General features: G+C 42.9%; 1 protein-coding gene across 1 annotated transcript; it reads right to left on the bottom strand.

Moving 5' to 3' along the window:
- Window positions 1-31,783: 31,783 nt before the first annotated feature.
- Window positions 31,784-100,855, bottom strand: LOC146074547 (uncharacterized). Its single transcript, XM_083182793.1, has 3 exons — window positions 100,735-100,855; window positions 33,238-33,537; window positions 31,784-32,193 (listed from the first exon to the last, which is right to left on the bottom strand). The coding sequence occupies exons 2-3, from the start codon at window positions 33,443-33,445 to the stop codon at window positions 32,084-32,086; spliced, it is 318 nt and encodes a 105-aa protein (XP_083038919.1). The 5' UTR covers window positions 33,446-33,537; window positions 100,735-100,855; the 3' UTR covers window positions 31,784-32,083.
- Window positions 100,856-144,179: the final 43,324 nt, after the last annotated feature.

The following is a 144,179-nucleotide window of genomic DNA, read 5'->3' as shown; positions in this document are numbered from 1 at the left end:
GAAGTAAAATTGACAACTCAAATACCTGGTTGATAGAACAAACACATTTGTTCCTTACATTAAAAATAGTATATGATTTTCTAAAAAAATAAAAAAAAAAAAATAAAAAAAAAAACCCAGTCTAATTTATATTTTTTTTTAAATTTTCTTTATGAGTAGATTCATTTTGTGCTTGGATATGCTGCATCTATTTAAACACATTTTATGTTTATATATTATTTTAATTGTATTATGACAAATATATAAAAGGAAAAATGAACAAGACTTCACTGTCTGGCAGCACACTTATCTACTTCCTGCCATATAATATTTTCTTCTTATTTAAAAAAAAAAAAAAAAAAATTTAACCAGCTGAGAATTCATCTAAATTTGGTCAGCATGATGGTTATTACCATTTTTTAAAGATGTTTTAAAACCTGGATTTATCAAACTCAAGATTGTTGTAAAATTACAACAAAACTAAAAATTTAAAAAATGCTGCAAATTCATATCAAGATTTTAAAAATATTTTAATACAAATTGACAACTTTACTAATCTGCGGTTGTTGATAAACTGTTGGAAAAATCTCTGTTAAAAATGTATTTTGAGTTTAATATTCTCATTTCATTCTAATTTCCCGTCAGGCCAGAGCCTCATATTAGTCTTAATGACATTCATCACAAACTTGAAAAAGTCATGTCTTGGAAACAGGTTTGGTGCACTGCGTATGGTGGACGTTACTTGCCATCCAGATCTCTGCTCAATATGAATGTCTAGCCTGCCGCTAGTAATGGCAGTGCAACAAACCTGTTTCTGATACATGATATTATCATTATACACCTCAACAAGTTGGCAATGTGTCCTTTAGACAGAAAAAATATGAGCACACTATGCACCTCATTGTTTGACCATGCTTCCACCAGCCCTGCTATCTTACAACTGATGTTAGGGTAGTATGACTTGGGACTGACAGTATGATGAATATGACATGCAGTCTAATGGTCATGTCGAGAAGCAGTGGTCTGACCTGGTGGGAAATTAGAACAGAGGCTCAACCATGTTCAGTGTCATACACTGAATCCAAGAATAACCATGGCAGCACACGTATCTACTTCCTGCCATATAATAATTTCTTATAAAAAAACATATATATATATATATATATATATATATATATATATATATATACTTGAGTGTCCTAGGACACAGAGGGGGCGGCACTCGAACGGGTTTTCAATGGAAAATAAATGACAGATCCACAACTGTTTGGTGATCTAACGTTTCGGCTACCAAATGCCTTTATCAAAGACGTCAATGAGACCAGTAGACTGGATGAGTTAGCAATGTTTCTGAGCCGGTGCGGCTCTTTTATCAAGCATTGTCTTGCATTAGGAGGAATCCAGGGCCAACCGCACCAGCATATGGTCACACAAGGGGTCTGAGGATCTCATCTCGGTACCTAATGGCAGTCAGACTACCTCTGGCAAGCACATGGAGGGCTGTGTGGCCCCCCAAAGAAATGCCACCCCACACCATTAATGACCCACTGTCAAACCGGTCATGCTGGAGGATATTGCAGGCAGCAGAACATTTTCCTTGGCATCTCCAGACTCTGTCATGTCTGTCACATGTGCTCAGTGTGAACCTGCTTTCATCTGTGAAGAGCCCAGGGCGCCAGTGGCAAATTTGCCAATCTTGGTGTTCTCTGGCAAATGCCAAATGTCCTGCATGGTGTTGGGCTGTAAGCAAAACCCCCACCTGTGGACATCGGACCCTCATACCACCCTCATGTAGTCTGTTTCTAACCATTTGAGTAGACACATGCACATTTGTGGCCTGCTGGAGGTCATTTTGCAGGGCTCTGGCAGTGCTCCTCCTGTTCCTTCTTGCACAAAGGCGGAGGTAGCGGCCCTGCTGCTGGGTTGTTGCCCTCCTACAGGTCTCCTGATGTAATGGCCTGTCTCCTGGTAGCGCCTCCATGCTCTGGAAAGTATGCTGACAGACACAGCAAACCTTTTTGCCACAGCTCACATTGATGTGCCATCCTGGATGAGCTGCACTACCTGAGCCACTTGTGTGGGTTGTAGACGCTGTCTCATGCTACCACTAGAGTGAAAGCACCGCCAGCTTTCAAAAGTGACCAAAACATCAGCCAGAAAGCATAGGAGCTGAGAAGTGGTCTGTGGTCACCACCTGCAGAACTCCTCCTTTATTGGGGGTGTCTTGCTAACTGCCTATAATTTCTTCCTGTTGTCTATTCCATTTGCACAACACCATGCAAAATTGATTGTCAATCAGTGTTGCTTCCTAAGTAGACAGTTTGATTTCACAGAAGTGTGATTCACTTGGAGTTACAATGCGTTGTTTAAGTGTTCCCTTTATTTTTTTGAGCAGTGTATATATATTTCTGGTATGGGATTTCTGGAAGTGGAATACTCTTATTGCATCTCCCTGTAGTCCATATTTTCATAGTTACTTTTATATTTGGAAATATATAACATTGTCTTTTCTCAATCTATTGCTTTTTACCACAACAATCAGCTGTGATTAACTCCAATGTTCCCACATTACTTACATCCTGTTCTTAATTAGGTGTCGGTCTGTATACACAATGTCTTATACTAACTGTGTAACCCAATATTTTTACAGTAGTTGGTCAGAATGTAACCTAGAACTGTTTGTTCATTTCACAGAGTATCATGAGAATTAGACCAGACTTATGACTGAAGGGAATTGCTAGAACATTCTGGCTGAAAGCGCCAAGGGCATGTTAAAATTGTCTCTTGCTCTTAACACTTAAGCTGTCAGGTATATCTATTTGCTTTTTTTCAGCCATTGTTTACCCAAAAGGTTATTTTTCTTTATGCTTTGGCTTCTCCCACTACCTGAAATGCTGTAACTTGCCATGCTCACCATATTACATTACACCTCTCCCACTCTGCACTCATTCATAAGGACACTGTCTCCACTCCTACAGCTCCAAGCTCAAAGCTCACATTTTCCTATCCTATTTCCCTTCTCCTCCTCCTGCTACTACCTTCTAAACCACCTTCCTAAATCCTCCTTCTGCTCCCATCTTAGCATTTAATCCTAGCATTTTGTTACATCCTCTACATACTCTTTATAGAAGAAAATGTACTAACATCGCCATGACTGTCAACTCTTCTGGAATGTCCAACAGAGTCCTGAATTTCAGGCACTCACATAGACTGTGCAGCCATAGAAATATTTGAAGGTCTGCAAGTAGCCTATATTTTCAGTGTACAAAACTGACCTCAGTCCATTATCTGTATATACAGTATTTAACACTATCTCTTTCTGTGCCTCATATGCAATGCAACTTTCTTTCACTGACATCTCCAATATCTTACAGACTCATCCATTTCCATCATTACAATACACCTGAAAACAAGGGGGTAGGGCAGTTTTTCTTTCTTCCCGCTCTTTGTGTTCAGTCAGGGTTAAAGGTGTTAAGCTTCAGCAGGGATTCCCCAATCGTACAATCTGTGAAATAGTTAGTGCTGGTAACCGTCACATCATCACCAAGGACTCACAATGCATATGGCTATAAATGTGTCTCTGTGCAGGTCTGTATGAGCTTGCAATTACCCAAAAACAGCTTTGTAGTGCCAAACCTCCCATAATTCAACTGTAGGCAATTGGGACACTGCCACAAAGGGGCTGCAGTCTCAGGAGGATTGGGTTGTGCCTTTTCATAATTTTGGGGGCATATAACCTAAGCAACAACTGGTCTGCCCCCGGCTCCCCTCATTGCACTTATAGATGCCGTGTGCATGTGTACGGGATCTATTCGGTTATCAACGTCTGCTCTGCAGACCCAGGGGTGGGCCAGCTGGACAATGTCCCCTGTAAGTGGGATAGTTGCAAGGAATGCAATACTTTTCCCTCCTTCATGCTGTATCCCCAGTTAAAAACAGACATTTGCACACATCTGACCGGCTCCTAGAACATATAAGCACAATTACATACTGAACTTACTAGCATTCTCTCTCACTTCTTTTTTCTTAAATTGTAAGCTCTTTGACCAGGGTTTTTAGGTTGGGGGGGGGCAAGATATAATCTCATTTTGGCGCCCCCTAAATTGCTGTATGTTACCCCTGGGCACTATACACACTGGCAGCGGCATATATGCATGGGAATTATACACAGGGCAGCGGCATATATGCGTGGGCATTATACACAAGGCAGCGGCATTTACATATGGGCATTATACACAGGGCAGCGGCATATACACGTGGGCATTATACACCGGGCAGCGGCATATACATGTGGCCAGAGACACCAGGATTTACATTAATCCAGGGGTTGTCATTTACTCGTAAAAAGTGGAAAAAGTGGCAGTGTCACCCCCAAACAGATTTATGTGATTATGTCTGATTATGATAATCAGACATAATTACATAAACCTGTTTGGGTGTGAATCCAGGGGTAAATGACAACCCCTGGATGTGTCAGTCACTGGGGAAGGGAGGGTGAGAGAAGCAGCATTGGCGGGCGCACATCTTCCCTGCCACCCGCCCGGCTATATTACTGATTAATCAGCTGCCCACCTGCCCGCCAGGCTATATAACTGATTTATTATCAGCCGCCCGCCCGCCCGCCCCTATATTACTTATGTATTATCCAGTGGTGCAGCTAGGTGCCATGGTGCCCGGAGCAAGGGCATGTTTTGCGCCCCCCCAATTTGTCGTAGACGGGGCATGGCTTAACATTATACCACACACCCAGGGGCAAACGCAGGATTTCTAAAGAGGGGTTTCTCTATGTATAACCCTGACTCATATAAAAATACATACACATTTAATGAAATCTCCCCTTCAACTACTCACACACAACACCCCTCTCAACCCACTCACTGTCCACCCTACAGCACTTTCCCACCCCATTCAAATACCCCCCCCCCCCAAAAAAAAAGCACTCTCCCTGGCCCTCCAATATTCACCCACAGCATACACAAAAGTACCTTTTCCCTAATGTAGCTCCTGGAGGACTTCTTGCTCAGCCCCTGAGTCCCAGCAGCGACACACAGCAGGCAGCCTGTCAATGAGGGGAGCCTAGGGTGGCTGCTCGGACAGACAGGCCGGGCAGACAGGCTCCTCTGTGCCCATCTCCTTCCTGCCTCCAGCAGCCAGCTGCGAACAGTGTGGTCAGGGAGATGAACGTGCGGGGGGCTGAATAAAGGGCTGAGCGGGGGAGGTGATCGGCTGGGCAGCTAAACTGGTGAGTCTGCCGTTGCCTGGGACGGCTGTCCCCTGTAACCCTCTCCCGTGCCGCTGGTATTATCATCCGCCCGCCCTCCTTTATTACATACCAGGCGCCGGGGATGGCTGCTGCTGCTGCCGCCGGGGAGATGTGTAGAAGACGCGCCCGCCAATCACAGTGTATGTGGAAGGGATGCGCCGGCAGTGATTGGCTGGCGCGTCTTATGCACATCTCCCCGGCGGCAGCAGCAGCAGCCATCCCCGGCGCCTGGTATGAAATATAGGCGGCCAGGCGGATGATACTTCTTTAATATAGGCGGGCGGGCGGCTGTAATATAGGCGGGTGGGCCGGACATACTGGCGCCTCAGTAATTTTGGGGGGGGGGGGCAAGCTGCCCCCTCGCCCCCCCCCCCCCGTTCCGGCGCCACTGACCAGGGTTGTAATTTGTATTGTTTTGATGTTTGTGTATATGATCAAACCAGATAAATGTGCAACCACACGTGCCTATTTTCCCCCAATCTCCAGCAGACACTGTAACGATAGAAGTATTGTTATAATGCCATTTGTGCACTGTATTAGATAAATAAATAAATACATATACAGTAACAATTAAAATAAACATGATATATTTTAAAATATAAGTTCAGACAATAGCATAACATTTGTTTTGTGTTATGTTATTGCACATAGGAGCCGATTCTGGTTCACTCGTAGTGAACCCAAATTGGCCCCTGTCTGGATGGTTAGGGTTTGCTTATGAGATTGCGGGTGGGATGAGGTGTGCCGGGGGCGGATGGCTGACGTCATGTGATGCTGCCCGTTCTGTCAGTATCCCGCTGCCTGCAAATATGTCAGTTTCCACTGACTTATATTTGCGAGGCCAGGAGAAATCATTAAATGGATTCGGACCATCGAATGATTTCCCCTGCTGCGGGCACATGCGACGGGATATGTCTTGGTGACTCGTCCCCTCACATGGTTGCGAGGGGAATCAGAGTTGGGGGGTGTGCATTCCCCGGGGTGGCGTTACTATGACTCAGTAAGCTGCTGACTGAGTCAACCAGAATCACCCCAATAGTAATCTGTGCACATGCTAGTACTAATAGCCATATCCAAGTGAATTCTTAATATAAATGGACTTGCATCACTTTTCTATACTAATACGCTTAATTATAAATGTTAAAATCAGTATTTTAAGGAACAAACGTTCCATATGCTGCATACGTCACTGCCATGAATATGTTTTGAAAATTAATACATTCAAACAAGTATATCCTTAGATGCATCATTAGCATTTTTATATCCTGCTAAATACTGCCTTTACTATGTGTATTTATTACAGTGAGCATTACTTGTATAAATATAATACTTCAAAACATAAACCTTGCAACCTTAGGCTGAATTGCACGAAAAGGCAAGATAAAAGGGTCTCATTATCAAGGGTGTATTTATGCAAGGGTCACTCACAAAGGTCATACTCTTTAGAAAAAGGATCATTTTTGGAATAGCTGATATCTTGCCATGTAACACTTGCATTGTTTTGTACATAGTTGTCGGTTGTAAAAAACTGCAGATCTCACTACATTCTGCCCATTTATTTATTAAAACCATTCCTTTAGATCAGTTGTCCCCAACCTCGGTCCTCAAGTACCCCCAACAGTACATGTTTTCCAGGTCACCCGGCAGGTGCACAGGTGCACTCATTATTTTAAAAGATCACAGGTGGAGCTAATTATTTCACCTGGGATTCTGTGTGGGGACCTGGAAAATGTGAACTGTTGCGGGTAGCTGAGAACCAGTGTTTAGAACCACTTCTATAGAGGGTGGCACATAATGCAATCTAAACATTGGTCCTTCTTGCTGACATTCTGGGTCTTAGATGTGGGAGGTTTGAAGTGTGTGGGAGATAATGCTATTCACCAATGTCCCCAAGTTTCCAGACCATCCTCTTCACTTTGGGAAGTGAGTGGGATCTGATAGTCTGATCTAGTCTCTCAGGAGTTTTGGGAAAGCTCCACCAGAATTGTATAATCAATCATTCACTTTGCAAATGATAAAAAAAAAAAAAAACACGTTTGTGATGAACACTATCATAGGCACCAGTGAATAGAGAATATGGAGATTATTATCTTAGACTTTTCTGTAAGAAGATCAGGTGGACATACCAGAATATATGGGATGGAATAGGTTCAAGGGGGCTGACTGTAGCGAATGATGAGTGAAGAAATTTTATTTTCAGTTATGAGACAAAATGAACGGAACATATAATTTACTATTCATTTATCTTTAAATAATATAACACCAAATTATTCCAAAAAATTAGATCCCAAGGCTGAGCACTGGTTTTTGAGTTGTCCCATAATAGTTATAACTACCAAAGAACAGAAGGTTAATTAGCGGAAGTTACTGGAGTTTATAAAAATTCTTATCAAATGTGTGTGCGAAAGCAAAGAATGTACAGAATTTGTGCCATGAGATTTGGTAATGAAGAGATTCTAATGATCCTCACTTACAATGATGAAGATAGAAGTGCAGATATAAATATAGTGTGTTCAATGGCTGCCATTGCCATGGGACCCAGAGGCGTAGCAGGCCAGGACCCAAGTTATAAAGATGCATATCAATTTTTTATATCTTTCCCATGCAATTGGGTCTGATTCATTGCCCAACCTAAACTGTGTGACAGTACATTTTCAGTGATAGGAGTGTGTTGTGGATGTTGCAATTATAATGGGGCATAACTTGAACTGGAGGCCATTGTGAAGTGGCATAGTCTGATCAGCTCATTGTAGTGCAGAGGGCACTATAATGTTACATAATATTAAAATTAATAACTGCTACAGAGATGTGTCTCCCCTGATTTGGAACTGGGGTTGATTCAATATGTTAATTTGGGGCTAACAAAGTTCTGTTTCGCCCCAGCCACCCACCATTAAGTGAGTTCCACATAACTGGAGTGCGTGCGTTATACTAGCTAAATTCAAGTCCATTGTGATATTTAAAATGCTAACTTTGCAACAGCAGCTGGAGCACACAATATGTTTCCTATGAAACTGTCTAGCTAAATCGTATTAGCTAAAAAATGTAATATAATCTTTTATTGCTGCAATTCTTTTCAATTGCAATCCATGTAGATCTGGGTTTCTAGCTAATTTTTCAGATTTGCATTAATGTTCCACATTACAGGGAGAGAAAGGAAAGGATTGAAAACAGCTGCAAAAGCTTTCATTTTGTAGCTCTATGACATTACACTAAGGGCAGGGTCCGACCAGAGTTTTAGGACACTGTAATGTTCTGATCAGGAAACGACAGTGTTCTAAAGAATGTAGTGAGACATTCTTGTCCAATATAACATGAAAGAAACCCTGTCACAATATAGTGATTCAACTGTAAACGCTTTCTTTTTCTGCTATAAATTGAACATCAAATTATTATCATCATCACATTCATGTAAAGGTTACATCTTGAAAGAATGCTATTATTTTGTTGACATGTAACAACAGTGTTTAATGATTTTGAATAGAGGTCTTGCAGAAATATACTACAGTAATACAGTATATGTGCAGGACAAATAATCTCACGAAGCACAATTACTGTATGACCCTCTTTGGTAGTCTGGATTTTTGTATTCATATCTTGAACCATATGTAATAACCAGCAAGTTGCCGGAACACATTTAGGGTGGGATGTATTAAAATACATCGCCGCCCTTCGCGCCCCCCCCCCCCCGCTAAGCAAGCTGTCCCCGGCGCCTCCTCCTCCCCCCTGCAGCCGAGAGGAACGTCCGGCTGCGTCACTAGAGGGAGGAGAGGTTTACCTTCCAGGGTCCAGGAGGCCCCTTCAGTAAGATAAGCCAGAGGGGGGGTCGGCGAGGCCGCGGGTTTGCGTCGGCGGGCGGCGAAAAGAAGCCCATAGGCTTCTATAGGGTATCGCCAACCCAAAGGTGGCGATACCCTTCACTGCGGTATCATTTTTGATACATATGAAAATGCAGTAAAACGGGGTTTTACCGCATTTTCCATTTGATACATCTCGCCCTTAATCCAAATGTGGCAATAATTTGAAAGGCAAATGCTGGTTGGCTATCTACATTTAAAACATTCATATATTAAAAGCAGGGGAATCTACTTGTTTCCAAAGTTCTAGGCAAGCTACTGGAAGACTGCAGCACACTCCCACACTAAGGACTTTATTCAGATCTGATCGGTGTACAAATTTGTTTGGAAAATGGGCAAAACCATGTGCACTGCAGGTGGCGCAGATGTAACATGTGCAGAGAGAGTTAGATTTGTGTGAGGTATTTTGTTTCTGTGCAGGGAAAATACTGGCTGCATTATTTTTACACTGCAATGTAGATTTCAGTTTCAGCACACCCCACCCAAATTTAACTCTCTCTGTACATGTTACATCTGCCCCACCTGCAGTGCACATGGTTTTGCCCATTTTCCAAACAAATTTGTACTACATTCAGATATGAATAAGGGCCTAAGTTTTGGTCCAATTTGTAAATTGTAAATGTTGAAAGATATGTAGTAGTAACAGCTATTAAAAAAGGTACCAATATTTGTCCTTCACCTTAACATTCACCCGCGAAAGTTACTGCTCTCCACCTACTGTAACTCACAGCTGTGGTTGTGCTGAGGTTCTTCCTGCATTGTGCTCTTCAGCTGTGTGTGTGTGTATGTATTGTTTTCCTGCAATTTTGACAAACTTTAGTTGACTAATACACATAACAGCTGGATGTAGTGATGCCCATATTGGCGGGTAGTGCAAGTTACTGGCCGACCTTGGAGTTTTTTTGAAAGTGGCAATCATTTACAAGTTAGGCCAGGAGCCCACACCTCAGGTCAACTGAGGCGTCATTACATCTGTCATCCATCATTACATTCATACATATTTTCCTTTCAGAATTTAAATTCTCCTAGAAATGTGATTATTTATACTATATTTCGCCATTTATACAATTATTTATATATTTACATCTTTATTTCAATAGAAATTGTGGTACTTGTTTCCTAGCACGGCCACAATCGTTGGGATCGTGTACCTTTAAGTTAAGGTACACGATCCCCGCGATGGACCCGATTTCCTTAGAAATCAGGTCCATTTTGCCGGCAAAGGAAAAATCGGTGGCATCGCGTCGGTCGGGACCATTAACATTGGTCCCGACGCGACCGACGCGATGCCCCCGATTTTGCCATAGGCTTCAATGTTAAAATATTTTTTAACATTGAAATCGTGAGCATGGCGTCGGTCTTGTGCCATTATAATGGCACAAGATGAGATGGACTTGATTAAGTCCATCTCACATAGGAAAAAATGTGAAAAATGTGAAATGGGCCAATATGACCCATTTCACATTATATATGGCCCCGTCGTCACCCGACGATAGACGCCAACCCGAAGCGTGGCGAGCGCAGCGAGCCCGCGAGGGGCGGCGGTGCGCTTCCTCCGACCTTTTCATTCCCCTACTATCCACGTCGGCGTGGAGTTGAAAATATATAGTGTGGCGAGCGCAGCAAACTACCGAGCCCGTAGCGTGGCGAGCGCAGCGAGCCCCGTGAGGGGACGCATATACCTGTGAAGTTATACGCGTCCCCTCATGGGGCTCGCTACACTCGCCACGCTTCGGGCTCGGTGGCTCGCTGCGCTCACCACACTATATATTCTCAACTCCACGCCGACGTGGATAGTAGGGGAATGAAAAGGTCGGAGGACGCGCACCGCCGCCCCTCACGGGCTCGCTGTGCTCGTCACGCTTCGGGTTGGCGTCTATCGTGGGGTGGGGTTTACATTGTAAAATTTGGGGGTCTAGGGAATATTTTACATTGAATCCAATGTAAAATCGGGTCCCAGGGACCCTATTCACATTTGATTCAATTAAAAAATCGGGTCGGTCGCGTCGATCGCATCGCATGCGACCAAATCGCATGCGATGCGATCGACGCGATTTTTCCGACACGAACACCCCGATGGAAATCGGTGTGGCCGTGCTAGGAAACAAGTACCGAAATTGTTTTCTTAAAGAGTACTCATATTTTGTCACTGGCACTAATGGCCACCATTAGATAGCATGGATGGTTTATTCACCACTGTAACTATTCCCCTGTATTTTAATAAAATAGTACAATAGTTTCAGAGATCCCTGTAGCAGATAGCAGAGTCTAGGTAAGCCTGTCTGGAAATTCTACCCCTGGTACATAATTATACTTTTGTTGTGTACAAAGCTATAGGACATAGGTATGACCCTTACAGGTTTGAAGGAGGAACATGAGACGCTTGCAAAATAGAAAATAGGAAAGACAATAATGGAAGGATATTTGTTTTAAAGATGACAGGATCCTTTCTACAGAGCCTGTATTCTATAATGGATGAGCTTCAAATTATGTTATTCCTAAGGTCCCAGAGACCTTGTTTTTGTAAGCATTATATGAGGTAGATTGTTTAAAATATAATACAGCCGTGTTACTTCTGCAAAGTGCTACTGAACCTGCCACGCACAGTGGGGGTTTTTCTGGTTCACTCGGAAAGGCACAATCACTCTCTAATGGTCAAAAACATATGCACCAGTGGCGTAACTATAGCTCTGCAGCCCCCGCGGTGGCGGGGGGGCGCAGATAAATTGGGGGCGCCACCGGGGGCTGCGGGGCTATAGTTACCAGCGGTCTGCGTCTTGCCCGGCTCTCTGCCGGGACCTGCCTGACCGTCACTGTCCTGGCCGGCTCCTGCTGCAATGAAAACTGTCAATTAGAAAATGGCTGCCCCATACTGCAGACAGTTTTCTGTCTGCAGTATGGAGGCAGCCATTTTCTAAGAGTCAGTTTTCATTGTAGCAGCAGGACCCGGCCGGGACCGTGACGGTCAGGCAGGTCCCGGCAGAGAGCCGGGGCGAGGCGCAGACCACGGGTGCAGGTACGGGGGGGCAGGTTAGGTGTGTGTGTGTGTGGGGGGTGTGGGGTGGGGGGCGCCGAAAAAACGTGCGGCGGGGGGGGGGGGGGGGCGCAAAATAGTTAGTTACGCCCCTGATATGCACTGCAGGTTTTTTACACTTCAATATAGATATCAGTTTGAAGTACAAACCCCACCCAAATCTAACTCTCTCTGCACATGTTACATCAGCCCCACCTGCAGTGCGTATGGTTTTGTCCATTAGAGAGTGATTGTGCCTTTCCGAATGAACCAGAATAACCCCCAGTAAATTGTTACATTGTCATCATTTAATGACTCCTCCATCATGTGATTGTTGTCTATTTATCATTGGTGGCCAATAGGGGATGGTAAATACCATTATGTATAGATGCATAATAGAATACTACCACTAATATCATGGCTGCTCTGCTATAGACTACTCTTCGTCCTTTTTAACTGCAAGAAAAGATAATGTGAAGTTCCTTGTTTTCACTAAACTCATCTGTGGCTAATCTTACAACATGCAAAGAAAAAAAAAACACCATTTGTGCTTATATAATAGACTAATTATAGGCATTGGAAATATAAAGGAGAATAAGTTATTTACTGTACACCAAATTTAGGGAAAACAAGGGGATTGTGGCTGCAGAGTTAAAAAGGGTAAACTCTGAAATAGCTTTGCCACAAACGTATACAATACAAACAGAGGCATAACTACAACTTCGTGGGCCCCATAGCAAAATCCTGAAAGGGGCCCCCCGCCATTGTCACAGCAAAAGACAGAGGGGGGGGAGAGGAGGAGGGGGGTAGTGAGGAGGAGGGGGTGAGAGGGGAGGAGGAAGAGGGGGAGGAGAGGAGGAAGAGGGGGGAGGAAGAGGGGGGGGAAGGAAGAGGGGGAGAGGAGGAAGAGTGGGGGAGGGGAGGAGAAAAGGGGGGGGGGAGGAGAAAGAGGGGGGGAGAGGAGGAAGAGGGGGGGGAGAGGAGGAAGAGGGGGGAGAGAGGAGGAAGAGGGGGGAGAGAGAAGGAAGAGGGGGGAGAGAGAGAGAGGAGGAGGGGGAGAGAGGAGGAGGAGGGGGGAGAAGAGGAGGGTGAGAGAGGAGAGGAGGGTAGAGAGGAGAGGGTAGAGAGGAGGGGGGAGAGGGGAGAGAGGAGGGGGGAGAGAGGAGGGGGGTAGAGGGGAGGGGGGAGAGAGGAGGGGGGGAGAGGGAAGGGGAGAGAGGAGGAGGGGGGAGAGAAGAGGGGGGGGGAGAAGAGGGGGGGAGAGGAGGGGGGGAGAGAGGAAGGGGGGGTAGAGAGAGGAGGGGGGAGAGGAGAGGAGGAGTGGTGGCAGTGGCGGTAGGTCTTCAAGTGAACTCACCAGCTCCTTTCACTGGTGCTGGGCTCCCCAGCACCGCGGTCCCTTGCTCCCCTCCATGAGGCTTGTCTGCTGGCTGCTGTCACTGTCCCAGGCTTTACTGCTCTCCGGCGCTGGGCTCCCCGGGCGGCGCTGTCAATTACTTCTCCCCGGCTTTACTGCTCTCCGGCGCTGGGCTCCCCGGTAGAGATGGGTCGTTCGTGAACGAACCGGATCTTTTGAACTGATCCCAGTCAAGAACGAATGAGTCGCCGATCCCAAAAAGGTGATTCGTTTCAGTTTACAATGCATTTTCCTGATCTCAGTGCTGCCACCTGTGGCAGCTGAGATGTACTACCTCTGTAGACTGAGTACAGTGCTGTGACTACAAGTGATAGAAAGATTAGCTGCTGCTGCCAGGGATGGCCATCGGTGCAGACGCCATCGATGGTTGCCATCGATGGTGATTCTGCACCCAGCCATCGATCAGTGTTTTTACTCGGTCATGTATTTCCCCCTTTTTTTCAAAGCGAGCCGAGCCCTGCCCAAAAGATCCGTACCTTTTCACAGAGAGATCCGGCGGATCCCGGCTCAGCTTAATGATCCAGTTTGACCATCTCTACTCCCCGGGCGGCGCCGACGTGTTCCGCTGCTCCCTGGGAGGCGCTAGGCTTTACTGCTTCTGGTCCCTAGGCTCACTGCTCCCTGGCACCACTGACTTAGAAGATGGCAGCGTGGACACCACTGCCTGAGTGCCTGCCCTGCAATATTTATATAAAAAAAACTGGAAAAAAAAAAGATCATGGGGGAGCAGGGGATAGCCTGCTGGGACCCCGGGCAATTGCATCCCCTGCACCCACTATAGTTACCCCACTGAATACAAAGTATCATAAAAAATACATGCAAAAAGACAGATTATTTGGAGTTAACGTCTCACCACTATGAAATGTATATTTTGGAACAATTCATTATAAAGGACATTCAGCCCACTGGGGTGTTATTGTCTAAGATTGGAGGCCCTTAGTACCAGGGCCGTCTTTTCATATGGGCTTAATGGGCACTTTCCCAGGGGCCCCAGGTGGATAGCTGAGGATCCCCTTTTTCCAGGGGTACCAGAATTTTGAAAATCGGCCCTGGGGAACTGGAGATATCCAACTTCAAATCAGAAGTCCACATCCGACCTGTTAATTGCACTTCCCAGTCATATTTCTCGGGTTCTCTCTGATTTAGAGTTTTTCTGAGAGTATATTCCAAAAGCTGGGACTCTCCTCTTTCTGGCGACATGAGCGGCTTTTCTCGATCTTGCCCAGCACCAGAGATATCAGCCTTCCAGCAGCCGGTCCCTGCTCCAGCTCCAAACGTCTCGTGTACAGTTTTATATGTTTTTCAATGGATTGCTCTGGCTCCTGATCTCTGATCCCCAAGTTCCCAGCACCTTCTGAAAGTTGGGACTCTAGGTTTTTATACTATTGAAGGCTAAGAAATCTATTTCCAGATAATGGAGATATCTGCAGTCAAACAAGCTGCCCTTCCACCGGAAAATGACGAATATTAAGCCCACTGCATTATCCAACCCTCCCCTGCTTATAAAACACCCCCTACCTCCCTGGAAGTCATTTACAAGGGACCCTTAATTCAGCTCAGTGCCCCCTTCCACACGTTAGTGTTCTCCCTCCCACCACCTGTGCAGTAAAGGAGTAATTAGCAGAAGTTACTGCTCCAGGGCCTACATGTTAAATGGAAGATAGAGCACCCCCTGCCACCCGTGGGACATCAAAGCTGCTGCTGATAGCACCTCCCAGCCCTAGGAGGGGAGAATGGGTAAGGACCCCAGTGCATTGCTTTACCCAGGGGCCCACACTGCTGATAAGGCGGCCCTGATGGTGCCCCCCCTGTCATTTTCTCCTGGATCCGCCCCTGTATAAATATATATATATATATACACACACACATACATATAGTACAGTGGCACTCACAAGGTTGTGTAGGGAGGGGCCCCGCTGGATTGCCTTGCCCGGGGGCCCATAATGCTGTTAAGATGGTCCTGCTTAGTACACCTGCAAAGTCTTAGCTAAATGAAGAGCTTTTCTGGTCATTCAGTCAGCGGATCATTGTTACAATGGGCCTTATTCTAGTTCACTCTTAGAGGCAAATTCCTTCTCAGATGGACAAAACCATGTGCACTGCAGGGGGGCAGATGCAGTATGGATGCAGTATGTGTGGTGCACAGGGGCCATTGAGTCCATGGGGCCTAAACTAAACACCTTGCACACATATAACTCTACTTTCTGGAGTCATTTTTCAGCGCTGCAGACAGAAATCAAGGCTAAAATGGTGCTGCAGCCATTTTCCCATAGACTTGAGCATATACAAAATTGAAAAGACTCTAGCAAACATAGCACAGGAGCTATATTTCTGGAGAATTGCGCATGGCAGTGTCTACTACATAGGATAGGATGCCCAGATTCTGCACAGAGGCCTTCTCCTCTTTTAAATGTAACTTAACTATTAAATGAAGTCTAATCTAATTGTATAAATATAAATATTATAACAGATATTTAGAACGTCTCAGTTTTTGGGATGTTCCCGCATCCCTCCCGGGGCCGGCGGCAGTGTCTCTTGGCAGGGGGGGGGGGGCAGTTGGGAGTCCCCCCTGTCACACATGAATCGGCACACATGTACAGTATGCTATAGAGAGGTTGTATTATATACAGTACAGGTTGTATTGTATACAGTTGTTATGTATATCACTGACAACTTGGACACCACTTTGTCAATGTTACCATAAAACAGTAAAATCCCCTAATGCCCCTTTCCCACTGCAGCTAAAAAACGGTAAATTGCAGATTTTCAGCGCAATTTACCGTTTAAGGCTGCAGTGGGAAAGTGACAGAGTTGAAATACCGTTTAAAGTTAAATGGTATTTCAACCTGTTTTTAAAGCAGAGTCCTACACGTTAAAATAACGTTTAAGAGGCAGTGGGAATGCCTCTTAAACATTATTTAGCCTCCAGGCAGTCCCAGTGCCTGATGAGACCTAGTAGTTCTCACTTTGTGCATGTGTAATGAGTGCACGTGCATAATAAAGAGACGCTCATTACATATGTGCATATGTAATGAGCGGCTCATTAATATGCACGTGCACTCATTACATATGCGCAAAGTGAGGCACTGGGACTTCCTGTACCCCGCTTGGACCCTGCATGGACCCCCGCTGCCTCCCCACTGCCCTGCATCCCCGTGCAGGTAAGTACAAGGGGAGGTGGGGGCACAGGGCAGGTACGGGGGGTTAGGCACTCTTTACACTTGGGGGGGGGGAGGGATTAGGCACTCTTTACACTGGGGGGGGGGGGGGTTAGGCACTCTATATTTTACACGGTTCACTGCAATGGGAATGGTACTTAAATGGTATTTAAAACGGTAATCTGCAGCAGTGGGAATGCTAATACCATTTTAAATACCATTTAAGATTACCAGTACTTTAAACTGGTCTGCAGTGGGAAAGCAGCATAAGTATATGCCACTATCCTCCCATATCCCTTATAGTGTGCTCTGGAATGTGTAGCTGCGTTGTTGCAGATATTATTGAAGCTGGAATTAAATATGCTTACTCCACGTAATCTGACGTATTGTAGTTTTCAGCCGTCCCTATGTGTGTACCTCTCTTTTCACAGTAGTCAGATGCTCATTTTCAGAAGAACCTTTGTGTCAGATATTAATCCTGTTTTTCTTATGACTTGTTCTATGTATTTTGACTCATGGCCTATGCTTGACTATAATTTGTGTTCTGTCCCATTTCAGCAGCTCCCGAGTTGGGTAAGCCTGGAGAACTGGCATATAGTTGTTCAACATCAACATATGTTATCTCCTTGTATGCGTCACTGATAAACACTGAAAACTCATTCAATTCGGTGCTGCCATTGAGGCAGTAATAGCAGCTAGCAGCAGCCAGCAGAACCCACTTCTGGTGCCAATGACGGAAGACAACACAGTCGCTTGTTCAAATAAGGTGAACACTCTTAATAATATAAAATAGGCAGCGCACATTAATGGTAATACTTTGTTTTTTTAATGTTAACTCCACCCAAAAGATTTGAAAGTGTCGGAGCTATCCTTTAAGCCTGGGGGTCCCATTTACAGTATTGATAAGTTTTAGCTATTCAGTATTCATTTCATATGATAAAATGTGGTCCAGCCAATCAGCTTCTAACTGTCATTTTTAAACACATGACAGTTAAGAGCTGATTGGGTAGATCACCATTTATCATACAGAAGTTTATATAGCTAAAACTTGCTAATTAATTGTCCTTATGTGAGGCAGAAATCAGACAATTCACAACATTATTTTCTTCTTTCTACATTGTGCATAGTTTACATCTGTAAATTCTAAACCAAGTTATTGAAGGATGGAAATTGCTGCTCTCTGATTTTGTTTTTACACAGTATACAAAGCATTTCAGATTTTGTTGAAAGAGGTAAAAGAGGTTAAATGTATGGAACAGAGAAATGTTGTGGTTTGTTGCTTTTTATGGATCATCTCTCTTCAGTACTAGCCATATTTGGCTTTATTTGTACATTTGCAGGGCATATATTTTACATTTCTCTTGACCACCATGCCAAGAGTTCTATTAAAAGCTTTAAGTAAGCCTTACCCAGAGTAATAAATATGTGTTCTTCTCATTTACAGGACATCTATGAGCAGTAAATGGAAAATATAAGCAGTTCACAAACTGAGTTTTTCTTACATTTTTCTTAAATGTTTAGCAATGTCATCCTGAGGACACAATTTATATTTCCATTTATTATTATTATTATTATTATTTAAAATCCATACTTAATTTTCTGGTATGAATGATCACCTCTGTGCTCCAATGGAATAAAACCACCAGTTTATAAATGATTCAAATAAATAGTAGAATTGTTATGCATTTCTCCAGAACTCACTAGTAAGTTGGAACCAGGGCTGTTTCTAGACTATTTGTCTCCCAGTGTGAATAAAAAAAATGCACCACCCCCCTCCCCAAAAATAATTTGTTAGTGAACAAATTGCGTGCAAAGGGGTGTGGCTTAATATAATGGCCATGGTTTATTTATAAGGGGTGTTGTCTAGTAGGAAAACAATTACCTTACACCTCCCTTTTGCAACCTGCATGACTAGACATTGGTTACCGCAGGAATGGTCATTGTCCTCCCACGCTTAACTTGGCTGGCTGCAGGCCACACAGTAACATATAAACATAACGGCCCACACAGTGACCTAGTATGCCTCACAAATCAAGGCCAAACAATGACAGGCTACACAAATCAATATACACTGTTTATCCATAATGCCAATTACACATTACATATGATACTACACACTGTAATGCCTATTACATATTATGCCACATAAGTGGCGCTTACCTACATGCTCATTGTCAGAGGTTATATTGCTCAATGCCATGGGATACATGCTCATTGCCAGGGGTTACATGCTTCTTGCCAGGGGTTTCATTCTTGTTCCAATGGGGGATTACATGCTCGCTGCCCAGGGGGGGATTTATATGCTCGTTACCAAAGGTTACATGTTACTTGCTAGGGGCTTCATTCTCATTTCCACGTGTGATTACATGCTTGTTGCCATTGTTAGGGGTTTTTATTACACATTATGCTGTACACCGTGATGCCCATTACACATTATGCCCCACACCATAATGCACATTACACATGATGCCTCACACCGTGATGCCCATTACACATTATGCCCCACAGCGTAATGCCCATTACACAATACGCACAAAACCATAATGGCCATTATACAATACGTCCCTCACCATAATGACCATGACACATTGCGCCCCACACCGTGATGCCAATTAAACAATACTCCTCACACCATGATGCCCATGACACATTATGGCCCAACCCATGATGCCCATTACATATTATGCCACACACTGTAATGCATTTTACATATTATGCCACATAAGTGGCGCTTACCTAAATGCTCATTGTTAGGGGTTTCTTGCTTGATGCCAGGCATTACATGCTCTTTGCCAGGGGTTTTGTGCTCAAAGCCAGGGTTTTAGGCTCCGGATCAGGAACCCTCAGATAACTGTAAGCAGCACCGTGTGGTCCATTCAACAGGTCAGCCGAGCAGGTGGTAGCGCGAGCAGGTGGTAGCGCACTGAGTGACACGATGAAGTATCTATGGGCCTTTATTACAGCAGAAATTCAAAGGGGGGAGGGACTCATGGACTCAGAAACTGCTGCTTGGCTTGCAGACAGCACCTACCCCCTCCCCGCGGCTGTACCTGCTAGTAAGCAAGTAAGTTTAATTTATATACTGTAGCACACTTTTTCCAACAGGACTCAAGGCGCTTTACAGACATTAAAAACAATATACATAATACAGAGGATGTCGGTGGTACAGTAAAAGGCAAGTCACAGAGAAAAAAAACCCTTGAGCACACAGTAAGCATAATGCAGGAGTGGTGCAGCATTTTGGATAATATCTTCCATGGGCTGTGTACTCCACCCTGACAAGGTACCAGGTGCGGCAGCCATTTTAGGCGCTCTGCGTAGGATTACCCATGGTGGAATAGAGTACCCCTAAAAGAAATTACCCAAAATGGGTGATTTCAATGTATACTCAGGTCCATGTATTTTTCATCCCATCCATCCACAAGTGCACCAGATGAGGCAGCCATGGTGCGCGCATTACGAAGGTTACACTGTAGGAGGCGAGCCATACAAGAACCCAATGCATATATATCGGAGAGCAAATACTTGTGTAGTAGTATGATAAACCCTGCACAGGAATAGCAACGTGACCCACATCCTGCCCGCAGAGATATCATCTGAGGCAAACAGCTTGGTGCACTGCAAAGGTCAGCGCTGGCAGGGTGTGCAATCTGCGGAGGTACACAGTACAGGAAAAGCACATGGTGTAAAGCTGTTCGAGGTGAACGAGCAGCATTGGGAGCCTCACATCTCTGCTGCTACTGCCAGCAGGGTGAAAAGAGCGGGTAAAAGAAAGAGCTGCAGCCACTCCATGTGTACCAAGCGTATGCGTAGGGCCGGCCCGGGGGGGGGGGGGGAGCTGGTGTCTCAGCAGCGATGTCAGAGGCAGACTATCTGTGCAGTCACATGGTGGCAGGCGCGGCGTCCCATGTGACTGCATGGCTTGTCCGCCTCTAGAAACAGCCCTGGTTGGAACTAATCAAAATGCTGAGATGTAGGGGTAAATTTACTAAGATGGGAGTTCTATTACACATGGGATGTTGCTATGGGCAACCAATCAGAATCTACTTATTTATTTAGCACCTTCTAGAATATGGTAGATAGCATCTGATTGGTTGCCCATAGCAACATTCAGTGCTATTTTTAAGCAGGAAGTTCCTGAACCTTTTATTAAATATGACATAATCAGGATCCTAGGGCCTTATTCTGGTTCACTCTCAGAGGCAAATTCCTACTCAAATGGACAAAACCATGTGCACTACAGGGGGGGTAGATGTAACATGTGCATAGAGAATTAGATTTGGGTGTGTCATTTTGTTTCTGTGCTGGGAAAATACTGACTGCTTTATTTCTACACTGCAATATAGATCTCACTGAAGAAATACCCCACCCAAATCTAATTCTCTCTGCACATGTTATATCTGCCCCACCAGCAGTGCACATGGTTTTGTCCATTTGAGAACGAATTTGCCTCTGGGAGTAAACTAGAATAAGGCCCCTAGTTCCTGAAGCTATCCTGGGCCAAAATGTACTTTCCATAAAATAAGTTTTATATTAAAGCTTTTATTTTAAAGCTTTTTTTAGTGCCTTCTTTTCTGAATTATTTATATATATATATATATATATATAGCAAGAGGGAATGACCCGGCACTCCTGATCACTGTAGTAAACACAGTGAAGCAAATAGTAAATGAAGATATACTTGCTGGAGGTGCCTTCCTTGTTAGATCCCAGATCCGACTTCACAGTATTCCAAGTAGGCGGCACTCACACAGGCTTTGATAAAATAAGTCCTTTAATGGTCCGACAGTTTCGGGGTTCCCCCCTTCGTCAGGGACAGCAGCACATCAGTGCTCATACAAACAGACATATAAATACCCACCACAAATACCCCCGCCCCCATAGCACCTTGATTACGCATACAGGACTCACCTGCCGAATCGCCATGACACACCACGCCGTTACCGGAAGTCCTCCGAGCTCCGGGTCTGGCTGTGTGTGCAGACGTCAGTCAGGTTTGCTAGCAGCTTCCGCCAGCCGGGCATGTGTACTCCGCCAACCAAAGGCGGAAGTGATCATACGTCAGGCCGGAGAGCTACACGCTGAGCCCTGGGTTGCGCTGCTTAGCAACCACATGTAAACAATAACAATAACCAAAACAACAAATGTAAAACCAACAGCAGTTGTAATCAATCAGGGTTATAGCGTATGCCCATAAGTGATAACACACTTAGCAGATCTCATTGTTAAATCCATTATGCCTTAATGAAAAAAATATATCTAAATATCCAAATGGCGCCGCTATATTTACCCGGTTTGATACACTGTAATCAGACTTGTAATATCATGATGTCAAGAAATCAAAATAGCATATGCAGAATATTACTGCCTATACAAACATCATTGATTAAAACCAATCCTTGCACTAATGTACAAAGATGCCAAACGAAAAAAATGATAATAAAAAGTGAAAAACAAATATGACATACAACATATGTAGACGATTTATAAAGAACAACAACAAGTACATATCAATTGTTTCTTAGTGCATGACAATGATGGAAAACCACCAAACATGCTAAATATCTCATGTAAAGCCAAATAGATCTGAATGTCAGAAAAAATTGTGTCGACACTCAGAAAAATAGATAGAGCTAAAGCTAAAAAGACAAGCTCAGTCTACCAGGGAGAAACAAAGGATACTAATTTTCAAATTATAGGTAACAATGGAGGCCAAGTGTTTCGTTAAGGCCGCCAGGGGACAGCGTGTTTAAGTGATATATCCAGCGAGACTCTCGCTGCATAAGGATTTTATTCCTATTACCCCCACGTAGTGAGGGGGGTATGTGGTCAATAATCATAGACTTTATTTGTGCCACACTGTGATTGTTTAACAAACAGTGTCTGGCCATGGGCTGGTCACTATGCCCCTTGATAAATGCTTGTGTGATGGCTGTCCTATGCAGGGCCATGCGTTCCATAAATTGACGCTGGGTTTTCCCCACATAGGACAGCCCACAGGGACATGTAAGAAGGTATATAACGTAGGTGGAAGAACAGGTTAATGGAAAATTAATTGAAAAAAACTTTTCCAGCTGAGGATGTTTAAATTTGTCACCGTTGGTCATTGTTCTGCATGTTGTGCAGCCCAAACAGCGGTGACAACCATTTCTCTTAGTCAAAAAGTGGGCAGGTTTTTGGCTATTCCACCCAGTGATGTCCAATTTAACTATGGTGTCTTTGATATTGCTCGACCTAGTATAACTAGGAAGCAGTCTGGCGTTGTGTAAAAGGGGTAGATCTCCATCAGTAGATACTATAGGCCACCACTGTTTGACCTTCTTGGTCGTGTATTTACTCTCAGGGCTAAATTTATTTACCCATGGAACTAAAGTTTTAGCACCTGGGGATTTGGGCTTAGGTTCCAGGGTTTGACCCCTTGACATATTCAAGACCTTAAGTTTAGAATCATTGACCAGTGTACGTGGGTACCCCCGTTCTATGAATTTGCCTGCCATTTTGTCTAGGGCAGGCTCCACCTGTTCTGGATCAGATGTAATACGTCTAGCTCGTAGGAGCTGAGAGTAGGGCAAACCTTTACGTAGGGGTAGTGGATGTGCACTGTCATGTCTTAAAAGGGTGTTTCTATCGGTCTTTTTGGTATATACAGCAGTAGTAATATGCCCATTGGTAAGAGTAATATCCACATCAAGAAATTGAACATTCTTGGAGTCTATTGAAAAGGTCAGTTTGACGACATGATCGGCTCTATTGTGTGTCGACAACAATTCTATCAAAGATGTTTCTGTACCTGACCAAAAAATTAATAAGTCGTCTATATAGCGGTAATATAAACAGACCTGATCCTTGAGGTGGCCCTGATGGAAAAAGAGATTCTGCTCTACTTCATACATAAAAGTATTGGCATACGCCGGGGCCACTGCGGACCCCATAGCCACGCCAGATTGCTGCAAGAAAAAAACACCATCATGTAAAAAATAATTACGAGTAAGGACCAACTCAAGTAACTTAATAAAAAAATCTACTGGTGGACCACAATACTTGGGATTATTTGTGAGTAGACGCCTAACAGCCTCCACACCTGCATCATGTGGGATACAGGTGTAGAGGCTGGAGACATCCGCCGTACACAAGTAGGTAACTTTAGACATATCACTGGTTTCTTCAAAGTCCCTAAACAAATTTAGTAGGGATGTTGTGTCCTTCAAGTAGGAAGGTAATGCTTGAACACATGGGTTCAAAAGGCTGTCCAGAAAGATGGAGACCGGTTGGTATAAGGAGCCCCTGGCCGAAATTATTGGTCGACCAGGGGGATCCTTAAGCCCCTTGTGGATTTTAGGGATGGAATAGTAGAGTGGCACAACTGGGAAATCAACTGTCAGGGCAGACCTCAATTCAACAGAAATGGTGCCATTTCTAACAGCATCACCCAATACTGAATCCAATTCCGCTTTGTAAGACCCAGTGGGATCTTTTTGCAAACGCCCATATGTGGTAACGTCCTCCAACTGGCGGTTGCATTCCTTGCGGTAGTCTTGAAGACTCTGTACCACTACTGCCCCACCCTTATCTGCCCCCCTCACTATTATATCCCTGCGGGATGAAAGGGACTTCAGGGCTTGACGTTTTTCAAAACTTAAATTGTTGTCCACACGACCAGACTTGCTTATGTGATGTAATGTCTCTCCCTGCTGTTCCATTAATCGGGAGAACGTCCTTATAGAAGGATTCATAGTCATGGGATCGAATTTCGATCGTGGGGCAATTTTTTTCAATTGGGGTGGTATAGTGGTAAGGGATTCAGTGGATTGTGTCTCTTTTTTCTTTCCAAAATAATCCTTCAAACGGAGTGATCGATTTAGCTTAAAGGAATCAACCTTCCATTGGAAGGGGTCCAAGTGCCTAGTGGGGACAAAGGACAATCCTTTGGCTAAAACCTGCATTTCTGCAGGAGATAGTACAGCATCAGACAAATTGAACACTAGCTCTTGAGATTGGCTGTCTTGCCTCTTTTGGGTCCTTTTTTCGATGCGGACGTTTTGCCCCGCCCTCCTTGTTCTTTTGGGGGTGGATTTTTGAGCATGGCCCTGGTTTGTGGGCCTAAAGGGCCGCTCTCATCATTAGAGGTGGTGGAATCTCCCGCTGAGGCTCCGGAGGTATCAGTATTAGGTCTCTGCCCACGTGGCATTCGTCTACGATACGATTTAGTTTTACCCGGATTTCTGTTATTCCCCAGCCACTCATATACACGCTTCTGTTCATAGTCCATCTGTACTTTTTTTAGTTTTTCTCGTTTGAAGGCTATAAGATTTTTTCTGTATGTATCCATTTGGGTTTGCAACTTCTCTAACCATCGATTCTCTACATCCTGTTCCATGGTAGCTAAATGGACTTTCTCGAAGTCCTCAATTTTGGCTTGACAGAGTTTTTCTTCTTTTGAAGCCTCCTCAATCACAAGGAGCAGCAAATCCATAGAACATTTGTTCAGGATTCCACACCATCGGCGACAAAAGGTGACATTATTGCGTCCGATGGTGGGGGCATTCTTTACTCGAAAGCCCCTAGGTATAAGCTTGCTTCTATAATAATCTGAGAGGCTTATACTGTGGTACTTGTAATCACATTCTTTTTGTTTTAGACGTAATAAATGCTTATATGTGTCCTCAGCGCTCTGCACTGTAGGATCATCGTCCATATGTTCCTTCGATAAAATAGTTTCAGCCTCCGCATCAGAGAAGCTGACCAGTTCTCTAACATCAAGTTGCAAAAATTCAAGGGCCTGGTCCATTTCTTGACTGGCAGCAGACATGATGTGAGAAGATGTATTTATTGACCGTGGCCAATGATATTACTTTACTGCTGTGTCCCCGCCGGGGTAGAGCACCAACAATACGTAATCTTAACTGTGCTGATAGGACTGAAGGATGCTTGTGGAGATAAAAGTATCTTTAAATAGAGGGTGCCTTGATTAGAAACAAGAGTCCAATACTGGAGAGGATCCTGCAACTGTTTATAGCAAGAGGGAATGACCCGGCACTCCTGATCACTGTAGTAAACACAGTGAAGCAAATAGTAAATGAAGATATACTTGCTGGAGGTGCCTTCCTTGTTAGATCCCAGATCCGACTTCACAGTATTCCAAGTAGGCGGCACTCACACAGGCTTTGATAAAATAAGTCCTTTAATGGTCCGACAGTTTCGGGGTTCCCCCCTTCGTCAGGGACAGCAGCACATCAGTGCTCATACAAACAGACATATAAATACCCACCACAAATACCCCCGCCCCCATAGCACCTTGATTACGCATACAGGACTCACCTGCCGAATCGCCATGACACACCACGCCGTTACCGGAAGTCCTCCGAGCTCCGGGTCTGGCTGTGTGTGCAGACGTCAGTCAGGTTTGCTAGCAGCTTCCGCCAGCCGGGCATGTGTACTCCGCCAACCAAAGGCGGAAGTGATCATACGTCAGGCCGGAGAGCTACACGCTGAGCCCTGGGTTGCGCTGCTTAGCAACCACATGTAAACAATAACAATAACCAAAACAACAAATGTAAAACCAACAGCAGTTGTAATCAATCAGGGTTATAGCGTATGCCCATAAGTGATAACACACTTAGCAGATCTCATTGTTAAATCCATTATGCCTTAATGAAAAAAATATATCTAAATATCCAAATGGCGCCGCTATATTTACCCGGTTTGATACACTGTAATCAGACTTGTAATATCATGATGTCAAGAAATCAAAATAGCATATGCAGAATATTACTGCCTATACAAACATCATTGATTAAAACCAATCCTTGCACTAATGTACAAAGATGCCAAACGAAAAAAATGATAATAAAAAGTGAAAAACAAATATGACATACAACATATGTAGACGATTTATAAAGAACAACAACAAGTACATATCAATTGTTTCTTAGTGCATGACAATGATGGAAAACCACCAAACATGCTAAATATCTCATGTAAAGCCAAATAGATCTGAATGTCAGAAAAAATTGTGTCGACACTCAGAAAAATAGATAGAGCTAAAGCTAAAAAGACAAGCTCAGTCTACCAGGGAGAAACAAAGGATACTAATTTTCAAATTATAGGTAACAATGGAGGCCAAGTGTTTCGTTAAGGCCGCCAGGGGACAGCGTGTTTAAGTGATATATCCAGCGAGACTCTCGCTGCATAAGGATTTTATTCCTATTACCCCCACGTAGTGAGGGGGGTATGTGGTCAATAATCATAGACTTTATTTGTGCCACACTGTGATTGTTTAACAAACAGTGTCTGGCCATGGGCTGGTCACTATGCCCCTTGATAAATGCTTGTGTGATGGCTGTCCTATGCAGGGCCATGCGTTCCTTAAATTGACGCTGGGTTTTCCCCACATAGGACAGCCCACAGGGACATGTAAGAAGGTATATAACGTAGGTGGAAGAACAGGTTAATGGAAAATTAATTGAAAAAAACTTTTCCAGCTGAGGATGTTTAAATTTGTCACCGTTGGTCATTGTTCTGCATGTTGTGCAGCCCAAACAGCGGTGACAACCATTTCTCTTAGTCAAAAAGTGGGCAGGTTTTTGGCTATTCCACCCAGTGATGTCCAATTTAACTATGGTGTCTTTGATATTGCTCGACCTAGTATAACTAGGAAGCAGTCTGGCGTTGTGTAAAAGGGGTAGATCTCCATCAGTAGATACTATAGGCCACCACTGTTTGACCTTCTTGGTCGTGTATTTACTCTCAGGGCTAAATTTATTTACCCATGGAACTAAAGTTTTATATATATATATATGTATGTATAGACATTGTAGGAGCTCTACACACACACATACCCCTTTTACACCGCTGAAAAATCCGGGTCAGTGGCGTGTCAGACCCGGACCTTCGGCGGTGTAAATGGGGTCAAGCCGTGTCCATTTACACGGGTCCTCTACCCAGGTCCTGACCTGGGTAGAACACGGTTAGGACCCGTGTAGAGGCCGGTGTAAATGTTTCCGCTGCGGGTCCAGGCACCCGCAGCGGGTCCGTGCACGGCATGCAGCGCTGGGGAAGCTGTCCCCAGCTGCTGCAGGAGGAGAGGGGTGTCTGCGGCTGCTAAGGGCCTGGGGTGAACTGTCAGGCTGCTGAGGGGGGGAGATGGAGGGGATGCTCCCCGCTGCTGTAACTCCCCCCTGCAGCCGCGGGGCCGGGAGTGGAGGCAGCGGGAATCAGCAGTGCAGGTGGGCAGGGGACATCATCACCTGTAGAATCATATCATCACCCCCCCAGCGCGGGGTCCAGCCTCCAGGCAGCGGGGTCCGGCAGTGCAGGCGGGGGATCCATTCAGCGTATACGAAGTTGCCGGCGGGGTCCCTCCAGCGTATGGGAAGTAACCAGCGAGCGTCCCTGCGGCGGCTGGGAACTGCCGCTACTAGTTCCCATACGCTGGGGGGACCCCGCCGGCAACTTCGTATACGCTGAATGGATCCCCCGCCTGCACTGCCGGACCCCGCTGCCTGGAGGCTGGACCCCGCGCTGGGGGGGTGATGATATGATTCTACAGGTGATGATGTCCCCTGCCCACCTGCACTGCTGATTCCCGCTGCCTCCACTCCCGGCCCCGCGGCTGCAGGGGGGAGTTACAGCAGCGGGGAGCATCCCCTCCGTCTCCCCCCTCAGCAGCCTGTGATTTGATGCTGCAGGGGGGTCATAAGGTGCAGGGGGTGATGCTGCTTCAGGGGGTGTGTGATTTGATGCTGCTTCAGGGGGGTGATGATGTGCAGGGGGGGGGGGTGTGATTTGATGTTGCAGGGGGGTGATAATGTACAGGTGGGGGGGGGGTGCTGCTGCTGCTAGGGGGGGTGATGATGTGCAGGGGGGGATTGATGTGATGCTGCAGGGGGGGGGGGTGATGATGTGCAGGGGGTGATGTGGTGCTGCTGCTGCAGGCCATTTGTAATGACAAGGCAGGGCTGACCCAGGTCCAGTGTAAATGGTGCAGACCCTGGTCCGACCCAGGTCGAAGTGCTGTGTAAATGCAGTATAAAGCAGGGTCAGACCCTGGAAACTCCAGCGTTCAAAGACCAGGGTCGGACCAGGGTTTTTGGTGTAAAAGGGGTATAAATTAACTGATAATAAATAGTGGAGATTTGGTTCATGAATTGATCAATGCATTTAAGCCTGCAGCCCCCTTCACGAGACCCCACTTTTCTGCAGGTCCTAACACTATCACTGAAAATGGCTACAATACACATAGCTATCACATCAATGTTTGATTCCAGGCATGCTATCTGGTGTGTTGGTAACTGCTCACATATAAAAGCATAGTGTGCTGTGAGCCTTAGACCAGATAGCATGCCTGGAATCAAACATTGATGTGATAGCTATGTGTATTGTAGCCATTTTCAGTGATAGTATTAGGACCTGCAGAAAAGTGGGGTCCCGTGAAGGGGGCTGCAGGCTTAAATGCATTGATCAAATCATGAACCAAATCTTCACTATTTATTATCAGTTAATTTAGTGTGTGCAGAGCTCCTACAATGTCTGTTTAAACAATGTGGTCACAAGCCATAGGGCACCCCAAAACTAGAAAAGGTGAGTGCCGATGTTTAGTTTATATATTGTTTATTAGATTAATTTTTTAAATTAGGCTTATTGTGGTCACATTCTCTCATGCACCCTGTTTTAGCTAAGACTCCATAGCTTATGTTAACCATTTCCCTATCTGATTAGTGACAGGTGTGTTGTTTAACTGCTCACATATAAAAGCATAGTGTGCTGTGAGCCTTAGACCAGATAGCATGCCTGGAATCAAACATTGATGTGATAGCTATGTGTATTGTAGCCATTTTCAGTGATAGTGTTAGGACCTGCAGAAAAGTGGGGTCCCGTGAAGGGGGCTGCAGGCTTAAATGCATTGATCAATTCATGAACCAAATCTCCACTATTTATTATCAGTTAATTTAGTGTGTGCAGAGCTCCTACAATGTCTGTTTAAAGAATGTGGTCACAAGCCATAGGGCACCCCAAAACTAGTAAAGGTGAGTGCCGATGTTTAGTGTATATAATATATATATATATATATATATATATATATATATATATATATATCCCATATGAAATAAAACTCCCATCTTAGTAAATTTCCCCCATACTGTTAAGAGGCATAAGGGTTTACACATAGGTCAATTGTAAGCTGTTTTCTTAGCAATCTGACTAGATTGAGATGTGTGCTGAGCACCCAGAGCCTGCACCAGGGGGACCCGCGATGACAAATTGGAGGAAACTAGTCACCCGGCTCTGGTGGGCGAGGAACCCGGTGGGCGAAAGGAACAAGGCTCCCGGCTCTGGTGGGCATGGAACCCGGGGTCAGAGAATCAAAAAACAGCACCCAGCGCCAGTGGCTGGGGAACCCAGGGTCGGGAGGAGGGTAAAAGGCTCCTGGCTCCGGTGGGCAGGGAACCCGGGGTCAGAAAGTTAAAAAAAGCACCCAGTGCCGATGGCCTGGGAACCTGGGGTTGGGAGGAAGGAACAAGGCACCCAGCGCCGGTGTGTGGGGGACCTGGCCTCGGGAGGAAGGAACAAGGCACCCAGCATCGGGAGGAGGAACAACATCACCGGTGAGCAGGGGACCCAGTGCTGGGAGGATAGAGAGGAAGAGACCCAGCCACCACTCTCAGATGCAGGTACTTCATTTATAATGAGGGGGACAAACAGTCCCTGTCTGCCTGTAACAACCCTTTCAAACCACTACACTCTTTCCTCCCACTCTCCTTCTCCTCCCTCTCCTCTACCCCTTTTCCACCACTCCTTTCTTCCTCCTCATCTCCCTTATCCATGTCCTTTACCATCCCCCCCTTCTCCTCCTATCCCCCCTCTTCATCTTTGCCCTATCCTCTCTTTTGCCCCGTACACACAGGGCGATTTAAGCTCATATTGCCAGGAATTTGGTTTCTCAGTGTGTATAGGGCAACGGTCGTCCTGTAGTGGTCGACCAGCGGCTTTCACGTTCAGAGTGTCTTCTTTGTTGCTGATGAACACGGGACACAGCAATTTGGTCGCTGAGCTATATTAAGTCAAAATCGCCCTGCGACCAAATCGCTCTGTCTGTATGGAGCTTTTCTCTATTGCCCTGCTCTCTCCGCCCTCTCTTTCTCCTTTATCTCTCTCCTCCTCACATTGTTCTCTCTCTCTCTCTCTCTGATGGTCTCTACCTGGTAATGTCTCTCCCTGACACCCTCCATCACTTTTCCTGTCTCCCCCTTTTTCTCCCTTACACCCCCTCTGCCACTTTTTCTCCCTGTCACTCTGTTTTCGCTGTGGGCGGGTTGCTCTAAACCGAAAATGCTGTAAAAACCCTCTTATCAGGGGTTTTACCAAATTTTCGTATGCTCTAAACTTAGCTTTTCAGTTGGGGCAGAGCTGCAGCGGGAAATTCCATTGACACTCTCATTCTCCTATCTCTTTCTCCCTCTGTCTCTGACATTCTGGGTGAGATTTAATAGGATGAGAGATTCAGAAAATGAGAGATTTGGGAAGAAATCTCCAGTTTTTTAAAGCGGCAATCATTTAAACTGCAAAATCAAACTGGTTTTGCAGTGTAAAATGATTGCCACTTTAAAAAAACTGGAGATTTCTTCCCAAATCTCTCATTTTCTGAATCTCTCATCCTATTAAATCTCACCCATTGTCTCTCACTCCTACTCACATCCTTACCTCCCTCTCGCGCTACCCTTTCATTCCTATTTTTCCATCTAGCACACAATCTTCCTGATCACCCCCCTTTCTTTTTCTCACTCTGGGCCTTATTCTGATCGGTGCGGATATTCCCGAATTGTTACGGTGCGGGCCGCACGCAATGCTGTGCGGCAGCGTGCGGGCATCGTCCGTAGAAACGCCCACGTGTCCTCCGCATTCGGACGGAGTCACTCTTTAAAAACAGGGCGTGTGTACGGACGACATACAAACCGTGCGTGTGCGGGGGAAACGTACAGATTCTTACACGGTCTTCCCGCACAAGCACGATCTTACCGCGTGAGAACGTACGGAAAGCTGTCCGTACGCCCCGATGCGGAGTATTTACGCACAATCCAACACAATTTTGTACTGAGTACACACAGCGATCACATGACCCACTTAGGCTATTAGGCAACCTCCTGAAAAAGGGATTGTTAGCAATTGCAATCAATTAAATGCTCATCTATACTGACCCACATTCCTACTACATTCATGACACACATTAACCCTTACAGCATGTGACCCAAACATACATCTAGATACACTATGTACATTTTGCTTATTTTAAACATTTTAAACAACTTACACATATACTTTAGCATGTTAGAAAAAAACACTGACAACTTTCAACTTTAAATAACAATTTATTCATAAAGAACATAAAAAAAAATAACTTTAAATTTCCCCCTCAATGATGTCGTCCATTAGGACCAACATTTCCCTCATCAGGCCTCGGAGTCTAAGGAGGGCCCCACGGCGACCCTCCTCTGCTTGGGCAGGCTCATCTGTGGAGGAAATTAAAAATGAAAAATGACTAATGATATTCATGCATACATTTAACATAGTCAAAGCTACATTTTAAACATGCATTCTGCGAGGTGTGTGTGTATATATACATATATATATATATATATATATAACTATATATATATATACACACATATCTACCTATATATATGAGACATACACCTATACATACATGCATACATACTACATGGAAAGCCTGATTTTGGCCCTCTACCCTTTACTCTGTCGAACACCTCACAGTCATACTGCTCCTTCTCAATCCAAACCCACCCATGACTAAGCTCTGAGAAGCATGTCACGCACTGCACCAATCACAATTCGGCAAACAAAGTTCAGTGTCTCTTATATGATGGAGCCTGGCAGGGGAGTTACACAACTCTCAGGAATGCTCAGTACATTTGTGCAATCAAGCATGGCTTGCCTGCTGATGGTGTGCTCCAGAAATCATTGTCAGAATGCCAGTTAGGGGAAGCTGCAGCACTAACCCACTCACATGCTCAAAAGCATTACTAAGACCAAATACACACACAATTATGGTGCAAAACATACATGCAGGCCGCAGGGGGTGGTTAGCTAGAGGAGGGCCCAGGGGCACTGACCACTTGTTACTCCAGTCTAAGCCACGCCTGTCCATACTCCATTTATGCCATACTGAATCTAGTTTACAAAGATCATTCACCAGTAAACTCTACTCACCTATATGAGGCTACAGATTGTAGGCAAGCAGCAGGGACATGAAACACTTACATTAGCAAGTCATCCCTTTCTTCCAGGATACAGATTAACTACACAGGTTCAGTGGCACTTAAAATCGATATGAAAGACATCCTCACAACCTGTGTCATTAATATGTGTCCTGGCTGAAAGGGATGGTTTGCCCACCCTATCTAACCCCAAAGTGTGTCTGTTGCTATCCCGTTTGTTTTGTCATTTTATAGTATTGTAAAAATCAATTGAATCACCAGTGCTACATAGCAAATAGTACATGCCAAACGGATAAATTAATCCTTATGTATACATACCAATTCCGGCCGCCTGGACAACCTCATCGGCCTCCACCTCCTCCTCAGGGGCCTCCAATGCTCCATCCTCGGCCTCGATGACGTCCTCCTCGGGTGGCAGTGCCTCCACAGCCCACCCCTCGTCATCCTCAATTTCCTGGGCCCCCTCCTCCGGGCTCCCTTCCTGCGGCTGGTCCTCCAGGGCCACCGCTGCCTCCTCCTCCTCCATTTCCTGCGCACCCTCCTCCGGGCTCCCTTCCTGCGGCAGGTCCTCGAGGGCCACCTCTGCCTCCTCCCGGGCCTGTCTTGCGCGAGCACGTGCTGTGTATGTGAAAAATCAAAAAAGTGGCAATTAGTGGTAATTACTATTAAGCCTTATCAAGCTATAAATGCAAAGGTTAGAAGTACAGATAATTGTACAGGCTAACAGCTCCTTAGTGGCCTTTACAAAACACAGCCTGTAACATGGCAGGTATGCTGTGACATTTGGCCCATTGTAAGCATCACAAGCATTAATCCTCCCCAATAACATATTTTATGACCATTACAGGGTGTCAAACAGGAAGTAGCACTCATATATTGTATGCCATGTTTAACTCATGGATCAGGCAGGTTACCTTATTGGTTGAAAAATGGTCATGTCAGCAATATTGTACAATTGGGCATTTAATGGGTAAACACTTACATCGAGCAATGCTGGCCCGTATTTGCTGGAGCTTATCAGGCTGGCGCCGCCTGAGATCAGACCATCGCCGCTCCAGCTGTGCGATGGTCCTGCGCACCTGGGTGCGCGCGAATATGCGCCTGCGGGCCGATGCATATGCCTGGCGCTTCTGCCGGTTTGTAATAAAAGGGCCGGCACGCCCCAGCCTGGTCTCCATAACGGAGACCAGAGTTCGCAGCTCCGCGGAAGAGAATGGGGCTGCTCTCCCATAGGCCGCCATCTTAGCAATGGCACACATCAAACAATCATGTGCTGTCATTGGTTGATCAGAGTGATATTTGGTATTAACTTTATTGTTCATTTTTACACTAACAGCGTGTATGCGCCAGAACAGACGGCTAACCCATTGCATCGCACACCCATCCTAAACAGTGTAAAATAAGATGGAAACATATTATACCTAATCTATAACATTCCACAAACATGGGTATAAGCAACAGGTGAAATAGTGTGCATCTCTAGACACTTACACCTAACTCAACAAGGTACCAAACAGCTAATGTATAATGAAGGCAGACCTTTTCCCAAAATGAGCCCATGCAGCCATGTGTACACTTACCTTCTACTGGGCCATATTACAGAGGTGGAATGAAAAGTAGCTAGCATCTAACCTGAATGTGGAGTGCTTTCACATGTGATTTGGATGGTAGCACTGATTACTTGTGGCTAAGTGGTGGACTGGATTGACATATGGAATGGGTAGTGTCAGTTGTACTACATAGCAAACAAGTGCACAGTACAGAAGTACATTCAAATATACATGTCATGTCTGACCTCAGTTGTATTTGGTCATTGGTGTTGGAATCTGCATTTAGCAAATAAATCACACTTACTGAGTTTGCCAGGTTTTCTGGAAATATTTCGCCACACCAAGGGGCGGGCCGTATGCGCCGCACGGTTGACGCTGGGGAACGGAACGCGGCCGTACGGAACGCAGCTTGCAGCTGATTAACGCCAATTACAGAAATAGTATTTAAAGTGGTCCTAGAAAGGCAAACACTTGTTGCAAACATGCCAGGCTCAGACTCTGAGGAAGAGCAGGTGGTGCAGAATCTGTTGTCCCGCATGATGGCCAACACCACATATGTACCCCTCAACCCAGAGGACCGAGCTGGCCCATCAACATCAGGCCAATCAGCAGCTGGGCCATCCTCAGCAGAATCATTGGGAACCCAGCAGGTGGCTTCCCAACAGAGTAGCCAGCCCAGCACTTCAGGTACAGCAACCGGTGCCCGTGGCCGTGGCAGTGGCAGTGCCCGTGGCCGCAGTGGGGCAACACGGGAACCAACAACACGAAACATGGCATTTGAACCGCGGGAGCTTGACATCCTGGTGACCCGGGCACGTGATTTAATTGAGTGTCCTGCGGTGAAGTTGACACACACAAGGAGATGGAAGATCTGGGAGGAGATAACGGCGGAGATTAATGCAGTGGCTCCACAAGTTCGTCAGACGGAGCACGTTAAGAAGAGGCAAGTACATGTGTGTAAAATTTGAGTAGGACAAGTCCAGTAATGTTTACATTCAATATTAGATGGAGTTGGCCAATGGGTGTTCACGTTGCTTGGACGCACAGACATGTAGGCCATGACATTGAATTGATAGTTATTGGAGGGTGACTGTTTTTGTATCTTCTAAGGATTGGTTTGAAAAAAGAATATAGTACGTTTGGTGTCAGTAGGCACATGTTGTATTATGTTTCAGATTGCAATGGGTGCTACAGCAAACATGAGGAGTAACATGTATTAATATGTACACTTTGATTGCAGGTGGCACGACTTCAAAGGCAACCTCAAGAAGAAATTGACCGAGCGGTGGCAACACAGCCAGACCTCTGGGGCTGGCCCCATGCCTGGCAAGCTGGAGCTCACCCCCCTGGAAGAGATGGCCCAGTGCTGTATAGCAGTGGAGGAGGTCCGGGGGGTGAGCACTATAGACAGCGAGTCCCCAGCGGAAGTGATGGCTTCTACTCTTGAAGGTAATTATTTGCCAGCCCATAAGTAGATGTTTTAAATGTTGCATGGAATGTGTGGTAATTTGAATTTTCTTGTTCAACAGCATCGCCACCGCTTGGTCAAGATTCTCTTGAGGAGGTTGTGGAGTCTGTGCCACCTGGCCCCAGTAGCAGGCCCGTGCAGCAGCTGCCAAGATTGTCTGCGGCTGAATTGTCCATGTGGGGCCGTGTGCTGGATAGTATTGTGCAGCAGGGAGAGTCGGCATTCGAGCGGGTGCGTAGGGCCGAGGAGGTGCTGCAGGGTTTGACCACCAGCCAGCAGAGTATTGCTGAGAGCCTGCAGGCTATGAGTGCCAGCCAGCAAGCTATGGCTGGCAGCCACCAAGCTATTGCTGATAGCCTGCAGGTGCTGGCTGATCAAGCCCTGCAGCAAAACGACCTCCTCCTCCGCCATAATGAACTTATGGTGGAGCTAGTTAACAGCAATAGGGCCCTAATGTCACCCGCTTCGGGTGCATTACCAACCTCATCACTCCCTGCTGCCAGAGGGGGAAGAAGATCCACCCCCTCACCAGCACGTGCTCCACATGAGCCACCATCTGACTCTGGCCGTGGACGAGGCAGAAGAGCTGCTGCACGTGGCAAGGAGCCTGCCAGGGGCAAACGTGCTCGCAAATGAACTTGTGTCCCCATTAATCTCCTCCGTTATGTCTTCCCAAATCTTCCATTGAGCTGTGTGTGTCAGCATCCTGTGTCCAAATCCGTGCCCAGGGTCACCACTTTTGCCCGCGGTTCAAATGTCATGTTTGGTTCCTCTGTTGCCCTGTTTCAGTGTGCTGTACTTGAAGTGTTGGTGCTGTACTTTTGTTGTGAAGCCACCTGATGTGTTCCCAATGATTCTGCTGTGGCTATTTATTCTTTATTATGTAATTTTTGTCCTGGTATGGTACCATTTGTTTTGTTATGTATTTTCAATTATTGGCAAAGTTTGTTTAATAAATTTTATTTTGGCCCCACAAATGTCTGTATTAATTTAGACATGCAGAAGTGGCATGTGTATTAGTATTAATATTATTAAGTTGTGTGCATTATTTGCAGTGTTAAAGTGTGTGACAAGTGCAGCATGTAATGTTCCCTTTAAGCTGCAATGCTTCCAATTGTAGCAGTGAGAAGCGTGTAATTAACAAGTCATGGGTAAAGTATGTGATTGTATTGGGTTCAGGTGACATTGGTTGAGGTGCGTCCGTCCTGATTAGGCGTTCCGATTGCCTAGCGCATGACCGAGTGGTGTCCGCAAAGCAAAAGTAACCTTTTGGACACCGCACATTTCTTCCCTTTTTGTTCGCGTGCATTCGGCGTGCTGTCCGAATGCACGCCTACCAATATATGTGTACTCCCCCGTGTCCGCCCATGTTTCCGCCCAGTTTAGCCCACTTTGAAACTACGCCCCTGTGTCATTCCGCATGACGCCCATAACACACCCCTATTGGCCGAATGTATGCGGTGCACAGTTCTGTACGGGATTAGTGAGAACAAGTACGGAGACCATGCGTGGCACATGCGCGTCGCGTTCTCCACGCATGCGCAGACGGCTAAAAAACGCCATCCGAAAGAATGCGGAAAAGTCCGCACCGATCAGAATAAGGCCCTCTCTTTCTCCGCGACCCCCTCTTTTTCTCTCACCCCCCCCTAATTATACATTGTAATGACAATTGTGTGTGGGTGGGAGGGGTCCCCTTTCAAAATTTTGCCATGGGGCCCGTGGGAGGGGTCCCCTTTCAAAATTTTGCCATGGGGCCCACAGTGTTCTAGTTACACCCCTGGTTTTAATCTTCTAATTACTCTTTCTAACAGTTCATGCAAATAAAGTCAAAAACATATATGGATGATGCAGTTATGTAGTGACAATGGTCTAGTACAATTAACAATGCAAAACACACATACTGTAATTGATAGGCGCTTCTTTTAATGGAATACAGTTCTAAAAAAACAAAAGTCTTTGGTAAAAGGTATTGCTGGTTGCTAGCGGCAGGGAGGTGTTCATAAGGGTGGGCACAGCATTAGGGGCTGCCTGTGCACCCCTAACGCTTAATGGCCCTTATTCAGATCTGATCGCAGTACAAACTTGTTCTCAAAATGGCAAAACCATGTGCACTGCAGGTGCGGCAGATGTAACATGTGCAGAGAAAGTTTCAACACACCCCACCCAAATGTAACACTCTGCACATGTTACATCTGCCCTACCTGCAGTGCACATGGTTTTGCCCATTTTGAGAACAAATTTGTACGGTGATCAGATCTGTGTAGCCAAATCGAAAATGTGAAATTAATTACAGGATTGGAAGAGACCTCATGGTGTCTATTTTTTAAGTGAAGTATTAATACTAGAGGGAGCGACCCAATTCCACCGGAAGTAACCTCAAGGTCCACCCAACTTGGACCCAAAGTAGATGCAAACCAGACCACCGCCTGACTGAGATGTGTAGCCAAATAATATAATTTAATATCAGGAAACCCACGTCCACCACTGGAGGTCTCCTTGCGTAAAGTCAAAAAACTAATTCTAGAATTTTTCCCCTTCCAGACAAATTTTATAATCAGATCAGTGATTAGATCGGAATAAGGACAATGTGTGCATGCCTATGCTTCCTGCTGAATACTATTGGGAACCACTAAGACAGTAATGCCATATAAGCACAGTATATGGTCCTACTAATGGAGTGGAGTTGGTTCAGCTACTGTACCCCTAAATACAGCTCTGTATGTGAAAAGTCCCTCGTTGTAAGTTGTGAAATAATAATTCTTCACACCTTATATTTATTGGTAAATTAAGCAAGTTAATTATATAAGTTTGTACGCAATGAAGATAGATATCTACAATAATAACAGCACACATTAATGCCTTTTTATATAGGTGATAAATTAGTCTGGCGAACACAATATTCACCTGCAATAATTGATTCCGTACTTTAATTCATGATTAAAATGGGCATGATTAACAAGCTCTTATGTTTGTTTCATGGAATTGTAACTGCTTCTGATTAGTCTGCTGGATTTATGAGGTGGCTTGTACAATGCACCTATTCATGAATTGCTTCTTTCAAGCTTGTACTTGCCGGTGATTCACTATGTAACAGGGCTAAGAGCCCAATGTCCTAGAAATAGAGAAAGACAGCATAATACAGGAATGCAATTTCCACGTCTGAACATGAATTTGATAAAATATAAAGATGTCAATTCAGGCAAAGATCCAATAAGGAAACATGCATATAACATGCCTACTGGGATATTAAATTATAGGCAGAACCCAGGACAAACAGATTTATCGCATGACTTGGTCATTAATGACTCTTTAAATATTTAGCTTTTTACTCAAACTAACATTTGAGTATATTTCATAATAAAGTCATTGAGCTCATCTAAACATTACTGACATGCCCTTAGAAAAACTGGTTACCAATAGTTCTATCTCTGAGTTTAAGGGGATTGTATATGCCTGAAATTCCTCAGACTAAGCACCTTGGGGGTTAGTCTGATTCACTTGGAAAGTGGCAAAACCATGTGCACTGCAGGTAGGGCAGATGTAACATGTGCAGTGAGAGTAAAAGCACATATACACATGACGATTTTCAGCTGAAAATCGGTCAAAACAGCCGTTTTGAGCAATTTTCGGCTGAAAATCGCCCAGTTTGTATGCCCCGCAGATTGCTGACTAGCGATGATGCGCGCTCCAGCAGATGTGGCGATGATGGATGGTTTTTCATCCATCATCGCCGGGTGTGTACGCCTGCCGGGCTGAAAGATTAACCACTTTCAGCCCGGCGGACCGCCCTGTTTTTTTTTTTACTGATTTGTTCTCAAATCTCAAATCAATCCCAGTGGGCATAGAGGGAGAACATAATAGTGTGCCAAGCGCAGCATGGCACCATGCCCGAAGCATGGTGAGCGCATTGATTCATGTGAGGACATGGTAATATAGTGACCATGTTGACATACAGTATGTCGACACAGACACAAAAGCAAAAACATTGTGCCGACCTTTCCCCGTGTCGACCTTTTCATGTGTCGACCATTTGCATGTTGGCCCTTTGCTTTTGTTCGCCATTTTGTCCATGTCGACCTATATCAACATTGTTCATGTGATGACCTATTGCCGGTTGACCAATAGTGGTCAAACTATTGCCTGTTGACTTAGACAGTCAGCCTAATAATGGCACAGTTTCTTAATATCATATACAAATAAATGTGTCATACTGTAAAATGGGTTTTGGAAAATGTGGTATAGCACCAACAGAACTTGTGTTGCTTTATTGTTGCTCCTTACAATGCACGCCTACCTCCACCAGAACTTCATCTTGACAATGCATATGGAGTTTTTAAATGCCACCTTTAGACCATTTTTGAATAGTTAAACTAATGCGACATACACACTGTGATGTAACAGAGCTAAAAATGTAGGTGATTTGTTTATATACAATATAATAATACAATTTGTAATAAAGATCAGTTATTCAAAATATGAAGTTAGAGATGCATTAACTATAATTAAAAGGATCACTGACCTCAGTGACAGTGGAGGATATTCAAGCTGTCACCAAGGGCCTGATTCAGACCTTCTCGCTAGGTTTTTGTAGCCTAGCGAGCAGGTTAACGTTCGCTAGGTTGTGATGATTACATACCATAGAAGGATTTCTCCAACTGTGCTTGCGCTTGCTGGGGCCCAACTAGTGCTTTTGTGGCTGCTCCCACTGTTTTTGTGGGCAAACCTATAAAATGCTGGGGGTCCACCGCGGAACTCCCCCTGCAGTCACCTGGGGTATGGCAACCAAAGGCTACCCTTCGCACAGTCCATACACAAGGGGACACCTCGCATGCGCACAGCGGTCTATCGGATGGGCTTCAAATCCCAACCGGGTGTGAATTGGGCCCCAAGGTCCTGTAACTACAACATAAAATGAGCCCTCAATGCGGATTTCGAAATAAAGTGGTTTCTGTAGCCAGGTTGTTGAATGCATAATGTTTGCATAGGATTGTTTTTTTTATTCTGTCATATTATCTATTATTCCTACTGTCATTACTCTGGTTGATAATATGAATTGAAAAATAGTAGGCATAAGTTGTTTACATTTTTAATATTAACTATTTTTGTTGTAACTTATTAGTTTTTTCTGAGTTATATTGTCACATACTTGTTTTATTATTTATATATCCCCATTGAGAAAATTCCAACTGACCAATTACAAAGAACCTGTAGGATCCTGATTAGAAAGTGCAATCCCACTTATTGCGGTTTGCGTTCCAACTGGACAAGTCATCACCAAACAGGAAGCTCTTGCCAGAAATGGTGGGAAAACAGGCACAAATACAAGTGCCAGCCATCATGTAATATATGAACTGGATCCTCCGGACTAACTTAATTGTATTTACTTTATACAGTTTATACTATGTTATTTTGTATTCTCTTATATAATTATTGTGAACATTTGATGATTGTAAACATTGTTTGGTTTTGTTTTACTGGATGTTTTATAGTTTGAGTACACCAGATTTTTCATTATGCATTATGGTAATTAGTTAACAATTCCATCCCCCAATTAGGGAATAGGGTATAATAACTCTACCAATGCACACAGTCCTCACACCCTGAGGAAGGATTACATATCGGAAAGGCGCATTGGTGTGAGGGGATTAATTTTCCGAGAGTGACCCATATTGACCTATGGCATCGGTAGGCAACTATCTTTGTCCCACTCAGCCTGGGTGAGAGGAATTTTATTTTTTGCCTATATAGGCCCCCTGTGAATTTATTCTCATTTTTTTTAATACTTTCATTATTGATTTTTTTGTATTCATGTTTGCTAACAATACACCACTTTTGAAGACCTACATTGAGTCCATTTTCAGACTTATTGACCGGTGTTGAAAGAAACCTTGATATGTATATAGGGAATATCTTCAAGGTCAGTACTTGACATTTGAGTGTGCACTGTGATATATGAGAAAGAGGCTGGATTAAAAAAAGATACATTGATGGGCACATAGGGACCAGTTCCCAGGTCAGTGACACCACCCAGGAATCTTTTCCTCCTCCGATCCTCCCAATTTATCTAATGAGGTATATTTTGTAAAGAAACCTTGATATGAACATAGGCCCAACACTCAGGTCAGTGTGGTCCAATAAGGATATCCAGGAGCTGAGATTTACTGTGAAGCTACTGTGAATCTGATCTTCGCTGGGTTATCATTAGAATTTTCTGTGTAAACTTGCAAATAGGATTGGTGTTCCTTAAGTGGATACTAATCAGAAGATCTCTGTGTGCTGTAATACTAAGAATCATGTTTTAGAAACATTAATCAGTTAGTGATTGTAGAGTCTTTCAGAAAAATATGGCACCATGTTATGAGAAACCTTTGAATGATTTATGATTAATACCTACATGTAGCTATACTGATATTAAATGATACATAATCTAATCATAATTCATGTATTGAGTGTATTGCATAAATCTTACAGATCAACAAATTGGTATGTGTTGTAAACAGTGCTGTTTTTGTAGGAAAATAGGTCCAGGAACTGTGGGCAGGGCAGATGTGTGCATACACTTTTTTAACACATAATGCCCTCGCAGTGCCATATATACACATAAGGCCACAATAATGCCATATATACGCATGCCATCAGCAGTGCCAGTTACACAATGCCCCCAATACCCACAGTAATGCCCGATACACAATGCTCCCCTGCAGTGCCAGATAAACAATGTCCCCAAGCCAGTGGTGCAAGGCCACATGCCACATGGGGTGCGACCATTGGAAATGGGGGATTGATACACATATTCCCCCCAACACTGCAGTGCTAGATACACATATGTCCACAATAGTGCCAGATACACATATGCCCCCACGGTGCCAGATATTTCCCCACAGTGCCAGAAACACTTTCCCCCATGGTTCCAGAATTTCCCACCAGGAAAGATTAGGGTAAGGTAATGAAGGGAGGGTTAGGCACAACAGGAGTGCATAGGGTTAGGCTGCAGCACATTATGGGGCCTACACACATGCCGATTTTGAGCCATTTTCTAAGCGATTTAGCTAGGTCGCTTAGAAACTAAGCATACATCGGTGTGTGTGTGGAGGCTAAACCGATATAGATGCGCGGCCCCGCGCATCTAAATCGCAATAAGAAGAAGAATGAGCATGTCCCATCAATCTAGTAAAATCGTTTAGCAAGACCCTGCATATCGGGCACCTTTTGTGTGGTGTCTTTTTTTTGTGCTCAAGTGACCACCGATTTTCTGCACATGCTGATGCTGTCAGCCACCACACGCTGTGAACCCTCCGGAGCTGGTAAGTACTATGCTATCCACTATGCACCACCAACGCACTGATCACAGGTGGGGTGGGGTGGTAATGAGAGGGCTCCACTGTGCCACCAATGTAAACTTTATGGGTGTCATGTGATGCGCGCTGCACCCGCTGCGCGCTGCACCCCCAGCGCAAGAATATGGGCACAATGATCTTTGGGGGGATGTGAGGCGACCACTGTGCCACCAATGTTATAAAATAAAGCATGCTTCTGGGTGAGGGTGGCATGTGATGCGCGCTGCACCCGCTGCGCGCTGCACCCCCAGCGCAAGAATATGGGCACAATGATCTTTGGGGGGATGTGAGGCAACCACTGTGCCACCAATGTTATAAAATAAAGCATGCTTCTGGGTGAGGGTGTCATGTGATGCCCGCTGCCCCCAGCGCAAGTTTGGGGAGGGGTGATGGCACATTGCAAAAGCCAGTCATGTGTTGTTAACTTGCATGCTCTGGGGTGATGGCACATTGCAAAAGCTAGTCATGTGTTTTTTACTTGCATGCTCTGGGGTGATGGCACATTGAAAAAGCTAGTCATGTGTTTTTTACTTGCATGCTCTGGGGTGATGGCACATTGCAAAAGCTAGTCATGTGTTTTTTACTTGCATGCTCTGGGGTGATGGCACATTGAAAAAGCTAGTCATGTGTTTTTTACTTGCATGCTCTGGGGTGATGGCACATTGCAAAAGCTAGTCATGTGTTTTTTACTTGCATGCTCTGGGGTGATGGCTCATTGCAAAAGCTAGTCATGTGTTTTTTTACTTGCATGCCATGGGGTGATGGCACATTTCAAAAGCTAGTCATGTGTTTTTTACTTGCATGCTCTGGGGTGATGACACATTGCAAAAGCTAGTCATGTGTTGTTTACTCGCATGCTCTGGGGTGATGGCACATTGCAAAAGCTAGTCATGTGTTGTTTACTTGCATGTCTATGATGGGGTAAATTGTCTTTCCAAACCCCCTAAAAAAACAGTGAATGTGTGCGCATGTACATGTGGTAGGGACAATAGATTGTAAGCTGACATAGTTTGGACTGCATATATGTTAATTATGTATTTACATTTTATACCATATTATTCACACAGAAATGGCAAAGCAGAATTCATCCAAAAAATTCACCACTGGGTTCATTGACATCTATCGGGCCCATGAATGCCTGTGGCAAATTACCAGCAAAGACTTTTCAAACAAGCAGAAAAGGGATCAGGCCTACAATGCTTTGCTGGCCTATGCTAAAGCCAACAGAAGTGATGCCACCATGGAATGTGTGAAGAAGAAGATAGCGAATTTGAGGACCGTCTTTGTGAAGGAGCACGCAAAAGTGACTGAATCGCAGAGTTCTGGAGCCGGTGCCGATGACGTATACAAGCCGACGTTATGGTACTACGACCAGATGCACTTCCTGCTGGAGAAAGATTCGAAAACGCATGGACAGAATAGCATGGATCCTGTGCCTCCAATTAGGCAAGAGGAGGAGAGCCAGGATCTGGTAAGTTTGAACACATATAGATATGCGACATGTCATCATTATTCATGGTCCTAACGTATTTTCTTTTATTTTACAGGATGCTACTCCGGAGCTGTTTGTGGAGACGTCCGAGACTACAGAGGCTGCAGATCAAGAGTGTGAGGAAGTCGAAACCTCAACCTCTACCCCCCTGCCAACGCCACCACCCAGGCAGAGGAAGAACACAGCCAAAAGATCTGTAGCCGGCAGCTCTGAGCAATTTTTTCAATTTGCGGAGGCAAGGCTTAATAAGCCTATTAATTCAATTCAGCAGTTTTCAAATACGGTAGACTCGGAGATGCGTTCAATGGATGACGACACCCGTCGGAAATTCAAATGCATCGTGTACGACGCAATAATTCGGGCCCAGGATAAAAACATTCCTGATGACCTCAAATTAATGCGCGACCCGATGCATTACGCATCTTGCGGACCCTCGCAACAGTATCCCTACCACCAACCCTATAGTAATCCGCCGGCAATTCCTCCGCAGCTTGCCCCTCCTAACACGACGGGAGCCCCTTCACCCAACCCGGCCACATCAGTCACCACCAGCACTCTGTCCAGTGGAATGTACTCAGCGTTCTCGAGTACACAAGCACAGGACGATGCTGTTTATTATCCGTTATAAATTACCAAAAAAATTCTAAATTATTTAAGTTGAAAAAATTGCTCTTTCTTCCATGCGTTTTCGAATCCTTGTAGACTATAATGTCTGCTTGGATACGTCATTTGGCCCTGACTCCAGAATGATGCGATATCAGTCACTCTTGTGTGTCCTTCACTGAAGACTGTCCTTACCTTTGCTATCTCTTCTTTGCACATTTTGTGAGTCATCACTTCTGTTGGCTCTAGTATACTGTAGTGAGTTTGTTGGCCTGATCCCTTTTTTTGTTTGAAAAGTCTTTGGGCCAGAGGCATTTCTCGGCCTGATATTGTTGATGAACCCAGTGGTGTTCACTTTTATACTTTTATAGTATTTTCAATAAATTTTAAAAAACACGGTATGGTGTCATTTCATTTCAAAATGTTATTTATTGTTAATTTTAAGTTCAATTATGTACAGGTATGGTTCCTCTTTGCAATACTTCTCCTGACTTCTCTCCCCTTGAAAAATAATCTTTTTCAAGGGGTGAGGAGTGAAGAGAAAGTACTGCAAACACTCTGGTAAGGTGCTATTATGTACAGGTACTCTTTGCAACACTTCTCCTGACTTCTCTCCCCTTAAAACTCCCCAAGAACTCCCCCAGCCCTTTGAACTGCCTATTTTTATTTAAATGAGTTTATTTTTTCTTTTTCCCATGCTTGAGAAGAATCTGGCATGCTTAAATCGCTAAGCAGAATCGCTGAGGCATATCGCTGACATATTTTGCACATTCTAAGCAATATAGATGATTTTGTGCTCAAAGGAAATCTGCTATGCTAAATCTGACATGCTATATCACTGGCCAAAATCGGTATGTGTGTAGGCCCTATTAGAGTTGGCTGTGGGGGAGGAAAGTCAGGGTTAGGCTGAGGGGGGAAGGGAAGGTATAGGCTACTGGATGGAAGATTGTGGTTTTAGGCTGTGGAAGGGAAGGTCGAGGATTAGGCTGCAGGAGGGATGGGAGGGTTTAGGGTTATACTGCAGGAGGTGAGTATAGTAGCAGCCAGCCCTGCCACACAACTGCCCCCATCCCCGCTCACCTCAGTGTGCGGGAGCCTGCTGTCGGATGTGTGCAGGAGGATGTCGTCGGTTGCTCCTCCTGGGCTGTGAGGGAGGCAGGCTGCAGATTGCGTGCAGTGATGCCACACGCCTAACGCCGGGTTACACGGATTCCCCATCAGCGTCTCTTTTTCCCTTCCTTCACTGTGTGTCCCTGTGACATCAGCCAATCAAAGCTTGCGGGCCGGCTCCTGATTGGCTGCCGGCCCATGAGCTCGATTGGCTCGTGGGCCAGCAGCCAATCAGGAGCTGGCCCGCGAGCTTTGATTAGCTAATGTCACAGGGACATACAGTGAAGGAAAGGTAGGAGAGACGCTGATGACAGGGACACTGTGTGAAGGTAGCGAGAGACATGCGGTGCGCTCTCCTATCAAAACGAAAGGAAGCAGAGGCGCGTCAGAGCGGGGCAGGCCGCAGAGGTCCCGGAACGCCATTCCTGCTGACGTCATTTTGCAAAAGAGCTTCAGGAACGGCGTTCTGGTTCGTTCCGGCACAAAATAGCCCTGGTTGTAAACTATTTACCATGCACTAATATAAAAAAGGGAATTTTTGATAGTGCGCAAATCCTTATATACCAGTCCTTCCGTGCAACTACAAGTCCCAGAATATGATGAGGTGATCTTTTAGCAACACCTTTCCTGCACTTAGGTCTAATTGTGAACAACAATAAAAAGGAGCGCTCCATCGTGCAATTATCAGAGTATAAAAGTTTTTAATTTCTAAAGAGTTTCCACGATACAGATGGTAGAAAATCATGTACCATGTAAAGTGGTACCAACACCGCTGCTCACATTTTTAGCCCAATTGGCTTATTTCTCTTTCAAATTTTTTATTAACAATGTACACTTTTTTACGAAGAATTTTCATAGATGTGAATGCCACTGTAGCAGGCTGAAAACATTTTCCTGTGGTAAATATATAGAGAGAGTAATGTTGCCTTCTGAAAAATAGCTCAAGTGCAAAACTAGTAAAAACGTTTTATAATGTATGTCGCCAGTGCTGTTTACATGTGTTTTGCTCTCATTAAACATTAACTAAACACATGTACTAACTGCAAGTATGAGACATTCCAGTTTCTATTACAGACATTGCAGAGAGAGTACAATATACATTATGTGCCATTCACACGCTTACTTGCAGCCCTAAAAAAAAATTAATGACAGCTCTGTCTAAGGTACGTTAAAATGTCTCCTAAATTCAATGACACATACTCTTAAAGCAATCAAGGCAATTTATATGCTTTAAACCTGAATAATATATACATACCCACTTAGAGCACAGAACATCGTACTCTCAATCAAGTAGAATGAGAGTCAGCAGGAAATTCAATTTAAGTGACTTATAGAAAAAGTTAAAGAATCCTGACAGTAAGACAAACACATTTATACCTTTATTATGACACTTCAGTATATTAACATAGTGTCAACTCAGCTATTATTAAATCATATCATAATTGCTTTCTGGATGCTTTAAATATATTTCTGCTGATGTGCAACATTTGTTTTTGTAACATCTTCAACTCCGCTGTCTCTACAAATGTAGATGAAGTAGCTGAGAGGGAAATGGTATTGATCTTTTCCCAGCAGCTACCATAAATGACAAGCTGTTTTTTTTTCCTTTTCATAAAAGTGAGAAGTAGGAACGAGATGCTGGAATGCATACACTTTTAAGGGACATAAGATAGTGAACTGTCATCATGGGTTCAGATGAGATGACTCTGGTTTTCAATTAGGTATTGCTAAAATAATGTGGATATTGGCACTTTTGGAAATGAAGTTTGTTTGCTGTTAAATAATGCATAATATAGAATATAAGACTATGGGGTTGATCCTGTTAGTCTGGAAGGGTGCGAGTTGCCGTTCGGGTACCGTTTTAATGAAAATGGCACCCGAATTAAGCCTAACTCGCACCCTTCGCAGGGCCAAATTCGGTTAAAATTTCTCGCACCCCTATGGAGCTGCAAGCACTTTTAAGCGAATTCGGCCCATCATAAATGCGGCCCGTGTTGCGATGATTCGCACTTGCGAATCATCCGCAACCTTCGGGACTAATAGGATCGACCCCTATAAAGGGTAAATTTACTAAGCTGGAATTTCTATTGATGATAGGATTTTGCCCATTGCAACCAATCAGATTCAGGGGGAGATTGTCTAAGCTAAAAATGCTGTAAAAACCCCGTTATCTGGGTTTTTACTGCATTTTGGGATGCTGTAAGCATCCCCCCGCTGGGTTACCGTGTCGGGGGGCATCGCCAGAAAAATCTGGCGATGCCCCATAGAAGCCAATGGGCTTCTACCACATCCCACCGCCGCCCCGCACGGACCCCCGCCATCCCGCATCACCCCCTCCTCCCTCACCTGTGTCCGGGCAGCACAGAGCTGTGCTGCCCGGACCTGTGACCTCCTCCGTGCACTGATCATCTTCCGGGTGCAGGGAGGAGGAGAGCCCGGTGCAGCAGCAGCAGCGCCGGGTGTGGGAGGGAGGGGGCAGCCGCCAGGACCTGCTGGGACCCGGCGACTCTTACCGCAAAGGACAGCTCTTAACGCAAGAGCTGTCCTTTGCTATAATTATCGCATATGTTAGAACATATGCGATAATTATAATTGCGATGGGCGGCGAAGGGGGGCGGAGATTCTTAGAGAATCTCCCCCTCTATCTATTATCTTTTAGAAGGTGCTAAATAAATAAGGTGTAGAATTGGATTGGTTGCACATATCATATTCAAAAGAATTCCCATCTTAGTCAATTTATCCCTAAACATCTTTGGGATTAGTCAGATGGATAAATTATTATTGCTTCCTCTTAACCCTTTCGATTATAATTCACATTTAAATAAGATAAGTCACATTAAATGTGGACTGTACTATGCTCTGACCAATCAGAATGGTTCATTCATTCCCATGAGTGTCCACAAGTGAGCTTTCAGCAATGTTATGCAACATGTGATAATGAAAATGGCACCCGAATTAAGCCTAACTCGCACCCTTCGCAGGGCCAAATTCGGTTAAAATTTCTCGCACCCCTATGGAGCTGCAAGCACTTTTAAGCGAATTCGGCCCATCATAAATGCGGCCCGTGTTGCGATGATTCGCACTTGCGAATCATCCGCAACCTTCGGGACTAATAGGATCGACCCCTATAAAGGGTAAATTTACTAAGCTGGAATTTCTATTGATGATAGGATTTTGCCCATTGCAACCAATCAGATTCAGGGGGAGATTGTCTAAGCTAAAAATGCTGTAAAAACCCCGTTATCTGGGTTTTTACTGCATTTTGGGATGCTGTAAGCATCCCCCCGCTGGGTTACCGTGTCGGGGGGCATCGCCAGAAAAATCTGGCGATGCCCCATAGAAGCCAATGGGCTTCTACCACATCCCACCGCCGCCCCGCACGGACCCCCGCCATCCCGCATCACCCCCTCCTCCCTCACCTGTGTCCGGGCAGCACAGAGCTGTGCTGCCCGGACCTGTGACCTCCTCCGTGCACTGATCATCTTCCGGGTGCAGGGAGGAGGAGAGCCCGGTGCAGCAGCAGCAGCGCCGGGTGTGGGAGGGAGGGGGCAGCCGCCAGGACCTGCTGGGACCCGGCGACTCTTACCGCAAAGGACAGCTCTTAACGCAAGAGCTGTCCTTTGCTATAATTATCGCATATGTTAGAACATATGCGATAATTATAATTGTGATGGGCGGCGAAGGGGGGCGGAGATTCTTAGAGAATCTCCCCCTCTATCTATTATCTTTTAGAAGGTGCTAAATAAATAAGGTGTAGAATTGGATTGGTTGCACATATCATATTCAAAAGAATTTCCATCTTAGTCAATTTATCCCTAAACATCTTTGGGATTAGTCAGATGGATAAATTATTATTGCTTCCTCTTAACCCTTTCGATTATAATGCACATTTAAATAAGATAAGTCACATTAAATGTGGACTGTACTATGCTCTGACCAATCAGAATGGTTCATTCATTCCCATGAGTGTCCACAAGTGAGCTTTCAGCAATGTTATGCAACATGTGATAAGGTTTTTCTTTTTTATAGTTACATTTTTAAAATAAAGTTTTTTATTTTATTTTTATTTTACAGGAGCAGGAGACTCCTGTGTCTGCCAGGTCATGCTAGCATTTCTGATTATCCAATACTATTATGACCCATAAGCCCCAGAAAATTTGAGTATGACTGAGCTTGCTGGGATATATTATAATAATAATAATAATAATAATAATAATAATAATAATTATTATTATTATTATAATGATGATATTTATATAGCACGTTTCTCCCAAGAGGATTCAAAGTGCTTTACCATTGTCTTTACAGCTCAAAATACAAAACAAGCTTAACAGTAGATATCAGTAAAATGCTTGAGTAAATAGGTACGTTTTTAGTCTATTTTTAAAGGATTCTACAGTTGGGGCTTCTCGCACTGTAAAGTATAGTATTTATGTGCCTGTAAAGCATAGTATTTATCAAGAATTATATAATAATTAACTGCATACCCATCAGTGGCGGTCTGGGCTGGGGGGCAGGGTGCCATGTGCCCCCCCCGGGTCGCTTTATCAATTAGTACTGAGGGACGCCCGGTGGTCCACTGAGTATTGGCTACCTCCTCTGGTCAGTGGCACGGTCTGCGGCTTTAAGAACATGGCTGCCAGCCTCCTCCACTGAGGACATATCTAGACAGTGCAGGAGGCCACTAGAGGGTGGGGCTGTGGGGGAGCTACCTACACAGCTGTATACAGTCAGCTATATTTATACACAGTCGCAGACAGAAAAGATACATTTTACCACAGCCAGGTGTCTGAAATGAATTATTGTACAGGATGAGTATACCTTTTTTGGAAATGTTCGGGACCAGAAGCATTTTGGATAAGAGATCATTTTGGATTTGGGAAAACATTTTTTATACTCACCTGGAACCCTGACAGTCCCCAAGCGGTTCCCTGGCATCCATTGCTCCATATATCTCTAATCTCATCTCCATTCATACACCCTCCCGCCCTCTACGGTCGGCTGACGACTGTCGTCTCTTCTCCACCCTGATCACTGCTTCACATGCTAGAGTACAGGACTTTGCCCGTGCTGCACCGCTTCAGTGGAACGCACTCCATCGCTCCATTAGACTCTCCTCGACCTTGCAAAGCTTCAAACGGGCACTCAAAACTCACCTATTCATCAAAGCGTACCCTTCTACTGCATAAACTAGCTGGTTCTCTGACCCCTTGCCTGTTTACATCCTGCTATCTAGCCACCACCCACTTGCTTGCACCTCTTGTAATTTGTCTGTCGCCCCTTCCTACTAGAATGTAAGCTCCTCCAAACAGGGCCCTCTTCACTCCTGTTGTCAAAGCCCAATTCTCTTCACATTTCACTCGCAGCTCTCCTATACTCAAACACTCAGTGACCATCTTCGTCTGCATACTCATCTCCATCATTGACCTCAAGGGCGAAATGTAATAGGGTGCGATTTTTAGACAAAAAAAAAATCGCACCAAATCGCACCTTTAAAAATCGCATTTTTTGCCGCGAATTCGCATATGTAATGAGATGCGAATTAGCGGCAAAAAATGCGATTTGCCGCGATTTCGGGCGATTTTTAGTCATGAAAATGTGCGCATTTTCAGTCATGAAAATGTGCGCATTTTCATAAATGCGATTTTGTGCAAAAAAAAAAAGTTTAAAAAAAAACGGCGTGGTGTCCCCCCTCCTAAGCATAACCAGCCCCGGGCTCATTGAGCCGGACCTGGTTCCAAAAATACAGGGGGGACAAAAAGCATAGGGGTCCCCCGTATTTCTGAAACCAGCCCCGGACTCTTGGACCGGTCCTGGTTCCAAAAATACGGGGGACAAAAAATCTGGGGGTCCCCCGTATTTTGAAACCAGCACCGGGCTCCAACAGCCCGCGGTGTCATGCCACAGCCGGGGGACACTTTTTATACAAGGTCCCCCGGCCAAAACATGAGCACCGTGGCTGGTCAGCCTTGGACGGGGTACCTGGAGGAGTGGGGACCCCCCAATAAAGGGGTCCCCCCCAGGCTTCACCCGTCCAGGGCTGAAGCCCGGGGCTGTCACCGGCGTCCGTGGCCAGTGGACGCCGGCCTGATAGGGTTAAATCCATCATACATATCATTACATTGCTTTTTACTGGCGAACTACAAGTGCCAGCAGACCTCCCCCGCATGCTGGGACTTGGAGAACCACAAGTCCCAGCATGCGGGGCATTAATGGGCCCGCTGGGACTTGTAGTCCACCTGTAAAAAGAATGTTTATAAAAAACACACACACAGAGAAGTACAAGTTTATTACACACACACACCTCACTTTTACACCAGCATACTTACCATTCCTGGATCCAGCGCTGGTCTGGCTGCTTCACAGCCGGCTCCCCCCGCACTGACAGGCAGCGGGGAGAACCGGCTGTCTCCGTTGCTTCTAACAGCTTCTGTAGCGCTGTCCGAGTGCTACAGAGGCTGAGAGCGTGATTGGCTGAGCTACAGTATGCGTCTCCATGGAGACGCATAGCTCAGTCCTGATTGGCTGAGCTATGCGTCTCCATGGAGACGCATACTGTAGCTCAGCCAATCACGCTCTCAGCCTCTGTAGCACTCGGACAGCGCTACAGAAGCTGTTAGAAGCAACGGAGACAGCCGGTTCTCCCCGCTGCCTGTCAGTGCGGGGGGAGCCGGCTGTGAAGCAGCCAGACCAGCGCTGGATCCAGGAATGGTAAGTATGCTGGTGTAAAAGTGAGGTGTGTGTGTGTAATAAACTTGTACTTCTCTGTGTGTGTGTTTTTTATAAACATTCTTTTTACAGGTGGACTACAAGTCCCAGCGGGCCCATTAATGCCCCGCATGCTGGGACTTGTGGTTCTCCAAGTCCCAGCATGCGGGGGAGGTCTGCTGACACTTGTAGTTCGCCAGTAAAAAGCAATGTAATGATATGTATGATGGATTTAACCCTATCAGGCCGGCGTCCACTGGCCACGGACGCCGGTGACAGCCCCGGGCTTCAGCCCTGGACGGGTGAAGCCTGGGGGGGGGACCCCTTTATTGGGGGGGTCCCCACTCCTCCAGGTACCCCGTCCAAGGCTGACCAGCCACGGTGCTCATGTTTTGGCCGGGGGACCTTGTATAAAAAGTGTCCCCCGGCTGTGGCATGACACTGCGGGCTGTTGGAGCCCGGTGCTGGTTTCAAAATACGGGGGACCCCCAGATTTTTTGTCCCCCGTATTTTTGGAACCAGGACCGGTCCAAGAGTCCGGGGCTGGTTTCAGAAATACGGGGGACCCCTATGCTTTTTGTCCCCCCGTATTTTTGGAACCAGGTCCGGCTCAATGAGCCCGGGGCTGGTTATGCTTAGGAGGGGGGACCCCACGCCGTTTTTTTTTTATAAAAACACTTTTACACATTTTTATTAACAGAACCATGCACAGATCTCAATGATCTGTGCATGGTTCTGTCAAATTCGCCTGTCAGAACCTGGTCTATTTTTTTTGCGATTTTTGGTAACATTTACCAAAAATCGCACCCTATTACATTTGCGAGTTGTATACTTTATAATGGGAAAACATCTGGATGCGAATTGAAATGTGACTAAAAATCGCACTTCTAAAAGTGCGATTTCGCGGTAAAAAGTGCGATTTTTTACCATGATTTTCAACCTATTAAATGTGTGATTTTCGGAAAATGTGCGATTTCGGCCGTTTTTGACCAAAAATCGCACATGTCTAAAAAATCACACCCTATTACATTTCGCCCCAAGTCTCTAGTTGTATGTTGATTGAGTCCTCACTACTTATATTTAAGCTGTAATGTGTATTGAACTGTGGCCCTCTTTATTTGTACTCCTATTTTTGTTATTTATTCAATGTTATGCCAAGTTTTGTCTCTCTGTACTGTTCCTTTGTACTCCTTATACGCCTTACTTGTGGCGCCTTATAAATAAAATTATAATAATAATAATCCCCAGCATCCATCGCGTCCATCCTTAGAGGCATCCCCTGTCCCAATGATGCAGTGCACGGGTGACATCATGAAGTCACATGCGCAATGCGCCATCAGTATCAGGAATGCCTCTGAAGATGGATGCTGTGGTGGCCAGGGACCAGGTGGGTATGAAAAAACGGTAAAGGGGGGTAAAAAAAAAAGGGATATTACGAAAACCTATGTTTTTCAGAATATTTTGTTTTTCGGCTATACATATGAGGGATACTCAACTTGTACTACCATATTTACCAGACATAAACAAAAATAAAAAAGTAAGAAAACATAAGTGACATCAAGTTCTGCTAGTAACATTTTTAAAACAACCCAATTAGTTAACAAACTAAAAAAAAAATGATTACTTTTGAATTATTAGTGTGCCCAATTGTAATCAAGAGATAATACTTTGATCAATTTGATTATATAAAAATGTATCACTCTAATCAGTACATACTGTATAAAGTCATTTTAAAACAATCCTGTAAAAAAAAAAGTATATATTAAACATTGGTTGAAGTTGACCTACTTGAATTGAAAATATTAAATTGGATTTGTTAGGGGTAAATTTATCAGACTCTGCATCTCAGATGTGAATGGGATGTGATAAAGTCATCCCTATTTTTACTGCGCTATTTGAGTACACTGCAAGAAGGCATCAAATATCACAGAGCTGTCCAAATATGCAGTGACAAAATGTGGCATAACTAAATATTTGTAGGCCACATAGCAAAAGTTTGTAAGGGCTCCTATGTACAGTAGCATCCAATGGTAAAAAATGTATACATAAATGTCACTTTGGGCAGGATGTATTAATATACCTTCGCTTGACAGCCGCCACGATGCTGCCGCATATGTACTAACATATGCGGCTAGCATCGGGTTGCGGTGACGGAGACCCCCGCGATACCTGTGATGTGGTCTGCGGGGGTCTCCGTCACATCCCGGCAGCTCCCAGTGTCCCGCTGCGTCTCCTCCTCCCCATGCAGCCGGATGTCCTGCCGGCTGTGACACCTGCTGGGGGAGACAAAGGAGGACGGGAGGGGGGGGGGGGGCGCGCGGACGGCGCGCGGCCTTCTATAGGGTATCGCTACCCTCTCGCGAAAATGGGGCGGACGGGTATTGGTACATAGGAAAATGCGATAAAACCTCCACTTTACCGCATTTTCCCTTTAGTACATCCCGCCCTTTGACAGGGAAGGTGGGCCCCTTTCAGCGGTGGGCCCCATAGCAGCTGCACTCCCTGCACCTAAGGTAATAACACCCTAGCATACACAGTATGTATGTAATATTAAACCCCTTCCTTTTGCAGTGGATGATAACAAACAAGGAGCAAATTGACAATCAATATGTTTGCATGTTTCACTTTTGAAGCAAGCAACATAGGCTGTTATTCAAAACAATCTACACTGTTTTCAATCAAAGTAATTCAGTAAAATTGCCCTTTAGGGCCTCGCATAATTTGTTTTGTTAGCATACTGTATGTATATAAATGTATAAAGTTATATTGTACCAAGCTATGTTCTTGTTTCTATAGATACATACAGTATGAATGCTTAATATATTAGTAATGTCACAATAAAAGAAACAATTATTCCCACCACTGGGCCTTAAAGTCCAGGAAATAGATTTCATAGATATATAATTAAATATGACAGCAGGCAGATTTGCTTCTTTCTTGTCACAAAAGTATGACAACTTAGTAAAAAATGCAATTATATCTCCGCTGAGATCAGCCATACATATGAGTGAGCGGAACAGCTGTTTTCCTGTCACTGCGATAGAAAACTGTATTCTTGAAAACTTCTGGAGAAAGCTGATCCGAGGATAGTGGACACAGTATGTACTATTGATATTTAAGACACACCTGAAGTCAAACCAAAAGCAGATTCAGATTGTCAAAAGTTTTTACCCATGGAAAAAGACCTGAGAAAAAAAAAATACCACACAAAATATAAACTGGCCCCGTAACAACATGAACAGAGGGTGGCATATACAGGCAATATGGGGGAAAACTATCATGAAAAAATAGTATTTGTTGTGATATGACCAGCAAAATGTAATTGTAAATGTATTGATTTTTCTGGAGTAACACACATAACTCAGTAGATGCTCATGCCAAGGTCAGTATGGCCAATACAAAGAGCTGGCATCGTCCAGTCCCTTCTCATGATCAGTGTTTTGTAAAATACACTGGGGCAGATGTATTAAGCCTTAACAAGGGATAAATGCAAGGGTGATAAGGAGAGAGAAATGCCCAGCCAATCACTTCCATGTTACAGGCTGTGTTTGAAAAAAGTCAGTAAGGAGCTGATTGGCTGGATGTTTATCTCTCTTTATCAACCTTGCATTTATCTCTTGTTAAGGCTTAATACATCTGCCCGACTATGCCTTATTGAGATTTCTCTTTCTAGCAGTTGTTTTGTTGGTTTTTGTTTTGAGGACACTGCATTAAGTATATGTACATAGGTATTTTCAGTATAGACACCTACAATAAGTACCAATTGAAATGTGCATCTCTTTGGTGACAAGTGAGTTCATAAACTACTGTACATTATGTCTGTAAGTGATTTCTGGATGTTGATTTGGAACAAATGACATCTTAGGAAAAATACTTTAAATCATCCCCCATAGGAAGAAATGCCATAGGACATTGCCTAGTTTTCACAAACAGATGCTATCATGTATAAACTCTATACATTTCCCTTTAATAGAGTGATTAATTGTCCCTGTTTCCAGCTCACTAACCCTCTGTTTCACCTTGTGGTGAATGTACTGGGTTTTACAATACAATGCCACTGGGAGACTACAACGTCTGAGGCGTTAACCTCACAGCGATAGGCTGCAAATTATGTTATGCAGCTGGGGATTAAATGGAGGCATAAATACAAGTTTGGCCAATTCTGTACTCATTATTTTTATTTTGCTTGAAAAAGGAAGACCTGTTAAGACAAAATACATGACAGTATAAAAACAGTCTACATAGTACTATTGATATATATACACGGTGAGATTCCTTTGCTATTCGACTTGCTATTCAATCTTTGCTATTACTCATGTGCTATTTACATACAATTCATGCTATCTGCATTAGATTTCCACTATATAGTCATTGCTGTCCTCTCTATCTGGGTTTCGATTTGTGCTGTACTCGGATCGCGCATCGGGATTGCAAGGTAAAAAACCTGTGCGATCTGCATGCAATCCCGATGCGATTTTGACTATATAGTCAAAATCTCATGCTGGATTGTACCGTGTGTACTCACCATATGACTAATACAAACCATCCAAATGTAGTGGTTTAGGCTGGACAATTCTGTTTAGAGGGTTCTGTCTCTACAGCTTTGTCCGGAAATTAATAGCTATTTTCTGTCCACTGCATACTGAATAGTATAGATGCAGAATTCAAAACAGGGCAGTCATCACGAATATTGGAAATGCCCCTGTGATGTGTGGCCACGCCCCTTCTTGTGCTCACATCACTGTTTTACAATTGTCCAAATTCCCCGACTTAAAAAAATTGGGAGGTGTGCTAACATTTTACTCTGCAGATGAGAACATACCGTATTAGATTTCTTTTAAAATACTTTATTGGTTCAAAAGCAAAAACAAAAACTATATAATAACCAATACATCGTCTGTGTGTATGTGTGTGTATGGGTGTGTATGTTTGTCAGCCATAGTTTTGGGCCTAGCTCTGAGAGGAAAGTCCATGTGTTTAGAAAGCAGAACACAAAAGGTTAAAAATCATCCTATAAAAAAGAACAGCAATTGTATACGGGACTATTAAGCATGAAATTCGTGAGTTATCAAAGTTACCTCCAGGAAGGAGAATGAATCTGAAACCAACTATCGAATAAAAGAGAGACAAACCAGATGAGAAACCAGGCTTGCTCCAGAGACGTAAATCTAAAGTGTTTGTTACAATAGTCCCAAATTGGGCATGTGAAATTAATAAGAGCATGGGCAGTACATAAGAAAAGTTGAAATCTAAGGAGTATATCCTTTAAAGTAAACAAGCTACTGTACAGACTGAGCTCTCAAGGCCTATTAAAAGTAGCCTCCACTCCAACTAGCGGCCCACAATGTCACTGTGTTACTGACTTGGATGGCCAAATAATGAAGCCTAATATCTGACAAGTATCATCCACCATTTATTGTGGAATTATATAAGTTATGAAGGGTAGTTCCTGTGATTTTTGCACTCCAGCTAAACTGCCCAAACCATGTTGGGATCCGAGCCAGGATGTTTTTGGGTACTTTAACCAGTTATGTTTGGAACACGTAGAGGAGTCTTGGCAGGAAATTCATATTGAGAACAGGTCCTACCAAACCATAGCAGAGTAGAACTTTAATTCCTTCATTATAATGATTTTTAGTTTAAGTCATTAAATGTATGATTTGGAGGTGTTTATTTCGGTACTCTTTACCTAGAACGGCGCCCATCGCGACCATCGCGACCATCGAATGCACAAAAAAACGGGTGCGATGCGATGCCCGCGATAGCCGCGATTTCCCATAGGGACCAATGTTAAAAGTGAGATTGGACGCGATTTTAGTGTTCAATGCCTCAATGCCCGCGATTTTTCCATAGGAAACAATGTTAAATGGGCCACAGAGCCCTAATAGTCCCCCTGAAGTCTGAAATGGCCCCCACAATTTTTAACGGCACCCCACGATCAACGTCAACCCGAAGCGTGGCGAGCGCAGCGATCCCGCGAGGGGCGGCGGTACGCGTCCTCCGACCTTTTCATACCCCCACTATCCACGTCGGCGTGGAGTTGAGAATAGAATAGTGTGGCGAGCGCAGCGAGCCACCGAGCCCGAAGCGTGGCGAGCGCAGCGAGCCCCGCGAGGGGACGCGGATACCTTCACAGGTAAACGCGTCCCCTCGCGGGCTTCACAGGTGTCCGCGTCGCCACGGACACCTGTGAAGCCCGCGAGGGGACGCGTATAACTGTGAAGGTATCCGCGTCCCCTCGCGGGGCTCGCTGCGCTCGCCACGCTTCGGGCTCGGTGGCTCGCTGCGCTCGCCACACTATTCTATTCTCAACTCCACGCCGACGTGGATAGTGGGGGTATGAAAAGGTCGGAGGACGCGTACCGCCGCCCATCGCGGGCTCGCTGCGCTCGCCACGCTTCGGGTTCACGTTGATCGTGGGGTGGCGTTAAAAATTGTGGGGGCCATTTAAGACTTCAGGGGGACTATTAGGGCTCTGTGGCCCATTTAACATTGTTTCCTATGTAAAAATCGCGGGCATTGAGGCATTTAACACTAAAATCGCGTCCAATCTGACTTTTAACATTGATCCCTATGGGAAAATCGCGGGCATCGCGGGCATCGCGTCGCACCCGTTTTAATGTACCCGCGATGCCCGCGATTTTTTACCCCCGACGCCCGCGATGCTAATCGCGGGCGCCGTTCTAGGTAAAGAGTACCTTTATTTCATATTACATTTTTTGCTACATTTTATATATAAGAAAATAAGTGCCTGAAAAATTAGTAGATTAGTAGTTCTTTCAAATTCTTAGCATCAGTTTGTTTTCTTAGTCAAGATGCAATAGAAATTTAGAATACGATGAATTTAACAATCCCTTTCAAAAACTTTTTTTTTACCTAAACATTACATATAATATAATATAATGTTTGAGACTAGGCAATTGATTTGTCACTAATTATTACACCTATTGTTGCAGGATTGTCCTCATCTACCTACCCTTGTCTTTTCACTACCTCTTCCAATCTGTTCCTATTACTTCTATTACTCCTTGTAATTACCTGAGATCTAGTTACATGGTTTACATAAACCATGTCAAAATGTATAATGTCGATAATACAATGTTGATGAAGGTTGACATGGTCACTGTCAACATCTTAGCACATTGACATTCTCATATTGACCTGATGCACAACATGAAATATGTCAATCTAACATGACACACATTTTCTCATCTCTGTCCCTTTTCCACATCTGACTCTCATTCCTGTTCCCCCCTCAATCTCTCTATATCATCATTACTGGGGGTGAATGAGAACCAGGTAAGCTCATTTATCTTAAACCTGTGACAGCTGCTATAATGTGTTAGCAGCTGCAAGGTTCTTAAGAGGTTGTTGGAATAGGACTTGCAGTGAAATGGGGTCCCTTGGGGATGGGATGAAAGCTTAAATGAATTGATCAATTCATGAACAAAAGCCCCATTATTTATTTGATTATTTGTGTATGAAGGTGAGTCATACCACTTTCAGACTGTAATTTCTGGGTCGCACACGGATAGGGAAACAGGACCATCCCAGGAGCAACCTGGTATTTGCGGTTTGAAAGCTCTGTGTCCCAGGGCCCGATTAACAATGGGCCTGATGGAGCTGTAGCTCCAGGCCCACTCTCCAAATAGACGAGGACTGGGGCTTTCCAACGAGCCCAACCTCGTGTCGCTAGCCCCCTGGGAACTGGAGATACCGCCAGGAAAAGCTGGAACGTTTTCCCCACAGGATAACATGGGAGTCGGGACCCTCTAATTCCGACCCCCACCCAGTTCCAACGGCTGCCAGTTCCCCCCCTGGCATCACAGAAACTCGAAGTTGATCTCATTCTATATCAAATTCGCTGGGCCTTCAATCTGATACCAGGCTGGTTCATATGGGTTAATTGTTTCCAGAGATATTGCAGGTAAACCGTTTTTTTATCTCTGAAATGTAACCTTGGCGCGCAATGTCCCTGTTTGTGCAGCATATTGTGAATTTTGGCTCAATCCATTTGCTATAGTGTGTATTTTGGCTCAATCCATGTGGCAAAATGTGAATTTTGCCTTAATCTGTGTGGCATAAGGTGAATTTTGACTCAATCTGTGTGCCATAGTGTGAATTTTGGCTCAGTCGGTGTGAATTTTGGCTCATTCCATGTGGCATAATGTGTAAGAATTTCGAAGAGTTGGGGTGGATCGTCACAAGCAAGAAATAACAATAAAGTATCAGTCGTGAAAAATTTATTTAATGAACAATCGATATGAATACCAACATATGACCAGTGTGACAACTAATGTCAGTGGTACTCGGTTGGTGGTGCTCCCAAGAGTTCAGCAGTAAAGCTGATTAGAAGTGGGGTGTCCAGAGAAGGACAAAGGAAGAACAAAACTAGGTTTTTGGGGCACTCTTCTTAGAATCATAAGGTGTAAGGTAGTAAGATGGATGAAATTAATACATAACTTTTATTAGAGTTCACTTAAAATAAATTGGCGTCAATAATAAATAAATGCAATATATCAAGTAAATACAGTTTACAAATGGTGCATCACATTATAAGTGTATAATAACAATTGAAAGTCACATGGACTAGGCGAAAATGTTTTACACCGAGGGGACCACCCCCTGTTGAGTCGAAGGGATATTCGACCCGTGGAAATATCCCTAATAGGAAAGTTGACGGGGAGATTCACAATGCTAACAGTTATATACTGCTCAGTAGGCTGCGTTATGAGAGATTAAGTACAGAAAAAATGATAAGATTAAGAATAAGAACAGAAAAAATGGTCATTGGTGTCGTGCCTGATATTCGAGGTGTCCCGCTGTTCATACGACACCAGAACTTCCCTATCAGTCGCCCGATTAAGTACTGATCTGGCCAGACACTGTTTAGCTGCTGAGATCGGACGAGATCAGGCGGCCCAGTGGTGTATGGTTGTATACTTAGTATATTTGGTGTAACGACACAGGACTGACATAGTGGACCATGGATTGCTTCTGCTTTCCAGAGACACACCGGGTGACCAAGGCCTGATACGCAGGGTATTGCAGGACGGGTCAGATATGCCTGGGGATGAGAGAGCAACGATATAAGAGAGTACAGGACACTGAATTTATTGCAGTGACCAGACCCTTCTACTACCCTCCATCATATGAATTGAATTGGATGGAGGTTGAGAGTAATAGTCTGGTTGTGCTCAATTCAATAAAAACAGAGATAGAGAAAAAGAAATTGAAGGTTGATATGTGCCCCCTATCCAATTTGTCTTACTGGTGAAAATGATAGATTGGCACTTAACACCAGATTCGATCCGGGGGTTGTGTGGTACAGTTCTGTGGAGTATGTGTCACAGAGGGAAAAATTATGGTTTTTTGATCCCAAGGTGATCACATGAGCTGGTGAGATAAGTACACAACAGCCAATGGAGGTTGCAAAAAAACAATAGACTTATTAGTCAATATTACAAAGTATATTCATACGTGGTTATACGGATCTGATAAACCTGGTAATTAATCTCAGGGTTGAAAGAACATGTGCACACCGTAACATTCAATCAAAGTTCAATTAATGCGCATATATAGTGGATAATAGACACTTGATGTGATAGCCTGCGATTTGCACAATACAGTCAGAGTGACAGGCACAGACAGACTGCCACTTCACATTAGAGACAGTGTAGACTCCCAATAATTTGGAGTCTTTGAAACAATAATCTGGTCACAATGACCAGTCTGTCTGTGCCTGTCACTCTGACTGTATTGTGCAAATCGCAGGCTATCACATCAAGTGTCTATTATCCACTATATATTTTTTCTGTTCTTATTCTTAATCTTATCATTTTTTCTGTACTTAATCTCTCATAACGCAGCCTACTGAGCAGTATATAACTGTTAGCATTGTGAATCTCCCCGTCAACTTTCCTAATAGGGATATTTCCACGGGTCGAATATCCCTTCGACTCAACAGGGGGTGGTCCCCTCGGTGTAAAACATTTTCGCCTAGTCCATGTGACTTTCAATTGTTATTATACACTTATAATGTGATGCACCATTTGTAAACTGTATTTACTTGATATATTGCATTTATTTATTATTGACGCCAATTTATTTTAAGTGAACTCTAATAAAAGTTATGTATTCATTTCAACCATCTTACTACCTTACACCTTATGATTCTAAGAAGAGTACCCCAAAAACCTAGTTTTGTTCTTCCTTTGTCCTTCTCTGGACACCCCACTTATAATGTGTAAGAAGCAAGTACATTATAAGGGTGTTGCATGATTTGTATAAGGGGTATATGGTGTAGTAAACTTAGGTGACCACAATTTTTGTGGTCACAAGTTTTGGCTTTCAGTATTTTTTTTATGACTGGAATGCCACAAGTATATTTGGACATCGGCATCCTATGGGTGCACCTTTGGAGGGCACCCGGCAATATATCTCCCTGCATCCTGTGAATTTGTAATATATATATGTATACAGTATCGACCGTATAGAATGGACTCACCCCTAAGGGGGTAACACAGTGAGGCGCTCCATCTGGCTCCATGTGACTGAGACGCGTGTGCGTGTCACAAGCACGCGAGTCTCAGTTTCCGGGCGGCGGGGTGACGGGAACCCTGTCCGTCTCCGCTTCAGGGAGACAGCAGGGTTAGGGGAGGCAGCGGGGGGGGTGGGGGAGCGGGGAGGCGGTGGGGACCCTGGGTGATCTCCCGCAAGGGCGGGGACCCGGGGGAAGCGCTGTCGGAAGGGGACGCGCGCACATCTCCTTTCGCAGAGCAGATGGCGGCTGGCGGAGGGATGGTGGCTGTCGGTTCTGCTGCCATCCCCTGCAAAGACAAGGCCAGCTCCATCTGTGTATATATATATATATATATATATATATATATATATAATCTCCACTGCTGGTCGGCACTCGTTTCAATGGGCCAAATCCAGGTGCACTCTGCAATATAACATACAGGTCCAAAGAAAGAGGCACTCCGGTAATGATTTTCAAAAGTGGTTGTATTGATAGCACCAAGCGCTTTCGGGGATGCTGCTGTGCCCTGAGGAAGGGGCTTTCATCCCCGAAAGAGCTTGGCGCTATCAATACAACCACTTTTGAAAATCATTACCGGAGTGCCTCTTTCTTTGGACCTGTATATATATATATATATATCGAAAAGGACCACACTATGCGCACAATGATACTTGAGGGAGCTGCTACCCTGATAGGGTCCCCTGTTAGATGGGACCCGGTACAGAAATGGGAAAGAAAGGGGGGTTTCAGGGTGCGCTTAACCTTTCCTGATTGAACAGAATCTTTCAGGTAAGTAAAACAATTTAATATAAAACTGCCCTAAGGGCATAGCAGTGTACAATAAAGGTTTGGTACAATTACAGTGAATCACAATAAAAATGATATCTTTTTATACAAATGATGTACAATCACAACAAGTGTTTCAATACGCCCATAAGCCCAACGCGTTTCGTCATTTGCATGACTTCATCAGGGGCACGATGCGATAGTTGAACAAGATGATCACACTGTGAATCATAATGCATACATATAAGTATAATAAACATTTCATAAGAACAATAGAGTACTTTTTTTTTTTTTTATAATATAGAGGATGAATTTAAAAAAGGAGAGAGAGGGGAGCAGGGTGTGGAGAATGAGGACAAAATAGGTGTGTTCGAAGCACATGTGGAACAAAATTGATCATTCACATACCAATTGTAAACTGAGACAAAATTCTCCCAGGCGGTAAAAAAGCGAAGGTGATTCTTAGGTAATGTTAATACAAACGACCAGAAATCCTAAAAACACAATCGATACAGTCCTCAATATAATATCAATATCAACACACATCTGGTCAATGAATGGGTAGTACATACCACTGGTTGCTGTATATAATATATGGAATGATAGCACCTCAGGCTCTTTTAAGCGAAAGAAACGGCCTTCAAATATTATACGTATAGTTTTTTGCTTGACAAGTCCACAGTTGGTATCTAGTGGTGATGGGAAAAGGGGTTTATGCAAGTGTATCTTAGTGGGGAAAAATTTATATATATATATATTTTTTTTTATATATATATTTTTTTTTATATTAAGAATATATATGTATATTATAATATAAAAATATATGTGGACATATAGCGATATGTATGCACACATATATAAAGTTAAGTGAGCGAATATGATTTTAAATAGTAGCAATTCCCCTTAAAGTGCATTTTAGGGTCCCGTAGGGTACCATATATTTAACGAGTTCAGGGGTGCCCATGGGGCAACAAATATTAGTTACAGAAAAAACAAACTCTATCGAACAGTGACTTCAAAGTTAAAGTTCACCAGTGCAAATAAAGTGGTAATATGGAAGAACTTACTTGTGATCCAAAAGATGGGTGTACACTGCTCAGCTCCAAACATGAGAATGGCTGAGAGGTGAGAGTGCTGGGTATATATAGGGAATGATCAAAAACGTCACTTCCTGTGAAGTGAATTTTTTTTTTTTTAAATTTTTTTTTTTTTACCCACATCTTTTTTAAAAAAAAAAATAATATAAAAAAAAAATAAAAAAAAAACAAAAAATAAAAAAATAAATAAATAAATGAAAAAATAAATAAAAAAAATAAAAAAAAATGAAAATGGAAGATAAATAATATATATAAATATAAAAATAAAAATAAAATAAAAGTAAAAATAAAAATAAAAAATAAATATAAAAATATAAATATAATAGTGATAGAAGGTACGATAAGGACAATTATCTATATAATGATCTGGTCTATATGTCGATATATGTATGTAATGTTGGGCATGATCGATAATATTGCAAAATTCAATCATCTTTGAACCTAGCTTGGAAGTCACTGCTCCATTTACAATACAATGGGAATGTGGGTTAAATATCAATTCAATACCAATATACTAGGTCAGAAACATAGGAGAAAAGTAGCAAGCATTAAGACCCACAAAAAAGACAAAAGAAGAGGTGGAAGGTTGAGAATGGAAAAGGGGACTAAACCTAGATTGTATCTCCCAGTTGGAATTGTAAAGGGGATTATTTAGAGGAAGGCCACTATATCCACTCCTTCGTTCAAGCCTTTAGGTGATAGTGTGTCAAGAGTGTAGATCCAAAAGCTTTCTCGTTGGATTAGTTTCAGACCTCTATCTCCACCTCTTGGGCTTTCTTTAACTTTTTCAAGAATGGTGAACTTGAAATTCTCTTTTGTGACGGTGGAATTATGTTTGTCCAGGTAATGTCTCGGTATGCTGTGAATTCGAATCTTATTTTTTATATTTCTCATGTGCTCCTGTATGCGTATCTTGGCTTGTCTAATTGTTTTACCAATGTATTTGAGATTGCAGCTGCAGGTGATCATATAAATGATATATTCTGAATTGCATGTCACAGGATCCTTGATGGTATAGGTTCTGCCATTGTTTAAGGTGCAACTGAACTTGGTCTTATCTATATGCTTGCAACAAATACATTTGTTGCATGGTAGTATGCTGTTTTTCTTCTCCAAGAAGTGGGAGGGGTTGGGTGCTTTTTGTTCGGATGGTTTTAACCTGCTGGGTGCTAATATCGTTTTAAGATTAGAAGCTCTACGAAACACCAAATTTGGTTTATTGGGTAAGTGTGGTCCCAGAACCGGATCTCTTAAAAGAATGTTCCAATGACGATCGAGTGTCTTCTTGATTTGTTGGTTTTCACGGTTATATTGAGTGATGAATGGTCTACACTTGAAATCCATCTTTTCTTTTTTAGATTGTGATAATAGATGGTCCCTTTCTTGTGCCAATGCTTTATGCATGGATGATTCAATGAATGGCTTATCATAACCTCTTTTAAGAAAACGATCAGTGAGAAGTTTAGATTGTTGTATGAAATCTGTGGTGTTACTGCAGTTACGTCTCATTCTAAGAAACTGCGCATATGGTACACTTTTTTTCCATGTAGGGTGGTGACAGCTATCGGCAGGAATATAACTGTTCGCGTCTACTGACTTAAAGTGGGTTCTTGTGGTGATTTCCTTTTCTGGTATACCCTCTAATTCCAGATCCAGATATTCTATCTTGATAGGGTGGGATTTGTGCGTGAATTTAAGGTTGAAATCGTTGACTTGTAGATATGCCATAAAGTCATTGATGCTGGTTTGGTCTCCTCGCCATATAAAAAGCAGGTCATCGATGTACCTTCTATACAAGATTATATTATTTTCAAAGGAGGTACCATAAATGTGACTCTCCTCCCACACTCGCATATGAAGGTTTGCGTATGCAGGGGCAAACTTGGTGCCCATGGCAGTTCCTTGTTGTTGTAAGTAGTATTGCCCATCAAACTCAAAAAAATTATGTTTAAGAATGAACTTCATACTTTTAATTAAAAAGTCTATTTCTGATTCTTTTTTTGTGGGATCATTTTTTAAGATTTTTTCAACGGAAGCTAATCCTTTGGTATGGGGGATCGAAGTGTACAAACTTTGGACATCTATTGTGAGCCAACAGAATTCGGTCGACCAGATTTTACCTTTAAGTAAATTAAGAACTGAAGTACTATCCTTCAAATAGGACTTTGTTTGGATGACGTAAGGTTGGAGTTTTAAGTCCAAAAAATGAGACAAATTTGCAGTAAGAGAGTTGATGCCAGCGATAATAGGACGTCCAGGTGGATGGGACTTATCCTTATGCACCTTTGGGATGTGGTAGAACACAGGCAGAGTTGGAAATTTGACGTTCATGAAATCAAATTCATCTTTGCAGATGACCCCCTTTTGGAGACCTGTATGCAAGAGGGATTCCAGATCTAATTGAAAATTTTCCGTGGGATTAGTCGGTAATTTCACATAGGTGACTTGATCCTCCAAAATTCTATTAGCTTCAGCTAGGTACTCTGTTTTTTCTTGAATGACCACAGCTCCTCCTTTGTCAGCTGTACGTATAATGGTACTTTCATCATTTTTTAGAGATTTGAGTGCCTTAATCTCCCCAGTGTTGAGATTTTTTGATGTTCGATTGTTGGGTTTAATTTTGCGAAAATCTTCGCGGACGGCTTCAAAGAAAATTTCTACATGGCTGCCTCTAGACTCCACCGGATAAAAACGAGAAGGTAAAGACACTAGGGGTTTTTCATCCTTTGGCTTGGAAGTATTCGTGGAGTTTTTTAAGAAATGTCTTTGTACTGTCAAGTTCCTGACGTATTTGTTGAGATCAATAAACAGATTGAAAGGGTCAATGTGATTGTCGGGAGCAAATTTGAGCCCTCTATCTAATATCGAGATCTCTGCTGCAGATAATTTCTTCTCGGAAATGTTGATGATTCCGGAATCGGTTGGGTAGATGGTGCTTTTTTCTTTTTTGGGGAATTTTTTCCCCCCTCCTCTGGATCCTCGGTATCGCCATCGAATCTCCTTTTCTGTCCATGGGGGGAATCCAGACGAACATGAAGTTCCTCCCTGGTGACCCGAGGGGGAGCGTTTAGACTTTGTCCTTCCTCTAAAAAATGACGTCGATGGGATTTGTCTATGGAAGGAGATCTGAATACTTCAAATCTATTGCGGTAAGAGTCATCTTGACGAGAGGGGATTCTCCCCCTATAATTCCTTCTTGGTTGGTTATATTCTCTTTGATCTCTGTGGTTGTAGATTTTTGATCTGTTGGTTTGTCCGTAGTGTTCATTACGTCTATAGGAGTTCAAGCGATATCTGTTTTGGTCGTTATTTTTGTATGAATTTCTTCTATAGTTTTCTTTATAGATGTATTCATCCCTACGTGGTTGGAATTTATTAGGGTAAAATTGTGGGTTCCTGGCTTCCTTTGGCCAGCTATACACTTGACCATTGGCATAGTCTTTTTTGTCCCGAGTAAACTTTTTTTGTTTCCTTTGGGTTATCTCCTTTTCAAGTTTGTCCATTTTATTTTGAAGGTCCAGTATGTCCCTCTTGAACTCCTCATTCTGATCGAATTTGGATAACGAGGATTCCAATTTGCTGATTTCATTATCAATCGATGACAGTTCTTTCTTACGTTCGTTGACCAACAAATTAATCAGTTTTATGGAACATTCATCTAAGACCATATTCCAGGCTTTCAAAAAAGAAATGTTGTCACTCCCATAGGTCGGTGCTTTTTGCATCCTTAAACCTCTTGGGATGCGACCTACTTCAAGGTATTTTTCAAGCGTGATGATATCATACCATCCTTTAAGTTCTCTAGTTCTCAATTTTTCTAGAGTATTTAAATGTCCAAAATAATCATTATCATTATCCTCTATCTCCGAAACCTGCTCATCCTCTGAAAAAATACTCCTCGCATTAAAAGACCTTTTGGTTCTATCATTAAGAAAATGCATGGCTGCAATGTGTGGGGTCTAACAGACAGAAAACAGAAAATATCGAAAAGGACCACACTATGCGCACAATGATACTTGAGGGAGCTGCTACCCTGATAGGGTCCCCTGTTAGATGGGACCCGGTACAGAAATGGGAAAGAAAGGGGGGTTTCAGGGTGCGCTTAACCTTTCCTGATTGAACAGAATCTTTCAGGTAAGTAAAACAATTTAATATAAAACTGCCCTAAGGGCATAGCAGTGTACAATAAAGGTTTGGTACAATTACAGTGAATCACAATAAAAATGATATCTTTTTATACAAATGATGTACAATCACAACAAGTGTTTCAATACGCCCATAAGCCCAACGCGTTTCGTCATTTGCATGACTTCATCAGGGGCACGATGCGATAGTTGAACAAGATGATCACACTGTGAATCATAATGCATACATATAAGTATAATAAACATTTCATAAGAACAATAGAGTACTTTTTTTTTTTTTTTTTTATAATATAGAGGATGAATTTAAAAAAGGAGAGAGAGGGGAGCAGGGTGTGGAGAATGAGGACAAAATAGGTGTGTTCGAAGCACATGTGGAACAAAATTGATCATTCACATACCAATTGTAAACTGAGACAAAATTCTCCCAGGCGGTAAAAAAGCGAAGGTGATTCTTAGGTAATGTTAATACAAACGACCAGAAATCCTAAAAACACAATCAATACAGTCCTCAATATAATATCAATATCAACACACATCTGGTCAATGAATGGGTAGTACATACCACTGGTTGCTGTATATAATATATGGAATGATAGCACCTCAGGCTCTTTTAAGCGAAAGAAACGGCCTTCAAATATTATACGTATAGTTTTTTGCTTGACAAGTCCACAGTTGGTATCTAGTGGTGATGGGAAAAGGGGTTTATGCAAGTGTATCTTAGTGGGGAAAAATTTATACATATATATATTTTTTTTTTTTTTTTTTTTTATATATATATTTTTTTTTATATTAAGAATATATATGTATATTATAATATAAAAATATATGTGGACATATAGCGATATGTATGCACACATATATAAAGTTAAGTGAGCGAATATGATTTTAAATAGTAGCAATTCCCCTTAAAGTGCATTTTAGGGTCCCGTAGGGTACCATATATTTAACGAGTTCAGGGGTGCCCATGGGGCAACAAATATTAGTTACAGAAAAAACAAACTCTATCGAACAGTGACTTCAAAGTTAAAGTTCACCAGTGCAAATAAAGTGGTAATATGGAAGAACTTACTTGTGATCCAAAAGATGGGTGTACACTGCTCAGCTCCAAACATGAGAATGGCTGAGAGGTGAGAGTGCTGGGTATATATAGGGAATGATCAAAAACGTCACTTCCTGTGAAGTGAATTTTTTTTTTTAAATTTTTTTTTTTTTTACCCACATCTTTTTTTTAAAAAAATAATATAAAAAAAAAAAATAAAAAAAAATAAAAAATAAAAAAATAAATAAATAAATGAAAAAATAAATAAAAAAAATAAAAAAAAATGAAAATGGAAGATAAATAATATATATAAATATAAAAATAAAAATAAAATAAAAGTAAAAATAAAAATAAAAAATAAATATAAAAATATAAATATAATAGTGATAGAAGGTACGATAAGGACAATTATCTATATAATGATCTGGTCTATATGTCGATATATGTATGTAATGTTGGGCATGATCGATAATATTGCAAAATTCAATCATCTTTGAACCTAGCTTGGAAGTCACTGCTCCATATACAATACAATGGGAATGTGGGTTAAATATCAATTCAATACCAATATACTAGGTCAGAAACATAGGAGAAAAGTAGCAAGCATTAAGACCCACAAAAAAGACAAAAGAAGAGGTGGAAGGTTGAGAATGGAAAAGGGGACTAAACCTAGATTGTATCTCCCAGTTGGAATTGTAAAGGGGATTATTTAGAGGAAGGCCACTATATCCACTCCTTCGTTCAAGCCTTTAGGTGATAGTGTGTCAAGAGTGTAGATCCAAAAGCTTTCTCGTTGGATTAGTTTCAGACCTCTATCTCCACCTCTTGGGCTTTCTTTAACTTTTTCAAGAATGGTGAACTTGAAATTCTCTTTTGTGACGGTGGAATTATGTTTGTCCAGGTAATGTCTCGGTATGCTGTGAATTCGAATCTTATTTTTTATATTTCTCATGTGCTCCTGTATGCGTATCTTGGCTTGTCTAATTGTTTTACCAATGTATTTGAGATTGCAGCTGCAGGTGATCATATAAATGATATATTCTGAATTGCATGTCACAGGATCCTTGATGGTATAGGTTCTGCCATTGTTTAAGGTGCAACTGAACTTGGTCTTATCTATATGCTTGCAACAAATACATTTGTTGCATGGTAGTATGCCGTTTTTCTTCTCCAAGAAGTGGGAGGGGTTGGGTGCTTTTTGTTCGGATGGTTTTAACCTGCTGGGTGCTAATATCGTTTTAAGATTAGAAGCTCTACGAAACACCAAATTTGGTTTATTGGGTAAGTGTGGTCCCAGAACCGGATCTCCCGACAATCACATTGACCCTTTCAATCTGTTTATTGATCTCAACAAATACGTCAGGAACTTGACAGTACAAAGACATTTCTTAAAAAACTCCACGAATACTTCCAAGCCAAAGGATGAAAAACCCCTAGTGTCTTTACCTTCTCGTTTTTATCCGGTGGAGTCTAGAGGCAGCCATGTAGAAATTTTCTTTGAAGCCGTCCGCGAAGATTTTCGCAAAATTAAACCCAACAATCGAACATCAAAAAATCTCAACACTGGGGAGATTAAGGCACTCAAATCTCTAAAAAATGATGAAAGTACCATTATACGTACAGCTGACAAAGGAGGAGCTGTGGTCATTCAAGAAAAAACAGAGTACCTAGCTGAAGCTAATAGAATTTTGGAGGATCAAGTCACCTATGTGAAATTACCGACTAATCCCACGGAAAATTTTCAATTAGATCTGGAATCCCTCTTGCATACAGGTCTCCAAAAGGGGGTCATCTGCAAAGATGAATTTGATTTCATGAACGTCAAATTTCCAACTCTGCCTGTGTTCTACCACATCCCAAAGGTGCATAAGGATAAGTCCCATCCACCTGGACGTCCTATTATCGCTGGCATCAACTCTCTTACTGCAAATTTGTCTCATTTTTTGGACTTAAAACTCCAACCTTACGTCATCCAAACAAAGTCCTATTTGAAGGATAGTACTTCAGTTCTTAATTTACTTAAAGGTAAAATCTGGTCGACCGAATTCTGTTGGCTCACAATAGATGTCCAAAGTTTGTACACTTCGATCCCCCATACCAAAGGATTAGCTTCCGTTGAAAAAATCTTAAAAAATGATCCCACAAAAAAAGAATCAGAAATAGACTTTTTAATTAAAAGTATGAAGTTCATTCTTAAACATAATTTTTTTGAGTTTGATGGGCAATACTACTTACAACAACAAGGAACTGCCATGGGCACCAAGTTTGCCCCTGCATACGCAAACCTTCATATGCGAGTGTGGGAGGAGAGTCACATTTATGGTACCTCCTTTGAAAATAATATAATCTTGTATAGAAGGTACATCGATGACCTGCTTTTTATATGGCGAGGAGACCAAACCAGCATCAATGACTTTATGGCATATTTACAAGTCAACGATTTCAACCTTAAATTCACGCACAAATCCCACCCTATCAAGATAGAATATCTGGATCTGGAATTAGAGGGTATACCAGAAAAGGAAATCACCACAAGAACCCACTTTAAGTCAGTAGACGCGAACAGTTATATTCCTGCCGATAGCTGTCACCACCCTACATGGAAAAAAAGTGTACCATATGCGCAGTTTCTTAGAATGAGACGTAACTGCAGTAACACCACAGATTTCATACAACAATCTAAACTTCTCACTGATCGTTTTCTTAAAAGAGGTTATGATAAGCCATTCATTGAATCATCCATGCATAAAGCATTGGCACAAGAAAGGGACCATCTATTATCACAATCTAAAAAAGAAAAGATGGATTTCAAGTGTAGACCATTCATCACTCAATATAACCGTGAAAACCAACAAATCAAGAAGACACTCGATCGTCATTGGAACATTCTTTTAAGAGATCCGGTTCTGGGACCACACTTACCCAATAAACCAAATTTGGTGTTTCGTAGAGCTTCTAATCTTAAAACGATATTAGCACCCAGCAGGTTAAAACCATCCGAACAAAAAGCACCCAACCCCTCCCACTTCTTGGAGAAGAAAAACGGCATACTACCATGCAACAAATGTATTTGTTGCAAGCATATAGATAAGACCAAGTTCAGTTGCACCTTAAACAATGGCAGAACCTATACCATCAAGGATCCTGTGACATGCAATTCAGAATATATCATTTATATGATCACCTGCAGCTGCAATCTCAAATACATTGGTAAAACAATTAGACAAGCCAAGATACGCATACAGGAGCACATGAGAAATATAAAAAATAAGATTCGAATTCACAGCATACCGAGACATTACCTGGACAAACATAATTCCACCGTCACAAAAGAGAATTTCAAGTTCACCATTCTTGAAAAAGTTAAAGAAAGCCCAAGAGGTGGAGATAGAGGTCTGAAACTAATCCAACGAGAAAGCTTTTGGATCTACACTCTTGACACACTATCACCTAAAGGCTTGAACGAAGGAGTGGATATAGTGGCCTTCCTCTAAATAATCCCCTTTACAATTCCAACTGGGAGATACAATCTAGGTTTAGTCCCCTTTTCCATTCTCAACCTTCCACCTCTTCTTTTGTCTTTTTTGTGGGTCTTAATGCTTGCTACTTTTCTCCTATGTTTCTGACCTAGTATATTGGTATTGAATTGATATTTAACCCACATTCCCATTGTATTGTAAATGGAGCAGTGACTTCCAAGCTAGGTTCAAAGATGATTGAATTTTGCAATATTATCGATCATGCCCAACATTACATACATATATCGACATATAGACCAGATCATTATATAGATAATTGTCCTTATCGTACCTTCTATCACTATTATATTTATATTTTTATATTTATTTTTTATTTTTATTTTTACTTTTATTTTATTTTTATTTTTATATTTATATATATTATTTATCTTCCATTTTCATTTTTTTTTATTTTTTTTATTTATTTTTTAATTTATTTATTTATTTTTTTATTTTTTATTTTTTTTTTATTTTTTTTTTATATTATTTTTTTTTTTAAAAAAGATGTGGGTCAAAAAAAAAAAATTAAAAAAAAAAAAAATTCACTTCACAGGAAGTGACGTTTTTGATCATTCCCTATATATACCCAGCACTCTCACCTCTCAGCCATTCTCATGTTTGGAGCTGAGCAGTGTACACCCATCTTTTGGATCACAAGTAAGTTCTTCCATATTACCACTTTATTTGCACTGGTGAACTTTAACTTTGAAGTCACTGTTCGATAGAGTTTGTTTTTTCTGTAACTAATATTTGTTGCCCCATGGGCACCCCTGAACTCGTTAAATATATGGTACCCTACGGGACCCTAAAATGCACTTTAAGGGGAATTGCTACTATTTAAAATCATATTCGCTCACTTAACTTTATATATGTGTGCATACATATCGCTATATGTCCACATATATTTTTATATTATAATATACATATATATTCTTAATATAAAAAAAAATATATATATAAAAAAAAAAAAAATATATATATATATACATTTTCCCCCACTAAGATACACTTGCATAAACCCCTTTTCCCATCACCACTAGATACCAACTGTGGACTTGTCAAGCAAAAAACTATACGTATAATATTTGAAGGCCGTTTCTTTCGCTTAAAAGAGCCTGAGGTGCTATCATTCCATATATTATATACAGCAACCAGTGGTATGTACTACCCATTCATTGACCAGATGTTTGTTGATATTGATATTATATTGAGGACTGTATTGATTGTGTTTTTAGGATTTCTGGTCGTTTGTATTAACATTACCTAAGAATCACCTTCGCTTTTTTACCGCCTGGGAGAATTTTGTCTCAGTTTACAATTGGTATGTGAATGATCAATTTTGTTCCACATGTGCTTCGAACACACCTATTTTGTCCTCATTCTCCACACCCTGCTCCCCTCTCTCTCCTTTTTTAAATTCATCCTCTATATTATAAAAAAAAAAAAAAAAAAAAAGTACTCTATTGTTCTTATGAAATGTTTATTATACTTATATGTATGCATTATGATTCACAGTGTGATCATCTTGTTCAACTATCGCATCGTGCCCCTAATGAAGTCATGCAAATGACGAAACGCGTTGGGCTTATGGGCGTATTGAAACACTTGTTGTGATTGTACATCATTTGTATAAAAAGATATCATTTTTATTGTGATTCACTGTAATTGTACCAAACCTTTATTGTACACTGCTATGCCCTTAGGGCAGTTTTATATTAAATTGTTTTACTTACCTGAAAGATTCTGTTCAATCAGGAAAGGTTAAGCGCACCCTGAAACCCCCCTTTCTTTCCCATTTCTGTACCAGGTCCCATCTAACAGGGGACCCTATCAGGGTAGCAGCTCCCTCAAGTATCATTGTGCGCATAGTGTGGTCCTTTTCGATATTTTCTGTTTTCTGTCTGTTAGACCCCACACATTGCAGCCATGCATTTTCTTAATGATAGAACCAAAAGGTCTTTTAATGCGAGGAGTATTTTTTCAGAGGATGAGCAGGTTTCGGAGATAGAGGATAATGATAATGATTATTTTGGACATTTAAATACTCTAGAAAAATTGGGAACTAGAGAACTTAAAGGATGGTATGATATCATTACGCTTGAAAAATACCTTGAAGTAGGTCGCATCCCAAGAGGTTTAAGGATGCAAAAAGCACCGACCTATGGGAGTGACAACATTTCTTTTTTGAAAGCCTGGAATATGGTCTTAGATGAATGTTCCATAAAACTGATTAATTTGTTGGTCAACGAACGTAAGAAAGAACTGTCATCGATTGATAATGAAATCAGCAAATTGGAATCCTCGTTATCCAAATTCGATCAGAATGAGGAGTTCAAGAGGGACATACTGGACCTTCAAAATAAAATGGACAAACTTGAAAAGGAGATAACCCAAAGGAAACAAAAAAAGTTTACTCGGGACAAAAAAGACTATGCCAATGGTCAAGTGTATAGCTGGCCAAAGGAAGCCAGGAACCCACAATTTTACCCTAATAAATTCCAACCACGTAGGGATGAATACATCTATAAAGAAAACTATAGAAGAAATTCATACAAAAATAACGACCAAAACAGATATCGCTTGAACTCCTATAGACGTAATGAACACTACGGACAAACCAACAGATCAAAAATCTACAACCACAGAGATCAAAGAGAATATAACCAACCAAGAAGGAATTATAGGGGGAGAATCCCCTCTCGTCAAGATGACTCTTACCGCAATAGATTTGAAGTATTCAGATCTCCTTCCATAGACAAATCCCATCGACGTCATTTTTTAGAGGAAGGACAAAGTCTAAACGCTCCCCCTCGGGTCACCAGGGAGGAACTTCATGTTCGTCTGGATTCCCCCCATGGACAGAAAAGGAGATTCGATGGCGATACCGAGGATCCAGAGGAGGGGGGAAAAAATTCCCCAAAAAAGAAAAAAGCACCATCTACCCAACCGATTCCGGAATCATCAACATTTCCGAGAAGAAATTATCTGCAGCAGAGATCTCGATATTAGATAGAGGGCTCAAATTTGCTCCCGACAATCACATTGACCCTTTCAATCTGTTTATTGATCTCAACAAATACGTCAGGAACTTGACAGTACAAAGACATTTCTTAAAAAACTCCACGAATACTTCCAAGCCAAAGGATGAAAAACCCCTAGTGTCTTTACCTTCTCGTTTTTATCCGGTGGAGTCTAGAGGCAGCCATGTAGAAATTTTCTTTGAAGCCGTCCGCGAAGATTTTCGCAAAATTAAACCCAACAATCGAACATCAAAAAATCTCAACACTGGGGAGATTAAGGCACTCAAATCTCTAAAAAATGATGAAAGTACCATTATACGTACAGCTGATAAAGGAGGAGCTGTGGTCATTCAAGAAAAAACAGAGTACCTAGCTGAAGCTAATAGAATTTTGGAGGATCAAGTCACCTATGTGAAATTACCGACTAATCCCACGGAAAATTTTCAATTAGATCTGGAATCCCTCTTGCATACAGGTCTCCAAAAGGGGGTCATCTGCAAAGATGAATTTGATTTCATGAACGTCAAATTTCCAACTCTGCCTGTGTTCTACCACATCCCAAAGGTGCATAAGGATAAGTCCCATCCACCTGGACGTCCTATTATCGCTGGCATCAACTCTCTTACTGCAAATTTGTCTCATTTTTTGGACTTAAAACTCCAACCTTACGTCATCCAAACAAAGTCCTATTTGAAGGATAGTACTTCAGTTCTTAATTTACTTAAAGGTAAAATATGGTCGACCGAATTCTGTTGGCTCACAATAGATGTCCAAAGTTTGTACACTTCGATCCCCCATACCAAAGGATTAGCTTCCGTTGAAAAAATCTTAAAAAATGATCCCACAAAAAAAGAATCAGAAATAGACTTTTTAATTAAAAGTATGAAGTTCATTCTTAAACATAATTTTTTTGAGTTTGATGGGCAATACTACTTACAACAACAAGGAACTGCCATGGGCACCAAGTTTGCCCCTGCATACGCAAACCTTCATATGCGAGTGTGGGAGGAGAGTCACATTTATGGTACCTCCTTTGAAAATAATATAATCTTGTATAGAAGGTACATCGATGACCTGCTTTTTATATGGCGAGGAGACCAAACCAGCATCAATGACTTTATGGCATATCTACAAGTCAACGATTTCAACCTTAAATTCACGCACAAATCCCACCCTATCAAGATAGAATATCTGGATCTGGAATTAGAGGGTATACCAGAAAAGGAAATCACCACAAGAACCCACTTTAAGTCAGTAGACGCGAACAGTTATATTCCTGCCGATAGCTGTCACCACCCTACATGGAAAAAAAGTGTACCATATGCGCAGTTTCTTAGAATGAGACGTAACTGCAGTAACACCACAGATTTCATACAACAATCTAAACTTCTCACTGATCGTTTTCTTAAAAGAGGTTATGATAAGCCATTCATTGAATCATCCATGCATAAAGCATTGGCACAAGAAAGGGACCATCTATTATCACAATCTAAAAAAGAAAAGATGGATTTCAAGTGTAGACCATTCATCACTCAATATAACCGTGAAAACCAACAAATCAAGAAGACACTCGATCGTCATTGGAACATTCTTTTAAGAGATCCGGTTCTGGGACCACACTTACCCAATAAACCAAATTTGGTGTTTCGTAGAGCTTCTAATCTTAAAACGATATTAGCACCCAGCAGGTTAAAACCATCCGAACAAAAAGCACCCAACCCCTCCCACTTCTTGGAGAAGAAAAACGGCATACTACCATGCAACAAATGTATTTGTTGCAAGCATATAGATAAGACCAAGTTCAGTTGCACCTTAAACAATGGCAGAACCTATACCATCAAGGATCCTGTGACATGCAATTCAGAATATATCATTTATATGATCACCTGCAGCTGCAATCTCAAATACATTGGTAAAACAATTAGACAAGCCAAGATACGCATACAGGAGCACATGAGAAATATAAAAAATAAGATTCGAATTCACAGCATACCGAGACATTACCTGGACAAACATAATTCCACCGTCACAAAAGAGAATTTCAAGTTCACCATTCTTGAAAAAGTTAAAGAAAGCCCAAGAGGTGGAGATAGAGGTCTGAAACTAATCCAACGAGAAAGCTTTTGGATCTACACTCTTGACACACTATCACCTAAAGGCTTGAACGAAGGAGTGGATATAGTGGCCTTCCTCTAAATAATCCCCTTTACAATTCCAACTGGGAGATACAATCTAGGTTTAGTCCCCTTTTCCATTCTCAACCTTCCACCTCTTCTTTTGTCTTTTTTGTGGGTCTTAATGCTTGCTACTTTTCTCCTATGTTTCTGACCTAGTATATTGGTATTGAATTGATATTTAACCCACATTCCCATTGTATTGTAAATGGAGCAGTGACTTCCAAGCTAGGTTCAAAGATGATTGAATTTTGCAATATTATCGATCATGCCCAACATTACATACATATATCGACATATAGACCAGATCATTATATAGATAATTGTCCTTATCGTACCTTCTATCACTATTATATTTATATTTTTATATTTATTTTTTATTTTTATTTTTACTTTTATTTTATTTTTATTTTTATATTTATATATATTATTTATCTTCCATTTTCATTTTTTTTTATTTTTTTTATTTATTTTTTCATTTATTTATTTATTTTTTTATTTTTTATTTTTTTTTATTTTTTTTTTATATTATTTTTTTTTTAAAAAAAGATGTGGGTAAAAAAAAAAAAAAATTTAAAAAAAAAAAAATTCACTTCACAGGAAGAGACGTTTTTGATCATTCCCTATATATACCCAGCACTCTCACCTCTCAGCCATTCTCATTTTGGAGCTGAGCAGTGTACACCCATCTTTTGGATCACAAGTAAGTTCTTCCATATTACCACTTTATTTGCACTGGTGAACTTTAACTTTGAAGTCACTGTTCGATAGAGTTTGTTTTTTCTGTAACTAATATTTGTTGCCCCATGGGCACCCCTGAACTCGTTAAATATATGGTACCCTACGGGACCCTAAAATGCACTTTAAGGGGAATTGCTACTATTTAAAATCATATTCGCTCACTTAACTTTATATATGTGTGCATACATATCGCTATATGTCCACATATATTTTTATATTATAATATACATATATATTCTTAATATAAAAAAAAATATATATATATAAAAAAAAAAAAAAAAAAAAAAAATATATATATATAAATTTTTCCCCACTAAGATACACTTGCATAAACCCCTTTTCCCATCACCACTAGATACCAACTGTGGACTTGTCAAGCAAAAAACTATACGTATAATATTTGAAGGCCGCTTCTTTCGCTTAAAAGAGCCTGAGGTGCTATCATTCCATATATTATATACAGCAACCAGTGGTATGTACTACCCATTCATTGACCAGATGTGTGTTGATATTGATATTATATTGAGGACTGTATCGATTGTGTTTTTAGGATTTCTGGTCGTTTGTATTAACATTACCTAAGAATCACCTTCGCTTTTTTACCGCCTGGGAGAATTTTGTCTCAGTTTACAATTGGTATGTGAATGATCAATTTTGTTCCACATGTGCTTCGAACACACCTATTTTGTCCTCATTCTCCACACCCTGCTCCCCTCTCTCTCCTTTTTTAAATTCATCCTCTATATTATAAAAAAAAAAAAAAAAAAAAGTACTCTATTGTTCTTATGAAATGTTTATTATACTTATATGTATGCATTATGATTCACAGTGTGATCATCTTGTTCAACTATCGCATCGTGCCCCTGATGAAGTCATGCAAATGACGAAACGCGTTGGGCTTATGGGCGTATTGAAACACTTGTTGTGATTGTACATCATTTGTATAAAAAGATATCATTTTTTCTGTGATTCACTGTAATTGTACCAAACCTTTATTGTACACTGCTATGCCCTTAGGGCAGTTTTATATTAAATTGTTTTACTTACCTGAAAGATTCTGTTCAATCAGGAAAGGTTAAGCGCACCCTGAAACCCCCCTTTCTTTCCCATATATATATATATATATATATATATAGAGGCGGGCAGTGGAGGCGGGCACCTGCCGTCAGAAACCCTGGTAACAAAAACATGGGAAAACCCGGGGACGTCAGCAAATGAGCAACATGACTAGTGATAGTGACTTTGTCATATCAGAGTCTGATGAGGCCACTGACCAGGGTGTCCCTTTAGGCCAGGCAGGCCCTGCTACACAACAGGCCAGAAGAGGCCGGCCACCCACAGGGGCCAACAAAATAAGCAAGGTGCGCCAAAACCCACCACGCATAGTGGGAACGAAAAAACCCTAATATTTAACTTATCCAGCCGTATCCTGTCCTCGACTGAATTATCTGTATTAAATCGAGGTCTCACATTTGTTCCTACTAACTTTTTGGATAGCTTTGACTGGAGGTGTGACCACCACAGGCTCATGAGAAAATGAAGACTAAAGGAGTTCTTCCAACATAAAGTGGTGCAACCTTCGTCTGATATATTTGGGGACTTCCTGGCTTCCAGTGCAAGCTCTAAATTTGACCCGGTGTCAATTAATCCTTCGTTGAAAGCCTTTGGGAGATTGCTGGATAATTCCGTCAATAGATTTGTGGCAGCCCCTGGCATTGTCTCTAAAAATTTGTCTAAAGCAGAGACTGAGGCCTTAAAAGAATTGAGTGGGTACCAAGATATCGTCATTCGTCCCGCCGACAAGGGCGGGGCGATTGTGATTCAGAACATTGTCGATTATAGAGCTGAAATTTATCATCAACTGGCGCATCCTGTAGTCTATAAAAAATTACCCAGCAACCCAACGAATAAATTCAAGAAGGAATTGTCCACTATTCTGTCTACAGCGGTTCTGAAAGGGAAATTACCGGTTAAAGTGCGAGATCGAATATTGACAGCAGATCCTGTTGTCCCGGTATTATATACCCTTCCTAAACTGCATAAGGATGCTAGTAGGCCACCTGGGCGGCCTATTATTTCTGCAAGGAACTCTTTATATCAGCCTGTTTCACAACTGCTTGATTATGTTCTCCAGCCATTGCTATCTAAGAAAAAAGCATTCCTGAAAGACACGACTAGCTTTTTGAAGTTATTGTTGGACATTTCTGTGGTTCCCCCGGGGACCCTAATGTGTTGTCTAGATGTGGCCAGTCTGTACACGTCCATACCCCATAATGGGGGACTGGATGCGGTGCAGGCATTCTTGAGCCAACATCTAGATAGCACTGTGTTTGATCATCATTTGTTTATCACATTGTTGAGGTTGACCCTAGAAAGAAATTTCTTTCTGTTCGATGGTAGGTACTACCTACAGCTACAGGGGTGCGCAATGGGGTCATCTGTGGCACCCTCGTATGCTAATATCTACATGTTTAGCCAGGAAGAGCAGATGATCTTTAATAATCCCTTGGTCAGTAGGCACTTGCTCCTGTACACCCGTTACATTGATGATATCTTCATCTTGTGGACGGGTGGACGGGTGGACAGGAGCTATTTGATGCCTTGATGGTGGATGTGAATTCTAGAGATTCCACCATTAAATTTACGTTTAACTGCAGTGAGACATCTGCACAGTTCTTGGATGTAGCTGTGAGTATCAAGGAGAATAATATCTCCACGGACATCTATCTTAAGAACGTGGATAGAAACACGTTTTTGATGGCGTCGAGCCATCACCCCCCGGCCCTCAAACAGGGTCTCCCAAGATCTCAGATGATGAGGATAGCTAGGATTATTAGCGATTCATCACTGATATCCGACAGAATTGATCAGCTAATTGAAAAATTTGAGAGTAGGGGGTATGATCCAGCCCTGTTACAACAACGGAAGCTGGAGGTCATGACTATGTCCCGTGTCGAGTTGCTTCAGCCTAAACCAGTAAATTCATCTAATGTTCTTCCCTGGACCAATACCTACACAGTGGCCAGCCCGGCAATTCATTATGCCTCAAAAGCACTCTGGCCCATGGTCAAGAGTGATCCTGACCTGATTGGATTAAGTACAGTACGCCCCTTTGCAGCCTTTAAAAGAGGTCGTAATTTAAAAGACCGGTTGATGAAGACAGACATTACAGGGATGGGTATTCCGCGAGCCCCTAATGTCTACATCAAACCACCAGGCTGCTATAGTTGTTGTAATTGTACCACTTGTAGTTATCTAATCGTGTGTAAGAAGTTTAAACACCCGCATATGGAAAAGGAATATCATATACGCTTTGTCTTGTCCTGTAGATCAGAGTATGTGGTGTACATTATAGTGTGCCTGTGTGGCCACTATTGTGTGGGACAGACCACCAGGTCGTTCCGCGAGAGAATGGCGTTGCACAGGTCTGCTATTGACTTGGCAATTTCTGGCCGGACAATAGATCAGCCTGTTGCACGCCATTTTAAAGCTATGGGACATACTTTGTCCTCGCTGAAATATTTTATAATTGACCACATACCTGATTCATTAAGGGGAGGGGACAGGGCTAAGCGTCTATTGTTTTCCGAATCCAGATGGATCTTCAGGCTAAATACCATTCAGCCCCATGGTTTAAATGAGAAGATCAACTGGAACGCTGTGCTTTGATGCGCAGGTATCCAGTTGTTTGATCTCATCATTTAGTGTGCTTTGTATATATTGTATATTATGATTCTTGTGTATGTGTTTATTATGAGTATCTAAATGTATTTTTCTGTCCCCTGTTCCCTTAGGTCCCCCGACCGGCTAACGTGACCGTGCCAGCGGCACCCGTTGCTTAGCAACGCTGCCACTAGCTGCCGCCGGATGTCTGCGGTCTGACAGCTTCCGCCTGGGCTCAGCGTCGCACGCCGTACGGGAGGACAGTGGGCGGAATGGCGGGGTAAGTATGTGTATATATACGTTGTCTGTATTTCAGTGCATTTGCTGTAGGTTATTGTCCTGAAGACGGGGGTCAGACCCTGAAAGCTTGACCACTATAAACCTCTGATTGTATGCTGTACCTGCCTCCTGAGTGCCATTCGTTCTTGGATTGCTATATATATATATATATATATATATATATATATATATATATATATATATATATATTATATATATATATATATAGACTTTTGGTTTGCAGGATGGCACTTTAAATAGAAAAAAATCCCGGTGCCAGGAACATAAAGTTTTAGAACATGAAAAGCACTTACCCCCCTTGGTTGTAGAAGGATAGGAACCGGCACACGGGTGGATGGTGAAGAAAAGTTGATTTATTGTACAAACATGATTGCACACAATGACAGCTGTACACCTGACAGCTGTTTCAACCGTTTATTTTGGTTGAAACAGCTGTCAGGTGTACAGCTGTCGTTGGGATGCAATCATGTTAGTACAATAAATCAACTTTTCTTCACCATCCACCCGTGTGCCGGTTCCTATCCTTCTACAACCAAGGGGGGGTAAGTGCTTTTCATATATATATATATATATATATATATATATATATATATATATATATAGAGAGAGAGAGAGAGAGAGAGAGAGAGAGAGAGAGAGAGAGAGAGAGAGAGAGAGAGAGAGAGAGAGAGAGAGAGAGAGAGAGAGAGAGAGAGAGAGAGAGAGAGAGAGAGAGAGAGAAAATGACTGGGCACTCGAGGACTCACAGATGCAGGTGAAAAAAAAGACTGTATTTATTCCATAGAAGGTCTTACAGGTGTCGTCAACGTTTCGGGGGCCGGACCCCCGTCGTCAGGACAAAGTGCAGACAGTGTGAAGTGTATATATATACACTTATGTATTTGCTGGACGCCCACTAAGCAAATAGCTTAGTGGACGATTCTGCGTAAGAAAATTGCATCATATCACATGCGGTTTTATGTGCGGTTCTATCGCATGCGATGCAACGCAATCTCATCGCACCGCCCAAGGCCAGAGAAAAGTGAATAAATGACATAGGATTACATGCGATTTTATAGGGTGCGTTGCCACTTAATGTAGTATACACTTGTATGACATACAATGGGATTTAGGTACCCCCCCCCCCACTATCCACACCACCCCGAAGCGTCATCGCACCGCCCAAGGCCAGAGAGCAGTGAATAAATTACATAGGAAAATCACATTGCATCGCATGCGATCGCATCGCGATTTCACTACGGTGCTGTACGTATGTTAATTATATACAAGCAGTGGAGGCAGCTGCGGCACTTGGAGATTAATCATCTGATGCAGAAAAGTGTATTTATTAAAACAACAAACTTATGAGGCTCTCATGAACTGACATTTCGGGGTCCCATACGCCCCATTTTCAAGGTGAAAACCTTAGCGTCATTAGCGGCCTCCTTCTCCCCAGGACCTTCGCAGCCTAGACTTACTCAACGCTGCAAACAGATGGAAAAACTTCTAAAAATGAAGAGGGGATGTTGCCCATAGCAACCAATCAGATTTTTTTCTAATTTCTCTATTGCACTTTAGAAAATGATAGACAGAATGTGTTTGGTTGCTATGCGCAACATCACCTCTTTTATTTTTAGAAGCTTCAGTGAATTTTACCCCTTAGGGAGGTAAACGGGACAGGATTCCGGCAGTCGGAATCCAAGATTGATCACCCTCCCATGGTATCTAAACAGAAACAACCTGTAAAGCCAATTTTTACCTTCACAAATAACATGAAAAATTCTTTGCTATTTTTAAAAAATTAACAAACATATGGAAAAGCTCAAATCTGTAAATGGGTTAATCGCTGAGCATTAAACGCATCCCCATATTTATTATTTACTGCTCCCATTACCAACCTTGAGCCTATTAAGGTTGCTCTACCCGGGTGGATTTTGATAAATAGCTCCCATCAGCAATCAGGATAGAGTATTTAATTAAAATAATGAAAAATATTTTAAAGGCCCTTCTGCATCATAATTCTTCGGGCTTATTACTTTCTTTGCTATTTTTTCAGACGGCATAACTGCAATGCTCTCATTAACAAGAAGACATTATCAAAGGACCTTTTCTAATTTTAAATTGAATTCTAAATTGCTAAATTCTCATACTGACATCTACAAATGATTGTTCATCTAATTGCCTAGGCCATTTTAGCATTTTTGTTAGCATCCACTTAATGCCTAAGGCAAAAATCCATTATTCAGTTTCATTTCTTCTAATCCATTGAATTATACTTAATATTACAGGGATGTGTATCGCCACAGATGCTTTGTTATTCAGGTGTCGTAAAGAACATCAGCTTGTTAATATTCAGAGCAAAACCTAATATAGTGTAAGAAGTCCAAACAATAGCTAATATGATTAAAATATAATATACATTTATAAATCATATGTTTAATGGTGATCAGTGGTAAAAACTCTCTATTGGACGGAATCCCAAAAATGTTCTAAAGTATAATTGTCTTATAGCCAAGACTATTGGGAAATAATGATATGGCAGCGGAGCATTACTGCTTAATGACAAGGTTATACCTTGATGAAAAGATACTTTTATGTAACAAAAGTTGTAATAAGAACTGATGAAGAGGTGGCCAGGAATAATGTGTATTTTTTCCCTTATTGAATGTACAGGGAGAAATGTAAATGTTGGCATATATGTAAGGCTCATGCCCCTTATATGTATGCTTGTATGGCTACTACATCACAGTCAGGGCTCACCTGCAGCAGCCTCTACTACAGTAGGTCAAACTCTGTAACAGTAGCATCTACACAACCTCACTGAGCTTTGCTTCAGGGGCATAACTTCCAAAGAAAATGGAGACACCTGCCTCTGGGTTCCAAGCCCTGCATTACATTGTTCCCTATGGGAAATCGCGGTAATCGCGTCGGTCGCATCGCATGCGATTTTTTGGTCGCATGCGATGCGACCGACGCAATTTTTTACCTTGCGATGCCCAAGATCAAAATCGTGGGTGCCCTTCTAGGTAAAGAGTACCTAAAGTGAATATTAAAATGTTTAAAATTTCATTGGAAGATCACTTGTATAAACCAGTAATAATGTTTTTTCAATAATATTTTAAGGGTTAGGCTCAGGGAGTCAGGAGAGTCAGGGTTAGTTTAGGACAGTGCTCATTGTCTTATGTATGTTACGTACACAAGCTTATTAAGCTAATCTCTATATTGACATTGGTTATATATATATATATATATATATATATATATATATATATATATATATATATATATATATATATATATATATACATACTGATTAGGTCACCTCTCAGAAGTATTTTTCCAAAGGAAACAAACCTAGTTTTGATAGACTCTATTTCCCTGCTCTCTGTGAACTCTCTGTGGATGACTTCCAAAAAAACTAAAATGAATCTCCATAATGCATAAACAGTCCCTAGAAGTACATTCTCCCCATTTATAGTTACACACATATCATTGTTTTGCACCTGAGGAGCCTGTGCACTGCATTGAGTGTCAAGCATCTGATTATTCCTTTATTGCTCCTCTTCCTTTCAATGTCACTAGCTCTCCAATAGTGAAAACACCATCCAAATGTATCCAGTAGTTTATGCTGAGGGAGGGTGGAGGTAGCAAATACTAATTACCTAGGTTGCTTGAGTGACCAGCGAGAGCCCCCATCTTCTGCTGCCCCCTCCAAAGTATACCTAAAATAAAGGATGGCACCATCTTCCCGCAAAGCAAGGCAGGATGGCACCCACCATCCCCCCTCCCCCGTGTCCTACCTGCTATACTTGCATCAGAGTAGTGCCTACTGTAGAGCGTGGAGCAATTATTCATTTTCAACATTATATTAAAGTGGTCCCAAACACCCCGGGGTGCCTCAGGATACTTCCAGGGGTGCCTCAGGATACTTCCAGGGGTGCCCTGGGTTAATGATGAAGGACCAATTCAAATTATTTATGGTCAATTTAATAGTCAAAATCAATGCTTCCAATAATAACAATTGGACAAACAGAATGAATCCTGTCTTTCACCACATAACTGAACCTTAGGATGACATATAAACACAATTTACTTTACTACAACATTTGACCTAGGGGCACTGTGAAGAAATTTCTGATATTCCATGATTCAAAAAAGTTTGGGAACCACTGTTATATTATTTTATGGGGCATTTTTTGGGCCACAATCCAGTTTATTACCAGGGCCTGGTTTGGTTCTCTATGCTCCTGAATGGAGCACAAGCAAATGGAACTATAATGTCTAAAAATCAGATTTTCAGGAATGTTCTCTGCAGTAGAATTATACGGCTTTCTCCTGTGGGAGTAGTGAGATGATATCAGTAAATACCATTGTGGGTCATTGACAGAATCTCCTGCTATGCCTGGTCAACCAAGCATGTTGAAAAGGATTGTTTTCAGATATCTACGCTAAGGAGAATGTAAAGAATAAGTACAACTGCATGTTTAATTGCACCCAATGGTATGTACAGTAACATACTTCAACTTGGCAAAACCTACTTTTACTGTACTTTTAAAATGTGCAGACAGATTGATGGGCCAGTTTATCATTTACTTATTTTACTTAACCCCTTCCTGACAGAGCCAGTTTTTGCGTTCCTGACAGAGCCCTTTTTTTCAAATCTGACATGTCTCACTTAAGTGGGGATAACTTTTTTTTGCTTTTACTTATCCCAGTGATTTTGAGATTGTTTTTTCGTGACACATTGTACTTCAAATTAGTGGTAAATTTGGGTCGATACAGTCTGTGTTTTTTTGTGAAAAATACCAAAATATCGTGAAAAAATGGAAAATTTAGCGATTTGCAAAATGTTAAATTTTCTGCTTGTGAGACAAATAATCTTACCACTCAAAATAGTGAATAACTAACATAGGCCATATGTCTACTTTATGTTGACATCATTATTTCAACTTCCTTTTAATTTTTTGGGACACTAGGAGGCTTACAATATGAATAGCAAATTCTCAAATTTTCAAGAAAATTTCAAACACTGATTTTTTTAGGGACCAGTTCAGTTCTGATGTAACTTTGAGGGACTTGTATGTGAGACACCCCCATAAATGATGCCATTTCAAAAACTGCACCCCTCACAGTATTCAAAACAGCATTTTGGAAGTTTGTTAACCCTTTAGGTGTTTCACAGGAATTAAAACAAAGTGTAGGTGAAATTTCAAAATTTCTTTTTTTTTGCAGATTTGCAATTTTAATACATTTTTATAAGGAACACAGTACATTTTACTAGAGAAATGTGACTAAAAATTGATTCCCCCAATTCTTTTGTTTTCATAAATATCCTATATGTGGCCCTAGTGTGCACGGTGACCAAACCACAGGCTTCATAATAGAAGGAGCACCTACTTGATTTTGGAGCCTCCTTTTTATGAGATTATTTTTTAGGCACCATGTAGGTTTCAAGGCACCATAAGATGCTAAAAGTTAGGAACCCCCCCACAAGTGACCCCATTTTGCAAACTACACCCCTCAGGGAATTCATCTAGGGGTATAGTGTACATTTCAAACCCCCAGGGGTTTCACCAATTGTGGTACAACTGGGCAGTGAAAATGAAAAATTATTTTTTTTACACAAAAATGCAGTTCTGGCTCCAAATTTGTCATTTTCAGAAGGTATGAAGGAGACAAAGCACCCCAAAATCTGTGCCCCAATTTCTCCCGAGTACGGCAATGCCTCACATGTGACCAAAAAATACCAGTTGGGTGCATGGCAGGACTCAGAAGGGAAGGAGTGATTTTTGGATTTTGCAGCTCAGATTCTGGTGGAATTTTGGTGGGTGCTATGTCGCATTAGCAAGACCCCCCAAGCACCAATACAGTGGAACCCCCCCACAAGTCACCCCATTTTGCAAACTACACCCCTCAGGGAATTCATCTAGGGGTATAGTGTACATTTCAAACCCCCAGGGGTTTCACCAATTTTGATACAAGTGGGCAGTGAAAATGAAAAATTACATTTTTTTACACAAAAATGCAGTTCTGGCTCAAAATTTTTCATTTTCAGAAGGTATGAAGGAGAAAAAGCACCCCAAAATCTGTGCCCCAATTTCTCCCGAGTACGGCAATGCCTCGCATGTGACCAAAAAATACCAGTTGGGTGCATGGCAGGACTCAGAAGGGAAGGAGTGATTTTTGGATTTTGCAGCACAGATTCTGGTGGAATGAATGGTGGGTGCTATGTTGCACCAATACAGTGGAACCCCCCCACAAGTCACCCCATTTTGCAAAGTACACCCCTCAGGGAATTCATCTATGGGTATAGTGTACATTTCAAACCCCCAGGGGTTTCACCAATTTTGATACAAGTGGGCAGTGAAAATGAAAAATTACATTTTTTTACACAAAAATGCAGTTCTGGCTCAAAATTTTTCATTTTCAGAAGGTATGAAGGAGAAAAAGCACCCCAAAATATGTGCCCCAATTTCTCCCGAGTACGGCAATGCCTCACATGTGACCAAAAAATACCAGTTGGGTGCATGGCAGGACTCAGAACGGAAGGAGTGATTTTTGGATTTTGCGGCTCAGATTCTGGTGGAATTTTGGTGGGTGCTATGTCGCATTAGCAAGACCCCCCAAGCACCAATACAGTGGAACCCCCCCACAAGTCACCCCATTTTGAAAACTACACCCCTCAGGGAATTCATCTAGGGGTATAGTGTACATTTCAAACCCCCAGGGGTTTCACCAATTTTGATACAAGTGGGCAGTGAAAATGAAAAATTACATTTTTTTACACAAAAATGCAGTTCTGGCTCAAAATTTTTCATTTTCAGAAGGTATGAAGGAGAAAAAGCACCCCAAAATATGTGCCCCAATTTCTCCCGAGTACGGCAATGCCTCACATGTGACCAAAAAATACCAGTTGGGTGCATGGCAGGACTCAGAACGGAAGGAGTGATTTTTGGATTTTGCGGCTCAGATTCTGGTGGAATTTTGGTGGGTGCTATGTCGCATTAGCAAGACCCCCCAAGCACCAATACAGTGGAACCCCCCCACAAGTCACCCCATTTTGAAAACTACACCCCTCAGGGAATTCATCTAGGGGTATAGTGTACATTTCAAACCCCCAGGGGTTTCACCAATTTTGATACAAGTGGGCAGTGAAAATGAAAAATTACATTTTTTTACACAAAAATGCAGTTCTGGCTCAAAATTTTTCATTTTCAGAAGGTATGAAGGAGAAAAAGCACCCCAAAATCTGTGCCCCAATTTCTCCCGAGTACGGCAATGCCTCACATGTGACCAAAAAATACCAGTTGGGTGCATGGCAGGACTCAGAAGGGAAGGAGTGATTTTTGGATTTTGCAGCACAGATTCTGGTGGAATGAATGGTGGGTGCTATGTTGCACCAATACAGTGGAACCCCCCCACAAGTCACCCCATTTTGCAAAGTACACCCCTCAGGGAATTCATCTAGGGGTATAGTGTACATTTCAAACCCCCAGGGGTTTCACCAATTTTGATACAAGTGGGCAGTGAAAATGAAAAATTACATTTTTTTACACAAAAATGCAGTTCTGGCTCAAAATTTTTCATTTTCAGAAGGTATGAAGGAGAAAAAGCACCCCAAAATATGTGCCCCAATTTCTCCCGAGTACGGAAATGCCTCACATGTGACCAAAAAATACCAGTTGGGTGCATGGCAGGACTCAGAACGGAAGGAGTGATTTTTGGATTTTGCGGCTCAGATTCTGGTGGAATTTTGGTGGGTGCTATGTCGCATTAGCAAGACCCCCCAAGCACCAATACAGTGGAACCCCCCCACAAGTGACCCCATTTTGCAAACTACACCCCTCAGGGAATTCATCTAGGGGTATAGTGTACATTTCAAACCCCCAGGGGTTTCACCAATTTTGATACAAGTGTGCAGTGAACATGAAAAATTAAATTTTTTACACAAAAATGCAGTTCTGGCTCAAAATTTTTCATTTTCAGAAGGTATGAAGGAGAAAAAGCACCCCAAAATCTGTGCCCCAATTTCTCCCGAGTACGGCAATGCCTCACATGTGACCAAAAAATACCAGTTGGGTGCATGGCAGGACTCAAAAGGGAAGGAGTGATTTTTGGATTTTGCAGCTCAGATTCTGGTGGAATTTTGGTGGGTGCTATGTCGCATTAGCAAGACCCCCCAAGCACCAATACAGTGGAACCCCCCCACAAGTGACCCCATTTTGCAAACTACACCCCTCAGGGAATTCATCTAGGGGTATAGTGTACATTTCAAACCCCCAGGGGTTTCACCAATTTTGATACAAGTGGGCAGTGAAAAAGTAAAATTACATTTTTTACACAAAAATGCAGTTCTGGCTCAAAATTTTTCATTTTCAGAAGGTATGAAGGAGAAAAAGCACCCCAAAATCTGTGCCCCAATTTCTCCCGAGTACGGCAATGCCTCACATGTGACCAAAAAATACCAGTTGGGTGCATGGCAGGACTCAGAAGGGAAGGAGTGATTTTTGGATTTTGCAGCACATATTCTGGTGGAATGAATGGTGGGTGCTATGTTGCACCAATACAGTGGAACCCCCCCACAAGTCACCCCATTTTGCAAACTACACCCCTCAGGGAATTCATCTAGGGGTATAGTGTACATTTAAAACCCCCAGGGGTTTCACCAATTTTGATACAAGTGGGCAGTGAAAATGAAAAATTACATTTTTTTACACAAAAATGCAGTTCTGGCTCAAAATTTTTCATTTTCAGAAGGAATGAAGGAGACAAAGCACCCCAAAATCTGTGCCCCAATTTCTCCCGAGTACGGCAATGCCTCATGTGTGACCAAAAAGTGGCAGGACTCAGAAGGGAAGGAGTGATATTTGGATTTTGCAGCACAAATTCTGGTGGAATGATGGTGGGTGCTATGTCGCATTAGCAAGACCCCCAAAGCACCAATACAGTGGAACCCCCCCACAAGTGACCCCATTTTGCAAACTACACCCCTCAGGGAATTCATCTAGGGGTATAGTGTACATTTCAAACCCCCAGGGGTTTCACCAATTTTGATACAAGTGGGCAGTGAACATGAAAAATTACATTTTTTTACACAAAAATGCAGTTCTGGCTCAAAATTTTTCATTTTCACAAGGAATGAAGGAGACAAAGCACCCCAAAATATGTGCCCCAATTTCTCCCGAGTACGGCAATGCCTCACATGTGACCAAAAAATACCAGTTGGGTGCATGGCAGGACTCAGAAGGGAAGGAGTGATTTTTGGATTTTGCGGCTCAGATTCTGGTGGAATGAATGGTGGGTGCTATGTGGCATTAGCAAGACCCCCGAAGCACGGTGAAATTATGAACCTAATATTCCATAGATGTGTGGTATATTTTAAAACACTCCTTTATACATAGGCCGGGTTTGTCGGGGCAAGTGTCACACTGGAAAATAGTTTGCTTTCTTATTCCCTTTTTATAGCAAACTTTGCACCTTTTTTGTGTCCTGCCCTTTTTTCCAGTGGAGGGGATTTCATCAGGAAAATGCTGCCCTGGTACAATACGGGGGCCAGTACTAGAAGTACTGGGGCCCTCTGCCTGCTGGTTCCCAAATATTAGGCCCTTTATGACTTCCTCTTGAAAGTGCATAAATGTCCCCCTCTGGCCGGTAGAACGGAATAGCACGTAAGCGTTATACAGTGCCATCTGGATGATATACACGGCCACCTTCTTGTACCAGATTTTTGTTTTCCGCAGGGCACTGTACGGCTTCAGTACCTGATCTGAAAGATCCACTCCGCCCATGTACCTATTGTAATCCAGGATACAATTAGGTTTGGAGGTGTGGGTACTGGTACCTCGTACAGGGACGGAGGTGGTACTGTCTCCGTGAATTGTTGTCAGTATAAGGACATCCCTCTTGTCCTTATATTTGACCAACAACATATTTTCGGTGCATATTCCCCTGCTTTCACCCCTTCTCATTACTTGGGCAATGTGCGTTTTTGGGAGGCCTCTTTGGTTCTTGCGCACAGTACCGCAAGCTGCTGTACCTCTTGAACCAAGGGCCTTAAACAGGGGGATGCTGGTGTAAAAGTTATCCACATAGAGGTGATAACCTTTATCCAGGAAGGGGTGCACTAAATCCCAGACAATTTTCCCACTAACACCTACGAGGGAGGGGGGGCATTCTGGCGGTTCAATTCTTGAATCCTTCCCTTCATAAACCCTAAACCTGTGGGTGTACCCTGAGGTGCTTTCACACAGTTTGTACATTTTTATGCCATACCTTGCCCTCTTACTGGGAAGGTACTGGCGGAATTTAACCCTTCCTTTAAAATGTATAAGGGACTCGTCGATACAAATAAATTTTTCAGGGATGTACACCTCTTCAAATTTGGCACTGAAATGATCAATGACCGGCCTGACTTTGAATAGCCGGTCAAAGGTGGGATCATCTCTGGGTGGGCACTGTGCATTATCGGTGTAATGTATAAATTTAAGAATTGTCTCAAATCGAGTCCGGGGCATGGCCATACGGTAAAATGGAGTACTGTACAGAACATCTGTACTCCAATATTGCCTAATTTCTGGCTTTTTTACTATGCCCATATGAAACACCAGACCCCAAAACGTCATCATCTCTACTGCATCTACAGGGGTCCACCTAGCAAATGATGACGTGGGGTTTTGAGCAATAAACTGCTGGGCATATAAATTAGTTTGGTCCACCATTAAATTTATAAAATCATCAGAGAAAAATAATTTGAAAAAGTCAATTTCTCTGAGACCTGTGGAATCAAATTGGATTCCTGGCATGGCCAAAAACTCAGGAACCTGGGGCTCAAAATTGTCTGGTGGTGGGGTCCATACGAGATCAATTATTGGGGGGGGGGTCTCAGCTTCTCTACGGGGGCGTCTTTGAGGGGGTCCCTCATCACCAGAGGAGGAAGAGGAGCTTAAGGCGAAACCTTCAAATTCCCCGCTTGCATCACTGGCTGTGTCAGAGTCAGAAGCAAGCAGGGCATATGCCTCCTCCGCTGAATACATTCTCCTGGATGACTGGGAGGACATTTGGGAGGACATTTGGGAGGACATTTGGGATGCCATTTTTATTTTTGTGTTACTGGTAGTGAAATGTTTCAACACGTGTATAGTGTAGGGGGGGGTACAAACTTTATTTCAATCCGGGGGGTATGTAGTGTGTAGTGTGTATGTGGTGCAGAAAAAAAAAAATACTTTATACCAATAAAAAAAAAAAAAATGAAGGGGTTAAAAATAAAAAATTTAAGGGGTTAAAAAAAAAAAAAAGGTCCTGCGCCAAAAATTGAGCACAGATGTTGGTCAGTAACGTCTGTCACTGAACAGCGCTCAAAGGCAACAGGAATTTGATCAAAAAAAAAAAAATATAGATCAACCCTGTACCGAAAAAGATGATCAGTGATGTACGTCACTGATCAGCGCACAGCGGCCACAGGACCCCTACAAAATCACAGTGTGTGTAAAAAAAAAATTAAAAAAAGACCCCACAGCACACACACAAAAAAAAAAAAGGTGATCAGTGATGCGACACTGATTACCAGTGAGGTGCAGCAGGTGCACAACCTTTGGTGCAACTGACAGGTATATATAAAAAAAAAAAAACCTCTGTACCCCCAAAAAAGTTGCTGATCACCTCAGATATAGTGATCAGCACAAAAGGCGGGGGCAGCAGACAAAAAATTTAGCACTCTCTATCACTCTCTGTCACTATCTCTCTCTATCTCTCTATCTCTCACTATCTATCACTCTATGACACTGCAGCAGCAGCACTGACAGGTATATCTATATATAAAAAAAAACCTGCGCCCCCAAAAAGTTGCTGATCAGTTAATTTATACTGATCAGCACAAAAGGAGGGGGCAGCAGTCAGTTATATCAAAAATATATAGCACAATCTGTCACTATCTCTCTCTATCTCTCTCTCTCTATCTCTCTCTATCTCTCTATAACTATCACACTGCAGCAGCACAAAATATAGCACTCTGTCACTAGGCCTCTCTATCTATCTCTCTCTCTCTATCTCTCTCTCTCTATCTATAACTATATCACACTGCAGCAGCACAAAATATAGCACTCTCTGACACTATCTCTCTCTCTATCTCTCTCTATCTCTCTCTATCTCTCTCTATCTCTCTCTATCTCTCTCTATCTCTCTATCTATCTCTCTATCTAGCTAGTACACTACAGCAGCACAATTTCACAGGAAGGCACAAGTAGCAACAGGATCCAGGAAGCAGTGTTGAAGCAGCGATCAGCACTCTCTGACACTATCTCTCTCTCTATCTCTCTCTATCTCTCTCTATCTCTCTCTATCTCTCTATCTCTCTATCTCTCTATCTCTCTATCTATCTCTCTATCTCTCTATCTATCTAGCTAGTACACTGCAGCAGCACAATTTCACAGGAAGGCACAAGTAGTAACAGGATCCAGGAAGCAGTGATGAAGCAGCGATCAGGTAAGTATGGAGCAAGCTATGGAGCAAGGTTCTGGTCAGTATGGCGGCAGGGAGGTACGGTGACCGCACTGCACGCTATTCCAGACCGGAATGGCGTCTGCAGTGCAGTCACCGTTAGTTTAAATCCCCCTCCTTGGCTGTGATTGGTCCGTCGGTCCGACGAACCAATCACGGCCTTTGGGGGCGGGCGGGGTGCGGTGGGGTGACACCAGTGTCACCCTTACACCCCGCGGTGATTGGTGCTGTACTTTACAGCACCAATCACCTCTGATCCCGTGTCACCGGCGAACGTTATTCGCCGGTGACACAGGAAAACGCTGTAATTGGCTGTTCACACTGAACAGCCAATCACAGCGATCGCCGACGGGGGGGCGGCATCGCAGCCCCCCCTGGGCATGCACGGACATGTCTGCTGTCAGGGACAGCAGACATGTTGAAACTGTCACCGCGTCTATAGACGCGGTGACAGTTAAATGCCATGACGTACATTTACGCCATGTGTCGGGAAGTACTTCCCGACCATGACGTAAATGTACGTCAAATGTCGGGAAGGGGTTAAATCATTTGAAAGTTACCTTTTTTACCTTTAATTTGCATTCGCTGGGGCAGCGTTAACCTGCTTTCTAGGCTCCATATAGACGCAGCCTAGTGAGCAGGTCTGAATTACTCCCCGCCCATGTCCCCAAATGGGAGGCCATGCCTATCCCATCAGAGGCCACACCCCGTTTCCAGAGCAAATGAGCATACGGCTCGCAAGGCAGGGCCAACTTAAACGTATGGGCTTAATGGGCAACTGCCCAAGGGCCCCTAATTCTAGATGATTGTGAGCATCTGTCTCCTGAGCTTCTTGGGACTCAATAGAGAATATCAGAACAGCCAGTCAGCATTCTCCTTCTGCTTCATTGCCTGCAGCCAGACAGTGAACGATTGGAAGCATGCTGATTGGTGGATGGCTAAAGCTAACCTCCAATCAGAGTGCTGTCAGCTATTCATTGTATGGAAGCAAAGTGAGAGATGGTGCAGGACCACAGGAGGGATACCAAATTGCTGCCTTGCCCCGAGTGACAAAATTCCTAGTTTTGGTCCTGGTAGGTGCCCCATTGATTTGTTTGCCCAGGGCCTACAATATAGTTTTTCCATCAGCAAGTTTGCACCCTACATTTATGATGACTTACGTTAATAGAGAGAGGAGGAAAGGTGTAAGCAGATATTATGCACAGTATGCTCATGTTAATGCAAGAAATTTACAGATGGAAACACGGGTCCTGTAGATTTTATTCTCAGCAAGGTTATCTCTCGCTCGACCCCTGACCAGGGTCATTTAATACATAAGGCTTGCTAGGCTGAAGCCTAGGGGTCTGCGCAGAATAGGGGCCCATCAGTTTTTTTGCTTGTGCACTATTACCTGTGCCTTAGACCAGTGGTTCCCAACCTGGGGTACTAGTACCCCTGGGGGTACTCTGCAGACCAGTTGGGAGTACTTGAAAATAATATTGGTAATGGCAGACAATGAAAAGGTATTTTGATGGCTGAAGAAGACCCGTTGCCATGGAGACAAACCATGTTGTGTCATATGCCTGGCCAGCAATCCACTGGGAGCTTCCCATGCTGCCCTCAGACATCAGCAGTCATCTGCCCAGCACTGACAAAGGTGGAGGAAGCAGCGGCATTAATCCTACCGGTGTTAGAGGGAATCCTGGAGATAATACACAACCAGTGTCTAGACACAGAAGGGCATGATTCCTTGCTGTATACTACTCCTCCACTCCTCCGTAATATAAGGACATGCATAAGGATCCACATACCGCTAAGTACTGTTCATATTTCAAAATGAGAGGAGGGGGTACTCATCAATGAAAAGCCTAATCAAGGGGTACGGGAGAGAAAAAAGGTTGGGAACCACTGCCTTAGACCAATGCACACAAGTAGTTAGCTTAGGTTTGTTTTAGGACAATGGGATGGGGGGGGGGCTTCAGAGAGTGGGTGACTGAGACGGAGCATATATAAGTGCGTAAAGGGATTTTGGGCTGGTTATATAGGTCATTTAGTGGCTCTGAGCCATATGTAGTGGCATATAAGGGTTATACAGGGTTATGAGGGGGCTCTAAAACATATATAGGGGAATGAGGAGGGTCTCGGTTACAGGTATTACTGTAGGGGTGGGGATCGTTTGGTCGAATGCATTATGGTCGAATGTCATTACATCGAATCCATTAGGTCGAATTGCTAAAAGGTCGACATGATTCTAGGTCGACATGGGAAAAGGTCGAAATGATTCTAGGTCGAAAGGTCATTAGTTCGACAGGTCATTAGGTCGACAAGGTCATTAGTTCGACATTGTCTAGGTCGACATTCACAAAGTCGACATGGGGTTTTTCACTGTTTTTTTACCTGAATGTCAACACAGTCGACATGGACACAGTTTAAAGTGCACTGCATCCCCTCGCATCGCTCGCTGCGCTCGCAATGCGTCGGGCACGGTGCCTCGCTACGCTCGGCACACTATTTTATTCTCCCACCACGCCCTAGTGGATGGTAGGGCATGAAATACCGCCTGTCAGCACATGTCGGCTCAAAAAACAGTGAAAAACCCCATGTCGACTTTGTGAATGTCGAACTAGACAATGTCGAACTAATGACCTTGTCGACCTAATGACCTGTCGAACTAATGACCTTTCGACCTAGAATCATTTCGACCTTTTACCATGTCGACCTAGAATCATGTCGACCTTTTAGCAATTCGACCTAATGGATTCGATGTAATGACATTCGACCATAATGCATTCGACCAAATGACCGCATCCCTACTGTAGATAACTTCTAACAGATAAAGCAGATGTAACCTCCCTGCAGATCTGGCCATGCCTCTGGTCACATACAGTACCCTGGCCAGTAATTTTGAAAATGAAACAGAAGTAAACCTGGTTGCATTCCCTTGGGAAATAAGTTATGTTTAATACCCTTTAAGAATTTGCATCAATCAAATAAGACATTTAGATGGACAGTTATTGTTTTTAGATGGACAAGATGTTGTTTTATATAGGGTACAGCAATGTACCTTTATGTGATTTAATAAACATAATTATTTTAGCATTTTTCTTGTCCCTTATGAAAAGGAAAAATGTAAGTGTATAGCATATTGCAGTGTATCCCAAACCTTTTGAATCACAGCCCCTAGATATAAAAAAAAAAAAACTTGTGGCACCCCTAGGTCAGTATTGTAAATTGTGTTTATATGTCATCTTTAGATTCATTTATGTGGTGAGAGACAGGAATTGCTCCTGTTTTCTACATATTTTATCATTGGAAGGCACCAGCACTGGTTTTGCCTATTAAATTGACCATAAATAAATGTAATTGGTCCTAGACCATCAACCTAGGGCACCCCAGCAAGTGCCCCAAGGAACCCCAGGGTGCTGCGACACACAGTTTGGGAACCATTGGCATATTGTGTTACATTCTATTGAGTCTCTGGCAGTGGCGTAACAATGGAGGGTGCAGGGGATGCAGTTGCTATGGGGCCCAGAGGCTCAGGGGGCCCGAGGCCCAGGTAGCAATCCCCTTCACCCTTTTAACTTTTTATTAAAATAATGCAGCAGGCAGTGGCAGGCTGGCAGCGCCACTGTCCCATGCCCCAGTAACAGCGCAGCTGAGGTGATTCAGGTGCCAGCTATTCCATCCTGCAGCTACCTCTCTTCTCCCCCTGACTCCTCTCTTCTGGGGGTTAATGTCACTCTCTAGTGACCTTCCCCGGCGCACAATACAAAAGCCCTGAGCTGTCAAGCTCCGGTGCTGATTACAGGAGACAAGTGTGGATGGAGTGTAGCGTGCAGACTCAAAGCAGCGGTAACATGATCCGGCAGTGTACTGCAGGGATTTGGGCAGTGTCATAATGGAGACCGAGTAGGGTGAAGACTAGGAATGCTGCCAGCAGGGCCGGCGACAGTGGGGGTCAAAGGGGGCATGTGTGACGGACCCAGCGATCTGAAGGGCCCCAAAGCCCGGCCGGGGCCCGTCTGTGTGTGTTACCCCTGTTGGTGTCTGTACTGGCCTTGCTCAGCTCACTGTGCGATTGACACTCACACAGTGTCTGTGTCCGCGGCTGTGATGCTGCTGCCTCCTCAGCGCCCTCTGTCCCTGGGTCTGGAGTCTGTCTCCTGCTGTCGGCTCCGGGCTCAGCTACCCCAGCACCGCCGGTGATTGACACTCAGTGTCCTCCGCTGTCCAGGTCACGTGACGTCGCAGACAGCCGCTCAGCGCTCGGCTGTCTCCTGGCTGCACTGCGCACAGTAAGGATCTTACTGCGCATGTGCACACCTAATCTGGGTTCCGCATTGTGGATGGTCTTGGAGTCTGCTGCTGCCTGCAGTGCCTGTGGTCGTTGGTCCTGCGGAGATTCCATTCAACTACACAGTTGGAGAAGCCTGAAGTGTGAAAGCCCCCCCAGATCCTCAATCGTATAGTTAAGGACTATGGAGTGAAGGACCCGGAGATGCCTGTAGCTATGGGGGGGGGGGGGGGGCAGAAATATCAGTGTACAGGGCCCCAAGATTCCTGTTGCCGGCCAGAGGTATCCTCATCCTCGGGGGAGGAGGTACACAGTGGCACCTTTACTGGGAGGGGGGGGGGGGTTTGCACAGCAGCACCACCTTTACAGCAGGGGGGTACACAGCAGCAGCTTTAGACCCAGCAGGGTGAAGACTAGGAGTGCTGCCAGAGGTATCCTCATCCTGGGTGGGGGGGTGGGGAAGGTACACAGAGGCAGCTTTACTGGGAGGGGGGTGGTGAAGGTATACAGTGGCACCTTTACTGGGAGGGGGGTGGGGAAGGTACACAGCCGCACCTTTACTGGGAAGGGGATGGGGAATGTACACAGCGGCACCTTTACTGGGAGGGGGGTGGGGAAGGTACACAGCGGCACCTTTAGTGGGAATGGGGTGGGGAAGGTACACAGCAGCACCTTTACTGGGAGGGGGGTGGGGAAGGTACACAGCGGCACCTTTACTGGGAGGGGGGTGGGGAAGGTACACAACGGCACCTTTAGTGGGAAGGGGGTGGGGAAGGTACACAGCGGCACCTTTACTGGGAGGGGGGTGGGGAAGGTACATAACTGCACCTGTACTTGCTAGGTAGGGGGTAATAAATATGTACTGGGTAGCAGCACCTGTACTGGATGGGGGTGATTAAAAGGTACAGAGTGGCACCCAACTCTTCATGGCACTTTCTCTTTCTGTCTTTCTTTAACTCTCTTCCTGACTCCCTCTATCTGTAGTTCTCTCTCCCTCGCTCTTTCCCCAGCTCTTGTTGGCTCGCTCTCTCCCTGTCTCTCACTGGCATGCTCTCACCCCATCTATCACTGGCACACTCTCCCTGACAATCTCTCACTCCTACTCGCCCCCTACCTTTCTCTCTTGATCCCCCATTCTCTCTCTCTCTCCCTATTTTTGTATCACCCCCCCCCCCACCACCACCACAGACATTATTGTGACAAAGGGTGTGGGCCCTTCCAAGATTTTGCTATGGGGCCCACATCGTTCTTGTTACACCTCTAGTCTCTGGTATGCGGCCATTAGGTCAACACTGACTAGGTTTACAGTCATTAGGTAGACCACTATTGTTTGACAGTCATAAGGTCGACATGTTCAAAAAGGTCGACATAAGCAAAATGTTGACATGAAAAAGGTTGCCCTGGAAAAAAAGGTTGACATGAGTTTTTCATGATTTTTTAAAAACAGACTTGTTCATACTTTACCATCCCAGTGGGCATAGAGAGAGAATAAAATAGTGCCCAGAGCATGCCAAGCACAGCGAGGCATTCGAGGAAACATGCTACACTTATACAGTGTCCATTACGACCTATGTTGACATAGACAGAAAAAAAATGAAAAACGTATGTCTGCCTTTTACCATGTCGACATTTTGCTTGCGTCAACCTTTTGACCATGAAGTCCTTTTTCATGTGTCAACCTAATGACTATCGACCAATAGTGGTTGACCTTATGATCTCATTTGTGCCGATGAGAGCAATTTGTTCCCTGAAAATAAAAATAAAACATACCAAAAGCAAAATAAAAATGTATATCTTTATTTCTGGCAACAAACCTGTGCTAGACTGATCGTATGTATAATATGCTTAGTTAGTCCCTTAGGGGGAGATTCTCTAAGAATCTCCGCCCCCCTTCGCCGCCCATCGCATTTATAATTATCGCATATGTTGTAACATATGCGATAATTAAGGCAAAGGACAGCTCTTGCGTTAAGAGCTGTCCTTTGCGGTGAGAGTCGCCGAGTCCCAGCAGGTCCCGCGGCTCCCCCCTCCCTCACACACCCGGCGCTGCTGCGCCGGCCTCTCCTCCTCCCTGCACCCGGAAGAGGATCAGTGCAGGGAGGAGGTCACAGGTCCGGGCAGCACAGCTTTGTGCTGCCCGGACACAGGTGAGGGGGGAGGGGGCGATGTGGGTCGGCGGGGGGTCGGCGCGGGGCGGCGGAGGGTTGCGGTAGAAGCCCATTGGCTTCTATGGGGCATCGCCAGATTTTTCTGGCGATGCCCCCCGCCGCGGTAACCCGGCGGGGGATGCTTACAGCATCCCAAAATGCGGTAAAAACCCCGATAACTGGGTTTTTACCGCATTTTTCGCTTAGAGAATCTCCCCCTTAGTCCCTAATTCAGTAACGTAGTTAATTACATTGTTAGTAGACTGCTGCGACACACTAACAGAAACGTGCAAGGAATTGTATTGTTGGATACATTTCTCTGGTTCCGTGATGCACAACAATAGAAAGATGCAAGTACTTATATACTGTACAGTAGTTAGATGCTTTTCTAAGGTTTCACTGAAACACAATAATTTTTTTAGTAATTATATTATTGAATACATTTATTAGGGATATCACTATAGTAATCTCTAGTGCACCCAATGCTTTATATAGCTCCATTACAGCATAAACATTTCTTCTATAGTTCCCAATTTTGAATATAGATAAGTGATTTCATGCGGGCAGATGTGTGTACAAGGTGAACATTTTATGACATCCATTTTATTTTTTCCAGGCAGTAGAAGTTCCTTTTTAAATGATTCACTGCTTTCTTAATGTAAGTCATACTAATACAGCTTTAAGTGTAGTGAACCCTCATCCTCAGTAAATACATCACACTGCTGACATAGCGATGCTTGCTTTACATTAACCCCGGTATCCAGTGTTACACTCCAAACACAATATATATTTTTTATCCATGGACTGTGTCACCTATTTACCCGGCATTCTCATACCTCCCCCAATGAGCAGCGCATGAGCTCAGACAGTTATTAACAATTGATTTCCATGCATGATTTACACATATCGTGAGTAACTTCAATTGACTTTATTCAATTTGGCCAAATCCCAGACATTTGGTATTTTCAGCAGTAATGTAGAAGAGACTACACGCTGAATATCTGTAACCTTTATTGATCGCCTCAGGTTGATGCGTAGATTAAATGTCCCTATTGCTGATGCGTAAAGGATCGCTTCTTCATTCTTTCATCCACGGGCGGTTCAACATTCATCACATATCTTCTATACTCCATGATTCTGGCGTTTTTACTGCTCGCTAATATTGACCTCTTTCAGCCAAGAAAAAAATGACTTCTTCATGAAGGCAGTCAATTATCACATCTGGGACATTGATGTTCTGCCAATGACTTGTTAAACATTATCGAGGTGCCTTTATCTATCTTGGTTTAGAATTGCACCTTTATGAGTCCTTTTATAAACTTCTCATTAGATAATATATTAAGGTAAAATGCCAAAGAGATAGTTAGAATGAAACATGCGAAGATAGCCAAGGATAAATGTCAGTGATCTTTGGATTATTCATCTTTTTAATGCACTGATAATATAGCAGACTGGAAAGTAATGTATTGGGTTTCATATACGTACAGAACATACATTTCTTACTAGGAATGGACAACCGATGCTAAGTATAAAATACTTGCTTGTCTTCCAACATCAACCATGGCTACTAATCATCGTAGCACAACTATATTATCATGGATGTTTATACTGTGTAGACGCTCAAACGCAGCCAAAGCTAAGATGTTCTGCGGACAACATTACTGGGATTCAGCTGAAATGAAACAGCCAGTCTTTGGATGGGCATTGGAGGAAGCATCCGTTGGCTGGAAAATATCGCATATCTACAATTCAATGGAAAACATACTTCCAGTGCATTGGAAACATCAATGGTTGATAACCATCATTTCCCATCTCCATCCATTCTTCCGGGGTGGTTCTAGTAGTAAGTGTGTGATGTTCTCTGTGTCATTCTAACCTCCTGCCTGGACAGTATGGGGTTTAGTTACAAAGATGAGAGTTCTATTGAAGATGGGATGTTTCTATGGACAACCAATCAGATTATATCTATTATCTTCTAGAAGGTGCTAAATAAATACGAAGTATATTCTGATTGGTTGCCCATAGCAACCTCCCATCTCAAATAGAACTGCCATCTTAGTAAATAAACCCCTATGAGTGATATGAGATGCAGGCCACGAGGGGAAGCTGTGGTCTACCTGCTCTGTCCTGGTGGCAAATTAAAATGAAACAGAGATCATTAGACACATGGGAGACCTTGTTAGTTTACTTATTGGCCCAAGCAGCCTAGCAAGCAGTTCTGAATTGGGCCCTTTGTTTGCACCGTGTGTGCCTCTGCTTGTGCTGAATACATGTTTCAACTCCTTCTTAGCATGAATATAATATCTACATAAAACTGACAATGATTACTATGTATTACCATATATTAAGTAGACATTTATAAAAACTTTATCTGACACTAATTTATTATTACCGGCAGCTTCCTAAATTACTCATTAGGATTCACGACACAGATCTGACAATAAGTAAAGTTATGCACTAGATTATAAACTCACAGGAAAAATCACTGAAAAGGTCGGAGTGACAGAATGCCAATATCGTGTCAGTTATATTACCTTGAGGATGTGGAAATTTGCAATTAATTTTATTTTTGTTCAGATGGACAAATGATTTCCATAGATGTCTCGGCAGATCAGTCACTTGGCAGGACAAACATTAACAGATTATTCGCAAAGGAAGGTTTATGTTTCAGTTATTGTCTCAATGAAAAATAATTTGCAGCCACCTCACATAGGAGATAAAGATCATTTCTGAATCTGGCGATTCAGTCTGTCTGTAATATTTTTAGTCAAAACATTCATGTTAAAATAACCATGCTTTGTCCCTAATTACATACAGTAGAATCATGGTAATTATGACGGATACAAAATATAGCAAAAAGATGTTACATTTCTTATTTACAGCTTGAAAAAGCTCATTAGCCAAAATATGTAAATTACTCTTTCGCCAAAACTTGAAAATAAAGGATAGATTGGCAGTACCGCTTACCAGGAGGGGATTTAACATGCGATTGTTGCCGCAAGCAGGGCCGCCGAGAGTTGGGGGGAGCGGGTACTAATTACCTGGGCTGACCCCTTCCAGGGCCGGTGCAAGCCCTGGCAGCGCCTAACTCTTTCTGGGCTTATGTCATCTTTAAGTGTCACCCACATACAGATTTATGCTGGCCATCATTGCACCTGTGACCAATCGGTGATGTGACTGATTTGAGTACCTATACATTGAGAAGTGTACCTATACATTGAGCATATAAAGCCACCTGTGCTCATATAGAAACTGCAGCTAGGAGAAAACACATATGGGATACCAAACCCAATACAGGATTTTAGACACAAGAATATGAATCTCCACAGCGCTGTATGCAGGATATGACCCAACTATCCTTTTTTAGGGGGAGTTGCTTTCCAAACCTCAAACCTTAAAAAGATCCCGATGTTAAGCACAGAAAAATGTTCTATATCTTCAAGGATAACCCACATGAGACTCACCTAGCCTCACTGAGGTGATTGGATGATTGGACTTTTCTCTTTTGGGACCTACACTTACTGTACCTTATAACATATCAAGGATGGATCACCTTGACTCTTGTCATTCTGGGTGAGGAGGTTGAAAGCTGATCTTGGAGTTCGGTACCCATTTTATGAAATTTAGAATAACCCTGTTTTTACCTGCCTTTGGATTGGAGGTGTTTTTTTTTCCTGCTTGGAATCCACAATAAAGAAACCTTTTTATAAATATAGGCACCACCTTTTAGGTGAGTGTCTGTTTATATAGATACCTTTATGTGAATGTCTTTAAGTGAGGCTAGGTGAGACTCACGTGGGTTTATCCTTGAATATATATAGAACATTGTTTTGTGCCTAAAGTAAGGATCTTCCTCAGTCCTTTTATGGCTGGAGGTTTGGAAAGAAACTCTGCCTAGAAAAGGATCTTTGGGCCATATCCTGGATACAGCGCTGTGGAGATTCATTTTCTTGTACCCATACTTTGGTTTGTACGAATATTTGCACCTGCGAACCATAGGAAACACTTTCCATCAAATGATTTTTCCAGTGTGTGCGTAGCCCAGGACATTATCGGAAGCTGCGAAAGAAAGAGGCTGATCGGGTCTGGAGCTGCCACATACCTCAAACACCTGGACACGCCTGTGTTTTTCATGACACTTCTAGAAAATGGAACAATCCCAAATGCTGGCTTCCTGTCAATCAACTTGCATATAGCCTGCAATAAAAAAGTAGCAAGATTTTATCGCAGGACAGCCTCATGCATGCACTACAATCCATCTGCATGCGCTGTCTATCGATAATCGCATGGCGAATTAGGTCTGAATACCCCCACTATGTAGCCCCTTTCCCCTGTCTGTCTTGCAGCCATTCACTCCGCTACCATCTTTACTTTGACTTTACACTTTGAGGAAAGTATATTTTGTAGGGCGCCACCTTATGCTTTATGTGACCTACTGAATTAAAAGTCTGCACCAATGCAGACAGATCTGTTTCTTCCTTCGCCCTGTCATTCTTGATTCTCCCATATGATACATCATAATTCTCTTCCACAGATTCATTAACCATGGCCACATTATTATCAAAACTGAGCCTGACTTTAACCCCCCCCCCCCATCCGCTACGCAGACATATCTGAAGCTACAAAGATTACCCTTGAACTCTCCAAAATATCTGATCTGATCCTGGGCTAATTTATCACCCTATCCACTTCAGATACATCTGGTCAGACCTAGACCCCAGACAGCTTTAAATCAGATGGATCTCTGGTGCAGCACCAAGGATTTTTCCAGCAGATGGATCTGAGACTCAGACAGTCACACTTCTGATCTGAGGGAACTCAGATTTGGCCTATTTTCGTCAGACCATTCTGTCAAATCCATCTGAATCTGATGAAAATAGGCAAAATCTGACTAGTGGATCTTGTGGGCTGACTATCATCCTCCTCCAAATACACTGCCTGAGCTTTCACACCTATCTCAGACCTTCTCACCTCCCTACTCCTTCTCTTCACTTCATCTATACTACCACAAAACAAATAAATACAAGACAAACACAGAAAAGAAAACCTACACTTTTAATACTACACTCTGTACAAACGAACTACAGACTCACGCACACAAATAAATACTGATAAGATAAATAATAGTAATACAAGAAACGAATATTAATATCGAATATCGATAAAATAGCGAGATATTGCTCAGCGATCATATTGATCCATGTGTACAGAGCTTAACTGCACAGCAATCACTTTCTCAGAACAAAATATTATTTATTTATCAACATTTATTTATATAGCGCACTGTCACACACATATTCCGCAGCGCTTTACAGAGAATATTTGAACATTCATATCAGTCCCTGCACCAGTGGAGCTTACAAACTACCTCTAAAGTTTATTCTTTCTCCGCTCTTAGGGGGTTATTCTAATCCACTCTTTCTGACAAAATCCTTCTTAGACGGACAAAACCATGTGCACTGCAGGGGGGGCAGATGTAACATGTGCAGAGAGAATTAGATTTGGGTGAGTTATTTTGTTTCTGTGCAGGGAAAATACTGACTGCTTTATTTTTACACTGCAATATAGATCTCACTTTGAAGTAAAACCCCACCCAAATCTAATTATCTCTGCACAAGTAACACCTGCCCCACCTGCAGTGCACATGGTTTTGCCCATCTAAGAAGGATTTTGTCAGAAAGAGTGGATTAGAATAAGGCCCAAGGCTTGATATATCTCTCCCTATAAAACCAACCACCAGCACTTCAATACACCCTCAACATCTTGACATAGGCCTTTATTCTTAATTCCTTCTCAAATGGACAAAACTATGTGCACTGCAGGTGGGGCAGATGTAACATGTGCAGAGAGATTTAGATTTGGGTGAGTTATTTTGTTTCTGTGCAGGGAGAATACTGACTGCTTTATTTTTACACTGCAATATAGATCTCACTTTGAAGAAAAACTCAACCCAAATCTAACTCTCTCTGCACAAGTTACAATAATTGCTCTTTCAAAGAATGTCATTTGATAATGGAATATGCTGACCCACATTGCTAGTGTAGATAGCATAAATGCCTATTACCCCTGAAATGCAAGGCTGACTGCTGACCTATGCTAAAAATAACAATAAAATATTTTATGTACTCACTTTATTTACTTTATGTAATTACTAGCGTTGATCGGTAAAGCACACGCTCCCCAGATGAAAGGCCGGCTTTGCGTGCACCAACTTGACAATGTACAGAGGTCCTGGTCACACAAATAGGCATCCCAGACTATTTGCTAACCCTCTCTGAAGATTTCCTCCAAATCCGTCAAGCTGAAGGCCCTGAAGATGCTACCCATGCCCATAGTGTGCCCAGCATACATTTCTCTGTGGTCGGCTCCCAGATCTGACAAAATAGTTTTTTACTTAAACCCCAAATTTCTAAATTTCCTCCACCTCCTCTATGTAATGTAATTTTACTATATCTTGATTCCCTGGCCTTCTTTGTTTTTTTCTGGACCCTTTTTGGGCCTCCGTAACCCCCACAGGCAGGCGGAACCTGCTCAGCAAGGGATGCAAAGCAGGTAGGCGCCGGCCAGTAGAGGCGCTCTCCCTGCTCTGCACCCTGCTCCTGCCGGTTGCCGCTGCCTGTCACGCAGCATGACAGACAGAGGCGCAACATGATGCACTCATCTGTGCCGCTGATGTCCTGGCAGGGTTGGGGGAAGCAGATGATTGTTATCTGCAGAGGATGGCTCTGGAGTACTGATTAAATGCAACGAGTTTGTTTTTACGTGTGTCTGTCTGTCTATATCTATCAATCTCTCTCACTCACTCTCTCTCTCTTTCTCTCTGTCTATATCTATCTCTGCCTGCCTGTCTCTGTCTCTCTATATAGTCTATTTCTGCCTGCCTGTCTCTTTCTCTATAATCTAGCTCAGCCTGCCTGTCTCTCTCTCTCTATAATCTATCTCTCCCTGCCTCTCTCTCTCTCTCTCTCTCTCTCTCTCTCTCTATATATATAATCTATCTCTCCCTGCCTGTCTCTCTCTATATAATCTATCTCTCCCTGCCTCTCTCTCTCTCTCTCTCTCTCTCTCTCTCTATATATATAGCAGTAGCAGTCCAAATTTGCCGGCACTCGGTTTCAATAAGCAGCTTGCCCTGGTGCCAGGATAAGTGTAAACAGGTTCCAATCCCCCCAGACTTGGGAGAAATAAACGGCACTCAGAGACGGTTATAAATAACAGCAAGTGTATTGAGGAATTATAGTAAACGTTTTTGGGGTATCAGCCCCGTCCTCAGACAATTCCTACAGCAAAAGTGCACCCCACAACCCCACACATTTATATAATCTATCTCTATCTGCCACTCTCTCTCGCTCTCTCTCTCTAATCTATCTCTGCCTGCCTGTCTCTCTTTCTCCCACTCGTTCTCTCTATATATAATCTATCTCTGCCTGCCTCTCTCTTTTTGTATATATCTATATCTGCCTGTCTCTCTCTCTAAAATCTATCTCTCCCTGCCTCTCTCTCTATAATCTATCTCTGCCTGCCTGTCTCTCTCTATATATATAATCTATTTCTGCCTCTCTCTCTCTCTCTCTCTCTATATATATAGATACCTTCTTAGGGCGGCACTCACTTCTTCCTGATGACGGAGTGTGATTAAAGCTCTGAAACGTAGATTTCTTGAAGAAGTGAGTGCCGCCCTAAGAAGGTATCTGAATTGTGGAATCCCGGCAGGGAAACCAGGGAAGACACCACCAAAGCTGGAGTTTGCTGAGGTGTGCTGGCTAATACTGTGACTGTGTATATATATATATATATATATATATATATATATATATATATATAAAATCTATCTCTACCTGCCTGCCTCTCTCTTTTTGTCTATATCTAGCCCTGCCCACAGGGTTAGAATTGGGGTCTTAATAGCTGTGAACCTAAGCTGGACCCAATCTAGTCACCTCACATTGGGTTTTAACCAAGTTGGTCCAACAGTGTCCGAATGCATACCGGACAAAGGGCGAGATGTACTAAGCCTTGAAAAGTGATACAATGGAGAGTGATAATCAACTCCTACCTGTCATATTTCAAACACAGTACAAGGACAGACAAAACAGTACTCTCTGGTTTTGGGGGCACAACTTATTCAGAATTTCTTTAAAATTTAACTTTTAATTATATCTTAGATAAAGAATAAAATTAACTTACAGCACATATACAGTGACATACAAATACATGAAACAAAAATTATAATCGCCACTCTTTATAAATATTGGGCGGTTTTGGAGCAACTGACAGATAAATTAACTTTTTGAGTTTTGCGAAAATATATACTTTTTGGTTAATGTATTACTTCAATATTGCAAATATCCTCTTGTGACTTTCAATTTCCTTGACTGTGTGTAAAATCAATAATCAGGTTAGTCACAGACAGAATATTGGTGCATGCCCTGTGAGTAAAGGTGCGTACACACTGCTGCAATTTGTCATGAAATCGCTGGCAAAATGGTCGCTCAGTGACCATATTGCCAGTAATTTCATTTGCAGCCAGCGATACATGCCTGTGAGCGCGCTCCCGCGGCCAGCCCTTCATGGTCGCTGGTCGCAGGAGCTTGCTCCTCCGATTCTCCCCCAAAATTGCTGGTCGCTGGTGCACAAAGCACTGTGCACCAGCGACAAGCGACACCTGCTAGTCCAGCGCCGGCCGTTTCACCGCCCACCCGCCGTGTCACCGCCCACCCGCCGTGTCACGGAGCCAGCCCCGGCTTCTACAGTACCTCCGCTCCGTTTCTCTGCCCGCGCTTCAGCATCTCCCCCCATCAGCACGCTAGTCCTGACTCCTGCACAGCCGCACTATTACGTGCATAGGCTGTAGTAGATGGCATTGGTGTTGGGCAGCATGATTATGTTCATGCTGCCCATCGATGGTGATTTGCACCATCGGTGGGCAGCATGAGCATTACCATGCTGCCCCACACCAATACTATGTGACATAAAAAAAAAATGAAGGGGCATTGGTGTGCGGCAGCATGATTATGTTCATGCTGCCCATCGATGGTGATTTGCACCATCGGTGGGCAGCATGAGCATTACCATGCTGCCCCACACCAATAGTACGTGGCATCAAATAAAATGAAGGGGCATTGGTGTACGGCAGCATGATTATGTTCATGCTGCCCATCGATGGTGATTTGCACCATCGGTGGGCAGCATGAGCATTACCATGCTGCCCCACACCAATAGTATGTGACATTAAAAAAAAATGAAGGGGCATTGGTGTGCGGCAGCATGATTATGTTCATGCTGCCCATCGATGGTGATTTGCACCATCGGTGGGCAGCATGAGCATTACCATGCTGCCCCACACCAATAGTACGTGGCATCAAATAAAATGAAGGGGCATTGGTGTACGGCAGCATGATTATGTTCATGCTGCCCATCGATGGTGATTTGCACCATCGGTGGGCAGCATGAGCATTACCATGCTGCCCCACACCAATAGTATGTGAACTCATTTTAAATGAAGGGGGCATTGGTGTCGGGGGGGGCAGGGGCCGCACGGCCGTCTTGTGCCCCCACACCCCTGGCAGGAGCGGGGCAGATTATCCTGCCCCTACAAAGATGACCCCTGCTACATCTGTATATACACCATATACACTTTTATTCCCTTCCAGAAGGACTTCCCACAACCCATGTCAATCATAAATGAATTTAAATAGGGGGTAAAAAAAATCTAGTCAAAATTGCTAGCAATTTTCAGGGAAAATTGCTGGTCCCTCTGAAAAACTGGACACTGAGCAATATATTGCTGAGAAATATATTGCGGAGATATATTGCAAGTACACTGAGCAATATATTACTCAGCAATATATTGCAAGCAATATATTGCTAGCAATATATCTCCCCCGTGTGTACACACCATTAGAGCACAGTGGGAGATAGCAGAATATCTCTCCCTGTGTTCAGTGACACTTTTCTATAAACTTTTGTCTCTGACTACATATACTGTATATTAAAGAGTCAGGTTTGCAAATGCAAAGGATGAATAGATATTAGTGCATGCACTTTATATTAGAGCACAGTGGGAGATAGCGGAATATCTTCCCCTGTGCTTAGTGACACCCTATAACAGATATTTCTAAACACTGTTTGATTGCAGTGTTAATTGGATAACAATATGGGTTGATTGCAGTGTTAATTGGATAACAATATGGCAAATAGAATAATTATATTGAAAACCTGACACCGACACAAGAATAATGATATATTCAAATTGCTTTCTGGTTAATACCAGTGTATAAGAAAAACTGTGCAGCAGCAATTTAGCTTACTATTGTTTATATTGTGGAAAAACATACTATAAGTGATTACAGTTAATTACTATTGTGCCACATGACTAGTGCATCGGTATCCTCCCATTTTCCCCATTCCCTTGTTCATGATATTTCAAACACAGGCTGTTACATGGCAGTTAGGAGCTGATTGGCTGGTGGTTTATCACTTTCCATTTTATCACTTTTCTAGCTTAGTACATCTGGTCCAAACAGACAAATAACAGATGAGAAATCTGTAAGAGATAACAGACAGCAAATATGTAAGAGATCATGGCTCTGGGGACCCTGCTCCTCCCACTATATAACTCTCAATTAGTGTAATGCATACCCTCGCTCCGCTTTGCTTCGCTCGGCACACTTTACCGTTCTCAATTGTAGTCCACGTGAACGATAAAGAATGAAGAAGTCCATTTTTTTTTAAATTGTGAAAAACTCATGTCGAAGTTTGGATGTGTCTTCCTTTTTCATGTTGACCTTTTCAACATGTTGAGCTTTTGTCCATGTAGACTTGTCCCTTTTGGTATCGACCTATTGACTGTCTGTCTAGACACAGAAAGCGTGCAGCAGGTGGCATCAGAGGAATGTTGAGCATTTTATAGGCGTCCCCATGGATATGCTGGGCATTCCCCTGGGAACGCAGGTGGGCCAATGTCTACAGAGGGTGGACGGCTGAAGGCACAGGACATCAGTACCTGCCCCCTGTTTGACGGACACCTAAGGAAATAAAAGTCAGTTCAGACTGACTTTTATTTCCAAAAGGGAGAGAATCATTAGCTGGTTGGTTGATTTATCTCCCCTTCAGCCGCAGGAGAGGGGATGTATTCACATACATCCCCTCGCATTTTAGTGGCGGCTGGGGGGGGCAGACATTGGGCTGGGTGACGTTGCAGGGCTTGCTAAGCAGCAAAGGACTGCTGCTTAGGGAGCCTTACTGAATGGGGCCCTTAATTAGTTCACCCAAAATGTTTGTATGTGTAAGTGCAATAATCTGTAACAATAGTTTAAACACCAAAATCTAAAAAAAAGAGTATAATAAAAATGTGACTAGTTTTTTTACCTTCTTTGACTGCTGCACTGTATTTGGTATGGAGAATATATTTAGTACTGTACTGTATGTAATATAATCCAGTATTTTTTCTGTAACAAATCTCTCCTCTCATTGTAAGGTTGCAGCCTGCCATCTAGTGATGGAATGTGAAACTACTGCTGCATGTTAGAAGAACTAGTAGTGTGCTTGTATTTATTAACAGTTTCTTATATAGCGCAGCATATTGCGTTGCGCTTAGAAAAGGAGACAGTGATACAACAAGCAGAGTATTTACAGATAGTCAAAAGGTAGGAGGGCCCTGCTTGCAAGCTTACAATAATAGACCGGAAATACATGCTATCTTCATATAATTTGGGACAACGGGACAGAGTCCATTTTGCGGCACTGTCCTGCTGTAATCGTGACACTTGGGAGGAATGGCCATTACTGTTGTGGCTAGGGGTGCCTTCACCTGTAAATATGCCCCTGATAGCACACTTTCACACAATAGACATAATCACAGGACATACAAAAATATACACAGAACACATACATACACACACACACACATACACATACATACATAGCATATATACAGACAGCATGCATGCATACATACATACATACATACATACATACATACATACATACATACAGAATGCATTTATACCTACATACATACAGCCAGAGGTGGAACTGCCATTGGTGCAGCAAGTACATTGCAGTGGGGCCAATGATGAGTAAGGGGCCGACTGCTATCCAGAGCAGCAGCTTTTGTCCCCATTCACCCACTGCACCTGAGCCCATGACTCATAAGTCCCGCAACTGCATACAGCTTGCTTACAGATTACATACTCAGATAACATATATACATACAGCATGCATATATAGGGGGAGATTCTCTAAGAATCTCCGCTCCCCTTCGCCGCCCATCGCATTTATAATTATCGCAAATGTTGTAACATATGCTATAATTAAGGCAAAGGACAGCTCTTGCGTTAAGAGCTGTGCTTTGCGGTGAGAGTCGCCGGGTCCCAGCAGGTCCCGGTGGCTCCCCCCTCCCTCACACACCCGGCGCTGCTGCTGCACCGGGCTCTCCTCCTCCCTGCACCCGGAAGAGGATCAGTGCAGGGAGGAGGTCACAGGTCCGGGCAGCACAGCTCTGTGCTGCCCAGACACAGGTGAGGGGGCGATGCGGGGCGGCGGGGGGTCGGCACAGGGCGGCGGAGGGTTGCGGTAGAAGCCCATTGGCTTCTATGGGGCATCGCCGCGGTAACCCGGCGGGGGATGCTTACAGCATCCCAAAATGTGGTAAAAACCCAGATAACGGGTTTTTTACCACATTTTTCGCTTAGAGAATCTCCCCCCATAGATAGAAATCCACACTTCACATACACATACCTCCCAACTGTCACGATTACAGCGGGACATTCCCGATTTTCGGGTCCTGTCCCGCTGTCCCACCCGAGGCAGGCATTGTCCCGCTGCGGGGGGTGGCAGTTGGGAGACCCCCCAATCTAATAGAATAGACGCTGTGCGCATGCGCACAGCGTCTATTCTCGTATGAAAATGAGGTTGCGGCTAATTAGCATAAGTCACACCCTAATTTACATACGCACCGCCCCCTTTCCGGACGCTCGCGCGAGTGTCCCTATTTCACCACCAGCCTTCAGGTACCATTACTATTGATATATCAAACTTTTGGGTCCAAAAGGAGAACAAAGACTGGTCTATGAAATGTTCCATATTTGGACCTAAGATTTTGGATGACTTGCCTGCTGAATTTGGCCTCAGGTTACACAGGTTACATTACATGGGGGAGGGAATGCCGCAGTCAGAAAATTGATACCAGCATCCTGATGGAGTGAATCCTAACAGAGGTCACGTAAGTATACTTACTTTCCCCCTGCCCCCCTCCCTAACCCTCCCTCCCCACAGCATAACTCTAACACACCCACCCACAGCCAAACCTTACTCCTCCCGCTTGTGCCTAACTATAACCCACTGCCGCCTACCTCTTTCTTTTGTCCTGCAACCTATCCCTAAATCTACCCTTCTAAGTGCCTAACCCTCACTCTCCACAGCCTAACCATAACCTTCCCTCACCCCGCAGCCTAACTGCAAGACACCTCCCCCCCCCCCCCCCGCCCATAGAGCGTAAACCTAACACCCTCTCCTGGCCTAATGCTACCGCTCCCTGCATACTTATATTTGGGATGCCAGCATTTGGGATTTCTATTGCTGGCATCCTATTGATATCGACATTGCACTTCTGATCTCCTGGTGATAGTTGTGATGTCGGCATTGGTATTGTGATTACCGCCATCCTGTCCAGAGGGATGCTGAACACATCCCCCAGCCACACTACTCAGCAGGATGATTGGACTGACATCTGTACATGTAAGTTAGCATTCAATTAGCCACTTGTGAATATCCACTCATCAGTCCCTAAACAGATCCCAGCCAGTAGGCTACTTTGAGTTTGGTGTCCATTGTCCAGAGAGACTTCTTTACCTAACTTTTTCATTTGTTTTACAGGTCTGTTAATACTATAAAATTCTTAATCTACTCAGATTTGTGACTTCTTGACACTGTTTGCCCCTGCTAATATGTCAGCACTTTCTGGATTCTTCAGGCTAGATCTGATGCAGTCTGTTATAACCTGGCTGTTTCCAAGCAGTACCAGGGTTAAGTTACCCACTGCAGCCAGACAAGCCCCACCTCCTGGCAATGTTTGCCATCAATCATCACGAGGACATAGAGCCAGAAGACAGACCCCCGAGCCAGACAGATAAGAAACCTATCATACACTAGCAAATATTAGGAGGCTGATTTGCTGCCCATAAAACCACCCTCCCTCCTATTTGTATAATGCTCCTCCGTAGTACCACTCATATCTCATGTACCGCCGCCGCTCGCGGAGCTCGCCACGCTTCTGGTTGGCATGGATAGTGGGATTTACAAGGTCGACAGCTGCTGCGTACACTAGTGGCACTGTGGGCGACTTTTAATAGTGTACTGGATTCAGACGCTTTTGCGTCTGAATTTAGCGTGTACATGGGGGACACAGCGGTGTGCCAGGGGTTTTAATAGTGTACTGGATTCAGATGCTTTTGCGTCTGAATTTAGCGTGTACATGGGGGACACAGCTGTGTGCCGGGGTGTGTAGTTTAGAAGCCCCGGCACATCAGCGTTGTGCCCGGGGTGTCTCCACTTGCCCCCATTGTCAGCGGTGCGCAGGGACGCCTATTTCACTGTGGAACTACAAGCACCACAGTGACCTGTCAGCGCCTGGGCAGCGCGCTGCTGCTGCCCGGCTGCTACGCTGTTAACATAGCTGTCAATACGTAGCTTACAGCTACAGCGGCACGAGCACAGTCAGGCAGAGCTAGAGCGGCATGCGCACAGTTAAACAGAGCCTCTGGCAAGCTGCCAAGTTTCTGTAACAGACTGTGCGCGCGGCGGCGCCGTGAAACTACACAAGTACCTAGATTTTCAAAAATGAGAGCTGCGCATAACATCCACTACATCCAAGTAAAACTGCTGTCCAAGCTACTTGAAAAAGGAAGGTTTACAATTCTAGTCTTTTAGAGGGACATCAGAAACATGAGAGGGGTATCTGGAAGACAGGTCTACATTAACAAGGTCTGCAGTTTAAAAGACTATGGGCCAGATTCTCTAAGCTACAAAAGTGATAAAATGGAGAGTGATAAACAGTCAGCCAATCAGCTCCTGTCTGACATTTTTCAAACACAGTCTGTGACATGGCAGCTAGGAGTTGATTGGCTGGCTGTTTATCACTCTCCATTTTATCACTTTTGAAGCTTAGAGAATCTGGCCCTATACCAGAAGGCTTACAGTATGCTGACATGGTCTTTTGGTCAACAGGGTCATTAGGTCAACATGTTGTCATACATTTAGGTTGACAGGGATAAAAGGTAAACAGTTTCAAAAGGTTGAATTTGAGGTTGATCAGGGAACAGAAAAGGATAAATTCTGCAGTAGAGGAATCTATAGAATATACAAAAAGAGGAAAGGGACTGTTTTCGGGAACGCACAAGAAGAGGTTTCTTTAAAATTTTACTTTTAATGTTCAATATTCTAAGACTCCCTTATACATTTTTTATGGGAGGTAACAGTGAAATTTATAAGAATTAAAAAATAAACATATAGACGTACATGTTCCATTTCTGCCCTGGGGGATGGTCTACTGAGGACAACTATCTGTTAGGACAAATTTTAATTGCTAAGAAGGCAGCTATTGCCCAGTTATGGAAATCCTCTGCCACCCCAACCATACAGACCATCGAGAATAAAATACACAAGCATTACCTGTTTGAAATTGCAGACTTCTTGCACTCTACAGCACCCTCATCAATGTCCCTGAGGTGGTTTAAATGGGGTCAGTATAGGGAGAAACAACAACAGCCCTTGCCTGTCAATGCTCAACCAGATCTCTCTATGCTACACTCTCTAAACTCTAACCATTATGTTTGATACTTGCGTATATTGAGGTTGGCTTACCTGATCATTAATATGCACATTTAATGTGCATTATGTGGTGTTTAATATCATCTACTATTAATTATACTGTCCCTCACTTATCATTTACATGTTATTAATATGTCTTATCTGCCCCCCCCTTATCGTTATCCTAACCCCATTTAATTTTAGTCCTTACCCTGATCTTTTTGTATGTGTATTTTAAAACTTCAATAAAAGCTATAATTAAAAAAAAAAAAAGAAAGAAAATTGTGTATTAAAATATTAATGTCACTCTGAAAAATGTCTAATTTATTCAGCATAGATTGGTGTCGGTAATGGAGGGTTTACCAGCCTTGGATTATATCTTCATTATTATATAATGAATCTGGGCTAGTAGTTTCCACATGAGATACTATGGAGTTTGTTACACAGCCCTGATATTCTGTTATTATCCCCACCTATCAGGGGCAGAATATCCAGTACTTAGTGGGACATGTGTCAGTGTTCCATTGGTCTAATTAAAATTGTGTTTCAGACCACACCATATACTGTGCATGAGGCAAGCATATGGCTTAACTGCCACCTATCAAATATTCTTGTTCCTGTGTGTATCACACCATCTATAGTATATTCCTGTGTGTCTCACACTTCATAAATATACATAGGGGCTTTGCTGTCTATTGGGTATTCCTGTTGTTATTGTAGCAGGAAGACCCAAAACACTTAAATATCACCTGCCAAATATTTTATGCTAGGTGGCAAAAAATTTGCTAGGTGTTTCAACTCCTATAGATCTCCTAACATGAACAGCATCTCATATCCAACATAACATAACTACTATTTGTGAGTATTTGCTGCCTTCTGCTGGAAAAAAATCAATATTTCACTTTGGAAATTTTATGCTATTTTTCTCCTATGCCGACACACAATCAACATTTAGCTGACAGACATTTCAGTTGACATTTAACCGACACGTGTTTCACTGGTTACCCAGCTTTCTCAAGGCCAACCAGAGTGTCTTCACCACCTCATATTTATTGGTATTGGATCACCAATCAAAATTGCGTTTTACAGTCACATGTCATTCTGATGATGTCAGGTATCCCTGTCAGTTGATTGACATGGAGATCGCCCTATAGAGTGTCCTTCTCATTCCTGGAATGAGTAGTTCAGCCTATCATTGCTTTACTCAGTTCTGACATAATTTGTCAATCATCCTGTGCCCGCCCTCCCAGAGGGCTGTGTAGTGTATCATGTGATCGGCGCTTGCTTTCTATGTAGTGCCGTGTCATCATTCGGCGTCTGCCAGCTATTACATCATTATCACGTGATCCGGCACCTCTGGTCAGGTGGGCGGTCACGTGTCATGTCAGCTGGGAGAGTGCGGCCAATCACCGGCTTCCCTGCTCAAACCAGGAAGTCCAGGAATTTGTATCTATATCAAGCCCCAACCCTGCCTCAAGCATGATTCATAATCGTCTGATTTTATATTACAATATACAGTATGTAATTTTGTGTTTCTTTTTAGGATTCCTCTCCTCCATATTGTGGATCCCCGTTTTCTATCCCAGAAAACGGGGATCCACAATATGGAGGAGAGGAATCCTAAGAAGAAACACAAAATTACATACTGTATATCGTAATAAAAAATCAGACGATTATGAATCATGCTTGAGGCAGGGTTGGGGCTTGATATAGATACAAATTCCTGGACTTCCTGGTTTGAGCAGGGAAGCCGGTGATTGGCCGCACTCTCCCAGCTGACATGACACGTGACCGCCCACCTGACCAGAGGTGCCGGATCACGTGATAATGATGTAATAGCTGGCAGATGCCGAATGATGACACGGCACTACATAGAAAGCAAGCGCCGATCACATGATACACTACACAGCCCTCTGGGAGGGCGGGCACAGGATGATTGACAAATGATGTCAGAACTGAGTATAGCAATGATAGGCTGAACTACTCATTCCAGGAATGAGAAGGACATTTGGCAAAAAGACAGAGGTTGTAAATTGGGATTGATACCAGAAGGTATCGACCAATTCACATTCCTGGCGCTCCAATGGAAGAAAATGAATTTATAGGTGTTAGATGATCTACACCAATTAAATAACTACCCAGCTGCTGCACGTGCTGGATGAGCTAGCCCAGCTCATGAAGGTGAACAAGATATGGGGGGGGTTTCAACACAATTGCGCTGCTGGGTATAATGTACTAAAAAGAGCTCTGAGTCTAGTTTGGTACGGCCAGAAAGAAATGACACTGGACACGCTTGTAAATTGTACTATTTTATAAATGTAAAAAAGAGATAAACACATATACATACACTCTATAGGGCGATCTCCATGTCAATCAACTGGCAGGGATACCTGACATCATCAGAATGACATGTGACTGTAAAACGCAATTTTGATTGGTGATCCAATACCAATAAATATGAGGTGGTGAAGACACTCTGGTTGGCCTTGAGAAAGCTGGGTAACCAGTGAAACACGTGTCGGTTAAATGTCAACTGAAATGTCTGTCAGCTAAATGTTGATTGTGTGTCGGCATAGGAGAAAAATAGCATAAAATTTCCAAAGTGAAATATTGATTTTTTTCCAGCAGAAGGCAGCAAATACTCACAAATAGTAGTTATGTTATGTTGGATATGAGATGCTGTTCATGTTAGGAGATCTATAGGAGTTGAAACACCTAGCAAATTTTTTGCCACCTAGCATAAAATATTTGGCAGGTGATATTTAAGTGTTTTGGGTCTTCCTGCTACAATAACAACAGGAATACCCAATAGACAGCAAAGCCCCTATGTATATTTATGAAGTGTGAGACACACAGGAATATACTGTAGATGGTGTGATACACACAGGAACAAGAATATTTGATAGGTGGCAGTTAAGCCATATGCTTGCCTCATGCACAGTATATGGTGTGGTCTGAAACACAATTTTAATTGGACCAATGGAACACTGACACATGTCCCACTAAGTACTGGATATTCTGCCCCTGATAGGTGGGGATAATAACAGAATATCAGGGCTGTGTAACAAACTCCATAGTATCTCATGTGGAAACTACTAGCCCGGATTCATTATATAATAATAAAGATATAATCCAGGGCTGGTAAACCCTCCATTACCGACACCAATCTATGCTGAATAAATTAGACATTTTTCAGAGTGACATTAATATTTTAATACACAATTTTCTTTCTTTATTATCACCTTGATACACAATCTGTGTATGTAAGTCTATATGTTTATTTTTTAATTCTATTAAATTTTACTGTTACCTCCCATAAAAAATGTATAAGGGAGTCTTAGAATATTGAACATTAAAAGTAAAATTTTAAAGAAACCTCTTCTTGTGCATTCCCAAAAACAGTCCATTTCCTCTTTTTGTATATTCTATAATAACCTCTGACTGTTGGAAACAGCACCCCCACAAATAACAAAAGATATATTCTGGGGATATAAAACCTTCCTAGGTACCTTAAAAATATTAGTGTGCAGGTGTAAACTTGGCTCCCCAAAGGAGCTAATATCTCTCGCAGTAGAGGAATCCCAAGAACTTACCTTCTCCAATAACGGTAATAATTGTAGAAGAATTCTTGGGAAAACTCTACCACAGACGCTATCCTCCTCTGTAACTATTCTCAAAATAGCACAACCGCGCATGTGCCCTCTCTTTAAAGGTATTAAAAACATAGTTTTCAAGATCTCCAATGGGGAGCAATGAGTCTAAAGGGCATATTTATAAAGTCCAGTGTATCATCGCTGAAAACTATCATTTGTTATCGCCAAACTGTATTTGCAGCTATAATATAATTATATTGTAGAATTATATTTTTTTAGGGAAGCATTTAAAAAATGTCTTGAAGGGCCCCGGGCTCCAATAGGTAGAGAATGAACCTCTATATGAATTTATTTTTCTCTTCTGAATTTACATTTGCTTCACCGGAAAGATTTGTTTTGTTTTCATCTGACGAACTTGATTAATGTGTGTCATTATTCATCCTTACATACGTAACAATAACGGATTACATTTCTTATGGCATGGATGCCAAGTGTGCAAGAAATTTGAAGTAATTGTTTTATCCCTGCATGCCATAGGAGAGCTTCCAACCTTGGAAATCAGAACATTGCTTTGTGCAACATCAATTGATAGAGTGATTCATTTGTCTCCCAGCAGGGATATCCTGTGATATCCATATGTTCTGGCCTTCCTAATGTATCAAAATGATAGAGTCAGCCCTTACCAATGATAATAAAATGTTTTTTGTTTCATTTTTTTTTAAGTGCAGTCAATTTTACATGTCTAAGTAGCAGGTGATGCATCACTTTGACGTTTAGGATTAAGGCATTAGCTTTTTTCTCATGATAGCATTTCCATAGCAACTACACAATACACAAACTAAGTAACTTTCTCAATCCATTAAGTAAATTATTGTTCAGCAGATGCTGGGTACCCGGAAGCTTGTTTCTAAACACATGTCCTAATTATACCTCTCCTAACATGCAATCTGCTATCCAATATAACTAGGTTATAAATACTGTAGGTTATTTGTTGTAGAACAGTATTAAAAAATATAAAACATTCATATAAAACTTTATGATTAAAATCATATCATATTTACGTTAAAATAAAAAAGTACAGTAGACAATTGTAATATGGTTTAAAATCGAACTCTTTGGCACCAGAAAGAGGATGCAGTCACTAAATCGACATTCAAATGTTGACAATCACAGTGCTAGCATAGTTATGTTAATATTCCTAATATCAACTTATAAAATGTTGACATTCTGCAGAGACTGGAGGGTTAGGGTTAGACTGCAAGATGGGAGGGCTAGGGTTAGGTTACAGGAGTAGAAGGTTAAGCTTAGGCACAAGGGCTAGGGATAGATACTAGTGGAGAGGTAGGGTAAGGGTACGCTATTATCACCACTGGATCTGCTTGATGACAGCCGGAAGCCACCATCATCCAGTTGACTCCTTAGGCAGTGCACTGTTCAACTACTCAAGGAAGCAGCTGGATACTGTAAAATGACTGCAATTTAAGTTAGATTAGTACATTTATTTTATGTTTCATTTTTAGGTATATCAATAAATATGTACCACAGTAGTTTATCATGTGAAACTGGTTTACATGTTTTTTTTATTAAATTTTTTATGTTTTTTCAGTATTTTTTGTCTGCACAAGAAAAAACATTTTATTATGTAATATGTTTATATGGGACAGTCATACATATTTTTTCACCATTAATAACTAAAAATGTACTACAGTATATTTATTTATACATGGTTGCTCTCTTTAGGCCATTCCTTATTTATATTATAGCTCTTCATATGATTAAAAGGTTAAGCATTATTTTGGTTGAAGCTAATACAATAATCAGGACAGTCTCAGAACACTAGCTGTGCCCATTCTGTTCGTTTCCCTGATGCGTTCACAGTCACACGTGAAAATGTTTCGCAGGAGCGACTACATGCGAATAGAATGGTCGCAGACACAATTTTATCAGTTTAGAACCAAGATCATTTCCCTTTTACAGTGTATTCCTGCAAGGTCCCTTTGTGACCAATGCATTTTGACCACTTAAGTGTTGTCATTATTAAAGTTTAACATCCCAAATGCAAGTCCATATCCTTATATACATGAATACAATGACACACAGCTGATGTCAATCTCCTCTTGGGCGATCTGCTAGGCCGGAAGTGGAAATTATGCTTTATGTTCAAAGATGGATGGCTTCATGCCGACATACCATCTTGATTCCACACACTGAAAAATACTTCTTATGTATGTACCATACTTTGATTCTATCACATTAGGGACAGTAGAGGAATGACATCAATACAGTGAATAAACACAAATAATATTAAATAATACTGTTTACATTATTTAAAATCCTAAAATACATTTTAATTTAGGTTCTAAGTTTTTAATTTTTTTATTCCATATTCTCTATTTCTCTCATTTGGATATTCTTGTTTCTGTATTTTTCCAATTGCTATGGAACTGTTGTATTCCCCAAACACCTTTGATATGTCTCAGAACAATTATGGAACATTTTGAAATGATCTGAGACAAAGAGATTTGCAAAGTCCTTTTGAATTTTTATAATATGTTCGTTGAGTTGTGTTTTTAATTGTCTTAATGTACTTCCCACATATAATAAATGACACATTTAATGAATTAGAGAACATTAATGATTTATGTTATAGGAATAAATTATTCGTTAAAATTAATACATTCAGTAAATGTACAGTACTTGTTTTTCATTATACTTTATACATAGTTCAAATCTTTGAAATACTTTTGTGATATGTTTTGCTCTTTCTTGTACATAAAGTACAAAAGAGCTGATTCGGGAAACAAAAGCCTATTATAGTCTTTTAAATAGCACCTTCTAGGTTTTCTTCCAAGTGTTGTTGGGTTATGAATGTCCAGTGAAATTTATTATTATTATTATTATTATTATTATTATTATTCATAATAATAATAATCATATTATTATAAATTTTTTTTTTTTTTTATTTTACTTTTCCAGTCTTTAATTTTTGTTTCAAATTAGTTTTGGTACTTGTTTTCTAGAACGGCGCCCACGATTTCCATCGTATGGGCTCCTAAAAATCTCATCGCATTGCATCCCTCTGAAATAATGCGATGTGATGAGATTTTTAATTGTGCAAGCACCCATGCCATGAGATGTGATGGGTGCTTACAATGAGATGTAACCCCCAGTATCCACGCAATCCTGAAGCGTGGCGAGCGCAGCGTGCCCCGCGAGGGGCGACAGTACGCGTCCTCCGACCTTTTCATACCACCACTATCCACGTCGGCGTGGAGTTGTTTGTAGATAGTATGGGGAGCGCAGCGAGCCACCGAGCCCGAAGCGTGGCGAGCGCAGCGGGAGGACGTGCAATACGAGCCCGAAGCGTGGCGAGCGCAGCGAGCCCCGCGAGGGGACAGGGATTACTTTACATGTACTCCGCGTGCGCTCGCCACGCTTCAGGCTCGTATTCCTGCGCTCGCCACGCTTCAGGCTCGTATTCCTGCGCTTGCCACGCTTCGGGCTTGGTGGCTTGCTGTGCTCGCCACACTATCTACTATCAACTCCATGCCGACGTGGATAGTGGGGGTATGAAAAGTAAAAAATTCAAAATCGCATACCATTTGCTGGCATGCGATGCTATGCGATATTTAATTGTACAAGCATCGCATCGCACGCATCGCACACCACTAAATAAGGTACACAATGCCATGCGATGGGCGCCGTGCTAGGAAACAAGTACCTTAATTTTTTCTATGACTTGTTTGCAATTATCTTTTTTTAGGAAGCAATTACTCAGTCTTCCTCCATTTTAAATAGAAAAACATGTTAAATTACATTTTAGTTGTCCTACAACCAAAATTAGTGATGCTGACTTCATCATTTTTAGCATTTTGAGTGCCAAGTTAATTGGTCAAAATAGGTAATAACATCAGATTTTATGTAAATCTCAAGGTCTAAAACATGAACACTTAAATTACTACGTTGAAATTTGTATGGATAGCTGCTATAGCCGCAATGACGTTGACGCAAATGACGCGGCAAGACATAGCCGGAAACAACGCGGCAATAATGATATGGATGAAACAGAGGCTTGACCCGCATAGCGGGCGCATGCGCAGACTGTGATAATCTGCCATAAAAGGCGGAAGCTACCAAACAGTATTATACCACTCCTGAGGAAGCCGCTGACACGGTTATCGAGGCGGAGAAACGCGTAGAGAGGTCAGAGGGGACATCTTCTTGGCTACAAACAGAGACCTACCACTTGCTCTTTGATAAGACCGGTTACTAGGAACTGCACCAACGGTCGGAGACAACATCGTGGTTTCTACAAAAGCCTTAAAGGAACACCCCATCCCTGCCTCAAGTCTGGTGATAAACCTAAGTATATTCTACCCTTGCATATGCACAACAAAATTAACTTTTGAGCTATAACTAACAAGCGCTTGCATGCATGCAGTAAAATCACTAACCAGTTTGGTTGAGATGGGAATGGACTAACAGCTTTATATATGTTGTGAGTCTTGTTTGTCTAATGTGGCCAAGAAATTGTTTATTATTATTTTTTAAATAAAATACTTTTATATTCAACACAGCGCTGTACCATACTCCTTTTTTCTTTTTTACGTTGAAATGTGACCTGAATTTTAACTTCATTGCAGTTAAGATAATTTAATAAATCTTCTAAAGATCTAAAGGGTACAGTTAATAGGTTGAACACTATTTGTCGAAAGGCAAAAGGTCAACACATTAAAAGGTCAACATGCATTAGGCCGACATAATAAAAAAGTCAACACAAGCAATAGGTCGACATGGAAAAGGTCAACATGAAAAAGGTCAACATAAGTTTTTCAAGTTTTTTTAAAAGGTGTTTTTTTTCCTATTTAGCTTTTCACGTGGACATGGAGGGAGAATATAATAGTGTGCCGAGTGTAGCAAGACACCATGCCCGAAGCATGGGAGAGGACACGTGACAGTCCATGTCGATTTATATCGACAGACACCAAAAAAACTCATGTCAAACTTTTCTATGTCAACCTAATGCATGTTGAACTTTTTTATGTATCGACCTTTTTCCTGTTGACTAGTAGTAGTCGACCTTTTAACTGTTGACCTAACCAAATAAAAAAATAAAAACATTGTTGAGATACAGTAACAATGCCAGGACACCAGACTCATCTTGGGAAGGTTGTTATGGTAACTGTTTACGTCATCCTACCGTGCTAGGAAACACTGGCATAACTTGGGGAAAATCTGGTACTTAGAGCTGAACCTACTTTTTGTATGAATTACATACCCCTGAAGTAGAAGAATTATTTTGGAGAAAAGTTGTATGCTGTTTAAAATTATATATTCAGTAAAAAAAAAATCGTATTGCATCAATGACTTTCTCATGATTTATTATGGTGTACAAGCAGGTCATCCCTCCTTTCCAAGGATATAATCTTCTATCTACACTCTCTACATAATTCTGATTTATACACAACAGCTACACAGCTGTGATTTTTCATACTTTGGTCTTGCTAACCACTGAAAAGGCCACCCAGAAAAGATTATAGATGCCCACTGGAGTCATTGCAAGATCCTCAGCATCTGTGTGCTCACACAGACTGGACATGGCAGTAACAATGTCGGCACCATTCTTCCCTATGTACATGATAGCAGGAAAAAGCAATAACACCCTGATAAAGGCCTTGGCATATCTTCCCTTCCTGTGATTAAATCCTCACTGAGAGCTCCATCACAAACATATGGCACATTATAACCGATAATCACTCAGTTGCGTGAACACAATTCAAATCAGATTTTATGTTGTTTATAAACTGTAAGACCCCCTATCCAAACTTTTTTCATGATACATATGGACCCTCATCCACTCATTAGTCATATCTAGATTGGACTACTGTAATCTCTTACTTTCTTGCCTCCCTGTAAAACATGTCTCGCCACTCCAATCTATCCACAATGCTGCTGCCCGGCTCATCTTCCTCTTCAAACTTACTATGTCCACCTTAACTGTCTTACAAGCCCTACACTGGCTCTCCTTTCCCTTCAGAATACAATTCAAGCTCCTTACACTCACTTCCAAAGCCATCACCCATTCCTCTTCCACCTACATATCTGACCTTGTCTCTCTTTACACTCCCACCCACCCTCTCCACTCCACAAATGCACTTTGCCTCTCCTGCAAACTGGTTGCTTCCCCCATTCCCACCTGCAGGAATTTGGATGTTGTGCTCCATATCTCTGGAATGTTCTACCCCTCCCTATCAGACTTTCCATCTCCCTACAAAACTTTAAACGGGCTCTCAAGACCCACTTCTTCATTAAAACTTACATTTTATCATCCTTCCTAACCCTGTGTTTATGCTTACATCTATCCCTGCTGTCTCACCCCAGTTTGTATGCCCCGTACCTTTAGAATGTAAGCTCTCACAAGCAGGGCCCTCTCTCCTCATGTGCTTTTCTAAGAATATATCTCTGCCACTGTTATAATTGCACAGGGATAAGACAAAAGTAGTGCTATACTCCAAATAAGAAACTGGAAAGGATATTTAATGTTAATAAAAAGACATGAAAATACACTGAAAAGCACAAGGCACCTCTGACAATTGGCGATAAATGCATGGGATCCGTTCCTATAAATGCCACCAAAAATACTGTCCACACATGGGAAACTCCAACGAATTATGCTCTTATAGCTGAGCATATATGCTACATTAAGCATTTGCAGACTATTGAGGTCCCTTGATGATGGGTTGCAGCCTTCAATGTTTTGATCAAAATATGACAAATTCCCCTCTATTTTATTTTCTAAATACACATAGAAAATAAACCTTAATAATATTTCAGAGAATTATTAAAAGTATAGATTGTGAAAAATAAATTAAATAAGTGTATTAAAATGTATAATTGACACTGCCTGTACGATCTGTGTAGGACAGTAAGGGTTAATTTGCCCCTCTATGCACAAGTATAGTTTGTTTAGTTGCTATTTAGTACAATATTTATATTCTAAATGAACCCAGGAACTTCTATAAGAGAGAAATCTGTAGCATGTGTAACTAAACATTTCCCCAGTAGGGTGCTGTGTATCCAAATGTAAGTGTTTTGCTGCATTCTCTTACTTCCGGTGGGTATGGATCATTGGATAGATAAACATAAGGTCTGCAAGCATTAGGATGACCACTGAAGGTCAACATGCATGAAGGTTGACAAGACTGAAGGTCGACATGCATGAAGGTTGATATGGGTTGAGTCGACAGGGTCATTAGGTCGACATGGGGAAGGTCGACAGTCAAAAGGTCGATGTGGGCGTTTTTTTTCATGGTTTTTTTTCTGAATGTGGACACAGTTGACATGGGCACTAAAAAAGGTGCACCGGGTGTGCTTGCCATGCTTTTGCCACACCTTTTCATTCTCTCACCACACTCTAGTGGATTGTAGGCACATGTCGGCTCAAAAAAAGGTTAAAAACCCCATGTTGACCTTTTGACTGTCAACCTTCCTCTTGTCGACCTAATGATTGTGTCAACCTAATGCCCCTGTCAACCTAACCCATGTTGGCATTGTCATGTCAACCTTCATGCATGTCGACCTTCAGTGGTCGACCTAATGATTGTCGACCTACTGACTGTCGACCTAGTGACCATATCCCCTTCTAGTAATGTTCTTACCACTGTATAGCTTTACTACTTAATTCCATTGGTGTTTAATTCCCAAATTAAAATAATTATTCAGAAATTTGTAAGGACCAAGAAATGTCCTGCTTAATTTAATATATGACAGCGGTGATGGTATAAAGACTTTTATTTATACAAGTGACATTTGTACAAAATGTCAAGGCAGCTAAGGTTAGCAAATATGTGCCGCTAGACGCAGACACTGACTTTGGAACCCTCCATTTTGAAGAACAAACCCAGTTTATTCTCTTTTCTTTCCCAAAATTCCCTCAGTCTGTCAATCAGGCTGAGGCTTTTAAGACACTGCACACAAGGGAGCGGGACCTGTTCTGCAGGGCCGCCACTAGTAATGTTGGGGCCCAGGACTGACCTTCAGCCTGGGCCCCCACCGGCACCCCCCCCTTGCATGCCGGCACCCCGCCTCCCCCTACCCCCCTCCAATTACTATTACTTACCAGCAGTGGCGGCACAACATCTCCCTCCAGCAGCGGCAGCGCGGCATCTTCTCCCTCCTTCATGAGCAGTCGGGACTCGGAGCACTTACTGCACAGAGCAGCCTGCAGAGTGCTGAGCCCCCCCCTGTATCCTAGGCTCGGCGCTCTGCAGGCTGCACTGTGTATTGTGTATTGCTGGGGGGTGCCACCAGTACAATAAAGCTACAGCCCAAAATTGCTCATTAGAATTTAGACCTCCAGCTTTCCCAGATACGTAATATGTAAGTAACTTGAGAGTCACTTTTATATGCCTGCACATCTTGTGTGGAGGTTCCCCCTGCCCTGCGAATGGATGTTACTGTCTAACATCCATTCGCAAGCCCCTGCGAGCGAGTCGCATTTGCGAATGGGTGGCACCAGCCAACCATTCGCAAGGGGGGGTTTGAGCGACGTCGCAGCCTTGTGAATCAACAAGAATAACCCCCTATTTCCTTATCTGAAATTAAGTTTCAGTACTGGACAGAATTATCCAAGTTTGTCGTATACTGTAAGACCTTCTCTGCCCATTCTCTTGTCTTGTATCTGAATGTGTATTTACTTAGTGCTGCTAGCAGAAGAGTTGTAACAAAACACTATGACATTCATACAAATGATTTCATAATTGGTAATCCCTCATACCTTCCCTCCTCTCCTCCAACTCCGAGCATGAGACACAAGAAAAGTATGTGCTACACATATTTCCTGCAGACTCAGAGAATTGGTTAGGACAGTTTCCCAGCATAACTAAATACCTATACAGTATGTCCTACATTGTGTTTAGAGATTTAGGGGGTGATTCTAGTTTACTCACTATTTAGCAAGTTTGCCCCTCAGCCTACCAAGCCAACCTGAATCAGCCCCTTAATTTGGTAGTCGGTAGAGTTGTACACAGGTTCAATCCAGATTGTGGTTTATTGTGATCTGGTAAGCAAGGTCTACGTGACCCCGCACCCATTCCAAGAATAGGAAGAGCAAGCACTTGGATGTGATCTCCAAGCACCAACTTGGGTAGAATAGAATAGAATTCCTTTATTCATCTCACAATGGAGAAATTCCCATTGTTACAGCAAAGTGCATAGTAGAGATAGAATAAATAGCATAATAAAAACACACACACAAAAAAATTAAAAGAGAAACCAAAACAAAGTACAGAACCATGGTAAATAAAAATGTGTAAATATATAAAATGCACAAGACTGGCATAATGTAAAAAGTAAGATGTATGCAGCAATCTAGAAGGGACCGTGGTGGTTATATAGTCTAACCGCAGCAGGAAGAAAAAACCTCTACTGTATCCAAGGGGATTCCCAAAAAAGAACTGGCCTTCCTAACTAGTCTGTGAATGTCTGCTGCTACCTCAGCAAACCCCCCCAAAGAATATAGCTGATGCCACCACAGAGTAGTGTCGGCGGTATCATCACCAACCCAACAATAAGCTAGGTTGAGCTGCCAGACTGCAAGAGGTCTCAGCCTGGTCGTACCCGGAATGTATCTGTGTACTTTATCCCGGCAGAGCAGTGTGAAATCAGTATTACTGAGGTAAGTAATATATGTACATATTCTGTATCCCACTACAATCTGGGGTATGCGTGGTAAAGCCACCAGGTACTGTAGGGTGTAAATAACACTTTGTGGGCCCAATATCAAAATCTTCAAAGGGCCTACCTGTCCCCTTCCTCAGTACAACCAGTACAATACCCTTTAGGTGGGCAGAAGAAAAAGTGAGTAAGACAAAAATAGCGTTGGAGAAACTGAGAGAAAAAGAAAAGATATGCAGCGAGAGTGGTATCAGGGAGAGAAAGAGTAAGTGTTAGGGAATGAAGAGAAAGGGGGATAGACAGGAAGTAAGAGAGAGGGGGATGTCAGGGAGAGAAAGAAGGAGAGACAGAGTGAGAGAGGGTGTCAGGGAGAGAGACAGTGAGATACAGAATGATTGAAAGAGAGGTTGTAAGGGAAGAGAAAGGGGGAGAGACAGGTAAAGAGAGAGATAGAGCGAGTAAGAGGCTGTCAGGGATAGAAAGGGGGAGAGACAGGGAGTGTGAGAGAGGGGGGATCAGGGAGAAAATGGGGGGGGGGCAGCACAGAGATAGAAGGAGAGAGGGGGTGTCAGAGAGAGAAGAGGTAGAGAGAGGGTGTCATGGGTGTAATGGGAGAGATAGGGAATGAGAGGTTTCAAGGAGAGGAAGGGGGAGAGACAAAGTGAGAGATGTGAGAGAAAGCGCCATGTATGTACTGTTAGAGAGGGAAAATGTGGTGATAGAGATAGAGGTGTGGAGTAGAGCGATAAAGAATAAGAGAGAGCAGGGGAAAGAGAGAGCAGGGGGAGTAAAATAGGAGGGAGTGGAAGAGAGATATAGAGAGGGAAGAGATAGAGAGGAAATGGAGAGAGAGGAAAGAGGGTTCAGGGAGAGAGAGGGAGATAGGGGGGAAGGGAGCAGAGGAGCACTGGCGAATCTAGAAATATGGTAATGCATGGTCCCAGATTCAACAACTCTTGAATTTTGTATCTGTGCGCGTACCTGTGAGCTGCTGGTCATGACCTTAGATAAATTTATATGTATTGCTCTGAACATGGGGCAAAATAATTTTTTGAAATGGCATTACAACTGGGAAAGCTATAAATTAAAAAATAAAACAAAAACACTTTATCACTATGCACCATGCACTTTGCACAAGCCTTACGTCCTGATGAAAAGGTCTTGGCTTTATTGTGCCTTGTATGGCACAATTTGGCACAGCTTGGACTCGCTTTGTGATTTTTCGAAAAATTGGCTTCTCGACTGACAGACACACACACACACACACACACACACACATATATATATATATATATATATATATAGAGAGAGAGAGAGAGAGAGAATAGCAGTTCAAAACAGTAGCACTCAACAGGGTTTGTTAAAAAGTAAAAAATAGGTTTATAAAGATTCCAACGTTTCGGGGCTTCAAACCACCTTTTTATCAACGTGTACACAAATTACATAAATACATAAATTCAACTGCCACGAGAGCACACTCCGCACAGTGCTGCGGAGTGCGCCCGATGCCTGCTACCCCCTGCAATCGCAACCGCCAAGCTCCCACTCCCCTCACATGCCGAAAAAAATGGGCACTGCAATATGTCCCTGGGGCCGGGTCTCCTTGTCCTGCTCACGGACACCGGGTCTTCTGTCCTCTCGTCCCTGTGCTGGGTTTCCTCGGCTGGCACCTGGGTGTCCGGTCTACTTTACACTGTCCCACCGGTGCCAGGTCTCCTCATGTCTCTCCCAAGTGTCATGTCTCCTTCTGCAGTTTACAGGTGCCGGTTCTGTTTCACACTACCCCGAAGACAGGTTGCTTCAATTTGTACTTGACGCCGGGTCCCCTCCTCCTTAGGGATGGCCATCGTTGCGTTTGCCATCAATGGCAAAAACACAACTGGCCATAGATAGTGTATAACTATTCAATGGATGACCATAGATGGTTTTACATATCGATGGTCATCGTCATCATCATCATTTTCTCTGATTGAGTTGCCTGTGGGCCAATCAAAATACAGGGTCGGGGCTTCGCAAGTGTTGGGGGCGGGGCTATGCTCCGTGTCCCGGGGAAAAAGCAAAAAACAAAACTATTCGTTTAAGCTTGACATCGATGGTGGGAAATCTTCTGGTTCTCTCCCATCAATGGCAAAACTTCATCGACATCGGTCATAAACCATTGAGGATTTTTAATCATCGATGGTTGATGGCCATCCCTACTCCTCCTCTGCCGCAGCACAGGGTTCCCATTTCCTGCTCACTGGCACCAGGTCTCCAGCTCACACGCCTCAGCACCAGGTGGAGCCACTGATGGGCAGCATAATTTTAAATAAAGGGTGCATGGGATTGCCTTGGGCCCCCCCAAGTTAAATAGCCCCATAGCAATTGCATTCCCTGCATCCTATGCAGTTGCGCCACTGGGGTCTGCACTACACCTGTTTTAAAATTTACAGACAGCATTGTAACACCAGAATAGATTTACCTGTATCTGGTCTCTAGACTTGTTGTTTAAAAAGTATTATGCATAGTAGTATGCATTGTGTAAATTAAATACATTTCTGAGCAATATTCAGTATTGGTCTTTGTGATACTATCTGTATTTTATAGCGGGTGGGGTATGGGAACCAAGTGTTTTGGAATAATCAGAAAAATGTTTGTTTTTTCCTGTACATTTTTTTTATTGGTTGAACATGTTCGCAACTGAAAGTAAAATGCTATGAGTCCAGGAATGGAATGATACCGGCTGCACTTTCCTATTGGCCGAGTACAAGCCTTTCCAAAAACACTTGGTTTCCGTGCCCCACCCTGTATATTTTTTAGAATTATAATGGAAATGTTTTTAGATTTTTTTTTTATCACAGGAATACGTTTATAAGCTATTATAAATAATGGGAAAATAGAGCTTGTTAAGCAGTAAAAAAACCTTTCTTTTTATCAGAGTGAAAGGCTTACAACTACAGATTTATGCTTTTTTAAATTGTTGTTTTACATTGTTCAGAAACAATAACACTTATAATTTTATCTGTAAATATAGTCATATAAATAAATACAAATAATATTAATATCCAGTAGATGGCAATATTTCCCCAACTATAAGTTTAGCTTGAGAACAATATAAGCATTGACTTTATAAAGAACGTGTGGTTACATGTATCGTTGGAGAAGATATTTCTTAGATTGCTTAAAAGCTTAGTTTATTTATATTTATTTTGTAATCATACTATTAAAACAGGTCTGAGCAAACCCCGGCAGGAACAAAATGGTACAGGTATTGGTTTAGGTACATGTTTTATTTATATTTGGCACCAGATCTCATGCAAAGTACACTTTCATTTTTCAGCCCCTATAAGTGATAAAACAAATGAATAAAGGTCACATTTAGAATAAAGGCCCATACACACTGAAAGCAGATCACTTTTGGTGTTCTGAGCTGCTTTCAGCTCAAAACCACCCAGTGTGTATGCCCTGTTGATGAGCAGTGAGTGGAGATGCATGCTCCCGTATCATCGCTGGCTGCCGCCGTCCATCGGCTGGTTTTACCAGCCCAGTGGACGACTTTCCATATTGTCTTCCTATGGAAAGCCATCCACCCCCGTGAAAATCGCTGGGCTGGGTGAAAGTCGCTCAGTGTGTATGCGATTTTCACTACATCACTGGCCATACACGCTGGGCAAAAACACCCAGTGTGTATGGACCTTTAGAAATAATTCCAACTTAAAGGTGTAATCTTGTACTTACTCAAAACCAGTTGTGCTGCAATGGGTCAAATTTAAGATTTCTGGATATAGTTAGAGTTGGCAAGGTATGAGCGCTAGCTCAACTCTAAATTACATTGTAAAATACAGCTGCGATTGTGTGCGTCCATGCAAAAGCAGGCAGCATTTTACCCTGTACGAAGACATACTTGAACACTTTGGAAAAGCCCAGTGACAAGTATGGGTGCAGGGTCAGGCTATTCCCCTGTCCCTGTCACAGCAAAATGTTGTGAATTGCTTTTTGTGAGGAAGGGGTGGGGCTTCAATGACGCTATTGTATCATGTTATCCCCTCTTCCTCCTCAATTCAGACCTGTGAATTCAGTTATCTCCCATTCTGTTCTCTTTACTACTGTGGGGAATGTGGGAGGAGAACCCACGGGGGGGAAAATTCATCCCAATTGCCCGGAAGCAAGTTGGTGTTTGGTATGTCCCCACCCTTAAATAAAAAGGGAAAACAAATATGGTGCTGTTTGTGTGTGTGTGTGTATGTGTATGTGTGATTACTATATATTTTTTTTTTTACGGAATTTTATAGACAACACTCTCCGCAGGTTTGTCAGTGCTCCAGCTACACTGTGTGACAGAGGCCGGTGGTTCACGATTCAGCTGTCTGCAGCATGTAGTATCAGCGTTCACAGGTGGTTCTTCCCATCTCACAGTCCAGCAGCAGCAGCTGCACCGTCATTTCCTGCAGACTGAGCAGTACCACACTGGAGACACCCTGTCCCCTAGCAGATTTCCTTGGACAGAACTGATTAACTATGCTCAGGGCCGGCGCCACCACTAGGCAGCTCTAGGCATTTGTCTAGGGCACCAGCCACTGGAGGGCGGTACTGAGCCGACGAGGAGACCAGGAAGAAAGCTGCAGCAGCATGTAGGATACCCAGCCCGGAATTTAACCAAGCAGGGAGCAGCCAGGTGAGTCCGTATGCCCACCGCCCCCCCTCCCTCCATGGAGCCCGCCATTGCTGGACAGCAGCAATGTGCCCCAGGTGACCCCCCCGCCCGCATGCCTTCCCCCTCCACCCACCCGCCGGGGGAGGGGGGGGCTGGGCAGTGGGCACCACCCACGGACCACCGCACCAGCAATCCCCCCCGACTGGGTGTCCCGTACTTGCCAGCTGCTGCTGCTGCAGCAGCTTTCTTCCTGGTCTCCCCTCTGCAATGTCAGTGCGTGGCAGGTCTGGTGCCTGCTGCCCCCCCCGGGCGGGTGGAGGGGGGGCGTGCGGGCGGGGGGTCGCCTGGGGTGCTGGCAGGGCTTGCACCGGCCCTGACTATGCAAGTACACTGCAGAGCTCCATTGGAAGATCAGTAGTCACACCTGAATCCTGCTGTGAACTACATAGGTGCTGCTGTACATGCAGGTGTGCCTTCAGGGCTTGTAGACTGGGGGTAGGGCCTGATTACACATGTAGCTCCCCTAACATGCACGGGTATGGGCACTCAGGGACTCGCCTATGTGCATGTAACCAGGGGCGTTGCTAAGGGTTCATGGGCCCTGGTGCGAAAGGTCAGCTTGGGGCCCCCCTACATACATTTCTATATACGTTAACATATAACATACATTTCTATATTTATCCTTACGATAGGGTGCGGTTGACTACGAAAGGTTGAAAAAGAAATGTATACATTTTTAAATCATGAATTGCTGTAAGTGATTAGCCTGTCTAGGAGACATCACACTGGGGTATTATTCTTACTTTAAATACATATACACAGCATACACACACACATACATATTTATATATACGCACACACATACAGCATACATACATACATATATACACACACACACACACACATGCATTTTCACACATACACGCAAACACACACACACACATATATACACACATACACACATATATACACACACATACATACACATAGACATACTATATGTACACACATACATACACACACATAGCATTAAAAAAACAGCTGCCCCCATCCAAAAGCTGCCTACAAAAACAACTGGTAACCTAGTTTGTTACAGCCTAATACAGCCTGTGTCCAACCTGACACCCCGACACCTACCCCCCCCCCCCCCCCCCGCACCCCACCCCACCACACACACACAGTCAGTCACTGTCTCACTTACAGGTTTCACGCAGCTCTGTGTAATAATGCGCCCCTGAGAGTCTTAGCTGCAGCTTCACCCAAATGAAGGCAGCGCTGGAGATCACGCGGGGGAGGAAGAGTCCCCGCGCCGGGGGAGGTGGAGGCCGCATGCCGGGAATCGTGGGGGGGTGGAGGAGTCCCCGTGCTGGGAGTCACGGGGGAGGATTAAGTACCAGGCCCTGGGTATCGCAGGGGGAGGAGGAGTGCAGCTGATGGACAGTGGGGCGGGCAGAGGAGGTAAAGTGCCGTGCTAGGAGCGGCAGCCAGACAGAGCGGGCTGTGTGGAAGGGGGAGTGACAGGCAGGGAGAAAGGGGCAGTGGTTCTCTGGCTTGCTGTGTGAGGATGCTCATTGACCCGCCCACGGCCTGCCCCATGTGCGTGTCTTGGGGCGGGTCAATGAGCGTCCTCACCTACAGCCAGGGAAGAACAAGAACTGGTCTGTTGCAGGCAGTGGCGGGGGTTGGGCCCCCCTGGCTCAGGGGCCCGGTCGCAGGTGCGACCGCTGCGACCCCTGTAGCTACGCCACTGCATGTAACGAAGGTTTTACAATTGGCATAGGATCTAAGGAAGGAGGCTATGGCTTTTGGTTGCCCAGCTGGCAACCCCCGTCCCGTCCCATCCCCAGTCCTGGCACCCTAGCCTGAAGCCTAATAAGCCTAATGGTTTTGCCTCTACCTCAATGAGTCCCCTACACCTTCCGGGAGATTAGACAAAAAGTGCATTTGCAACCATGAATCGCAAAAGTTTGAAGACATCCCAGCACTATTTTTTAATCAATGCATTGGAGGGTGGAAGGCCACAGAGTGCATACCACATAGTGTTTACTACTCCTAAGTTATATCATTTCAAATCTAGTCATACAGTAAGTCTAGTTTAATAGCTGTATGGTGAGTCAGTTGGTGTATGCTGTGTGAACTGATGCTCTGTCTCCAGGAGGAGGACATCACTGGAGGGGGGAGTTAATACTTCTTGTTGGTATCCCTTACTGCTTCGTCTCGTTAATGAGGCAAAGCAGGAAGTATAATTGTGGCACACTATGCGCCGCTATAATACATCTGCCCCATTGTATGCAGTCCTTTTACATACAATGTATCTTATGCGATCCTAGCAGTGGCTATGGGCTGCACCAAATATTCATGACAGCCTATAGGATCTGCGACTGCAATGCGAGGAACATGGGAACATGCCTCACAACGCAATCGCAGGAAAATGACATGCGATGTGCCACTTTTTATGTAATCTGTCGTAGCAATGTGCTGGAATCGCATAAAAAGTGGACATATTGCACTAGTAGATTGGGGCCTTTAGTTACTTTACTTCATCAATGTACAGTGATACCTACAAGTTTGGATAATAATAATAATTATTATTATTATTATGTTTAAAAGGAACAATTTTTAGTTTTTTTATATAATCCAAAATTTTAAGTCATTTTAAATATTCATTATTCTTATATAATTTCCTAAAAATAAAATAAGCAATGTAGCAAAATTGTTATGAAATAATTGTATATAGGTTATCAGCTGAATAATATACAGTATATTTTGTACATATGCCTTAAGATGTAAAATCTCTCACTAAATAATATTGGTTCAAAATAGGTCATTCTTTGTACAGGTTTTTCTCTAGTGCGTACAAAATAATAATGGCCTATATTATGGCACCATTTGAAGTCAGGATTTTATTTTATTCTTCAAAAGATGACTGGTTATTCTGGGCATCATTTCCTTTTGATATGATACTGTAGGTAGGTACGCCTTTTTCTGACAGAATTACTGGAGGTGTCTATATGACATTTCATTAATATGGTTCCAAAATAAATTCTACAAACCTGACATGAACATGGGTGTAGAGAACATAAGACTGGTGCCTTTGAGAATTTGCACATGTGGTGCGGACACTGCATGGACGAATTTGAGTAGCATTGATTTCGCAGCAGTTATATATGATCGTTACTCTATTTCACAATTGTTTTCTGGTTTGGCATGGTGACTCATGCAGAGAACATTTGCACATTACAAGGAATTTTACCATGGAGTATACTGTCCTAGTGCTGTATGCACAGCCAGCAACCCATGAATATCTCGTGGAATCAATGATACTAACAAATGAAGCCTGCTCAAATCTCCATTATTATCTTGAAATATGATAATTGATTACTGTATTAATTACAGTATAACAATAACACATTAACATTTCCTCAAATTGCGTAACACGTTATAACAAGATAATTTTTATGCAAATCTTTGAACTAATGCTAATCTGCCAATATTGAACTTATGCTTCTTCATTTAGGTTAAAGTGAACTGACTTTAGCTAAATAAAACTTCTTCAGTGTCTGAAAAATATCAGTTAATGACATGTTGTTAATAGAGATGAGGGGGTTCGGATCCTAGAGATCCGAACCTCCCCCCGAACTTACCTTATCTGAACCGTTCTCGAGCCATTTGCGTCCATCCCGCCGATAATCTGGGTCAAAAACTAGTCCAAAACATCACCACCATCATAGGGGCTGCAGGGAGGAGGGGAGACAAAAAAGGGGGAATAAACAGGATGCATAACTTCATGGGGGGCTGCTGGACGGGGAAAACGAAAGGGTACATACACTAAGGGGGAACTGCTGTGATGGAAACTATACTAAGGGGGAACTACTGAAGGTACCACTACTAAGAGGGCATTACTGAGGGTGCTATTTTGGGGGCACTACTAAGGGGGGCTGCTATATGTGACTGCTGTGGGGGACAACTAAGGGGCTCTGAAGAAATTTTTAAAATTGAAGAATTTGTAAAAAAAATTCTGCAGGGCTGCTTGCTATAAGTCCAGCTGTGCTGCCCAGTGTCCCATATCAGTCCAGTACTGCTACCCAGTGTCCCGTATCAGTCCAGTGAAGCTGCCCGGACTGCAAGGACTGTTAAATGTGTCCAGGGGTACCCACATGTGTCCCATATCAGACCAGGGGTTCCCGCATGTGTCCTTTATCAGTCCAGGGGTGCCCGCATGTGTGCTGTATAATTCCATGGGTGCACGCATGTGTCCCATATCAGTCAAAGGGTGCTTGCATGTGTCCCATATCAGTCCAGGGGTGCCTGCATGTGTCCGGTATCAGTTCAGGGGTGCCCACATGTGTACCGTATAATTCCATGGGTGCCCCCATGTGCCAAGGTTGATAAAGCAATGGTATTGGCAAAACTCATTGGTGGATGAGAGGGAGCCTACTGCCCAGTCCCATTGCTATACAGGACCCTGGATTTTTACCAGAGACCGGACCAACATAATTTGCATATTCACTACCAATACCAGCATCCATTACTCCCCCTCTTTTCCAACACAGGGGTGGCCCGCAGTGCACCAGAGTGGTTGTTCACAGCAAGCGGAGTTATCCGTTTGTTCATTACTGCTGGTTACATTTTCACGTTACCACTGGATCTCTTTTAAGAGGCAACATGGGAATGGATCTGGCCATCAAGCAGACTCATTATATGGTACCATATGGACTGGCCCCTACAGTAGCCCCCCTCTAGGCATTTGTCCTGTTTATACTATATTATCACATTGTCTCATTTATTTATGATAACTGTTTAATTTGTATTATTAAATATGTTTTTATTATTATTTACATGATTGGCACCTCATGTGCACATGGTTTTGTCCATTAGCGTTATATAAACCCCACTTGCAGTGCACATGTTTTTTTCCATTAGCAAACCAAGGGGCCAATTCAGGTTGGCTACCGAGCGCCTGATAAACCACCTGAGACACCGCCCATCCAAACGCCTGCCCCCACCCCGTTGCTGCCTATTCCCTTAGGTAACATGGGAGGGGATGTGTAACGAAAACCCATCCCCACGCATGCCTCCGCTGCAGGAGAAATCATTCGATGGTCGCCGACTATCTAAAGATTAATCCTGCCTTCGCAATTAAAAGTCAGTGAAAACTGACTTTTATTTGTGTGTGCCTGGTCAAAGATGGGCCCGCCTGATTACCCATGGGAACGCCCAACGTTTCATGGGGATGCCCATAAACCCTTGGCATTCCCATGGTCGAGCCCCATTCCCACCGCCGTCTGCCAACCAGCCAACCCTGATATTTGCGAACAGATCGGCGACAATGCAAGTCGCCAAAGCCATTTGCAAAGGGGAGCTGCACATGCGCATAATAGACCATGCACAGTCCCAAAAACATCGGTATGGGGCCAAACTCATTATATAGTGACTGAATCAGAATGACCCCGCAAATGTGCGTTGCAAACCTGAATCACCCCCCAAATCTGAAGCAGTCCTCTGTTGGAAAAAACAACCTTTCTTTACCCTTTGAGTGCCAAGGAAATATGTCAAAATAGGTGTGAAAATGGGCATGCTAAAATTTTTATTCATCATAATGACCTGTAATGTTTATCTTATATGGGAAATATATTCTTTTTTTACACGTTTTTTATTTGAATTTATATAACAAATGTGAGCGACACTGACATTTTTTAAGCAGAGATGTTGGCACTCAAAGGGTTAAGCTTAAAAACAAGGACCAATCTACACTGTTGCTAACGTCTAGCTGTACATATGAAAAGTGCATTTGAGCCTAACTCACAAATTTGAAACACTTTCCATAAAACTTATGTGAAACGTGGATAACAAACAATCGTCAGCAAAGACCACATTCAATTCTTTGAAGACTTCCCCAAGTTGTAAGCCACAGCTATTGTGGCGGAAAGGAAGTTGAGAAAAAACAAAAGGTAAGTGAGGAAGTAGGCGCACTGAAAAATTGGGAGGTTTGGGAATAACTTTAATGCGTTGAAACACATGTGTATGATTTATATTGTTGCCTGTCCAGCACTACAGAATTTATAGTACTTACAAACAATGACTATTTGTGTGTGGAACATACTGTATGCGCTCCTTTCCTGTGGACTATACAGACCTGATGTTTAACTATGCAGAAATGCAGGTAAATTCTCTACTTTAACATGACAAACATATTTTCATCATTACAAAATCTGCTTTGTGGAGTCTTGGTATTATGGGTCTAATTCGTGGGGCGATAACAGGGGGTGACGAGGAGTTGCAGGGGCAGAACGCAGTTTTCTTGGGAGCAGCTCAGAAAATGTCCGGGGAAGGACCGCGGCACTGCGTGTTGTCACATGCAGTCAAAGCTTCTCAAATCTTGGTGGCCATGCACCTGGTATTGCAACTAGGCTAGGCAGCCAGGGAGCTGCCGGTTACGTGTGAGTGCTTCGCAGTGAAAGCACTCCCACTTTAGCGATGTGTCTGCAAATTTTTTGTGGCACATCGTTGGATTACAGATGGCTCTCAGGGCAGCCAAGAGGGGGGGGCAGGTACTAATTACCCGGACCCAGGCTTGCTGGAGGGGCCCCGCAGGGGCCCTGGTCCGACCCCTCCCTTCACCCTCCGTCCCTCCAGGGTAGCAACAGCAGCACACACTTCTACAGCATGTGCTGTGCTGACAGGAGGCTCAGCATGTGTGTCTCACTGACAGCGTGAGAGGTCATGGTGAGCCTTCTGTCAGCACAGCACATGCTGTAGGTGTGCTGCTGATGAGATTACAGTTTTTAGAGTTTTCTTTCACCCTCCTCTAAACATTTTGGGGATGTGGCCTAAGTGCGGGAGGGGCCCACACCTCCCACACTTAGGCCACACCCCAAAAATGTTACCAGGGCCCTGCTGACTCTGAATCAGGCCCTATAAGGGTAGCTGGTGGGAAGGAGGCCTATTTGTTAAATCTATTTAATGCCAGGTGTGGTTGTGGTGAAAGACCCGCAATGTGCCACATTTTCTTATGTGCAGCCCATCCGACCTCTGACTTTGATACGCAGGTGCGCATTGGATCGGATCTCATACACATGCCATTTGGGATGATTTTACCCAATTTCTCCGCCTGATCCACCAGAATCAGCTGAAATCAGGCCCAAATTGCAAATGGGGGCCTTAAGACACCAGCAGCTAGTATTCACAGTTTTAAGAAGAAGTGGGAGAAAGAAGCAGAATAAACAAATTGTCCCTGTCTGGCTGGGCAGTCCTAATTCTGGGGAAATATTCTATGTAGTCAGGAATTTGCCTGACTCCATAATCCAGGCCAGGAACACCTACCTGTGGCTCTCCAGCTGCTGTGAAACTAGAAGTTCCAGCATACCCATCCACTAACTAGGGAT

This window comes from Crinia signifera, chromosome 4, assembly GCF_055691185.1.
Source record: "Crinia signifera chromosome 4, ASM5569118v1, whole genome shotgun sequence".
Taxonomy (NCBI): Eukaryota; Metazoa; Chordata; class Amphibia; order Anura; family Myobatrachidae; genus Crinia; species Crinia signifera.
The sequence above is the reverse complement of the archived record's forward strand: the minus strand, read 5'-3'. Positions and strand labels throughout refer to the sequence as shown.

Bases quoted from the DNA above. Each gene is read 5' to 3' on its own strand.
- LOC146074547 (XM_083182793.1), bottom strand. From the start codon at position 33,445: ATGGAGGAGGAGGAGGCAGCGGTGGCCCTGGAGGACCAGCCGCAGGAA. The intron at 32,194-33,237 runs GTATGTATACAT...TTTCCTCCACAG, and splicing joins TGTCCAGGCGGCCGGAATTG to ATGAGCCTGCCCAAGCAGAG.